At 46.4% G+C, this 144,179-nt stretch overlaps 1 protein-coding gene across 3 annotated transcripts; it reads right to left on the bottom strand.

The window, feature by feature from the left end:
- Nucleotides 1-44,785: 44,785 nt before the first annotated feature.
- Nucleotides 44,786-131,953, bottom strand: LOC141258695 (uncharacterized). 3 transcript variants are annotated; one of them, XM_073673708.1, is made up of 3 exons: nucleotides 131,821-131,953; nucleotides 57,609-57,776; nucleotides 44,786-46,396 (listed from the first exon to the last, which is right to left on the bottom strand). In XM_073673708.1, the coding sequence occupies exon 3, from the start codon at nucleotides 46,278-46,280 to the stop codon at nucleotides 45,279-45,281; it is 1,002 nt and encodes a 333-aa protein (XP_073529809.1). In that variant the 5' UTR covers nucleotides 46,281-46,396; nucleotides 57,609-57,776; nucleotides 131,821-131,953; the 3' UTR covers nucleotides 44,786-45,278. The 3 variants fall into 3 exon arrangements, with proteins under 3 accessions (XP_073529809.1, XP_073529806.1, XP_073529807.1); XM_073673705.1 differs by having other exon boundaries at nucleotides 44,789-46,396; nucleotides 57,388-57,776; XM_073673706.1 differs by lacking the exon at nucleotides 131,821-131,953 and adding an exon at nucleotides 64,959-65,147 and having other exon boundaries at nucleotides 44,789-46,396; nucleotides 57,388-57,776.
- Nucleotides 131,954-144,179: the final 12,226 nt, after the last annotated feature.

Here is a 144,179-nt window from a genome sequence, read left to right as displayed (position 1 = left end):
TCTGATAGCCATAACAATGACTCCCCTTTTCTCATAATTGTCCCCCCCTCTCTGCCTACTACCTTTAAACCATTTTGCTGTACTGTGATCACCCTTGCAGGCTGAACATTCGTGTTTAAACTTGCATTTGTTCCCAAATTTACAAGACCCTTCATTGAAAATGAAACAATGCCACCGAGTGACCTGACTGCCCTGACCTCCCGATGTCACCGAGAAACGACTGACTACCCTGGCCTGTCCTCATAGGGGCCGTCACACTCAACCACAAAGCGATGTCTTTATGGTCCCAGCGAATACTGGACCATACCGCCTTGCGCTGACAGAATTGTTCATCGTATCTAAGCCAACCTTGTCACCCGTACACCCTGTAAGCTACTCCGATTGTGTCCATGTAACAAAGTCCCGAGCAATTCTCGGGAGCCTTTTCTCCTATTACGCTAGCTAAGATAGTGAATGCCTGCAGCCAATTGGTGAAAGTTCTAGGAATCAACTGATATCTTCTTTTCGCCTCATCCTGTTTTTTCAAGTCATCCTGGGCAGCCTTGCAGCATGGGGTTCTGGGTTCAAAACCACCATGGACAACATCTGCAAGGAGTTTGTATGTTCTCCCCGGGTTCTCCAGTTTCCTCTCACACTCCAAAGACATAGTGATAGGGAATGTAGATTGTGAGCCCCATTGAGGACAGCGATGATAATGTATGTAAAGCGCTGCGGAATATGTTGGCGCTATATAAAAATAAAGATTATTATCCTTCCTAACCCTATCCAAATTAAAATGCTCCAGGGGCAAAGAGAAAATATGTCGTCTGAGGTAGTGAGGGGGATCATATACGAGGGATGGTATGTATCCCCCAGGATGCGCATAGAGGCATATTGAACCCGCTGGAGTGCATTGCAGTCACAGACACAGCTGTGGTTGCAGTGCAAAATAAAAGTAAAGTTTGGACTTGGTCACACTATTTGGCTAAGTTGGATATTTAAGAACACCTGGCATGGGCTTTTATTTTGGGAGTGATTTACAGGTGGCAGTGGGGCGAGTTGCTCCCCCAAGCCGGGTCTTACAAGTGGCTCATGTCCACAGTTTTCATTTAAAAGGTTTGGGTGTGTCAGTGTTTGCTAGCAGCAGAGTAGAAGGTTCTGCACTGCAAGCCTGTGTGACCTGAACACAGGCCTGTGAAGGCAATGTACCTGATGCACCTTCAGTAACACGGTGGTGCAGTCGCCCACGGCAACGAGGTTGTGTTATACAGACTGTATTGGAGGTCCCGGCTGAGATCCGGAGGATAAAACTGCCTTTAATTTGTGAGATTTTTTGGACAATAAAAACTTTAAGTTCGACATTCTTGAGTCACTATTTGTTAAATTGCACTGTGTGAACACCGAAGCACTACAATATGGTGGAGAATGCGGGCAGTGTGAACTGAGGCATACCCCAAAAGCTCCATGTCCGTGATCAAGCTGGCAAAGCTACAGCTCAGGCCTGCTGACAACATGGAGGAGTTACTAAAGCAGTTGGTACTCACCCAACAGCAGCAACAGCAGCACAATCAGCAACAGCAGCACAATCAGCAGCAGCTACTGTATCAACAGCAGCAGAAAACTAACAAACTGATTTTGCAACAGATTGCGGCCCTGTGAGAGACGCCCCCAACACCCACCCCAATTCGTTCTGAGGTCCGGGACAAAGTCAGGTCAGCATTGAGGAATATGAGTCCTGAGGACGACATGGAAGCTTTCCTCACTGTGTTTGAACACATAGAGGAGCTAGAGATCTTGCCAATTGCTCAGTCGTCTTGTTCCTGATGGGAGATGCCCAGAAGGTGTGCTTTGACCTCACCCGGGAGGATGCCCTAAACTATGAGAAGCTGAAAGGTGAGATTCTTGCCCGACTGCAGGTTAACTCTTAAGTGCGGGCACAACGTGTGTACCAGTAGTCCTGACCCTGACCCGCTAGGTTTCAGGCATATGACTTGTTACTAGTGATGGGCGAGCACTAAAATGCTCAGGTGCTCGATGCTCGGGTCGAGCAAATTGGAATACTCGGCTGCTCGACCCGAGCAACGAGTCTAATGTAAGTCTATGGGAAACTTGAGCATTTTTCAGGCGGCTGCCCCCGGCGGTCTGCAGAGGGCCTAAAAATTTCCCAAATCGATGGGAACAGTGCTCAAATGACATGGGATCCGTATGGGGAAGACCCCTGGAAGCATTTCTGACTCCCAGGTCACTGCTGTGAACAACGTTGTCAGAGTATTACGCCACTTTTAAGGACTCACAAAATATAAAAATGAAACCAAAATGGATTTTCCTGGGAAATATGTTAAGGAACATCCTTTCCAGGGTAATGACTTGTATATAAGGCTATGTTCACACGTAGCACTTTGGTGCATTTTTGCACTTTTGCATTGCTTTCAACCAAGACAAATTACAACCTTATCTGGCCATGTGGTGTGTGACACACATAGTCGGATAATAATGAGGGCAATCTGGGCTACTGCCTGAGGCTCCTGGGGGCCCATAGCCAGACTGCCCTCATATAATCCTTTGTGCACCGACATCTGCAGCTCGGTAGTGTCTAGAGTGGAGTTGATTTTTTGAGGGGATGATGTCACCGGAAAGCGCGGGGCTTCCTTCAATCCAGTGAAGACCAGATAGCAGGAAGCAGCATGGAGCTGGAGCTGTGGCTGCTGAAGCTGACCGAGAGGCTGCATGATGGAGCTGTGTGCAGGTGGGAATGAGGACACAGGGCTCAGTGTGAGTGGGCTGAGGATGAATTTTGGGTGCAAAGAAGTGTGGATGATGGTATTGTATGGGGGCTGCATGATAAAGTGTTGCATGAGGAAATGGACACTACTACTTGTGCTACTTGTATCAGGCTGCTTATGGCGGGGCTTTCACAGGAATAGGGTTTATGTTATATGCGTGTGGCTGCATGGGGAAGGTGATGGTGAGCTGTATAAAGAAGAGGGGGATGATGAGGGTCTGTGTGGAGAGGGGGGATGATGATGATGGACTGTGAGGAGGGGGGGTGATGATGATGGGCTGTGAGGAGGGGGGGTGATGATGATGGGCTGTGAGGAGGGGGATGATGATGATGATGGTCTGATAGGAGGGGAGATGATGATGATGGGCTGTGAGGAGGGGGGTGATGATGATGTTGGGTTGTGAGGAGGGGGGATGATGATGGGCTGTGAGGAGGGGGGATGATGATGGGCTGTGAGGGTGGGGATGATGATGATGGGCTGTGAGGAGGGGGGATGATGATGATGGGCTGTGAGGAGGGGGGATGATGATGATGGGCTTCGAGGAGGGGGGATGATGATGTTGGGCTGTGAGGAAGGGGGATGATGATGATGGGGCCTGTGAGGAGGGGGGATGATGATGATGGGAGCTGTGAAGAGGAAGGGTGTTGATGATGGGGCTGTAAGGAGAGGCGATGAGGATGATGATGATGGTGGCTGTGAGGAGGGGGGATGATGATGATGATGGGGGCTGTGAGGAGGGGGGATGATGATGATGGGGACTCTGAGGAGGGGGAATGATGATGATGGGGCTTTGAGGTGGGGGGATGATAATGATGCAGGCTGTGAGGAGAGGGGATGATTATGATGAGGGGGGATGATTATGATGAGGGGGATGATGATGATGATGGGGCTGTGAGGAGGGGGGGATGATGATGATGATGGGGGCTGTGAGGAGGGGGGATGATGATGGGGCTGTGAGGAGGGGGGATGATGATGATGATGGGGGCTGTGAGGAGGGGGGGTGATGATGATGTTGATGGGGCTGTGAGGAGGGGGGATGATGATGATGATGATGGGGCTGTGAGGAGGGGGGACGATGATGATCATGATGGGGGCTGTGAGGAGGGGGTATTATGATGATGGAGGCTCGGAGGAGGGGGGATGATGATGATGGGGCTGTGAGGAGGGGGGATGACGATGATGGGGGATGTGAGGAGGGTTGATGAGGATGATGAGGGGGGATGATGATGATGATGGGGGCTGTGAGGAGGGGGATGATGATGGGCTGTGAGGATGGGGATGATGATGATGGGCTGTGAGGAGGAGGGATGATGAGGGCTGTGAAAAGGGGGGATGATGATGATGATGGGGGCTGTGAGGAGGGGGGATGATGATGATGGCTGTGAGGAGGGGGGATGATGATAGACTGTGAAGAGGGGGGTTGATGATGATGGGGGCTGTGAGGAGGGGGGATTATGAAGATGGAGGCTGTAAGGAGGGGGGTGATGATGGGCTGTGAGAAGGGGGGATGATGATAGGCTGTGAGGAGGGGGGGAGAATGATGGGGGCTGTGAGGAGGGGGGATGATAGGTGCTGTGTGGAGGGGGATGATGATGATGGGGCTGTGAGGAGGGGGGATGATGATGATAATGATGGGGCTGTGAGAAGGAGGATGATGATGATGATGGGGGATTTGTGGAGGGGGATTCTGATAGGGGCCGTGAGGAGGGGGGATGATGGTGATGATGGGGGCTGTGAGGCGGGGGATGATGATGATGATGATGGGGATGATGATGATGGGAGCTGTGAGGAGGAAGGGTGTTGATGATGATGGGGCTGTGAGGAGAGGCGATGATGATGATGATCATGATGTGGGCTGTGAGGAGGGGGGATGATGATGATGATGATGATGGGGGCTGTGAGGAAGGGGGATGATGATGATGATGATGGGGCTGTGAGGAGGGGGTATGATGATGATGGGGCTTTGAGGAGGGGGATGATGATGATGATGATGGGGGCTGTGAGGAGGGGGGTGATGATGGGGGCTGTGAGGAGGGGGGATGATGATAATGATGATGGGGCTGTGAGGAGGGGGGTGTTGATGATGATGATGGGGGCTGTGAGGAGGGGGGTGTTGATGATGATGATGGGGCTGTGAGGAGGGCGGATGATGATGATGATGATGGGGCTGTGAGGAGGGGGAATGATGATGATGATTATGATGGGGGCTGTGAGGAGGAGGGATGATGATGATGTTGATGATGATGGGGGCTGTGAGGAGAGTGAGGAGAGGGGATGATGTTGATGAGGGGGGATGATTATGATGAGGGGTGATGATGATGATGATGGGGCTGTGAGGAGGGGGAATGATGATGATGTTGATGATGGGGGCTGTGAGGAGGGGGGATGATGATGGGGGCTGTGAGGAGGGGGGATGATGATGATTATGGGGGCTGTGAGGAGGGGGGTGATGATGATGATGATGGGGGCTGTGAGGAGGGGGGATGATGATGATGATGATGGGGCTGTGAGGAGGGAAAACGATGATGATGATTATGATGGGGGCTGTGAGGAGGGATGATGATGTTGATGATGATGGGGGCTGAGAGGAGGGGGGATGATGATGTTGATGGGGGCTGGGAGGAGGGGGGATGATGATGATGGGGCTGTGAGGAGGGGGGTGATGATGATGATGATGGGGGCTGTGAGGAGGGGGGATGATGATGATAATGGGGGCTGTGAGGAGGCGGGATGATGATGATGATGGGGGCTGTGAGGAGAGGGGATGATGAAGATGATGATGATGGGGCTGTGAGGAGGGAGGATGATGATGATAAGGCTGTGAGGAGGGGGGTGATGATGATGGGGCTGTGAGGAGGGGGGATGATGATGATTGTGGCTGTGAGGAGGGGGGATGATGATGAGGGGTAATGATGATGATGATGGAGGCTGTGAGGAGGGGGGATGATGATTATGATGGGGGCTGTGAGGAGGGGGAATGATGATAATGGGGGCTGTGAGGAGTGGGTATTATGATGATGATGGGGGCTGTGAGGAGGAGAGATGATGATGATGATGATGATGGGGACTGTGAGGGGGGATGATGTTAATGATGAGGGGGAATGATGATGATGGGGACTGTGAGGAGTGGGGATGATGATGTGATGATGGGGGCTTTGAGGAGGGTGGATGATGATGATGGGGACTGTGAGGAGGGATGATGATGATGATGGGGGTTGTGAGGAGGGGGGATGATGATGATGGGGGCTTTGAGGAGGGGGGTGATGATGATGGGGGCTGTGAAGAGGGGGATGATGATGATGATGGGGCTGTGAGGAGGGGGGATGATGATGATGATGATGGGAGCTGTGGCGGGGATGATGATGATGATGGGGGCTGTGAGGAGGGGGGATGGTGATGATGATGGGGCTGTGAGGAGGTGGATGATGATGACGGGGGCTGTGAGGAGGGAAGATGATGATGATGGGTGCTGTGAGGAGGGGAATGATGATGATGAGGGGGATGATGATGATGGGGGCTGTGAGGAGGGTGGATGATGATGATGGGGGCTGTGATGAGGGGGGATGATGATGATGATGATGGGGCTGTAAGGAGGGACGATGATGATGATGATGAGGGGGGCTGTGAGAAGGGAGATGATGATAATGATGATGGGGCTGTGAGGAGGGGAGATGATGATAATGCGGTCTGTGAGGAGGGGGGATGATGATGATGATGGGGGCTTTGAGGAGGGGGGATTATGATGATTGTGGCTGTGAGGAGGGGGAATGATGATGATGGGGCTGTAAACAGGGATGATGATGATGATGATGATGGAGGCTGTGTGGAGGGGGGGTGATGATGATGGGGGCTGTGAACAGGGGGGATGATGATGGGAGCTGTGAGGAAGGGGGATGATGATGATGATGGTGGCTATGAGAAGGGGGGATGATGATGATGGGGCTGTGAGGAGGGGGGGGGTTTTATGATGGGGCTGCGAGAAGGGGGGATGACGATGATGTTGATGCGGGCTGTGAGGAGGGGGGATGATGATAAGGCTGTGTGGAGGGGAGATGATGATGATGGGGGCTGTGAGGAGGGGGGATGATGATGATGGTGACTGTGAGAAGGGGGGATGATGATGATGAATTGGGCTGTGAGGAGGGGGGATGATGATGATGAGGGGGATGATGATGATGATGGGGGCTGTGAGGAGGGGGGATGATAATGATGATCATGGGGGCTGTGAGGAGGGGAGGTGATGATAATGTGGGCTGTGAGGAGGGGGGTTGTTGATGATGATAATGGGGCTGTGAGGAGGGGGGATGATGATGATGATGAGGGGGTTGATGATGATGGGGGCTTTGAGGAAGGGGGATGATGATGATGGGGGCTGTGAGGAGGGGGTTGATGATGATGATGGGGGCTGTGAAGAGGGGGGATGATGATTATGATGATGGGGGCTGTGAGGAGGGGGATGGTGATGATGATGGGGGCTGTGAGGAGGGGGGATGATTTTGGGGGCTGTGAGGAGTGGGAATGATGATGATGATGATTGGGGATGATGATAATGGGGGCTGTGAGGAGGGGGGATGATGATGATGATAGATGCTGGGAGGAGGGGGGATGGTGATGATGGGGGCTGTGAGGAGGGGGGATGATGATGGGGGCTGTGAGGAGGGGAATGATGATGATGGGGCTGTGAGGAGGGGAATGACAATGATGATGATGATGGGGGCTGTGATGAGGTGGGATGATGATCATGATGATGGGGCTTTGAGGAGCGGGGATGATGATGATGGGGGCTGTGAGGAGGGATGATGATGATGATTGGGGCTGTGAGGAGGGGGATGATGATGATGAAGGGGCTGTGAGGAGGGGGGATGATGATGATGATGGGGGCTGTGAGGAGGGGGATGATGATGATGAAGGGGCTGTGAGGAGGGGGGATGATGATGATTGTGGCTGTGAGGAGGGGGGATGATGATGAGGGGTAATGATGATGATGATGGAGGCTGTGAGGAGGGGGGATGATGATTATGATGGGGGCTGTGAGGAGGGGGAATGATGATAATGGGGGCTGTGAGGAGTGGGTATTATGATGATGATGGGGGCTGTGAGGAGGAGAGATGATGATGATGATGATGATGGGGACTGTGAGGGGGGATGATGTTAATGATGAGGGGGAATGATGATGATGGGGACTGTGAGGAGTGGGGATGATGATGTGATGATGGGGGCTTTGAGGAGGGTGGATGATGATGATGGGAGCTGTGAGTAGGGGGATGATGATGGGGACTGTGAGGAGGGATGATGATGATGATGGGGGTTGTGAGGAGGGGGGATGATGATGATGGGGGCTTTGAGGAGGGGGGTGATGATGATGGGGGCTGTGAAGAGGGGGATGATGATGATGATGGGGCTGTGAGGAGGGGGGATGATGATGATGATGATGGGAGCTGTGGCGGGGATGATGATGATGATGGGGGCTGTGAGGAGGGGGGATGGTGATGATGATGGGGCTGTGAGGAGGTGGATGATGATGACGGGGGCTGTGAGGAGGGAAGATGATGATGATGGGTGCTGTGAGGAGGGGAATGATGATGATGAGGGGGATGATGATGATGGGGGCTGTGAGGAGGGGGGATGATGATGATGGGGGCTGTGATGAGGGGGGATGATGATGATGATGATGGGGCTGTAAGGAGGGACGATGATGATGATGATGAGGGGGGCTGTGAGAAGGGAGATGATGATAATGATGATGGGGCTGTGAGGAGGGGAGATGATGATAATGCGGTCTGTGAGGAGGGGGGATGATGATGATGATGGGGGCTTTGAGGAGGGGGGATTATGATGATTGTGGCTGTGAGGAGGGGGAATGATGATGATGGGGCTGTAAACAGGGATGATGATGATGATGATGATGGAGGCTGTGTGGAGGGGGGGTGATGATGATGGGGGCTGTGAACAGGGGGGATGATGATGGGAGCTGTGAGGAAGGGGGATGATGATGATGATGGTGGCTATGAGAAGGGGGGATGATGATGATGGGGCTGTGAGGAGGGGGGGGTTTTATGATGGGGCTGCGAGAAGGGGGGATGACGATGATGTTGATGCGGGCTGTGAGGAGGGGGGATGATGATAAGGCTGTGTGGAGGGGAGATGATGATGATGGGGGCTGTGAGGAGGGGGGATGATGATGATGGTGACTGTGAGAAGGGGGGATGATGATGAATTGGGCTGTGAGGAGGGGGGGATGATGATGATGAGGGGGATGATGATGATGATGGGGGCTGTGAGGAGGGGGGATGATAATGATGATCATGGGGGCTGTGAGGAGGGGAGGTGATGATAATGTGGGCTGTGAGGAGGGGGGTTGTTGATGATGATAATGGGGCTGTGAGGAGGGGGGATGATGATGATGATGAGGGGGTTGATGATGATGGGGGCTTTGAGGAAGGGGGATGATGATGATGGGGGCTGTGAGGAGGGGGTTGATGATGATGATGGGGGCTGTGAAGAGGGGGGATGATGATTATGATGATGGGGGCTGTGAGGAGGGGGATGGTGATGATGATGGGGGCTGTGAGGAGGGGGGATGATTTTGGGGGCTGTGAGGAGTGGGAATGATGATGATGATGATTGGGGATGATGATAATGGGGGCTGTGAGGAGGGGGGATGATGATGATAGATGCTGGGAGGAGGGGGGATGGTGATGATGGGGGCTGTGAGGAGGGGGGATGATGATGGGGGCTGTGAGGAGGGGAATGATGATGATGGGGCTGTGAGGAGGGGAATGACAATGATGATGATGATGGGGGCTGTGATGAGGTGGGATGATGATCATGATGATGGGGCTTTGAGGAGCGGGGATGATGATGATGGGGGCTGTGAGGAGGGATGATGATGATGATTGGGGCTGTGAGGAGGGGGATGATGATGATGAAGGGGCTGTGAGGAGGGGGGATGATGATGATGATGGGGGCTGTGAGGAGAGGGGATGATGATGATGATGTGGGCTGTGATGAAGGGGGATGATGATGATGGGGGCTGTGAGGAGGGGGGATGATGATGGGGCTGTGAGGAGGGGGATGATGATGATGATGGGGACTGTGATGAGAAGTGATGATGATGATGATGGGGCTTTGAGGAGGAGGGATGATGATGATGATGGGGGCTGTGAGGATGGGGATGATGATGTAGGCTGTGAGGAGGGGGGTGATGATGATGATGGGGGCTTTGAAGAGGGGGTTGATGATGATGATGATGATGGGGCTGTGAGGAGGGGGATGATGATGATGAGGGGTGGTGATGCTGATAGGGGCTGTGAGGAGGGGGGATGATGATGATGGGAGCTGTGAGGAAGGGGGATGATGATGATGGGGGCTGTGAGGAGGGTGGATGTTGATGATGATAGGGGCATTGAGGAGGGGGGATTATGATCATGATGATTGGGGCTGTGAGGAGCAGGGATGATGATGATGGGGTCTGTGAGGATGGGGGATGATGATAATGATGATGGGGCTGTGAGGAGGAAGAATGATGAAGGGGCTGTGAGGAGGGGGGATGATGATGTGTGTTGTGAGGAGGGGGCATGATGATGATGGGGCTGTGATGAGGGGGGATGATGATGGGGGTGTGAGGAAGGGGGATTATGATGACTATGATGATGGTTGGCTGTGAGGAGGGGGATGATGATGATGGGAGCTGTGAGTAGGGTAATTATGATCATGGGGGCTGTGAGTAGGGTCTATGATGATGATGATGATGATGGGGCTGTGAGGATGGGGGATGATGATGGGGGCTGTGAGGAGGGGGGATGATGATGATGGGAGCTGCAAGGAAGGGGAATGATGATGAAGATGATGAGGGCTGTGAGAAAGGGGGATGATGATGATGATGGGGCTGTGAGGAGGGGGGATGATGAACATGATGATGATGGGGGCTGTGAGAAGGGGGAATGTTGATGATGATGTGGGCTGTGAGGAGGGGGGATGATGATGATGGGGGCTGTGAAAAGGGGGGATGATTATGATGGGGGCCGTGAGGAGGGGGGATGATTATGATGGGGGCCGTGAGGAAGGGGAATGAAAATGATGATGGGGCTGTGAGGAGGGGGGATGATGATGATTATGGGAGCTGTGAGGAGGGGGGATGATGATGATGGGGGCTCTGTGCAGGGGGGATGATGATGATGATGATTGGGGCTGTGAGGAGGGGGGTGATGATGATGGGGGCTGTGAGAAGGGGGGTAATGATGATGATGATGGGGGTTGTGAGGAAGGGGGATGATGATGATGGGGACTGTGAGGAGGGAGGATGATGATTATGATCATGGGGCTGTGAGGAGAGGGGATGATGATCATGATGATGGGGGCTGTGAGGAGGGGGGTGATGATGATGGGGGCTGTGAGGAGGGGAGATGATGATGATGAAGATGATGGGGGTTGTGAGGAGGTGGGATGATGAGGATGATGATGGGGGCTGTGAGAGGGGGGATGATGATGATGGGGGCTGTGATGAGGGGGGATGATGATGATTATGGGGGCTGTGAGGAGGGGGGATGATGATGATGGGGGCTGTGAGGACGGGGGATGATGGTGATAACAATGAAGATGATGGAGGCTGTGAGGAAGGGGGATGATGATCATGATGGGGGCTGTGAGGAGCGGGGATGATGATGATGGGGGCTGTGAGGAGGGATGATGATGATGGGGACTGTAAGAGGGGGGATGATTATGATAATGATGGGGTCTGTGAGGAGGGGTGATGATGATGCGGGCTGTGAGGAGAGGGGATGATGATGATGATGATGGGGGCTGTGAGGAGAGGGGATGATGATCATGATGATGGGGGCTGTGAGGAGCGGGGATGATGATGATGGGAGCTGTGAGGAGGGATGATGATGATGATGGGGACTGTTAGGAGGGGGGATGATGATGATAATGATGGGGTCTGTGAGGAGGGGTGATGATGATGCGGGCTGTGAGGAGGGGGGATGATGATGATGATGGGGGCTGTGAGGAGGGGGAATGATGATTATGATGATGTGGGCTGTGAGGAGGGGGTATGATGATGATGATGATGATGATGATGGGGGTTGTGAGGAAGGGGGATGATGATGGGGGCTGTGAGGAGGGGGGATGATGATGATGATCTCCGGAAATACTCAGCAAGCGCCGAGCATCTCGAGCAGTGAGATGCTCGGGCGAGCACCGAGTAGTAGCGAGCATTCTCGCTCATCAGTATTTGTTACAGTTGGTCAAAAAGTGGCTCCAGCCTGAGAACTTGAGCCCAGCCCAAATGGTAGAAAGGGTAGTGGTTGACTGGCTGGTGCGAATTTTGCCAGCAGCCATTCAGCATTGGGTGGGGCAAGAAGACCCGGGTAACCTAGGCCAGGTGGTTAGCCTGATCGAGTGGTATACAGCCACCCAGGACTTTGTACGGGACTCTGCCCCACTGCGGGTAGCATGCTGGCCCCCGTCAAGCCTAGGAACCTGGAAGGGGGTCACGTCCCTCTGCTGGGAACAGTCTGAACCAAGCCCATACTGAGAAGGTACGCTGGAGTGAGGGAGGCAAGAGACAAGTTTCCCCTAAATCAGTCTCGAGCACTGGCAGTGCCACCGCTATTAGGTGCTGGCGATGCCAAGGGCCAGGGCATGTGGCTGCCAACTGCCCCCTGACTACTGAACCCATGGACTTTACATGCCAGGTGTCTGTGTATGCTTGCACCATCTACACTGCGGACACCGTTGGTCCAACAGCTGAACCCCATCGGTGTCAGGTGCGTGTCAATGGACATTGAGCGGAAGCTCTCTTGGAGTCAGGGAGCCTAGGACCCTCATCCATGGGTTATTGATCTCTGGGTTAGAACACACTGGGTGTAAAGTCGGGGTCGTTAGCATATATGGCGAATTCCTGTGTGCAGGTGGGAATGAGGACACAGGGCTCAGTGTGAGTGGGCTGAGGATGAATTTTGGGTGCAAAGAAGTGTGGATGATGGTATTGTATGGGGGCTGCATGATAAAGGGTTGCATGAGGAAATGGACACTACTACTTGTGCTACTTGTATCAGGCTGCTTATGGGGGGGCTTTCACAGGAATAGGGTTTATGTTATATGCGTGTGGCTGCATGGGGAAGGTGATGGTGAGCTGTATAAAGAAGAGGGGGATGATGAGGGTCTGTGTGGAGAGGGGGGATGATGATGATGGACTGTGAGGAGGGGGGGTGATGATGATGGGCTGTGAGGAGGGGGGGTGATGATGATGGGCTGTGAGGAGGGGGATGATGATGATGATGGTCTGATAGGAGGGGAGATGATGATGATGGGCTGTGAGGAGGGGGGGTGATGATGATGTTGGGTTGTGAGGAGGGGGGATGATGATGGGCTGTGAGGAGGAGGGATGATGATGGGCTGTGAGGGTGGGGATGATGATGATGGGCTGTGAGGAGGGGGGATGATGATGATGGGCTGTGAGGAGGGGGGATGATGATGATGGGCTTCGAGGAGGGGGGATGATGATGTTGGGCTGTGAGGAAGGGGGATGATGATGATGGGGCCTGTGAGGAGGGGGGATGATGATGATGGGAGCTGTGAAGAGGAAGGGTGTTGATGATGGGGCTGTAAGGAGAGGCGATGAGGATGATGATGATGGTGGCTGTGAGGAGGGGGGATGATGATGATGATGGGGGCTGTGAGGAGGGGGGATGATGATGATGGGGACTCTGAGGAGGGGGAATGATGATGATGGGGCTTTGAGGTGGGGGGATGATAATGATGCAGGCTGTGAGGAGAGGGGATGATTATGATGAGGGGGGATGATTATGATGAGGGGGATGATGATGATGATGGGGCTGTGAGGAGGGGGGGATGATGATGATGATGGGGGCTGTGAGGAGGGGGGATGATGATGGGGCTGTGAGGAGGGGGGATGATGATGATGATGGGGGCTGTGAGGAGGGGGGGTGATGATGATGTTGATGGGGCTGTGAGGAGGGGGGATGATGATGATGATGATGGGGCTGTGAGGAGGGGGGACGATGATGATCATGATGGGGGCTGTGAGGAGGGGGTATTATGATGATGGAGGCTCGGAGGAGGGGGGATGATGATGATGGGGCTGTGAGGAGGGGGGATGACGATGATGGGGGATGTGAGGAGGGTTGATGAGGATGATGAGGGGGGATGATGATGATGATGGGGGCTGTGAGGAGGGGGATGATGATGGGCTGTGAGGATGGGGATGATGATGATGGGCTGTGAGGAGGGATGATGAGGGCTTTGAAAAGGGGGGATGATGATGATGGGGGCTGTGAGGAGGGGGGATGATGATGATGGCTGTGAGGAGGGGGGATGATGATAGACTGTGAAGAGGGGGGTTGATGATGATGGGGGCTGTGAGGAGGGGGGATTATGAAGATGGAGGCTGTGAGGAGGGGGGTGATGATGGGCTGTGAGAAGGGGGGATGATGATGGGCTGTGAGGAGGGGGGGAGAATGATGGGGGCTGTGAGGAGGGGGGATGATAGGTGCTGTGTGGAGGGGGATGATGATGATGGGGCTGTGAGGAGGGGGGATGATGATGATAATGATGGGGCTGTGAGAAGGAGGATGATGATGATGATGGGGGATTTGTGGAGGGGGATTCTGATAGGGGCCGTGAGGAGGGGGGATGATGGTGATGATGGGGGCTGTGAGGCGGGGGATGATGATGATGATGATGGGGGATGATGATGATGGGAGCTGTGAGGAGGAAGGGTGTTGATGATGATGGGGCTGTGAGGAGAGGCGATGATGATGATGATCATGATGTGGGCTGTGAGGAGGGGGGATGATGATGATGATGATGATGGGGGCTGTGAGGAAGGGGGATGATGATGATGATGATGGGGGCTGTGAGGAGGGGGTATGATGATGATGGGGCTTTGAGGAGGGGGGATGATGATGATGATGATGGGGGCTGTGAGGAGGGGGGTGATGATGGGGGCTGTGAGGAGGGGGGATGATGATAATGATGATGGGGCTGTGAGGAGGGGGGTGTTGATGATGATGATGGGGGCTGTGAGGAGGGGGGTGTTGATGATGGGGCTGTGAGGAGGGCGGATGATGATGATGATAATGGGGCTGTGAGGAGGGGGAATGATGATGATTATGATGGGGGCTGTGAGGAGGAAGGATGATGATGATGTTGATGATGATGATGGGGGCTGTGAGGAGAGTGAGGAGAGGGGATGATGTTGATGAGGGGGGATGATTATGATGAGGGGTGATGATGATGATGATGGGGCTGTGAGGAGGGGGAATGATGATGATGTTGATGATGGGGGCTGTGAGGAGGGGGGATGATGATGGGGGCTGTGAGGAGGGGGGATGATGATGATTATGGGGGCTGTGAGGAGGGGGGTGATGATGATGATGATGGGGGCTGTGAGGAGGGGGGATGATGATGATGATGGGGCTGTGAGGAGGGAAAACGATGATGATGATTATGATGGGGGCTGTGAGGAGGGATGATGATGTTGATGATGATGGGGGCTGAGAGGAGGGGGGATGATGATGTTGATGGGGGCTGTGAGGAGGGATGATGATGTTGATGATGATGGGGGCTGAGAGGAGGGGGGATGATGATGTTGATGGGGGCTGTGAGGAGGGGGGATGATGATGATGATGATGGGAGCTGTGAGGAGGGGGTATTATGATGATGGGGGCTGGGAGGAGGGGGAATGATGATAATGGGGGCTGTGAGGAGTGGGTATTATGATGATGATGGGGGCTGTGAGGAGGAGAGATGATGATGATGATGGGGACTGTGAGGGGGGATGATGTTAATGATGAGGGGGAATGATGATGATGGGGACTGTGAGGAGTGGGGATGATGATGTGATGATGGGGGCTTTGAGGAGGGTGGATGATGATGATGGGAGCTGTGAGTAGGGGGATGATGATGGGGACTGTGAGGAGGGATGATGATGATGATGGGGGTTGTGAGGAGGGGGGATGATGATGATGGGGGCTTTGAGGAGGGGGGTGATGATGATGGGGGCTGTGAAGAGGGGGATGATGATGATGATGGGGCTGTGAGGAGGGGGGATGATGATGATGGGGCTGAGAGGAGGCGGGATGATGATGGTGGCTGTGAGGAGGGGGGATAATGATGATGATGGGAGCTGTGGCGGGGATGATGATGATGGGGGCTGTGAGGAGGGGGGATGGTGATGATGATGGGGCTGTGAGGAGGTGGATGATGATGACAGGGGCTGTGAGGAGGGAAGATGATGATGATGGGTGCTGTGAGGAGGGGAATGATGATGATGAGGGGGGTGATGATGATGGGGGCTGTGAGGAGGGGGGATGATGATGATGGGGGCTGTGAGGAGGGGGGATGATGATGATGATGATGGGGCTGTAAGGAGGGACGATGATGATGATGATGAGGGGGGCTGTGAGAAGGGAGATGATGATAATGATGATGGGGCTGTGAGGAGTGGAGATGATGATAATGCGGTCTGTGAGGAGGGGGGATGATGATGATGATGGGGGCTTTGAGGAGGGGGGATTATGATGATTGTGGCTGTGAGGAGGGGGAATGATGATGATGGGGCTGTAAACAGGGATGATGATGATGATGATGATGGAGGCTGTGTGGAGGGGGGGTGATGATGATGGGGGCTGTGAACAGGGGGGATGATGATGGGAGCTGTGAGGAAGGGGGATGATGATGATGATGGTGGCTATGAGAAGGGGGGATGATGATGATGGGGCTGTGAGGAGGGGGGTGATTATGATGGGGCTGCGAGAAGGGGGGATGACGATGATGTTGATGCGGGCTGTGAGGAGGGGGGATGATGATAAGGCTGTGTGGAGGGGAGATGATGATGATGGGGGCTGTGAGGAGGGGGGATGATGATGATGGTGACTGTGAGAAGGGGGGATGATGATGAATTGGGCTGTGAGGAGGGGGGATGATGATGAGGGGGGATGATGATGATGATGGGGGCTGTGAGGAGGGGGGATGATAATGATGATCATGGGGGCTGTGAGGAGGGGGATGGTGATGATGATAATGGGACTGTGAGGAGGGGGGATGATGATGATGATGAGGGGGTTGATGATGATGGGGGCTTTGAGGAAGGGGGATGATGATGATGGGGGCTGTGAGGAGGGGGTTGATGATGATGATGGGGGCTGTGAAGAGGGGGGATGATGATTATGATGATGGGGGCTGTGAGGAGGGGGATGGTGATGATGATGGGGGCTGTGAGGAGGGGGGATGATTTTGGGGGCTGTGAGGAGTGGGAATGATGATTGGGGATGATGATAATGGGGGCTGTGAGGAGGGGGGATGATGATGATGATAGATGCTGGGAGGAGGGGGGATGGTGATGATGGGGGCTGTGAGGAGGGGGATGATGATGATGGGGGCTGTGAGGAGGGGAATGATGATGATGGGGCTGTGAGGAGGGGAATGACAATGATGATGATGATGGGGGCTGTGATGAGGTGGGATGATGATCATGATGATGGGGCTTTGAGGAGCGGGGATGATGATGATGGGGGCTGTGAGGAGGGATGATGATGATGATTGGGGCTGTGAGGAGGGGGATGATGATGATGAAGGGGCTGTGAGGAGGGGGGATGATGATGATGATGGGGGCTGTGAGGAGAGGGGATGATGATGATGATGTGGGCTGTGATGAAGGGGGATGATGATGATGGGGGCTGTGAGGAGGGGGGATGATGATGGGGCTGTGAGGAGGGGGATGATGATGATGATGATGGGGACTGTGATGAGAAGTGATGATGATGATGGGGCTTTGAGGAGGAGGGATGATGATGATGATGGGGCTGTGAGGATGGGGATGATGATGTAGGCTGTGAGGAGGGGGGTGATGATGATGATGGGGGCTTTGAAGAGGGGGTTGATGATGATGATGATGATGGGGCTGTGAGGAGGGGGGATGATGATGATGAGGGGTGGTGATGCTGATAGGGGCTGTGAGGAGGGGGGATGATGATGATGGGAGCTGTGAGGAAGGGGGATGATGATGATGATGGAGGCTGTGAGGAAGGTGGATGATGATGATAGGGGCTGTGAGGAGGGTGGATGTTGATGATGATAGGGGCATTGAGGAGGGGGGATTATGATCATGATGATTGGGGCTGTGAGGAGCAGGGATGATGATGATGGGGGCTGTGAGGATGGGGGATGATGATAATGATGATGGGGCTGTGAGGAGGAAGAATGATGAAGGGGCTGTGAGGAGGGGGGATGATGATGTGTGTTGTGAGGAGGGGGCATGATGATGATGGGGCTGTGATGAGGGGGGATGATGATGGGGGTGTGAGGAAGGGGGATTATGATGACTATGATGATGGTTGGCTGTGAGGAGGGGGATGATGATGATGGGAGCTGTGAGTAGGGTAATTATGATCATGGGGCTGTGAGTAGGGTCTATGATGATGATGATGATGATGATGGGGCTGTGAGGATGGGGGATGATGATGGGGGCTGTGAGGAGGGGGGATGATGATGATGGGAGCTGCAAGGAAGGGGAATGATGATGAAGATGATGAGGGCTGTGAGAAAAGGGGATGATGATGATGATGGGGCTGTGAGGAGGGGGGATGATGAACATGATGATGATGGGGGCTGTGAGAAGGGGGAATGTTGATGATGATGTGGGCTGTGAGGAGGGGGGATGATGATGATGGGGGCTGTGAAAAGGGGGGATGATTATGATGGGGGCCGTGAGGAGGGGGGATGATTATGATGGGGGCCGTGAGGAAGGGGAATGAAAATGATGATGGGGCTGTGAGGAGGGGGGATGATGATGATTATGGGAGCTGTGAGGAGGGGGGATGATGATGATGGGGGCTCTGAGGAGGGGGGATGATGATGATGATGATTGGGGCTGTGAGGAGGGGGGTGATGATGATGGGGGCTGTGAGAAGGGGGGTAATGATGAGGATGATGGGGGTTGTGAGGAAGGGGGATGATGATGATGGGGACTGTGAGGAGGGAGGATGATGATTATGATCATGGGGCTGTGAGGAGAGGGGATGATGATCATGATGATGGGGGCTGTGAGGAGGGGGGTGATGATGATGGGGGCTGTGAGGAGGGGAGATGATGATGATGATGAAGATGATGGGGGTTGTGAGGAGGTGGGATGATGAGGATGATGATGGGGGCTGTGAGAGGGGGGATGATGATGATGGGGGCTGTGATGAGGGGGGATGATGATGATTATGGGGGCTGTGAGGAGGGGGGATGATGATGATGGGGGCTGTGAGGACGGGGGATGATGGTGATAACAATGAAGATGATGGAGGCTGTGAGGAAGGGGGATGATGATCATGATGGGGGCTGTGAGGAGCGGGGATGATGATGATGGGGGCTGTGAGGAGGGATGATGATGATGATGGGGACTGTTAGAGGGGGGATGATGATGATAATGATGGGGTCTGTGAGGAGGGGTGATGATGATGCGGGCTGTGAGGAGAGGGGATGATGATGATGATGATGGGGGCTGTGAGGAGAGGGGATGATGATCATGATGATGGGGGCTGTGAGGAGCGGGGATGATGATGATGGGAGCTGTGAGGAGGGATGATGATGATGATGGGGACTGTTAGGAGGGGGGATGATGATGATAATGATGGGGTCTGTGAGGAGGGGTGATGATGATGCGGGCTGTGAGGAGGGGGGATGATGATGATGGGGGCTGTGAGGAGGGGGAATGATGATTATGATGATGTGGGCTGTGAGGAGGGGGTATGATGATGATGATGATGATGATGATGGGGGTTGTGAGGAAGGGGGATGATGATGGGGGCTGTGAGGAGGGGGGATGATGATGATGATCTCCGGAAATACTCAGCGAGCGCCGAGCATCTCGAGCAGTGAGATGCTCGGGCGAGCACCGAGTAGTAGCGAGCATTCTCGCTCATCAGTATTTGTTACAGTTGGTCAAAAAGTGGCTCCAGCCTGAGAACTTGAGCCCAGCCCAAATGGTAGAAAGGGTAGTGGTTGACTGGCTGGTGCGAATTTTGCCAGCAGCCATTCAGCATTGGGTGGGGCAAGAAGACCCGGGTAACCTAGGCCAGGTGGTTAGCCTGATCGAGTGGTATACAGCCACCCAGGACTTTGTACGGGACTCTGCCCCACTGCGGGTAGCATGCTGGCCCCCGTCAAGCCTAGGAACCTGGAAGGGGGTCACGTCCCTCTGCTGGGAACAGTCTGAACCAAGCCCATACTGAGAAGGTACGCTGGAGTGAGGGAGGCAAGAGACAAGTTTCCCCTAAATCGGTCTCGAGCACTGGCAGTGCCACCGCTATTGGGTGCTGGCGATGCCAAGGGCCAGGACATGTGGCTGCCAACTGCCCCCTGACTACTGAACCCATGGACTTTACATGCCAGGTGTCTGTGTATGCTTGCACCATCTACACTGCGGACACCGTTGGTCCAACAGCTGAACCCCATCGGTGTCAGGTGCGTGTCAATGGACATTGAGCGGAAGCTCTCTTGGAGTCAGGGAGCCTAGGACCCTCATCCATGGGTTATTGATCTCTGGGTTAGAACCCACTGGGTGTAAAGTCGGGGTCGTTAGCATATATGGCGAATTCCGCGGATATCTGACAGCAGAGGTAACCTCCATGCAGGGAGGTTAAACATGTGGTGGTAGTGGTAAAGACTCTTCCTCAAGGGACTGTGGTGGGAAGAGATTTACCCCTGTTTTGGTCCTTGTGGGAGAGTAGGATTAACCCTCCCAGAATACAGATGTGTCCGGGTGCGGAACCCGAAGATCCCGAGTCAGGGATACCTGCCATAGGGGTCGCCAACCTAGGGACATAGTGTAACCCCAATAAGTTTCCCCTAGAGTTATTGGCAGGAGAGGTCGAGGAGACCCCGTCGATCCCAGAGCTTGAAGTGTCCCCTGGTACGTTTGGGACAGCTCAGCTACAGGATCCCACTCTAACTCAGGCACGAGAAAGGGTGGTAGAAATAAATGGGGTGCCTCAGTAACCGGGTGCAGAGGGGTTTTTCCCACGCATGGCTGTCAACCAGGATTTATTATATAGGGTTGATAAAATCCGGGATGAGGTCGTGGAACAGCTTGTAGTGCCTCATACCTTCATACCGTTGGGCGGTACTCGAAATGGCCCACACACACCTGCTGGGTGGGCACCTAGTTGTGAAAAAAAAAAACAAGAACATATTTTGCAGCGGTACTTTTGGCCCGGGATTTATGCCGAGGTGCAGAAGTATTGTGAATCGTGTCCCGAGTGTCAACTTACCACACCCACTGCAAATTTCTGGAGACCATTGGTACCTCTACCCATTATAGAGGTACCTTTTGAGCGGATTGCGATGGATCTGGTGGGGCCTATAGTAAATCCCACTCTTGGCCACCAACTTATTTTGGTGGTAGTGGATTATGCCACCCGTTACCCCGAGGCAATACCACTTCGCCACACTTCGGCAAAACTTATTGCCTGTGAGCTGTTTGCCATGTTCTGCTGCCTTGGACTACCTAAGGAGATCTTTACAGATCAGGGGACTCATTTTATGTCTTGCCTTTTCATTAAAAAGTTAATTTATTTCAGTTCCTCAATACAAAAAGTGAAACACCTATATTATATAGAGTCATTACACACAGAGTGATCTATTTCAAGTGTTTATTTCTGTTAATGTTGATGATTATGGCTTACAGCCAATGAAAACACAAACGTCATTATCTCAGTAAATTAGAATACTTTATAACACCAGATTGAAAAAGGTTTTTAAAATCTGAAATGTTGGCCTACTGAAATGTATGTTCAGTAAATGCACTCAATACTTGGCCGGGGCTCCTTTGCATCAATTACTGCACGGAAGCGATCAGCCTGTGGCACTGCTGAGGTGTTATGGAAACCCAGGTTGCTTTGATAGGAGCCTTCAGCTCGTCTGCATTGTTGGGTCTGGTGTCTCTCATCTTCCTCTTGACAATACCCCATAGATTCTCTATAATAGATTCTCTATGGGGTTAAGGTCAGGCGAGTTTGCTGGCCAATCAAGCACAGTGATACTGTTGTTTTTAAACCAGGTATTGGTACTTTGTACTTTTGGTAGTGTGGACAGGTGTCAAGTCCTGCTGGAGAATGAAATTTCCATCTCCAAAAAGCTTGTCGGCAGAGGAAAGCTTGAAGTGCTCTACAATTTCCTGATAGACTTTGGTCTTGATAAAACACAGTGGACCTACACGAGCTGATGACATGGCTCCCCAAAACATCACTGATTGTGGAAACTTCACACTAGACGTCAAGCAGCTTGGATTGTGTGTCTCTCCACTCTTCCTCCAGACTCTTGGACCTTGATTTCCAAATGAAATGCAAAATTTACTTTCATCTGAAAACAACACCTTGGACCACTGAGCAACAGTCCATGCCTTTTTCTCCTTCGCCCAGGTAAGACACTTCTGGCGTTGTCTATTGGTCATGAGTCGCTTGACACAAGGAATGCGACACTCGTAGCCCATGTCCTGGATACGTCTGTGTGTGGTGGCTCTTGAAGTAATGACTCCGCAGCAGTCCATTCCTTGTGAATCTCCCCCAAATTTTTGAATGGCCTTTTCTTAACAATCCTTTCAAGGCTGTGGTTATCCCGGTTGCTTGTGCACCTTTTTCTACTATGCTTTTTCCTTCCACTCAACTTTCCATTAATATGCTTGGATACAGCTCTCTGTGAACAGCCAGCTTCTTTAGCAATGACCTTGTGTGGCTTACCCTCCTTGTGGAGTGTGTCAATGACTGCCTTTTGGACATCTGTCAAGTCAGAAGTCTTCCCCATGATTGTGGAGCCTACTGAAACAGACTAAGGGTTTTTTGTTAATTATTCTAATTTACTGAGAAAATGACTTTTGTGTTTTCATTGGCTATAAGCCATAATCATCAACATTAACAGAGATAAACACTTGAAATAGATCACTGTTTGTAATGACTCTATATAATATGAGTTTCACTTTTTATATTGAAGAACTGAAATAAATTAACTTTTTGATGATATCCTAATTTAGTGAGAAGCACTTGTATGTTTGTATTGACTCTCCTGTTACTGACCCGGCTTGTATACTCATTCTAAGCACTCCACTCCGGACCCTAGCTTCGTATTCTGAACCTGTGCTGCCTGCCTCGAACTTCCTGACTTCCTCAGAGCCTCGTATCCCTGTCTTGACCCGTTCATCAGCTGTTGCAGGTCTGGGCACTGCCCTGGAGTGGCACCTGTTGGATACCCTAACGGCCCAAGCCTATCCTCCCCATCAAAGGCTCTAGGGAAGACAAGTTAGCCACTTAGTTACGCCCCTCCAGGGTAAGCCCAGCCAGTAGCGCATTGGCCACTGCAGGAATGAGGAGTGTTAGGACTGAACTATACCTCTCCTGAGCTGTGGAGGAGTGCTTTATATCACTGCTCCTTATGAAATAGTGGTGGTAATGTCAGAGGCTGAAGGCCACATGCTAATCTCATTGGAGGAAGCAGGGGAAGGCAAATGGTTATCACTAGGTGGGGTGACCAAGTATGATAAATGTATAGTCACTAGTGATGAACGAGCGTGCTCGCCACAGCTCAGTACTCGCCTGGGTTGCTCGGACGGGAGCTTGGGTCGCCACCCAGCATGTTTGGCTCTTTAGAGAGCCAATAAACATGCAGGGATTGCCTGCCACGAACTGTAATGCTGTAGTCATGTTGGTTGTCCCATTACAGTGATTGGCTGGCCGCATAGCGTCATCGGGTCTATATAAGACTGGGCACCGCCATGCTCGTCGCAGTCTAACCTGGAATCAGGCAAAGCAGGGAGAGCTGCTGCTGAGTGAGGGAGAGATTTGCTTGTTTATTAGTTAGTATAGGTATTCCACTACATATCCATAGATCCATCTGAACTAAGTCCTTCTGAGGACTAATCCAGCTGCATATATTCAGTGGTGAAGCTGATAGCAGGACTTAGGCAGGCTGGCAGGGTTTGTGGCAGGGTATATAGCACAAGAGGGTCCATTGCACATTCTGTCTGCTGCTGTTACAGAGATCTGTAGACATAGCCCCAGATATCAGGGGCCAGGGCTAATTTTTTTTTATCTTAATCCTGATTATTTGCTTAAAAAGCAGATACAGATTACACCATTTTGGTACTCCATTTGCTTGTTAGCACTGAGAATACAGCCAGATCTTTTCCATCATTACAGCGATAAAAATCCAGAAATTTGTAGTGAACATGAAAAATATTGTCCTCCATTTAGAGTTTTGCATCAGTGTGTCAGTGAAGCTATTCACACGTGGTCACTGTGAAGAATAGTAAACTACAAGCCCGCTATTTAAAACCGGGGATGTCCATCAGATGTATCACATATAACTGCCGTACAAATCCAGCCGTTTGTAGGGAACGTGGAAAATATTATCCTCCATTTAAAATGGGAAAGGCACATGGCAATGGACAGGGAAGTGGACATGATGGTGATGGTGCATGCAGAGGCCTAGGCCGCGGACAAGCTGAAATTGTGCCACAACAAACACCCACATCTTCTCGCTCGACCTTCCTGTCCAATTACTAGGGGAACGCAGCACACCACTATTGAACCAAGAGAAGTGTCAAAAGTTTGTTGGATAACAGATAATGCTTCCAGTCACTTTGCCACTACCACCACCACCCTGTCTTCCACGCGGTCAAGTCTCAGTAGCCGTGAGTCTGGACCGCATATTCCTCACCCTGATCCTCCTTTCTTATACCGTGCCGAGTGCCCAGAGACAACTGATCCCACACTTGGACACTCCAAAGAGCTGTTCACTTTTCCATTTATAGATTAGGGCCTCTTGCCCGACCAGCTTCAAGCGGGGCAAGAGGAGAACACATGTAGCGATGCCCAAATATTTGAGCAGCCAAGGTCACACAACATCAACGGTGGGAAAGTGCAATTACTGTCGCAAGAGGTGGATTATGATGAGACACAATTGCCAGAAAGTCAGGAAGGGGACCAGGGTGCGGAAGTGGAAGACGAGGTGTTGGACAATGAAGTCACTCACCCAACCTGGTAAGGTGACATTCAGAGCGAGGACAGCAGCACACAGGGGGAGGAAGGCGTAGCACCACAACAGGCAAGAACAAGCAGTGTGGTGGCCACAGACACAAGGCGGGCAACCGTTCCCTGGAACACAAACACGACATACATTGCCAGTACAACTGTTAGGTCTTCCCGACTTTGGTTGTTTTTTAAAGACTCAGCAGATAACCCCAAAAAGGCCATTTGCACCACCTGCCAGGCCAGCATCAGCAGGGGTAGCAAACCTAGCAGCCTGACCACCACCAGCATGATCAGGTTCATGACAGCAAAGCACCCAATTAAGTGGGCCAAACACCAGGGTCCAGAAACAGTTTTTGCGGGTGACACCACTGCTTATTCCACTGTTGTGCATGCATGCCAATCCCCTGTCCATGGTGCATGCAAAGATGTCTCCTGCCCTGCACCTTTCTCCCAATGTGCCGTCCCCGCATTATACAAGCACGTGTCCCAGAACATTAGCCATGCCCTCAACAATGCACTTACCTGGAATGTCCATCTAACCACAGACACGTGGACAAGTGCTTTTGGGTAGTGACGGTACATCTCGCTGACGGCACACTGGGTTAACAGTGGAATGAGGGACTCATTCGGACCTTGGGATGGAACACGTCCTCCTGACGCCGAGGATTGTGGGCCCTGGGTCAATCAGGGTTGCCCCTACATTCTACAGCTCCTGCACCTCCTCTTCCTCTTCAGCCTCCATCTCCGAAATGACCACATCAGTCACAAGCTTGAAGCACTGCCTCGGCCAAGCGGCAACAGGCTGTGCTGAAGCTAATATGCATAGGTGACAAACCGCACAACGCTGTAGAGTTGTGGACAGCTCTGAAAGAGCAGGCAGATCAGTGACTGACACCGCTGAACCTACAGCCAGGCATGGTCATGTGTGACAATGGCCGGAACCTGGTGGCGGCTCTGAAACGAGGCAAGCTCACACAAGTAACATGCCTGGCCCATGTGCTTAACCTTGTGGTTCAGTGGTTTCTCAAAACCTACCCAGATCTGCCGGATCTTCTTGTCAGAGTACGCTGCGTATGTGCCCATTTTACAAAGTCAGCTACAGCTTCCGCCGCACTTGCTGTGGTTCAGCAGTATTTGCAGCATCCATCTCACCGACTGATATGCGAAGTCCCCACGCGTTGGAACTCAGTGTTGCAGATGTTGGGAAGGATTTGTGAGCAGCAGAGAGCAGCTATTGACTACCAGCATCAACATGGCCGTCGGTATTCCGGTCAGCCTACATACATAAGTCCTCAGGAGTGGGCATGAATGTCAGATATCTGAGCCATCCTCCAAAACTTTGAGGACTCCACCAAGATGGTGAGCGGCGATGATGGCATAATACGTATCACCATCCCACTTCTCTGTCTTCTGAAATGCTCGCTGCTCACAATTAAAGAGGAGGCATTGCAGGCGGAGCACGATGACATGGAGCAAGGAACCATACAGGGTGATTCCGTACAGCTCAGCCTCATCTCATCCCAAGGTGGATTGGGTGACAATGATGAAGAGGAGGAGGAAGAACAAGAGCTAATTTCCTGTGCTATAGACAGTACTACCCACACAACTGTCACACCGCCTGTTCAGTGTGGATGGCCTGAGGAGAGGGAGGAGGATGAGGAGGAGAGCATGGTCAGTTGCCCTCTTGGTGAGGACACGGAAGTCTTGCCTGTTAGCAGTCTGGCACACATGGCTGATTTTATGTTACGCTGCCTTTCCCATGACCCTCGCGTTCTCCAAATTTTTGGTGCCAGTCATTGCTGGTTGGTGACACTTCTAGACTCACGCTACAAGGAAAACTTTCTATCTCTTATTCCCTTGATGAACAGGTCTGATAAAATGGGGCAGTACCATAAGGCCCTTGTTGCAAAATTATTAAAAAAATTCCCGTCGTAAACGTTGGCGGCAGGGGTCACAGTTCCTTGCACAACCAAGGAGTACAGGTGAGAGAGACACAAATCCAATCCAGCAGAGGCAGGGGAACACTGTCAAAGTTCTGGGACAGTTTTCTCAGACCCTCCCATGGCACAAGCCCTGATGCGTAGGGTAGTCTCACAAGGAGGGAGAAGTTTGGGAAGATGCTGAAGGAGTACCTTGCCGACCGTACCAAAGTCCTCCGTGATTCCTCTGTGCCTTATAATTATTGGGTATCCAAGCTGGACACGTGGCATGAACTGGCTCTCTACACCTTGGAGGTCCTGGCCTGCCCTGCCACTAGCGTTTTGTCAGAGCGGGTTTTTAGTGCCGCTGGGGGTAATTATAACTGATAGGCGCATCCGCCTGTCAACTGAAAATGCTTACTCTTATAAAAATTAACAAGGGTTGGATTGGGCCAGACTTCTCAAAACCACCGAATGATAGCAGCGTAACATAAACTCAAATCCAGTGTCTTTTTTGGCAGGTGTATTCCCATGCACCTCTTCACATCTAGACATGGGTATACACTTCCTGATTTTGGCTATTTGCTGTTGTTCTCCTCCTGCTCCTCATCCTCAACCACTATATCACCAGGGTGACTGTGATGCAACACCTACATAATTTTTTTTAAGGCTTTTTATGATGACCGTAGGAAATGTTTGTTATACAGTATGTTCATGTATACCACCCAGGGGTAAATGTTTATCAGCCCATGCACTTAGTGCATGGTCATTACAAGTATAAGAGACCCCCTCCTTTCTCATGGGAACATTTTTTTAATGAGGCCCTCCTCTACATCTCTTCCAAGGAACTGCGTCCAAATTTTTGGCAGCCCTTGCATTCACGGCATAGGGAATAACAGTATGGGAGACCCACTTCCTAATAATGTGAAAATATTGTTCCTGAGGCCCTCCGCTACGTCTGTTCCAAGGGGCATTGGAGTGTGTTCAAATTTTTGGCAGCCCTTGCATTCACTGCACAGGCAATAACAGTATGGGAGACCCACTTCCTAATAATGGGAACATATTTTTCATGAGGCCCTCCTCTACATCTCTTCCAAGGGGCATTGTAGCTGTGAAGACCCGGGGTCTTCCGTGGGCGTAACTCTACTCAGACAACACAGGGTGATGGTTAAACAGCATGACAATACTTTATTGAACCACAAAGCGGACAATAAATTCCGCCTTCCCGCCTGGAATAGAACAGCCGTGACTTTGGAGACTTCCAGGGCCGACTACCTCAACCAGTGCCCACCCACTAATGGCTGGCCCCCACAGAGAGGAAGTAGCCACAAGCTTCGGAAGCTATCAGACCATCGAGGTACAAGACCAGGAGACCCGAGGGTCCAAATCTGGTCTCTCCGAGAGTTTTCATGGAGCCAGGCGACTGGTGGGTCCCTCCTGGCAACTCCAAATGTCTCCATGGGTTCTAGGCGACCAGTGGGTCCTCCTAGCAACCCTAAAACAGCATATCCATGGGGCCAGGTGACTTCTTCGTCCTCTCCTGGACTCCCCAAAATGTATCCATGTCTCTCTGATGGTTAATGGAGCAGATCCGGATCATTCCAGTCAGGGCCGGTACCCTTAGGCTAGAATGTAGAATACAAATCCATGTCTCTTTGGATGCCATACAATCCATCTACTTTCCTGAAGGATGTCTCTCATTCTCCTTCTAAAGACTTTTTGAATCTCTGTCCCAAGACTCATTCTGTCTCCAGCACTACAGACATCCCTGTTTATATTTACATCTGTGTGCGGTCATCAGGCACAGGTAAGAGGTAAAGGTGCAGGTCTCCCCTATCCACAGCTCATCCCCCAAGATTGACTGGCAAATAACCTACAATGGTATTTAACATATCTAGCAAACATTCATTGTTCTAGCTAATCTATTTACATAGTTGGTATCACAGGGGCTGTTGTAAATAGCTGGCTTTTAGTACAATTAGCATATTAGCAAACAAAATTGTTCACCTAACCAAGAGGAGACAGTAATCAGGGTTAGACAAATACTGGTCTGACCTTTAGAAATACACAAACATATACAAGTCAAGTTAAACACAATAGTATATTTCTCTTGACTTACCAAATCTAATCGGCTGCCTTATTAAAATTTTACTCTGTATCGTCACAGTAGTGCCTCCAAATTTTTGTCAGCCTTTGCAGTCACTGCATACGCAATAACTGTAAAGCAGAACTGCTCCTTTCTAATTGGAACATGTTGTTGTTACGGAGGCCCTCCTCTATGTGTCTCTAAATTGGTATTGGGGTATTTCCCACATTTAGGCAGCCGTTGAAGTCACTGCATACGCAATAACTGTATATGTTGTGTGGACCTGGCCACTAACTAAATACTTTTCCAGCACTAAGCACCCATTTTCGTCAATCTTATTTTTGTGTTTTGTTAGAAATTTGCTTGTTGTATTTTGTTAGTGATTTGTTTGCTCATCAGTTCAACCTCAAGTATCAATTACATTCAGTGACCTTATCTCAGGGGCTTTGGGCCATTGTTCTCTCAGCCAACGGACCCCTTATGTAGATGGAAAGAGTGGACACAGATGAGCCGTCACCACAGGGAGTTTCACATGCTGACCCAGGTGATGGCTTTGACCTGAAAAAATATCTCCACTAAATCACAATTAGCTGTGGGAGGGAGGGGTGAGCTCTTCTGCCCATTCAGGGGGCTGATCACTGTGCAAGAGGAAGAGAAGACTCATTTCTAGTCAGACAGAGAGCTGGGTGGTATCACGGGCTGTGGTCGTGATATCCATCATCCGAAGGAGCATATGCTGTGACTGCCAATATACCGGCGGGAGATACAAAAAGCTGTGGGCCAACCAAAAGTTGGGGGACAGAGGGTATCACCTCATACAGGGCAGTGGAACTATTGATCCCGGGTTGGAAACTCGAGGACTGAGAGAATTGCCTGCTGGACATTTACCTGGAATTACTGTTTACTGTGGTCAGAAGGAATACCACTAATTGCATCGTTAACCTACCTAGGTGATTATTAAAATCCACAACCGCATATCTTTAGTGGGTCTTCTCCTTTTTACCAACTGCACCTTTAGCCCTATCCTCTATCCTCCCTTATTCTCCCTTCTTTTGAAGTCCACTCTGTCCGCATTTACTGTCCCTCCAACCTCTAAGTGGCTGTCATATACCGACCTCTAGGCCCGATCACTGCCTTTATTGACCAATTCTCCACCTGGCTTCTTTACTTTCTCTCTGCTGACATTCCCACAATCATCATGGGCGATTTCAACATCCCCATTCACATTCGCCAGTCAGCAGCATCCAAACTCCTGTCGCTTACTTCATCCTTTGGACTTATTCAGTGATCCTCCTCAGCCACCCACACAGACGGACACACACTAGACCTCATCTTCACTCGACTCTGCTGCCTATCTAACCTCACAACCTCTCCCCTAACCCTATCTGACCACCATCTACTCATGTTCTCATCCCTGTCCTCCTCACCTGTCACCCATGTCCAGCAACTAGAACACCCCTGCAGAAACCTTGCACATCTAGACACTCACACACTCTCTGACTCTATTCTATCACTGACATCCATATCTTCACCCACAACACAGACAGAGCCACTACTTTCTACAATGCCACTCTTGCATCAGCTATTGACTCGGTCGCCCCTCTTATGCATGGTAGAGCATGACGAGTCAATAGGCAACCCTGGCACAACAACCTCACTAAACAGCTTCGACAAGTGTCCAGGGTTGCGGAGCGGCGTTAGAAGAATACACATTCCCAAGATGACTTCACTGCATTCAAACAAGCAACACTCGCATTCAAATCAGCCCTCACCTCTGCTAAACAGGCCTACTTCATAACCCTCATATCCTCCCTATCTTACAACCCCAAACAGCTATTCAACACTTTTAAATCTCTCCTCTGCCCTCCACTACCCCCTCCGACCTCCATCACCTCTGCTGAGGAGTTTGCCACACACTTCAAAAACAAGATTGACCAAACACGGCAAGTCTTTACTGTCCGACCACCACAACCCCTTTGTTTTCCACACCATTGCCCTACCCTCATAACCTCCCTTCCCAACATCATGGAAGGAAACCTTACTCATCTCCTCTCCAAATCACACCTCACCACTAGTGCACAAGACCCCATCCCATCCCACCTCCTCCCCAACCTCACCCCCACACTCATCCCATCCCTAACCCATCTCTTCAACCTATCACTAACTTCTGGTACCTTCCACGCTGCCTTCAAACATGCCACAATCACGTCCATCCTCAAAAAGCCATCCCTCGACCCAACCGTCTTGTTCAGCTACCGCCCCATATCGCTGCTCCCATTTGCCTCCAAACTCCTCGAACAACATGTTCACACTGAACTTTCATCTAACTCTCTCTTTGACAACTGACAATCCGGCTTCCACCCCCACCATTCCACTGAAACTGCCCTTACTAAAATCACCAATGATTTACTTACAGCCAAAGCTAACAGACAATTCTCTGTACTCCTTCTTCTTGACCTGTCCTCTGCTTTCGACACAGTTGACCATTGTCTCCTACTACAGATCTTTTCTTCATTTCGCGTGAAAAACCTTGCCCTATCCTGGATCTCCTCATACCTTTCCAACCGCACTTTTAGCGTCTCCCACTCCCACACTACCTCCTCACCCCGCCCCCTCTCTGTTGGAGTCCCTCAAGACTTTGTCCTAGTACCCCTACTCTTCTCAATCTATACCCTTGGCCTGGGACAGCTCATAAAATCCCATGGCTTCCAGTACCATCTGTACGCTGACTACACCCAGATCTACCTCTCTGGCCCAGATGTCACCTCTCTGCTGTCCAGAATCCCAGCATGTCTAGCAGCCATATCCTCCTTCTTCTCCTCCCGCTTCCTCAAGCTCAATGTGGACAAAACTGAACTCATCATCTTTCCCCCATTTCGCATATCTTCCTCAACTGAACTTGCTATCACAATAAATGACATAACACATTCCCCTGTACCGGCAATCCGCTGCCTCGGAGTAACCCTTGACCTCCTGTCGCCTCCAGCTCAAAAATATTTCCAGAATCCGTGCTTTCCTCAACCCTCAATCTACTAAACTGCTTGTACATGCCCTAATCATCTCCTGCCTTGACTACTGTAACATCCTCCTCTGTGGCCTACCTGCTAACACTCTCGCACCCCTCCAGTCCATCCTTAACTCTGCTGCGTGACTAGTTCATCTTTCGCCTCACCACTCCTCTGCTACCCCACTTTGCAAATCCCTTCACTGGCTCCCAATTGCCCAGCGTATCCAGTTCAAACTACTAACACTGACCTACAAAGCCATCCATAACTTTTCTCCTCCGTACATCTCTGAACTAATCTCCCGATACATTCCCTTACGTGATCTCCGGTCCTCCCAAGACCTCCTTCTCTCCTCCACACTTATTCACTCCTCACCCAATCGCCTCAAAGATTTCTCCCTAATATCCCCCATCCTATGGAATTCTGTGCCTCAACACGTCCAATAAGCCTCCACACTTGGATCCTTCAGACAGAACCTGAAAACCCATCTCTTCAAACAAGCTTACAACCTGCCATGACCTTGCCTGCTGCCACCTCAACAACACCGGAGCTACCACAACCCCCCAGCCTACTGTCTCCTTCCCCATTGCTGTAGAATGTAAGCCCGCAAGGGCAGGGTCCTCTTCCCTCTGTATCAGTCTATCATTGTTAGTTTGCTTACTGTAAGTGATATCTGTTTTTGGTATGTAACCCCTTCTTATGTACAGAACCATGGAATCAATGACGCTATATAAATAAATAATAAATAATCTTTACATATGTAAAAAGACATTTTTTGCTCAGTCTCTCTTGCAACATTCTGTAACCTTGAGTGCAGACTCGTACATAGATCTGATATAATGTTCTTAAAAGATTGGGACTTGGAGGAAACTGGTACAGATGTTCTTGCCTGCTGGCCACTCTCCTCTACTAGCTGACTGGCTGAAGTTCTATCTACTGCAGCATTACCGAAGCCAACATTACTCAAATTTAAGTGATTGGATTGTACACACTCATTAAGGATGACAGAGATGTCGGAATTTGATTTGTCCGATGGTGTTTCATACCTTAATCGACTGAAGTGAAAGGGAGAATATCTTCGAGTTCTAACTTTTCTTATAGTCCTTGAATAGGTAACTGCCGGTTCATCCCATAATTCATCCTAATGGTAGGGTGAAGTATTGTATGTGCTTGAGTGTCTGCTGTCTCCTAAAGTCTGTCCTGCGGTATGGGCAACGCATAGTGATAAGCAGAGGATTTCTACACTTCATTGTAGAATGTGAACAGCTAGGAATTATCCTGGAGTCGAATAAAGTCTGAAAACGAGCTCCACATATGTACTTTTCTTTCGACGACTTTCGTAAAATCTCCTATAAATTACAAGTAAACCTTACATTTTTCATGTCAAGAGTGTTCTAAGTAAGATTATCTGACACTGATCTTTTACCAGAGGAGACTTGGTCCAAGTCAGACCTAGAAATCTCTTTGCGGATTGTTCTTGTAACACATTCAGGGTCTTTAATATTTCTAGTTACAGTAACATTACCATAATTTGTCTTGCTGTTGTGTAACACAGGTGCCGGAATGCAACGCACAGAGACAGAAGGCGGGAACAGTCAGGGATTGATAAAACCACTTTATCTGTATTATGTAAGGGGATTAGTAACAGGGATAATAAACAGCAACTTGGAAAAATAACAAATAGTTTTAGTGAATAACGGTAAAGTAAAGTTCTTTGCAAAAGTGTGATACACTCAGTCGTGGGAGTCACCACGTGAGTTCTCTTTGTATGGGCCTAGCGGGAGTCACTGGTTTTTCACGCTAGGCTGCAAGTCTCCTCCAGATAAAGTCTATCAGATACCGTTTAGCCTCCCACACACCAATTGGCCCCCACCCAACCTGAAATCCTAGTCCCAACTGTTCCCGATACCGTAGGTGAGAGTTGGAAGTGACGGCTCTGTTCGCTTGCGCGATTCCTCCGTTGTTGCTGGCATGTCTCTCCTGTCGGTCTTCTCAACAGCTCTTCTTGGCTTGACCGTCGACGGTAGTCTCTCACGCTTGGGGTAAGGGGATCCAGACCTCGGCTCTTGAAAGTTGGCATCGGGTCCCGGGAACTTACTCAGTGTGGGGCGCAGGTCCTGACTCTGACCAACATGTGTAGGGCTCAGGGTGCTTCTGTGGGGAGTCCGGAGCCTCTCAGGCGGTGTCAGACAGTGGTGCAGTGCAGGCCTCTGGCTGAGGCCTGTCGCGCTGGCTCTGCGGTCCCTCTGGAGCACGTCTGCTCCACTCTGCTGCCTAGCACCAAATCTGCCTGTGTCTTGGGGCGTTGGACTTTTATATCCAGGAAATCCTTCCTGGAGGTCACCTGATCAGGTCCGTCATCTGAATTTGCTCCCCCTTCAACTCTTCTAGCGCAACTTGGTTCCGCTTGATTTCCCTGGCCAGCAGATGGCAATCTTTCCTCATCTCTGGCACATCCTGCAAGAAATCTCCTGATGGTTCATTGCCCTCTACTACAGTTGTATTCACGATCCTTTAGATGCCGACCGTAAAATATTTTCATCAGCTGAATGTAGACCATTAATTGAACCAGAGTGCTTTCTAAAGGACTTTTTTTGCTATTTGTGGGAGTCAGTTCCTGAAGATGTTTCACTTCCTCTGGTAATAATCTGGTAGGCTCAGGAATATCTTCCAGGAAATCTTTTTGATGTGAGAGAGGTTCTGTAAAATAACATATATATTCAATATCATCATCAGAAGTTTCAGAACAGCGACCATACTGTTCTTTTTACTTCCTGTATTTACTATAAGGCAAATATCATTACGTTTTGGAGATGCATTCTGCTCAATGCTGTCAGATACATCTTCAAAAGACGCGTCGGAGATATTAAGCGGTTATCTTTAGGAGGCATCACTTCTTCAAGGATCTCTGGTTCAACAATGTTTTCATTTATGAAATCTTCTGATGATGAACTATCTATGATATGTTCTTCTGATATTACAGTGGGTACGAAAAGTATTCAGACCCCTTTAAATTTTTCACTCTTTGTTTCATTGCAGCCATTTGGTAAATTCTAACAAGTTCATTTTTTTTATCTCATTAAAGTACTCTCTGCACCCCATCTTGATTGGAAAAAAACAGAAATGTAGAAATTTTTACAAATTTGTTAAAAAAGAAAAACTGAAATATCACATGGTCATAAGTATTCAGACCCTTTGCTCAGTATTGAGTAGAAGCACCCTTTTGAGCTAGTACAGCCATGAGTCTTCTTGGGAATGATGCAACAAGTTTTTCACACCTTGATTTCGGGATCCTCTGCCATTCTTCCTTGCAGATCCTCTCCAGTTCTGTCAGGTTGGATTGTGAATGTTGGTGGACAGCAATTTTCAGGTCTCTCCAGAGATGCTCAATTGGGTTTAGGTCAGGGTTCTGGCTGGGCTAGTCAAGAATGGTCACAGAGTTGTTCTGAAGCCACTCCTTTGTTATTTTAGGTCACTGTCTTATTTTAGGTCACTGTCAGCCAAGTCTGAGGTCCAGAGCACTCTGGAAGAGGTTTTCATCCAGGATATCTCTGTACTTGGCCGCATTCATGTTTCCTTCAATTGCAACCAGTCGTCCTGTCCCTGCAGATGAAAAACACTCCCATAGCATTATGCTGCCACCACCATGTTTCACTGTTGGGATTGTATTGGGCAGGTGATGAGCAGTGCCTGGTTTTCTCCACACATGAAGCTTAGAATTATCACCAAAAAGTTCTATCTTTGTCTCATCAGACCAGAGAATCTTATTTCTCATAGTCTGGGAGTCCTTCATGTGTTTTTGAGCAAACTCTATGCGGGCTTTCATATGTCTTGCACTGAGGAGAGGCTTATGTCGGGCCACTCTGCCACTGCAGCCCTCCGCCCAACTGGTGGAGGGCTGCAGTGATAGTTGACTTTGTGGAACTTTCTCCCATCTCCCTACTGCATCTCTGGAGCTCAGCCACAGTGATCTTGGGGTTCTTCTTTAACTCTCTCACCAAGGCTCTTCTCCCACGATTGCTCAGTTTGGCTGGACAGCCAGTTCTAGGAAGACTTCTGGTGGCCCAAACTTCTTCCATTTAAAAATTATGGAGGCCACTGTGCTCTTAGGAACCTTGAGTAATGCAGAAATTCTTTTGTAACCTTGGCCTGGTCTGTGCCTTGCCACAATTCTGTCTCTGAGCTCATTGGGCAGTTCCTTTGAGCTCATGATTCTTATTTGGTCTGACATGCACTGTGAGCTGTGAGGTATTATATATAGATAGGTGTGCGCCTTTCCAAATCAAGTCCTATCAGTTTAATTAAACACAGCTGCAATCCAATGAAGGAGTAGAACAATCTCAAGGAGGATCACAAGGAAATGGACAGCATGTGACTTAAGTATTCAGACCCTTTGCTCAGACACTCATATTTATGACCATGTGATATTTCAGTTTTTCTTTTTTAATAAATTTGCAAAAATTTCTACATTTCTGTTTTTTTCAGTCAAGATGGGGTGCAGAGTGTACTTTAATGAGAAAAAAATGAACTTTTTAGAATTTACCAAATGGCTGCAATGAAACAGAGAGTGAAAAATTTAAAGGGGTCTGAATACTTTCCATACCCACTATACATCACAGTTCTCCATTATAGCTTCTTATGCTAATACAGCACAATTCTCCATTGTAAATTCTTCAGGCTCAACATTGCAATTGTCCATTGTAGATTTTTCAGCCCCAACATTGTAGTTCTCCACTGCAGGTTCTTCTGCTTCAACAATGCAATTATCCACTGCAGCTTCTTCTGCTTCAGCAATGCAATTCTCCACTGCAGGTTCTTCAGCAATGCAATTCTCCACTGCAGGTTCTTCAGCAATGCAATTCTCCACAGCAGGTTCTTCAGCAATGCAATTCTCCACAGCAGGTTCTTCAGCAATGCAATTCTCCACAGCAGGTTCTTCAGCAATGCAATTCTCCACTGCAGGTTCTTCTGCAATGTAATTCTCCACTACAGGTTCTACAGCAATTAGCTGCAATGCTGGTTTTCCATACATGTGCCAGCTGGATGGCAACGGGACTGATACTCTGATATGGGAAAAGATTTGGCCTTGCTGCAATCGGCTCTAAAAATATTTTCTGGCAAGATACTTAATCCTAGCAGCCCTTGTACCCTATGCCTCACCTCTAGACAGGCTTGACACTCTCTAACCGCCAACTGCCAACTCCCCCTGGTCACCATAGTGACTAGACTATAGAAGATGTTGATCAGACATCCTCCAATACGGTCCATTGCCGACCCTTATACCACCACCTGCTCGTCTCCAGTGGTATTACAGATCAACAATTTACATTTAATTTAACAGAGTGACACCAGGTAACACATCAAAGCATAAATGATTCCACAGACTCCTATCAATGCAGAAATGTTTGTAATGTCCCCTTTTGGGTCATTCATTACATATAGCAGAACCGCTCCTTTCTAATGAGAACATGTTGTTACGGAGGCCCACATTTATGTGTCTTTAAATTTGTATTGGGGTATTTCCAAAATTTAGGCAGCCATTGTACTCACTGCATACGCAATAACTGTATAGCAGAACTGCTCCATTCTAATGGGAACATGTCGTTACTGAGGCCCACCTCTATGTGTCTTCAAATTGGTATTGGGGTATTTCCCAAATTTAGGTTGCCGTTGCAGTCACTGCATGGGCATTACCACTATAGGAGACCCACTCCTTTATAATGGGAACATTTTTTTTACTGAGTCCCTCCTTTATGTCTCTTCAAAACAGGTATTAGGGTGCATCCAAATTTTTGGCAGCCCTGGCAGTCACTGCATATGCAATAGCAGTATAGGAGACATACTGTTTAATAACGGGAACAACAAAGTATGGCCGGCTGATTGCCCTTTAACAATAGCGAGGGCCGACTGATGGCCCTTTAAGAATAGTAAGGGCCGCTTGATGGCCCAATAAAAATAGGCTTTGTTACTTTCACAGTCCCTCCTTCATAAATGAAACAGGATGTGTCTGATGATATCTCACACACCACATGGAAAGATAAGGTAGTAAAATGTTAAAATTACATTTACCGGCAAATGTATTTTTCACCGTTAAAAGCAATGCAAAAGTGCAAAAACGCATCAAAAACGCTAAGTGTGAACATAGCCGAAGGTGTGGAGGAGCATTTTTGGTTATTTATTTTGCCTTATATACAAGTCATTATCCTGGAAAGGATGTTCCTTAACATATTTCCCAGGAAAATCCATTTTGTTTTTGTATGTTTTATTGTGAGTCCGTAAAAGTGGCGTAATACTCTGACAACATTGTTGACAGCAGTGACCTGGGAGTCAGAAATGCTTCCAGGGGTCTTCTGCATGCTGATCCCATGTCATTTTAGCACTGTTCCCATTGATTTGGGCAATTTTTAGGCCCCTTGCAGACCTCCGGGGGAAGCCACCGGAAAAATGCTTGAGTTTCCCATAGACTTACAGTACCGACCAAAAGTTTGGACACACCTTCTCATTTAAACATTTTTCTGTATTTTCATGACTATGAAAATTGTACATTCACACTGAAGGCATCAAAACTATGAATTAACACATGTGGAATTATATACTTAACAAAAAAGTGTGAAACAATTGAAAATATGTCTTATATTCTAGGTTCTTCAAAGTAGCCACCTTTTGATTTGATGACTGCTTTGCACACTCTTGGCATTCTCTTGATGAGCTTCAAGAGGTAGTCACCGGAAATGGTCTTCCAACAATCTTGAAGGAGTTCCCTGAGATGCTTAGCACTTGTTGGCCCCTTTGCCTTCACTCTGCGGTCCAGCTCACCCCAAACCATCTCAATTGGGTTCAGGTCTGGTGACTGTGGAGGCCAGGTCATCTGGCGTAGCACCCCATCACTCTACTACTTGGTCAAATAGCCCTTACACAGCCTGGAGGTGTGTTTGGGGTCATTGTCCTGTTGAAAAATAAATGATGGTCCAACTAAACGCAAACCGGATGGAATAGCATGCCGCTGCAATGCTGTGGTAGCCATGCTGGTTCAGAATGCCTTCAATTTTGAATAAATCCCCAACAGTGTCACCAGCAAAGCACCCGCACACCATCACACCTCCTCCTCCATGCTTCACGGTGGGAACCAGGCATGTAGAGTCCATCCGTTCACATTTCCTGCGTCGCACAAAGACACAGTGGTTGGAACCAAAGATCTCAAATTTGGACTTGACTCGCCCCCTGGGCCGGGGGCACCCGGAACCGGGCTTCAGTGCGATGTTGGGGGTAGTAGTGGCAACCCGATCCCGTGGCTCAGGGTGGTCAGACCAAATGCTGGCAGTCTATTTATATGGTTTGCAATGTCCGACTACGTGGATTGCGGTCAGAGTGAACCGCCGCTGCAGAGCAGACCGCTGAGGCTGGTGTTGTGGTTGCAGCAGGGAATAGCATAACTCCCCACGGGAGGAGTGTAGCCTCAGGGCAGTGAGCTTAGATGGTGGGGGTTGTGGTGCAGGGCGTCCCAGTACCTTTAGTGCTGGCGCGGTAAGAAACACAGAGACAACGTGTTGCAGTCCAGGGTCTTTTACTCACAGTTGATATCCAAGTCACTTCCACCGGTAATGACTGCCCAAGCCATGCTGCGTCCACCAGGTGAGGGGCTCGGTCAACCGTCAGGCAATTCAGGAGTATGGCACAGGACTCCCTTCTATCCTTTCTCTGGCTCAAGCCCCACCAGTGACCAAACTTCTGTCCAGCTGCCGCGGATCTATGCGGGCAAACGTGGGCCCCGTTTCCCGCTATCCTGTATGGTGCCTTCCGAGCAGGTTTGGCGGGGGGTCGCACCAATAGATGATCACGACCTCCGGTCTTTGGCTGAGGGATAATTTACCTCCACCAACTTGGGAATCCGGTACCCTTATTCTGCCTGACCATTCACCCGTTATCTCGTGGGTTCTTAGGGTCCCTTCTTGTTTCTGAGCCTTTCTACTTCTCTGTCTCTTCTCCTTCTTTCCTGTTCCTTCTTCTCCTTCTCTTCCATCGGCCTCTTCTCCAGGCCTACTTCTCCTTCCTTCCTCCTCTCTGGCCCTGGCCTTTTCTCTAGGCCTGCCTTCTGAGCAGAGCTCCTACAGAGCCCCTGCTCCCTGTCACTTCTCCACTGAACTTCTCCCAGAACTAAGATGGTGCCAACCTTTTATACCTCCTCCTCTGTGTGTGAGCTCAGGTGACCAGCACCCAATGAGCTCCTACCTATGCTCAGAAACCGTCCCCTTCTGCTCCTACACCACTGGGTTTTCCTCCCCCCTCCCCACTCCAGCCAGGGACATAGTCAGATGTGCCTGCATAAATATATAAATGGGAGCACCGTAAGAGCTGTCCCCCGGAAATGGGGTGTGTGTGGTGTATGCAGCTAACTGAGCCCTGGTCCACACTCCATCCTTACCTGAGAGTGGAATATCACACCTCTGGTTGAGGTGCAATACCCCTGTAGCGGCCGAACCCTCGGGGCGCTACATTCCCCCCTGGTAAATCACAGCACATCCTCGGGCTGGAAAAGAGCAAAAACATTTGATTTACAAGACATGCAAAACTTTTTCAATAACTTTTTACATTTAGAAAACGACCGACATTATTCAATTCCCTTCATGGGAAACATTTTTCTCTTTTTCAACACTTCTCTTTTACTAGACGTTATAAAATATTTTGAACGCTACCGGAACTCTTTTATCAGACACTATATAAAACATTTTTACTATCATATTATTCTTTTAGCAGCATATAAAACTTTTCATATGAAACATTTTCACGTAAAACATTTTCTTGTGCCCTGACTGCGGTGCAACTTGCAACCAGGTGTCCATTTTTCTTAAAGGTGCAAAAGTCTAGCAAACTTCTGTTGAGGTAGACGTTGCAGTCCTTTTCTTATAAAACCAATAGGGGGCGCTTTAGGAAGCGCAACTATTTACAGGGATGGCCGTTCTCAGTCCTCGGCCAGTTTGGGAAGGGGATGGCTGCTCTCAGTCCTCAGCCAGGTTAGGGAAAAGGGATAACTTTGCACAGTTAACAGTCCCATAACAGTCCCAACGGGGACCACACTCAAATTTGAAACAGTCCCACGTACCCTGTCGGGTAACTATACACAATGGTATGCTACTGTTCACTGGTAGCGATACCCTCCATCCGCGCCTCGTTCCTCATAGTGGTGGTCTTCAGACCCATCCGTGCCCTCTTGATCATCAGGTACTGAGTAGCGCTGCTCTTCTTCTATTACTCTGTGGACGTGGAGGGCATACCACCCCTTCACGCCTCGGTGTCGGGTGTAGGACACCACGTCTCCAGGATACAGATCCCGCCCACGATGACCTTCCAGCAGGTGGCTCTCGACATCCCTCCGGGTTACGAACACATCGCTTATCGTGTTCGGGTCCCTGATGAAACCCCAGCCATGCTCCATTTGGAATTTGACAACAGTCCCGGTGGCTCGGGGACCGCGGGCAGCTTGAGGGTCTCGCCGGGTTCTCATCTTCTGCTCCGCACTTTGAGCCTGCAACTGCTCCTGCCTTACGCGTCGCTCCCGTTGCTCTCTCTCGAACAGCGCCAACTGCTGGCGGCTAGACTCCCGTCGGCGGGCAGTGCCCGCCCGAGTTTCCTGGGTAAACCCCATCAGATCTTCTCCGGTCGAATCCCACTCGTACTGGGCGTCCTCCATCGGGGGCTGGGAAACTTCCATGGGCCTCGGAGCAGGTATGAGGGGCTCTGGCAGGGCTCCGGCCTCCGCATACGGGCCTCCCCGGAGACGGGGGTTAACCCATTCGGGGGGCCAGATGAAAGGCTGTCCGTCTGGACTTGTGTGTTGGGCGAATAGGTCCGCGCCCAGAGGTGGTATGGTAGAGGAAGGGGGCGCTGGCGGGTTAGCGGCGCCCGGAGGCACTAGGCCTTGCGACCAGGCCTGCCGTGAATGCCTTCCGATCGCGCCCGGGGTCAGAGGGCACGGCGCAGGGCGGGGTTCGCCGGCGGTGTCGGCGGCCTGGGGGCCGGTTGGTAGCGGTGGGGGCGCGGTGTCAGTGACAGTTCCCGAGGCTTCGGGCTCCGCAACAGGATGCAGGGGCAGGTTTACGGCCCCAGGACTCGGGGTAAGGACGCCCCCGTTACCTGCCTCCGCTGCCGCAGCCTCCTCCGCGGAGTCGTCCTCGGCCTCCGGTCCACTCTCACCGCCCTCGGAGGCAGGCATGCTGCTGGATGGTTGCGGCGTTCCCTGCGGCTGGATCACGGCCCGCCGGGCCATCTCTTCCTTCCACCCGGCGATGACGTCCCGCTGCGCTCGGATCATCCTCCGGTCCAGCTCCTCCAGTGCAGCCCGCATGTATTCTGGGTCCTCCTTGGGGAGTTGCGCTAGCAGCTCCGCGAAGCTGCATGGGGATTCGGCCTGCAGCAGGCCCCTCATCAGGGTACTGGAGCTGGCTCCTCTCTCCATCTCCGGATGTGGTCCGGTGAGACTGATCCAAACCACACCCTGCCCCACAGTTTTCTTCTCTTTCCACCCCCATTGGGAGTGGTCTTGGGGCCATCTGCTGACAATCACTTTCAGGGGCAGCCCCCCCACCTTGATGGACACCTCTACAGCCGCACTCATGGCTGTTGGGGGTGGGCTCCTTCTTTGGTGCCATTCTGGGACCTGGCCAACGATGGGAGGTGGCTTCCTGTTATCTTTTGGCGCGCACATTATGGCGTCCGTTCTTCTGGGGCGGGCGCCATCTTTCATACAGTGAAACAGTCTCTTTTCAGGCGTGCAATACCCGTTTGTGGCGGGTTGGTCACGATCCTGCCGACTACGCCAAAGCTGACTCGCCCCCTGGGCCGTGGGGCACCCGGAACCGGGCTTCAGTGCAATGTTGGGGGTAGTAGTGGCAACCCCATCCCGTGGCTCAGGGTGGTCAGACCAAATGCTGGCAGTCTATTTATATGGTTTGCAATGTCCGATTACGCCACCCGTGGATTGCGGTCAGAGTGAACCGCCGCTGCAGAGCAGACCGCTGAGGCTGGTGTTGTGGTTGCAGCAGGGAATAGCATAACTCCCCACGGGAGGAGTGTAGCCTCAGGGCAGTGAGCGTAGATGGTGGGGGTTGTGGTGCAGGGCGTCCCAGTACCGTTAGTGCTGCCGCGGTAAGAAACACAGAGACAATGTGTTGCAGTCCAGGGTCTTTTACTCACAGTTGATATCCAAGTCACTTCCACCGGTAATGACTGCCCAAGCCGTGCTGCGTCCACCAGGTGAGGGGCTCGGTCAACCCTCAGGCAATTCAGGAGTATGGCACAGGACTCCCTTCTATCCTTTCTCTGGCTCATGCCCCACCAGTGACCAAACTTCTGTCCAGCTGCCGCGGATCTATGCGGGCAAACGTGGGCCCCATTTCCCGCTATCCTGTATGGTGCCTTCCTAGCAGGTTTGGCGGGGGGTCGCACCAATAGATGATCACGACCTCCGGTCTTTGGCTGAGGGATAATTTACCTCCACCAACTTGGGAATCCGGTACCCTTATTCTGCCTGACCATTCACCCGTTATCTCGTGGGTTCTTAGGGTCCCTTCTTGTTTCTGAGCCTTTCTACTTCTCTGTCTCTTCTCCTTCTTTCCTGTTCCTTCTTCTCCTTCTCTTCCATCGGCCTCTTCTCCAGGCCTACTTCTCCTTCCTTCCTCCTCTCTGGCCCCGGCCTTTTCTCTAGGCCTGCCTTCTGAGCAGAGCTCTTACAGAGCCCCTGCTCCCTGTCACTTCTCCACTGAACTTCTCCCAGAACTAAGATGGTGCCCACCTTTTATACCTCCTCCTCTGTGTGTGAGCTCAGGTGACAAGCACCCAATGAGCTCCTACCTATGCTCAGAAACCGTCCCCTTCTGCTCCTACACCACTGGGTTTTCCTCCCCCCTCCCCACTCCAGTCAGGGACATAGTCAGATGTGCCTGCATAAATATATAAATGGGAGCACCGTAGAGCTGTCCCCCGGAAATGGGGTGTGTGTGGTGTATGCAGCTAACTGAGCCCTGGTTCACACTCCATCCTTACCTGAGAGTGGAATATCACACCTCTGGTTGAGGTGCAATACCCCTGTAGCCGCCGAACCCTCGGGGCGCTACAGACTCATCAGACCAAAGCACAGATTTCCACTGGTCTAATGTCCATTCCTTGCGTTCTTTAGCCCAAACAAGTCTATTCTGCTTGTTGCCTGTCCTTAGCAGTGGTTTCCTAGCAGCTATTTTACCATGAAGGCTTACTGCACAAAGTCTACTCTTAATAGTTGTTGTAGAGATGTGTCTGCTGCTAGAACTCTGTGTGGCATTGACCTGGTCTCTAATCTGAGCTGCTGTTAACCTGCGATTTCTGAGGCTGGTGACTCGGATAAACTTATCCTCAGAAGCAGAGGTGACTCTTGGTCTTCCTTTCCTGGGGCTGGTTTTTGCAACTGCACTTGGGGACACTTTCAAAGTTTGCCCAATTTTTCAGACTGACTGACCTTCAGTTCTTAAAGTAAAGATGGCCACTCGATTTTCTTTACTTAGAATTTGTATTATGGCAAGAAAAAATCAGCTAACAGTCTATTCAGTAGGACTATCAGCTGTGTATCCACCTGACTTCTGCACAACACAACTGATGGTCCCAACCCCATTTATAAGGCAAGAAATCCCACTTACTAAACCTGACAGGGCACACCTGTGAAGTGAAAACCATTTCCGGTGACTACCTCTTGAAGCTCATCAAGAGAATGCCAAGAGTGTGGGAAGCAGTCATCAAAGCAAAAGGTGGCTACTCTGAAGAACCTAGAATATAAGACATATTTTCAGTTGTTTCACACTTTTTTGTTAAGTATATAATTCCACATGTGTTAATTCATAGTTTTGATGCCTTCAGTGTGAATGTACAATTTACAAAGTCATGAAAATACAGAAAAATCTTTAAATGAGAAGGTGTGTCCAAACTTTTGGTCTGTACTGTACATTGGGCTTATTACTCGGTCCGAGCACTCGAGCATTTCAATTTGCTCGATCCGAACAATAAACACCCAAGCATTTTAGTGCTCGCTCATCACTAATAGTCACTTTTCAGCACCAGATTGGAGGATCACTTTAGTGAAGTTATCAGGGCTGTCCTTAGGGTTAGGGTTTCTTGAAACGGTGCCATTACTTCCCCATTACTGGCCATGAAATTAACGGGTCAGAGCTGTTATACTAGTGTAACGAAATTAAGTTACTGGGTGGGAATCAACAAGAAAAAGTGGAAGTGAAATGATAATGAAGCGGTGACTGCGGATCGCCTGAACGATGGTTCTGGGCATTTCAAGCAATGAATATTTATTCTCAGAAATAAAAAGTACAAAAAAAACCACAATTATGTGCAATGTAAAATGTGGCCCGTAAACTTAGTGACCAATGTGGGAAGATTTTCAGCCACAAAACTCTGAAGTAAATACTGAGACAACAGACAATTGGATGGTACCAAATCTAAAGAAGCTCAATCTCTGCATGCATCTTCTGATGTCGGCTCATGTTAGAGCAGTGCCGGAAGGACTTCCCGCACTCTTTACACTTATACGGCTTCTCCCCTGTGTGGACCCGGTGATGTTTCTTCAGCTCTGAGCTCAGTATAAAGCTTTTGGCACAGACATCACAGGTAAATGGTCTCTCGCCTGTGTGAGTTCTTCTGTGCCTTATAATCTGGGACCTCTGACTAAAGCATTTGCCACATTCGGTGCATGTGAATGGTTTAATCCCAGAGTGCGTTCTTTGGTGTATGACGAGGTCTGAGCTGCGAATAAAGCTATTTCCACACTCAATACATATAAATGGTTTCTCTCCGGTGTGAGTCCTATAGTGAACCATCAGATCCGCACTCTGACTGAATCTCCTCCCGCACTCTATGCATGCATACGGCTTCTCCCCGGTATGGATTCTCTCATGGTTCTTCAGTCCTGAATTCTGACTGAACTGCTTCCCACAGTAGATACAAGTGTACGGCTTCTCTCCGGTGTGGATCCTTTCATGTTTTCTTAGCACAGAACTTCTGCCAAAGTGCTTCCCACAAAAGAAGCATCCATATGGCTTCTCTCCTGTGTGTGTTCGCTGATGAACTATAAGATTGGATTTCCCAATAAAGGTTTTCCCACAATCTGTGCACACAAACTCTCGGCCTGTTTTCTTTTGCTCCTGAGTTTGTATCTGAGAACCACTTACGTCACTGAGAGTGCTGCTCCCAGCAAGGGTAGGGTTCAGGTCCAGACTTGTGCGGCTGTGTAACTTCTGGTGCTCAACATATGTGACCTCTTGAGAGAAGCTCTGTCCACACTCAATACAGATATACGAGCTGGAACTCATAGCTGGGATTGACTCCAGGCCATCCTCACAGTCCAGTCTGCCAAAACAGGAGCTAGTGTGTAGAAGGCTTCGATGCTGGCCAGGCGGTACAGGTAATGGAAATTCTATTGAAAAGGTTCTGGGCATCTTCATGGGCTCACATATTGTTCTGCGATTTCGTCGTTTTGGAGTCTGGAGTGAGGCATCATTCACACGGTCGATCCTTTCCAGGTTTTGTGTATCTCTTGTTAGATGAATGTTTGGTGGTACTGAGAAAAAAGAATACTGCAATGTTTAGTTATCACGTGGACTTAAGGCAATGTGTCAATTTACTGGAGTTAAATTTCTGTGTTCTTATCGTTAAAGGGGTTGTCTGGTCCAAAACGATAAGTCTGCAGTCACTCTGTGTGACTGCAGGCTCAAGAATCACGCCCAGTGCTTGCACTGTGTGCTGCGGGGATTCACCGGTTTCTAAGCCGGGACCGGAGGGTATGTATGGGTTATGCATACTCCCAGACTCCGTCGAGTGGGTGCGGCCTAGCGCCATAAAGTTGTATGGAGTGAGGCCACGCCCTCTAGTTAGCCATGCCCACTGCACATCCATGTCTCTAGACAGGGCGTGGCCTTGCTCCATACAAATGTATAGAGCGAGGCCACGCCCACTGAACTGACTCTGGGCGGGAGTGTGTATAACTCATACATACCCTCTCAGAAACCGGCAAATCCCAACAGCACACAGTGCGTGCGCTGGGGGGATTCATAAGCCTACAGTCACACAGAGTGACTGCAGAGTTATCGTTTTGGACCAGACAACCCATTTAATAATATTAGATGAAGTAGGCTGCCCAACACTATATTACTGCACCCCACAAGGACAAACACCCAAATTCCCCAAACCAACACATTAAGGGCCTGGCTGTACCCTGCAACATTGAACAATTTGCAACAAAAAAGAGCCATATTTACCAACATCAGGTCACATTATTAAATGCACTACAGGATGCAACAGCCCCCATGATAATGGCGAAGGCAGCACAGGAGCAAAATACTGGGGAAACAGCCACTCACTCCCCGACCATTCAAATATCTATTTATAATATTAGGCAACCACCCCTCCATAACTGGTCAGTATATGAGTGGTAGATTCATCAGTATCTTGCTGCCTTTATCATTGGGGTCATTGCAGAAACCTACACTGTAGTATATATTGTTACCTGGTGCTGATAAATATCACTGTCTTTTTTCTTTGATGTTTTTTTGAATTTCATGTCCTTTTCTGTGAGTGCTTTGAATTTTTAGTGTAGGGACTCACCAGATAATAAGGACCCTTAACGCGGGTTGTGAGCTTGCGTATTTTGACCAATATCACATATTATATACATCTTTAGTGTTTGCATGGAGAATTCAGGTGTTTGTCCTTTTGGTGTGCACTTATAAAGTGCTGGGCAGCCCGTCTTATCCTACATCTGTTCCTCCTCTTTCTCCTTCTCAACCCATCGACGTAGGAGAGACAGAACAAAACTTGTGTGGGTACTAGCCTCTTTTGCGCTGTCAGAGAGCTCCTGTTCCTCCTCCTCCTCCTCATTGTTACCCAGTCTGCGCTGAGCAGATGAGATGAGGAAGGGCTGTGTAGTATCTCCCTGTCTCATATCTTTCTCTGTCTCCACCTGGTCCGCATGCAAAGCTTCATATTTAATTTTCAGCAGCGAATGTTTAAATAGGCACAGAAGCGGGATCGTTGCACTGATCAGGGCTGGCTTTAGGTTTTTATGGGCCCCTGGCGAAAAGTCTGAGTTGGCCCCTTTAACACATACCACGATTCATGATGCACAGATACCTAGCAGACAAAATATAGGTATAGTACAATGCCAAAGATTTCACTTACATGAGTGATATCTATTGTAAATTCTACAATAGCTGAGAAACCGGCGAATCCTCGAAGCACACACTGCGTGAGCTGGGGGAATTCAAAAGTCAGCAGTCACACAGAGTGACTGCAGACTTATCATTTTAGATCGGACATTATAGTCCTCCATACAGTATTATGGGCACCACATAATCCTCCATACAGAATTATGGGCACCCGATAGTCCTCAATACAGCATAACAAGTGTCATATATTGCTTCAAACAAAATAATGGACCCCATATAATGTTCCATACAGAATAATGGACCCCATATAATGTTCCATACAGAATAATGGACCCCATATAATTCTCCATACTGAATAATGGGCCCCATATAACGCTCCATACAGAGTAATGGACCCAATATAATGCTCCATACAGAAAAGGCTTCATATAATGCTCCATACTGAATAATGGGCCTCATATAATGCTCCATACAAATATCTGAAGTTCTATACTTTCGATAATAATGGGACCCATTTTTTTAGTGGCAGGATCAGCTGAGTAACAATATGCATAATTTTCCATAGCTGTATGCCCCCCGGTGAGTGGTAAAGCAAAAGTACAAAATAACAGACCGCAGCTATGTCATGCGTGGTCACTAAAGAAAGGTAAATTCATAATGGAAAATATGGCGTCACTTGCAAACTTCTGCAATCAACCAGCGATAAGTTATCCCAGAAGTTATGCTAATAAAAATATGAAGACTGGAGCCCAGCCCACGTGAGGTCATCACAGGGGGTGTGTGGGCAGGTCTCCCTCTTCAGCATAAAAGATCTAACCAAAGGGGGGGTCAGTATTCATTGCTTGGGGGGGTATAGATTCTATAAGCAAAGGATCACCTTCGATAATGGTCAAATCAAATTGGAGCGCCTCCCCTCCACCTATACTGAATCGTCCCTGCAATCTTTATAGTAAGTCTTCTGTAATCCCTGTTTATTTTATTTGTGTAACTGTATATTCTGTATTGTAATGTCTCCTTTCGTATATTTTTCATAAACACTGCCTCCCTTTTGGATTAAATATAAAATTTAATAGTTGTTTCTTTTGCTCTGTAATCGTTCCCTCCCCCAAAACCAGACGCTACCAGAAAGCAGGCGACTGATCAAGCCTGTATTATATTTTAAAAGCTGGTCTGTGGTGGCACCGAATAATCATAAATGGGCTATCATGAAGCTGGCAGTGGCCGTACTGGAGCGTATACACATAATCTATGCGTTGGAATCCGGAGGTGTGTACGCCATATGCTCACTGTGCGCTTGCCAATACCTACGTGGTGAGTAGTCGGGTTCGTGTGCTTGCGAATCCCTGACGAAATCCGGACAGAGTGACGGCAATGGTGACATATTGTGTGATCTCCCAGGTGTCGTCCCTGACAGTATGTATGTACCGGGAGACTAGGTCACAGATGTATGGAGGAGACAGGTTGTGGCTTTGTATGCCAAGGTTAGGGTTTTGAACTGGAGTCTCTGGACGATGGGGAGCCAGTGAATGGATTGACAGAGGGGAGAAGCAGTGGAATAGCGGGGGGACAGGTGGATTAGCCGGGCAGCAGAGTTTAGGATAGATTGGATGGGTGTGAGAGTGTTAGAGGGGAGGCCACAGAGCAGGAGATTGCAGTAGTTGAGGTGGGACAATTCTAACATTTCTACTCTGGTGAAATTGATACCTGTCAGGGACGCACAGGGATGGGACCGGGGAGATCACAAAATATCAGAATTATGGAACTTGAGCTATTTCATATCGGTGCCGGATGTCCTGAGAACTTGTGGCTGGCAATTGTTCTAATTATTTGCGAGGGTGTTTGAAGTCTAACAAGCTATTTCCTCTTTCCTTCAATCTCTGCCCCTCTGCTGGAGGTGTCTATTTTGCAGGTCTCTGTTTAATTCTCCCCTGCCTCTGCCAGGGAAAAATAGCCTCACATTTTAATTAGGTTATAGCTTTACAAGTCACTTCTGCTGTAGGTGATAATTTGCAGAGAGACAGAGGCTGGACTGTCAGCTCTCCTCTTGTGACAAATGGTGGATAAGGGAGGGGTGAGAGGCAAGAGGGGTTTGGGAAAAATTGTTAATATTTTCTTAATATTTCCCTGACATCTCCCCCTCTTTGAGGTGGTGTAGGGGCTGATTTACAGATCGCCCCTTTAAGCCCACCTCCTGGCCCACCTTTCCTGCTGATCCCACAAGCCGTGAACCCAACTTGCCCACTACCCTGATGGACTGGGGATCCAGCTTTCTGATCACCCTGACCGGTTCGGGATATATTTTCCCCACACCTCTGACAGACTATGGGTACCTTCCTCCCATACTCCTGACAGACAGCAGACAGGGGGATCCACATTTCCCTTACCTGGCCTGATTGTGGGGCCTACCTCTCTGTCATTGTTACTTTGGGAGCTGTGTTCACTAGGGGGGAGCAACAACCGGCCATGTCACAGTCCGTCGTGATACTGGTCGGCGGCACGGGACCACTTTCCCGATGATCCCCGTGTTTCTCCTCAACCTTTCTCACTTCTGGAGCCATGCTAGTCATGGGACAGCTATCACCGACCATGTCACCATCTGGCGTGACCTCACCTGTACGGGACGACCTGCTTCCTGGTGTCCGTGCCTGCTCCCCTTGCCCATAGCACTTATACTGGCTCGCTTTAGGGGATCCTCAGCAGCATCACCCCGCGGGGTGAGGTGGATGACTTCCCCTTTACCACAACACACACTTTTATTATACATCTCATTGACATTTTTGACAGTGGCATTATATGACATATCAGATCTGAGAAGGTTGTCAGGAATGTATCGTGCAACCGACCGTACCAGATCAGTTCCCAATAGCACATTAGAGGGGAGATTCTCTGATACCCCCACTTCCCTTAACCCCCTCCCCGCACCGCAGTCCAGGAAAACTTGGGCCATCGGTATGGGACGGCGGACACCCCCAAACCCGGTGACAGTCAGGGTCTTCCCAGGAATGAGTTCCTCTGGTAACACAAACTCAGGGCTGATGACGGTCTGTTCGGCTCCGATATCCTTGAGTCCTATAGTGACTTTATCACCCACGCTGATTGATTGCAAGTTGTCACAGACCCCCACAAAAAGAACTGCTGCAGTAGGCCCCTGGACCTTAGGTGTGTGGTTCTTCTTTTGGCTCTGCGGTCAGGTGAGGCTGATGTGACCAGTCTTGTCACAGGTATAGCACCTGTGTGCGTCAGATGCAGGCCGGGCGCTGGAAGATGACGCAGGACCAGCTGAGGGCCGGCTGGCTGGAACACTGGGGGTGGTTGTAGGCTTACCCCCCCTTCCAGCTGGCGGCGGGTGACTTCCACACCTCTGGTGTGCGGTTGGCCTCATAGACATCTGTGATCTGGGCTGCCTCCTTTGACTCCCGGTCCAGCACAAACTGTCTCACCTGCACAGGGCAAAGATGAAGAAACTGGTCCTTCACCATCAGATCCTTCAGTTCCTTGAAGGTTGTGACCGACAGTCCATGGACCCACTGCTCAAAGTTGGTCCTGAGCCCATCCACCATGTCACTGTAGCTGTCATGTGGTCCACATTGGAGGGCTCTGAACTTTTTCCGGTAAACCTCCGCAGTCAGCTGGTACTTTTTTATCAGGGCCTGCTTGACGGCCTCATAGTCTTTATCGTGTACTCGAGGGAGAGAAGCAAACACCTCCAGAGCTTTTCCTCAGAGCCCTGGGGTTAAATACCTGGCCCACTGGGCTTCAGGCAGCTGATACTGTCTGCAGGCTTTTTCAAATCCTCGCAGAAATGTGTCCTAGTCTCCGTCTTTTTCCATTACAGGGAAATGTTCAGGACGGGGTTTAAAACTGTTGCCACTGTTGGACTCACGGGTCTGTGTGGAGGATGGCTCCTTCTGAATCCGGGCTAGCTCCAGCTGGTGTTGTCGGTCAGTCTCCTGCTCAGCTTGGGCCTGTCGCTCAGCAGCCTCTTAGAATTTTAGGATGAGCTGCAGCCGTCCTTCACGATTATCTGTTGTGAGTTGCTCCAAGTCCATCTGCAGGTGGGGGTCCATACTACCCTGGCTGCGGGTCTGGCTGGCAATCACAGGTGGGACCCCTGCAGCAGTGCCATCCGGGCCTTGGCTGGCCGCCCCATCATCAGCGCTCTGCTGTCGGACTGGCTCTGTGGCACCTTGCAACAGTTCAGCAATCAGTTAGGCCTTGGTTTTGCCCATGGAGTCAATCTGTCTTAGCTCACAGAGGGCAGCGAGTGTCCTTTGACTGCTGTTGATACCAGGACTCTCCACGTGTCGCCATCGTTGCCAAATAAAAGATAGGACAGAAAAACATGAGAAGGGGAGGGGATGCATCTGCTGCATGTGCAGTAATGTCCCAGATAAAAAAAATATTAAAACACTGAGTCTGATTTCTTAAAACTCTGCACAGAATTCTCGCAAGAACCGTGCAAGTTTTAAGCAACAGGATTGATTGCTCAATCCAGCCACTGATGTTCTGTAATATCCCACCGCTTGCCACCAATTTGACAGGGACGCACAGGGACGGGACTGGGGGGATCACGCAATATCTCACCGCTGCCGTCAAGTCATCAGTAATTCACAGGATTGAGCAGGGATTCGCGAGCACACAATCAAGACTACTCACTACTTCGGTATCGGCAAGCGACCAGTGAGCGTATGGCGTCACCTCCGGATTCCAATGCATGGAATATTTGTATACGTCCCCCGTATAGTCACTGTCAGCTTCACAATAGCCCAATTATTATTCGCTGCCACCACTGTCCAGATTTGAAATATAATACAGGCCTGGTCGGACGCCTGCGTTCTGGTAGCGTATATGGCTTCGGGGGAGGGAACGATTACAGGACAAAAGAAACAGAACTATTAAATTTTATACTTAATCCAAAAGAGAGGCAGTGTTATGAAAAATACACAAGATTTTACAAAAGGGGACAAAACAATACATAGGCAGTTACACAAAAGAATAAGGATTGAAGAAGAAACTTACTCTATACAGTTCGCAGGGATGACTCAGCATAGGTGGAGGGGAGACGCTCCAAATTTGACTGTTATCGAACAGGATTCTTTGCTATAATTAATATATACTCTTGGCAAAGAATATGGATCAATCTTCGCCAGGGAGGGCCAAAAAAATGGCAAATGGGGTTCAATGACGATAAATGTAAGGTCATGCACATGGGAAAGAAAAACAGCAGTCACCCATACATATTAAATGGGAAACCGTTGGGAAAATCTGACATGGAGAAGGACCTGGGAGTCTAGGTTAACAGCAAATTAAATTGGAGTGCCCAGTGTCAGGCAGCAGCTGAGAAGGCAAATAGAGTCATGGCATGCATCAGAAGAGGAATAGGGGCATTTGATGAGAACATTGTTCTTCCTCTGTATAAAGCGCTGGTAAGGCCGCACTTAGAATATTGTGCACAGTTCTGGGCTCCAGTGCTCAGGAAAGACATATTGGAGCTAGAGAGGGTACAAAGGAGGGTGACTAAGGTAATAAAGGGAATGGAGGGAGTAGAATACCCAGAGAGGTTGTCAAAATTAGGCCTATTTACGTTGGAAAAGAGAAGGCTTAGGGGAGACCTCATAAACATGTATAAATTCATCAGGGGGCAGTACAGAGATCTCTCCCATGACCTGTTTATACCAAGGATGGTGACAAAGACGAGGGGGCACACTATGCGTCTGGAGGAAAGGAGGTTCCTGCACCAGCATAGAAGGGGATTCTTTACGGTCAGAGCCGTGAGACTCTGGAACTCTCTGGGAGAGGAAGTGGTGATGTCCAACTCACTTAATGAGTTCAAGAGAGGCCTGGACGCCTTTCTTGAGAACAATAAAATTACATCTTATGCTCAGTGACAGTTAATTAATCCAGATTGGAGTCGGGAAGTGAATTTTTCCTCAATGATGTAAATTGGCCTATACCGCATGTTTTTTTTTTGCCTTCCCCTGGATCAACGCTGCGGAATAGCTGCAGTGCACAAGAAATAGGCTGAACTGGATGGACGCTTGTCTTTTTTCGGCCTGAGGCTATGTGCCCACGTTGCATTTATGAAGCAGAAAATTTCTGCTTCATTTCTGCAAGTCCTCTCCCGGAAAAACGCATGCGGAATTCCGCACGCGTTTATCGCGCATTTTTTGCGCGTTTATCACGCGTTTTCCACATGCGGAATTGCCTTGCGTTTTTTATGCATTGGACAAAGGCAATTCTGCATGCGGAAACGCAAAATTAAATGACATGCTGCGGATTTTTGAACGCAGCATAAACGCTGCGGAAAAATCCGCAGCATGTGCATAGAACTTGCGGAATCCCATTGGGGACCATGGGGTGCGGGTTACCAAGCGTTTTACAAGCGTTTCCGCTGCGGAAATTCCGCATCAAAAACGCTTGAAAAACGCTACGTGGGCACACAGCCTGATAAACTATGTAACTAACTTCAGTTGCCTCTTTTATGCTGAAGGGGGAGACCGGCCCACACACCCCTGTGATGACATCGTGTGGGCTCGGGCTCCACCTGCACATTTTTATTAAGAGATCTGGTTTTTGGGATAACTTATTGCAGGTTGATCCCAGAAACCCAAAAGTGATACCATATTTTCTATTATGATTTTACATTCATTTAGAGACCACACGTGGCATAAATGCGATCTGCTATTCTGGTGCTTTTGCGCCACAGCCCCCTGGAGGGGCTTACAGCGACAGGAAAATATTCATATTGTTCCTTAGCTGACCCTGTCACTAAAAATGATGGTCCCATTATTATCAGAATTATGGAACTTGAGCTATACCATATTTTGTATCGGTGCCGGATCTCCTGGGAAGTTGTGGCTGGGAATTGTTCTGATTATTTGCGAGGGTGTTTGAAGCCTAACGAGCTATTTCCTCTTTGCTTCAATCTCTGCCACTCTGCTGGAGGTGTCTATTTCACAGGTTTGTCTTTAATTCTCCCCTGCCTCTGCCAGGGAGAAAGACCCTCGCATTTTAATTAGGTTATAGCTTTACAAGTCAATTCTGCTGTAGGTGATAATTTGCAGAGAGACAGATGCTGGACTGTCAGCTCTCCTCTTGTGACAAATGGTGGATAAGGGAGGGGTGAGAGGCAACAGGGGTTTGGGAAAAATTGTTAATATTTTCTTAATATTTCCCTGACAATGCCACTTTGGTGGCCTTTAATTTTTGGGAAAGCAAAGACTCCTGGTTGGGTCTTCTTCATGTGTGTTGTCTGTAGCAGTAGGCCTCCCAGACCAGCAGGCGTCCACTTACTTTTCGTCAACTACCTGTGTTACTATCCTTGAATTTTTGTACCAATACTAATCTGTGAATCTGATTTTTCCGCCATCTGAGTGTGGCTGAGCATAAAAGCAGGTTGAGCTGTGGCATGTGTTTCAGGGCTCCCAGCACAGCAGACCTACACCGATCCCTCACCCACCTCGTCTTAATTGAAGTTCAATTCAAAGTTGTAAATACTGGCCCAGCCCTTGATACCTCATGCATGGTCCATGGCTGATTGCTGCTGTGCCATTATAAAATTTGTACTGTGGGTCAATTGGGGCCACTTTACTGGTGCCTGCCCCTAATGTGATCTGTTTTGGCAGCTTTTGGGCCAGTTTGAAGGTGTTGTGTATGCGTTTGGTTTTGCTTCCCATTGAATCCAATGACGTTCGGCTATGTTCGGCGAATAAATCGGCGAATATTGCAAAATCGGCGATTGTAATCCGAACCGAATATTGAAATATTCGCTCATGTCTACTAGTAATCTCATCAAAACCAAGATGGACTAACCATAGAGTGAGATATCGGATAAAAAGGACTAACCATGGAGGGCTACTGTATATCAGCTAGTAATCCCATCACCATCAAGATGGTCGGGGGTAATGATGATGATGATGATGATATCTGCTGGTCACCACAGAAGGATTTGATGATCAGGAGGGAATGATGATATCTGCTGGTGACCTCAGCAGGATGTGATGATCCTGGGAAATGATGATGATACTGCTCATGATCTCAGGAGGATATAATGATCAAAAAGGGATGACTATTCTCATAACTTCAGAAGGATGTGATGGTTGGGAGACTATGATCATATTTGCTGGTGACCTCAGGAGGAAGTGATAATCTGGTGGGACATAATGATATCTACTGGTGACCTTAGGAAGATCTGTTGATTGGGAGGGGATAAAGATGTTATCTCCTGATGACCTTAGGCGGATGTGATGATGAATGATCAGGTGACCTCAGGGTGATATTGTGATCGGGGATGATGATATTTGTTAGTTATGTCAGCAGGATATGATGATATTTGCTGATGACCTCACAATGATGTTAAGATTTGGAAGGAAATGATGATGACAGCTGCAGGTGATGTCATGATCTCAGAGAGGTGATGATGATAATATTTGCTACTCACTTCCATGGTAATGTTATGATCGGGAATATGATATCTGTAGGTCACATCAGCAGAATGTAATGTTCTGGGGGAGGGGATAATATTTGCTGATGATCTCAGAAGGATGTCATGATCTAGCGGTTGAGATGCCTCAGAAGGATTTGATGATTTGGGTGAGAGATGATATCTGCAGATGAACTTTGGAGGATATGATGATCTGGGGGAGAAGAAGATGATGACATCTATTGGTCATTTTACGGGAATGTGATAACCAGGAGGAGTATGCAATATTTACTAGTGACCTCAGGAGAATGTGATGATATTGGGGTTGATGATTATATTTGCTTGTGACCTTAAAAGGATGTGATGATAGGGGGGAAATGATGATAACTACTAGTGACCGCTGAATGATGTAATGATCGGGAGGGGATGATGATTATATCTGTTGTTGGCCTTGGATAATGTAATTATCAGGAGGTGATGATGATATATACTGGTCACCTCAGCAGGATATGATGATCCAAGGAGATGATGATATTTGCCTGTGACCTCAGGAGAATGTGTTAATCGGGGATGATTGTGATACCAGCTGGAGACTTCAGAATGATATGATGATCGGAGATGATGAGGATAATTGCTCATGACCTCAGGGTGATGTGGTAATTGGAGATATTAATGATATCTGCTAACAACCTCCGAGGGATGTGATGATCTGAGGAGATATCGCCAGGTGACCTCAGGCGGATGTGATGATCAGGAAGACAGATTATTATGATATTTACTGATGACCTAAGGAGAATGTGATGATCGGAGAAGATGATGAAGAAGATGATAGCTGTTGGTCACCTCAGCAGGATGTGATGATCAGGAGGGGATAATGATGCTTGCTGTCCACTGGTGATTTCAAGAAGAGATGCGAGCCTGGGTGGTACCTCTCCATACACTGTATTTGGTAGCCCCTTTACTCACCGCTGATGGACTTTCTGTACTGCTCTGGCTCCTCTTTCGCTCTCTGGGACATGACATTAGTCTTACAGAGTACTAGATGCTGCAAGTCATGGTGTTATTGGGGAGCCCGGGTGCCCTCAGGTGCAGCACTGGTCAGTGACCTGAGTACTAACAATACTACACAGCACATAGGTATATACATCAGCGCCATTACACATAGGGAAGGACAGTATATACTGTACTGTGTCCAGGTGGCCATGTTCCCTTCACATTACAGAGGTAACATTCTGGAAGAGAAGTTCAGGTCGAAAAGATTTCAGCAATAGGACATCAGACGGGACGTCTTCCTTCTGATGAGAGCTGTTCTGCATAGTTTTCCAAGAAGCAGTGAAGTCTCCCTATCTTGATATCTGCAAAGAGAATAGGAGTTGTAGTTAGGGAGTCAAAATGAAAGAAAACAAAAGGTCACATTCCACCAAAACAGCATTACACCCTGGAATTCACTGCTCGGCCAGTGTGTAGGACTGGTTCTGTTGGTATAAATGTATCAATCCAAACACTTTAGGTGCTACCCGAATCTTTAGGGGCAAAGCTGTGGGTACAGTCAAATGTGAAAGTGCAGAAATATTCATGAAAGAGACACACGGGTTCCTCAGATTCATGGTTGGCTTCAACTAATCGAGGGCGGATCACATACCTCTCATATTCTCAAAATTGTTGGTACCCCTCGTTTAATGAAAGAAAAACCCACAATGGTCATAGAAACAACTTGAATCTGACAAAAGTAATAATAAATTAAATGATTAAAAGAAAAGAGATGCGCTGCAAACCACTCATAAAATACAAAAAGAGTGATTCCTACCTGTCTTAGAAAAAATGGTCGTCCAAATGAAGCACTTCAGATATACGCGTGCGGCTTCCAGGGGTCCTTTGAAAAAGTCACAACTGCAACTAGAGATGATGGACAAGTGCCGGAGTCTGTAGAACAAGCCGTGAGTGTTGCAGAAAATGGGTTCAGACAGCGTGTTAACGCCAGAGATAGAGGGCTGCAGAGACCCTCAGAGACTCAGGCTTTCAGGTACATGCAGCCGTTGCATTAGGTGGATACAGGGATGAAGATCATGGGTGAGAGAAACTGCAGACAGCCTGATAGGTGACCGGCCGGTCACACCTGCAGGACCGCTGATGATCAAGGATGTGAGCGCTGAGTATCTGTGTGACGTCACAACAGCCGGGGGATTCCACTGAGGGAACAACAGTCCAGCGCTTATCCGACACGTTTCCGAGGTCAGGGCCTCCTTCGTCGGGGATTTGCAGACACAGGGCGCTCCCTTGTATATATAGGTGGATAATCATCCCATAAATTAGCAAAAAAAAACTCCAAAAAGAAAAAAACAAAAAAAAAAAACACATTTCTTTCCCTTTTTTTTTTCTCCCTCTCTTTCTTTTCCTTTAGTTAAAAGCAAAAAGCTGGATCTCACTGTTGAGGCCATGTGGTTTCAGCGAGTTCCTTCTGAATATCCATCTGCTTTCCGCTTTGGACATTAGTTTGACATAATCGCCACCTCTTCAATGTTTTTTAATTTGTTCAATTCCTCAGAATTTAGTGCCTATTAAATTACCTATATGGGCCATTTTGTAATGTAAAGAGAACAGATAAGCTGTATATTGTTTTATAATATTGTTTGCATGTTCTTTTAATCTCACCTTTAATTGACCTTTTGTTCTCCCTATATAGAGCTTATTACAAGGACATTGTATACAATAAATGATTCCTCTTGATTGACAAGATATGTGTGTATAGATACTGATTGTTTCTTCATCATTAGAAAAAGATAGTACTGATTCCTTCGCCTTAGTTGCTTTGCACATAGTACACACCTTGCAAGGAAAAAAACCTTTTGTCCATTTCTCTTTTATTACCCCATTTTCTTTATACACCACCATAGGGGCTATCTTACGTGACAGATTTTTTGTCCTCCTATATATAAAACTGGGTTTAGGAGGAAAGTACTCTCCAATCATTTTGTCCTCCATTTATTAATTAATTAACGGCCAATACTTTTGGACAATTCTTTTTAATTTACCACATTCATGATTGTACTGCGTGATTATTGGGATTTTAGAAACATCATTATTGCTCTTTTTTTAAAATCACTTATTTTTTGTTTAGCAAGCAGCTGATTTCTAGGAATTTTCCCTCCCTGTTCTCTCCGATTCTCAAGGTCTGTATGATTATAGCCTTTTTGGGTGAATTGGGCTATCATCTTTTCAGATTCATTCTGGTAATCTTCATAATTAGCACAGTTCCTCCTTGTCCACATAAATTGGCCTTTAGGAATATTTCTGAGCCACGCAGGTAAATGGCAACTAGTTATGTCAATATAACTGTTACTATCAGTAGGCTTTCTATAACTTTTTGTAATTAACTGCCCATTTTCTATAAAAACTGTGATATCTAAAAAATTAACTGACGATGTACTGGTTGCTGACGTAAAAATCAAATTAAAATAATTTTTATTAATTTCCATTAAAAAAGTATCCAGTGCAGGATCACCACTACGCCATATAAAAAATACGTCATCAATAAAACGTTTCCATAGGACCAGACCCATGCCGGGCTCCTGGTGGGGAGGGAGGTGAAGCCCATCCCACCTCCCCACGTAGAGATTAGCGAAACCCGACGCGAATCTGGTCCCCATTGCAATACCCCACGTCTGAATATAAAATTGTTTGTCGTATTGGAAATAATTATGGGTTGTAATAAAATTAATCGACTTTTTAATAAAATCAATTTGAAGTTTTGAGATTTTTTCAATACCATTACTCATTTGTAGGAAGTGTTGTACCGCTTCCACTCCTTGCACATTATCGATAACTGTGTAAAGGGAGGTTATATCAAGAGTGCCCATAATAAAACCCGGTTCCCATTGTACGGTGTTTAAAACTTGTAAGAAATCCTTTGTATGCCTGATGTAATCTGGTAAAGAAGGAACAAATTTCTGTAAAATGCAATCTACATATTCAGACAGATTGGACATGAGACAATTAATGCCTGAAATAATCGGGCGTCCTGGTGGATGATCTGTATTTTTATGGATCTTTGGTATCTGGTAGAACATTGCTATTGAAGGATATTGATTATAAATATATTTTTTCTCATGAACTGATAATGCGCCCGATTTTTTACCTGCATCTACCAGAGATTTTAATTCCATTTTATAAGAATTAGTAGGATCTATTATTAATTTTTTATATGTTTTCTCATTGCTCAACAATCTTAGTGATTCTGTGTGGTATGTCTCCTTGTCTAATAAAACGATACCTCCCCCTTTGTCAGCAGGGAGTATCGTTATATTGTTATTGTCCTGTAATTTTTTGATAATTAACTGTTCCTTCCTGGTTAAATTATTATGGCGTTTGGTACTTTTTACTTTCCGTATATCCCTGATAACTAGATTCTGGAAGCTGGTGAATGCCTCCGAGTACTCTTGTATCGGATTAAAGGATGATTTGCATTTGAGATCTGTAAGAATAAAAGAACTGTCTGACGTATTAGAAGAAAGTGGGGAAACATCTATTTTCTTTTTCAATGTAGATCCCGCAATATTTTTTTTGAGAAAATATTTTTTCAAAGCTAGATTACGCATGAACTTCTTTATTCCAATAAACGCATCAAATTTATTAAAATTGGTGGACGAGGCAAATTTTAAACTCTTATTCAAGATACCCATTTCTCCCTACAGACTCCGGCACTTGTCCCATCATCTCTAGTTGCAGTTGTGACTTCTTCAAACGACCCCTGGAAGATGAACGCATATATCTGAAGTGCTTCATTTGGACTACCATTTTCTCTAAGACAGGTAGGAATCACTCTTTTTGTATTTTATGAGTGGTTTGCAGGGCATCTCTTTTCTTTTAATCATTTCATTATTATTTGCACCAGGGCATACGGTGCTTTGAGATTGCGGCTCTATGCCTATTTGATCTTACTATAGCAGCAGCGCTACTGCAGTTTTTTACATTTTACTTAATAATAAATTAAAAATCTATGAAAATGAACAAATGAAAGTCAGACATTACTTTTTAACCCTGCTTCCACAGAATTTAAAAAGAATTAAACTCATGAAATAGGCCTGGACAGAATTGATGGTACCCCTGAAAATAATGTGACAAAAGGGACATGTTAAATCAAGTTGTGTCCACTAATTAGCATCACTGGTGTCTACAATCTTGTAATCAGTCAGTGGGCCTGTATATAGGGCTGCAGATACTCACTGTGCTGTTTGGTGACATGGTGTGTCCCACACTCAACATGGACCAGAGGAAGCAAAGGAAAGAGTTGTCTCAGGAGATTAGAAAGAAAATTATAGACAAGCATGTTAAAGGTAAAGGTTATAAGACCATCTCCAAGCAGCTTGATGTTCCTGTGACTACAGTCGCACATATTATTCAGAAACTTAAGATCCATGGGACTGTAGTCAACCTCCCTGGTAGTGGCCACAGGAGAAAAATTGATGACAAATCAAAGAGACGGATAATACGAACGGTAACAAAAGAGCCCAGGAAAACTTCTAAAGAGATTAAAGTTGAACTTCAAGCACAAGGAACATCAGTATCAGATCGCACCATCCGTTGTTGTTTGATCCAACATGGACTTCATGGGAGACGACCAAGGAGAACACCATTGTTGAAAAAAAAATCATAAAAAAGCCAGACTGGAATTTGCCAAACTACATGTTGACAAGCCACAAAGCTTCTGGGAGAATGTCCTATGGACAGATGAGACAAAAATGGAATTTTTGGCAAGGCACATCAGCTCTATGTTCACAGACAAAAAATGAAGCATATCAAGAAAATAACACTGTCACTACTGTGAAACATGGTGGAGGCTCTGTTATGTTCTGGGGCTGCTTTGCTGCATCTGGCACAGGGTGTCTTGAATCTGTGCAGGGTACAATGAAATCTCAAGACTATCAAGGGATTCTAGAAAGAAATGTGCTGCCCAGTGTCAGATGGTTTGGTCTCAGTCGCAGGTCATGGGTGTTGCAACAGGATAATGACCCAAAACAAACAGCTAAAAACACCCAAGAATGGCTAAGAGGAAAACATTGGACTATTCTGAAGTGGCCTTCTATGAGCCCTGACCCAAATCCTATTGAACATCTTTGCAAAGAGCTGAAACATGGCGTCTGGAAAAGGCAACCTTCAACCACGAGACAACTGGAGCAGTTTGCTCATGAGGAGTGGGCCAAAATACCTGTCGAGAGGTACAGAAGTCTCATTGACAGTTACAGGAATCGTTTGATTGCAGTGATTGCCTCAAAAGGTTCAACAAAATATTAAGTTAAGAGTACCATCATTTCTGTCCAGGCCTATTTCATGAGTTTAATTTTTTTTACATTTTTTAAAAAATTCTGTGGAAGCAGGGTTGAAAAGCAATGTCACATGCGTTTTTAAATGGACCAAAAGTAATTGGACAATTGACTTCAAGGCTATTTCATGGACAGGTGTGGGCAATCCCTTCGTTATGTCATTCTCAATTAAGCAGATAAAAGGCCTGGAGTTGATTTGAGGTGTGGTGCTTGCATTTGGAAGGTTTTGCTGTGAAGTAAACATGCGGTCAAAGGAGCTCTCCATGCAGGTGAAACAAGCCATCCTTAAGCTGCAAAAACAGAAAAAACCCATCCGAGAAATTGCTACAATATTAGGAGTGGCAAAATCTACAGTTTGGTACATCCTGAGAAAGAAAGAAAGCACTGGTGAACTCATCAATGCAAAAAGACCTGGGCGCCCACGGAAGACAACAGTGGTGGATGATCGCAGAATAATCTCCATGGTGAAGAGAAACCCCTTCACAACAGCCAACCAAGTGAACAACACTCTCCAGGAGGTAGGCGTATCAATATCCAAATCTACCATAAAGAGAAGACTGCATGAGAGTAAATACAGAGGGTTCACTGCACGGTGCAAGCCACTCATAAGCATCAAGAAGAAAATGGCTAGACTGGATTTTGCTAAAAAACATCTAAAAAAGCCAGCACAGTTCTGGAAGAACATTCTTTGGACAGATGAAACCAAGATCAACTTCTACCAGAATGATGGAAAGAGAAAAGTATGGCGAAGGCGTGGTACATCTCATGATCCAAAGCATAACACATCATCTGTAAAACACAGCGGAGGCAGTGTGATGGCTTGGGCATGCATGGCTGCCAGTGGCACTGGGTCACTAGTGTTTATTGATGATGTGACACAGGACAGAAGCAGCCAAATAAATTCTGATGTAATCAGAGACATACTGTGTGCTCAGATCCAGCCAAATGCAGCCAAACTGATTGGTCGTTGTTTCATACTACAGATGGACAATGACCCAAAACATAAAGCCAAAGCAACCAAGGAGTTTTTTAAAGCAAAGAAGTGGAATATTCTTGAATGGCCAAGTCAGTCACCTGATCTCAACCCAATTGAGCATGTATTTCACTTGTTAAAGACTAAACTTCAGACAGAAAGGCCCACAAACAAACAGCAACTGAAGACCACCGCAGTGAAGGCCTGGCAGAGCATCAAAAAGGAGGAAACACAGAGTCTGGTGATGTCCATGAGTTCAAGACTTCAGGCAGTCATTGCCAACAAAGGGTTTTCAACCAAGTACTAGAAATGAACATTTTATTTACAATTATTTAATTGGTCCAATTACTTTTGGTCCCTTTAAAAACAGGGTGGCACATGTTAAGGAGCTGAAACTCCTAAACCTTTTATCCAATTTTAATGTGGATACCCTCAAATGAAAGCTGAAAGCCTGAACTTAAACTGCATCTGAATTGTTTTGTTTAAAATTCATTGTGGTAATGTCTAGAACCAAAATTAGAAAAATGTTGTCTCTGCCAAATATATATGGACCTAACTGTATGCATCCAACCTCAGCCACCAGCGATTCACCTGCCATAGTTACCTCTAGTCCCACGACAAGCCATGGCAGGGAGCCACAGAATCATGCAAAGTCTACCGTGGCTGTGTCCTGTTCATGCCTAGAGGTATGTGGGGAGAACCAGAGTGTTAAAAGCTGTGCAAGGATATCCCTGGTCAGAGTCTACCCATAAGGACAACCAGAAAAGGCAGTGAAAATGTATGCCATCATCGACAATCAAAGTAATCGATCCCTGGCCGGACCTAAGTTCTTTGAAGCTTTCGGGATCGAGGTACCAGAAACACCCTACACCCTGAACACTTACTCAGGCCCCAGAGAGACTAGTGGCAGAAGGGCGCAAGGATTCATCGCTTCTCCTATCGATGGAGACGAAGAAATACCTCTACTAACACTGATCGAATGTGATCAAATACCCAACCAAAGGGATGAGATCCCTACCCCTGAAGCTGCACTTCACCAACCACACTTAAGGCACCTAGCTAGCCTTATCCAACCTATCGATATGGACGCCGAGGTTCTTCTCCTGCTCGGCAGAGACAATCTTAGGATACACAAGGTGCGTCAACAGTGTAATGGCCCATACGCTCAGAGACTGGACTTGTGGTGGGTAGTCATAGGAAATGTATGCTTGGATCGACCAAGAGTTGATTCCATTAAGACTTACGTGTGCAGGGACGGACGCACATCTTTCTGCAAGCCATGCTCTCATCACTATGAGGTGAAAGAGAAGTCTCCAGACCCCACACAACTGCCAGATGTCATTCCTTCCCCCTATGCCGACGACTTGGGAAGATCAGTGTTTCATACAACTAAGGATGACAATAAAGTAGCCCTGTTAATGGAAGACAAGGAATTTGTCAGGATAATGGACAATGAGTTCCTTAAAGACAAAACTAATCACTTACCCTTCCAAGCTACCAGAGTAAGGCTCCCAAACAATCAAGAACAAGCCTTGTCCAGATTCAACTCTCTACAGCGTACACTAAGCAAGAAACCAGAGATGAAAGAACACATCGTCACCTTTATGGGAAAAATGTTCCTAACAACCATGCGGAACCAGCTCCTCCCTTAAAGGAAAATGAGGAGTGCTGGTACCTACCTTCATTCGGAGTATATCACCAGCGAAAACCTAAGCAAATTAGAGTCGTCTTTGATTCAAGCGCTAAACATCAAGGTGTGTCTCTCAATGATGTCCTCCTCACAGGTCCCAATCTGACAAACAACCTAGTAGGAGTGTTAATGAGGTTCAGGAAAGAGCCCGTTGCCATCACTGCCGACATTGAATAGATGTTCCACTGTTTCATAGTCAGAGAGGACAACAAGAACTTCCTCAGGTTTCTGTGGCACAAGGACAACGACCCTAACAAGGAGATGGTGGAATATCGCATGAGGGTGCATGTATTCAGGAACAGCCCTTCACCCGCTGTGGCAACCTATGGCCTGCGGAGAACTGCGTTAGAAGGAGAGTCCGAATATGGAACAGATGCCAGAAGCTTTGTAGAGAAAGACTTCTATGTAGACGATGGACTCAAATCTCTACCTATTGAAGAAGCAGCAATCGACCTACTTAAGAAGACCCAAGGAATGCTGCGCCAAGCTAACCTTAGACTGCATAAAATCTCTTCAAACAGCCCAGCTGTCATGAGAGCCTTCAAGTCATGTGATCATGTACCAGGATTCAAGGACATAAATCTGGGACCAGACTGTCCGCCTGTGCAAAGAAGCTTAGGCCTGAGGTGGGACTTGTCAGCCGACTCTTTTGGTTTCCAAATTAACTATGCAGACATTCACTAAATGTGGTGTCCTTTGAGTGGTGAACAGCTTATATGATCCACTGGGATTCGTAGCACCCATTACCATATAAAGTAAATCCCTACTGAGACAGCTTTCCGAGACCGTCAAAGACTGGGACACCCAACTTCCTCCCAATAAGGAGCCAAGATGGGAAACCTGGAAGCAGTCTTTGGGCACTTTGGAAGAAATCCACATACCGAGATGTTACGTCGAAACCTCACTTTCTGCTAGCACTAGGACGGAACTCCATGTGTTCTCGGATGCTTCCACAGAAGCCATAGCAGCTGTTGCCTACCTGAGGGTGACGGGATCCGATAATCAAGATCATATCGGGTTTGTTTTTGGCAAAAATAAGATGGCTCCTAAGCCTGATCACACTATTCCCAGGCTTGAACTTTGTGGAACTGTGCTTGCGGTGGAAACTGCAGACTTCATTCAGCACAAGCTGAACACTGACATAGATGACGTACAATACTACACAGACAGTAAAGTCGCCTTGGGTTACATTTACAATCAGACCAGGCGCTTTTATGTATACGTCAGTAACCGCATTGAGAGAGTCAGGAGGTCTTCCAAACCTGAACAATGGCATTATGTCTCATCCAAACTTAATCCAGCTGATCATGCCACTAGGCCTACGGCCTTAAGTTCTTTTGCTAACTCTTCTTGGCTTTCAGGTCCGAAGTTTCTGCTGGGGCAGAAGGGGAGCGAACATGTTCAGGAAGCCTTCAGCATCCAGGATCCAGATAATGATCTAGAAATCCGTTCCGAGGTCAGTGCACTGGTCACGAACACTAAACGTACCTCCAGGCTTGGTTGTCAGCACTTCGAACGCTTCTCCAGTTGGATGAAACTCGTCAAAACTATCGCAAGATTAGTGCACATCGCGAGATGTTATCCCAAATCACATGGAGACAAAGATTGTCACGGTTGGCAGGTCTGCACTAAACCGCTCTCTGCTGAGGACATTTCTCACTGCGAGTCTCTTATAATACGCCATGTCCAGCAGAGCGAATTTAATACCGAATGGGAGTGCTTGCATTACAAACAGCAGATTTCTCTGAAAAGTCCTATTGCCAATTTGAATCCAGTCATGGACAGCTTTGGTTTGCTGAGGGTCGGTGGTTGATTAAATCAAGCCGAGTTAGGAGTTTCAGAGCAAAATCCCCTCATCATCCCCAGTAAACATCATGTCATCGACAAAGACTGAACACCAAGGTAGGCAAATCACCGAGGGCAAGCTACAGTCAGCAGGACTTTGGATTATAGGCATGAAAAAATGTATAGCAAGGTTACTGCATCGCTGCGTGCAATGTCGGAAAACAGATACACCAGCAGATGGCCGACCTACCTGCAGACAGACTGAGTACCGAGCCACCTTTCACCTACGTTGGCCTAGATGTCTTTGGTCCATGGATGATGCCTGCGCGTAGGACTCGCGGCAGCCATGCGAACAGTAAACGTTGGGCCATACTATTCACCTACAAGAGTATCCAGGCTGTTCATATAGAGGTGATAGAATCCATGGACACATCCAGCCTGATCAACGCTTAAGGCGGTTCCTAGCAATCAGAGGACCAGTGAAACAGTTGAGGTCCGACCGCGGAAGAAATTTCATTGGCGCATGTCTAGAGCTGGATATTGACATTAAACCAATTCAAAATCAATTGGCAGAAAGGGGTTGCACCTGGATTTTCAATCCTCCGCAGAGTTCCCACATGGGAGGTTCCTGGGAAAGGATGATCGGGATCGGGTAGTATCTTGAATTCCATGCTTATGGATGTAAACTCTTCAAGACTCACGCACGAGACCCTGGTTACTCTTCTGGCCGAAGTTTCCGCCATAATCAATTCAAGACCCCTTGTTCCGGTATCAATGGATCCCGAAATGCTGACTATTCTTACTCCAGCTACTCTCCTTACCCAAAAGATCGGGAATCCGCTAACAGTCAGTGGAGAGTTTACTCATGCAAACATCTACCAGAAACAGTGGAAACGTGTACAATGCCTTGTCGATTACTTCTGGAACCGGTGGAGAAAGGAATATCTCGTGGTTCTCCAAGGAAGAAGAAAATGGCAACACAGTAAACCAAACTTGAAAGAAGGAGACATTGTGTTGATGAAGGAACAACAAACCGAAACCATTGACTGGCCTATGGAAATGGTTACAAAGGCTCTTCCTAGTAAAGACGGTAAGGTCCGAAAGGTGGAGCTGAGAATCCTTAGAAAAGGAGAGCCTATGACGAGCCCTATTAATGAACTTGTTTGGATACTGCTAATCGAGGATGTTCCGGTAGGATGAATAGCATCGGATCCTGCTTTGAAGATCTTCCATTCCAAGAATGGAAAATATGAGACAATATTGTTAAGTGTCGTCGTCACATGCTAACATGCCTCTATTGTTACAGGTTGTTGGACTTTATTTTCAAAGGACATTAGTTCTATAGTGAAATCCATTCTGGAATTTCAGACGGGGATTGTGCTGTCCCCGGATATAATTGCTGTTCGGCAGTTCAGTTTGTATAATTGATGGTATAGGTTTGCATTACTTGTCTTTAGTTAGTTGTATTATTATTGTTAGTCATATTGCTATGCTGCCACCTGCTGGCCAATATGTGTTACTTATTGTATCTGAAATTTTAATTATTCATAATGGGTGTGTTTTCATTGCAGTTCATGGGTCACTTCCACTCAGCAGCCATCTTCTTTCCCTCTTCATGCTGTTAGGAAGACACACATTTACTGGCTTGCGAAAGCATCAGTTTCTGACCACCAAAACTCATAAAAATTCACATCAACCTGTGTCAGCGACTTCAAGGAAGTTACTACATTGTACCCACAAGTACTATATCCCAGTTCTAATAAACCAAGAGTTGGATGGAAACACCGCTGTGGTTTACATTCAAGTCTACGGACGCTGAGCATAGATGTAATGGTCCTATCTGCTTCACTTCAAGGATACGAAGGTAGGAACTCTCACAGCCCCTTATCACCCAGGCTCACCTTCATTCGCCTTATGTGGAGACAGAATACACAGACCTGTAACTTCTTCTTTAAAAGGCTCCTCTGTCCTCCACTCATTACCTGTAGTACTGGCACCTGTTTGAACTTGTTGTCAGTATAAAAGACACCTGTCCGCAACCTCAAACAGTCATACTCCAAAACTCCACTGTGGTGAAGACCAAAGAGCTGTCGAAGGAAACCTGAAAAAAAATTATAGCCCTGCACCAGGCTGGGAAGACAGATCCTGCAGTGCCAGATGTGTCCCCCTTCTTAAGCCATTACATGTATGGGCCTATCTGAAGTTTGCTAGAGAGCATTTGGATGATCCAGAAGAGTATTGGGAGAATGTCATATGGTTAGATGAAACCAAAGTAGAACTGTTTGGTAGAAACACAAATCGTCGTGTTTGGAGGAGAAAGAATGCTGAGTTGCATCCAAAGAACACCATACCTACTGTGAAGCATGGGGGTGGCAACATCATGCTTTGGGGCTGTTTCTCTGCCAAGGGACCAGGATGAATGATCCGTGTACATGAAAGAATGAGTTGGGGCCATGTATCGTGAGCATTAAAGATGAAAAGTGGCTGGGTCTTTCAGCATGACAATGATCCCAAGCACACCGCCAGGGCAACAAAGGAGTGGCTTCGTAAGAAGCATTTCAAGGTCCTGGAGTGGGTTAGCCAGTCTCCAGATCTAAACCCTATAGAAAACCTTTGGAGGGAGTTAAAGGTCCGTGTTGCCCAGCGACAGCCCCAAAACATCACGGCTCTAGAGGAGAGCTGCATGGAGGAATGGGCCAACATACCAGAAACAGTGTGTGCCAACCTTGTGAAGAATTACAGAAAACGTTTGATCTCTGTCATTGCCAACAAAGGATATATAACAAAGTATTGAGATGAACTTTTGTAGGTGACCAAATACTTATTTTCCACCAAAATTTGAAAAAAATTTCTTTCCAAATCAGACAATATGATTTTCAGGATTTTTTTCTCATTTTGTCTCTCATAGTTGAGGTCTACCTATGATGTCCATTACAGGCATCTCTCATCTTTTTAAGTGGGAGAACTTGCACAATTGGTGGCTGACTAAATACTTTTTTTCCCCACTGTATACACACATACATACATACAGTGCATTGTGAAAGTATTTGGCCCCCTTGAACTTTTCTACCTTTTGCCACATTTCTGGCTTCAAACAGATATTTGATATTTGATATAAAATGAAAATTTTTGGGAGAAGAATAAACAACAAGTGGGACACAATCATGAAGAGGAATGAAATTTATTGGATATTTTAAACTTTTTTAACAAATTAAAAACTGAAAAGTGGGGCTTGCAATATTATTCGTTCCCCTTGAGTTAATACTTTGTAGCGCCACCTTTTGCTGCGATTACAGCTGCAAGTCGCTTGGGGTATGTCTCTATCAGATTTGCACATCGAGAGGCAGAAATTCTTGCCCATTCTTCCTTGCAAAACAGCTTGAGCTGTATGACCTCCCTACAAAGCCTGGGCATGCTCCTGATGAGGTTGCGGATGGTCTCCTGTGGGATCTCCTCCCAGACCTGGACTAAAGCATCCGCCAACTCCTGGACAGTCTGTCGTGCAACGTGACGTTAGTGGATGGAGCGAGACACGATGTCCCAGATGTGCTCAATCGGATTCAGGTCTGGGGAACAGGCGGGCCAGTCCTTAGCTTTATGCCTTTATCTTGCAGATACTGCTGACACACTCCAGCCACATGAGGTCTGGTATTGTCCTGAACCCAGGGCTAACCGCACCAGCATATGGTCTCACAAGGGGTCTGAGGATCTCATCTCGGTACCTAATGGCAGTCAGGCTACCTCTGGCGAGCACATGGAGGGCTGTGTGGCCCTGCAAAGAAATGCCACCCAACACCATTACTGACCCACTGCCAAACTGGTCATGCTGAAGGATGTAGCAGGCAGCAGATCGCTCTCCATGGCGTCTCCAGACTCTGTCACATGTGCTCAGTGTGAACCTGCTTTCATCTGTGAAGAGCACAGGGCACCAGTGGCGACTTTGCCAATCCTGGTGTTCTTTGGCAAATGCCAAGCGTGCTGCACGGTGTTGGGTGAGCACAACCCCCATCTGTGGACGTCGGGCCCTCATACCACCCTCATGGAGTCGATTTCTAACCGTTTGTGCAGACACCTGCGCATTTGTGGCCTGCTGGAGGTCATTTTACAGGGCTCTGGCAGTGCTCCTCCTGTTCATCCTTGCACAAAGGCGGAGGTAGTGGTCCTGCTGCTGGGTTGTTGCCCTCCTACGGCCCCCTCCATGTCTCCTGGTAGCGCCTCCAGCCTCTGGACACTACGCTGACAGACACAGCAAACCTTCTTGCCACAGCTCGCATTAATGTGCCATCCTGGATGAGCTGCACTACCTGAGCAACTTCTGTGGGTTGTAGAGTCCGTATCCTGCTACCACGAGTGTGAAAGCACATCCAACATTCAAAAGTGACCAAAACATTAGCCAGAAAGCATTGGTACTGAGATGTGGTCTGTGGTCCCCGCGTGCAGAACCTCTCTTTTATTGAGTGTGTCTTGATAATTGCCAATAATTTCCAACTATTGTCTATTCCATTTGCACAACAGCATGTGAAATTGATTGTCAATCAGTGTTGCTTCCTAAGTGGACAGTTTGATTTCACAGAAGTTTGATTTACTTGGAGTTATATTCTGTTGCTTAAGTGTTCCCTTCATTTTTTTGAGCAGTGTATACAATGTGTGCAGAATTATTAGGCAAGTTGTATTTTAGAGGATTATTTTTATTATTGATCAACAACCTTGTTCTCAATCAACCCAAAAGACTCATAAATATCCAAGCTTAATATTTTTGGAAGTTGGAGTGGTTTTTTTTTAGATTTGGCTATCTTAGGAGGATATCTGTTTGTGCAAGTAACTATTACTGTGCAGAATTATTAGGCAACTTAATAAAAACCAAATATAATCCCATCTCACTTGTTTATTTTCACCAGGTAAACCAATATCAGTGCACAAAATTTAGAAATAAACATTTCTGACATGCAAAAACAAAAACCCAAAAAATTAGTGATCAATATAGCCACCTTTATTTATGATGCCATTCAACAGCCTTCCATCCATACATTCTGTCAGTTGCTTGATCTGTTTTCGATCAACATTGCGTGCAGCAGCCACCACAGCCTCCTAGACACTGTTCCGAGAGGTGTACTGTTTTCCCTCCCTGTAGATCTCACATTTTATGATGGACCACAGGTTCTCTATGGGGTGCAGATCAGGTGAACAAGGGGGCCATGTCATTATTTTTTCTTCTTTTAGACCTTTACTGACCAGCCACACTGTGGAGTAGTTGGATGCATGTGATGGAGCATTGTCCTGCATGAAAATCATGTTTTTCTTGAACGATACCGGCTTCTTCCTGTACCACTGCTTGAAGTTGTGTTCCAGAAACTGGCAGTAGGTCTGGGAGTTGAGCTTCACTCCATCCTCAACCCGAAAAGGTCCCACAAGTTCATCTTTGATGATACCAGCCCATACCAGTACCCCACCTCCACCTTGCTGGCGTCTGAGTCGGAGTGGAGCTCTCTGCCCTTTACTGATCCAGCCTCTGGCTCATCCATCTGGCCCATCAAGAGTCACTCTCATTTCATCAGTCCATAAAACCTTTGAAAAATCAGTGTTAAGATATTTCTTGGGCCATTCTTGATGTTTTATCTTATGTTTCTTGTTCAAAGGTGGTCGTTTTTCAGCCTTCCTTTACTTGGCCATGTCCCTGAGTATCGCACACCTTGTGCTTTTTGATACTCCAGTAACGTTGCAGCTCTGAAATATGGCAAAACTGGTGGCGAATGGCATCTTGGCAGCTTCACGCTTGATTTTCCTCAATTCATGGGCAGTTATTTTGCGACTTTTTTGGTCAACACGCTTCTTGCGACCCTGTTGGCTATTTGACATGAAACGCTTGATTGTTCGGTGACCACGCTTCAAAAGTTTGGAAATTTCAAGACTGCTGCATCCCTCTGCAAGACATCTCACAATTTTGGACTTTTCAGAGACCGTCAAATCTCTCTTCTGACCCATTTTGCCAAAGGAAAGGAAGTGGCCTAATAATTAAGCACACCTTATATAGGGTGTTGATGTCATTAGACAACACCCCTCCTCATTACAGAGATGCACATCACCAGATTTACTTAATTGGTAGTTGGCTCTCAAGCCTATGCAGCTTGGAGTAGGACAACATGTATAAAAAGTATCATGTGATCAAAATACTCATTTGCCTAATAATTCTGCACACAGTGTATATATATATATATATATATATATATATATATACAGTACAGACCAAAAGTTTGGACACGCCTTCTCATTTAAAGATTTTTCTGTATTTTCATGACTATGAAAATTGTACATTCACACTGAAGGTATCAAAACTATGAATTAACACATGTGGAATTATGTACTTAACAAAAAAGTGTGAAACAACTGAAAATATGTCTTATATTCTAGGTTCTTCAAAGTAGCCACCTTTTGCTTTGATGACTGCTTTGCACACTCTTGGCATTCTCTTGATGAGCTTCAAGAGGTAGTCACCGGAAATGGTTTTCACTTCACAGGTGTGCCCTGCCAGGTTTAATAAGTGGGATTTCTTGCCTTATAAATGGGGTTGGGACCATCAGTTGTGTTGTGCAGAAGTCTGGTGGATACACAGCTGATAGTCCTACTGAATAGATTGTTAGAATTTGTATTATGGCAAGAAAAAAGCAGCTAAGTAAAGAAAAACGAGTGGCCATCATTACTTTAAGAAATGAAGGTCAGTCAGTCCGATAAATTGGGCAAACTTTGAAAGTGTCCCCAAGTGCAGTTGCAAAAACCATCAAGCGCTACAAAGAAACTGGCTCACATGAGGACCGCCCCAGGAAAGGAAGACCAAGAGTCACCTCTGCTTCTGAGGATAAGTTTATCCGAGTCACTAGCCTCAGAAATCGCAAGTTAACAGCAGCTTAGATTAGAGACCAGGTCAATGCCACACAGAGTTCTAGCAGCAGACACATCTCTACAACAACTGTTAAGAGGAGACTTTGTGCAGAAGGCCTTCATGGTAAAATAGCCGCTAGGAAACCACTGTTAAGAACAGGCAACAAGCAGAAGAGACTTATTTGGGCTAAAGAACACAAGGAATGGACATTAGACCAGTGGAAATCTGTGCTTTGGTCTGATGAGTCCAAATTTGAGATCTTTGGTTCCAACCACCATGTCTTTGTGTGACGCAGAAAAGGTGAACGGATGGACTCTACATGACTGGTTCCCACCGTGAAGCATGGAGGAGGAGGTGTGATGGTGTGGGGGTGCTTTGCTGGTGACACTGTTGGGGATTTATTCAAAATTGAAGGCATACTGAACCAGCATGACTACCACAGCATCTTGCAGCGGCATGCTATTCCATCCGGTTTGCGTTTAGTTGGACCATCATTTATTTTTCAACAGGACAATGACCCCAAACACACCTCCAGGCTGTGTAAGGGCTATTTGACCAAGAAGGAGAGTGATGGGGTGCTACACCAGATGACCTGGCCTCCACAGTCACCAGACCTGAACCCAATCGAGATGGTTTGGGGTGAGCTGGACCGCAGAGTGAAGGCAAAAGGGCCAACAAGTACTAAGCATCTCTGGGAACTACTTCAAGATTGTTGGAAGACCATTTCCGGTGTCTACCTCTTGAAGCTCATCAAGAGAATGCCAAGAGTGTACAAAGCAGTCATCAAAGCAAAAGGTGGCTACTTTGAAGAACCTAGAATATAAGACATATTTTCAGTTGTTTCACACTTTTTTGTTAAGTATATAATTCCACATGTGTTAATTCATAGTTTTGATGCCTTCAGTGTGAATGTACAATTTTCATAGTCAAGAAAATACAGAAAAATCTTTAAATGAGAAGGTGTGTCCAAACTTTTGGTCTGTACTGTATATATATATATATATATATATATATATATATATATATATATATATATATACATACACAGTACAGACTAAAAGTTTGGACACACCTTCTCATTTAAAGATTTTTCTGTATTTTCATGCCTTCAGTGTGAATGTACAATTTTCATAGTCATCAAAACTATGAATTAACACATGTGGAATTATATCATTAACAAAAAAGTGTGAAACAACTGAAAATATGTCTTATATTCTAGGTTCTTCAAAGTAGCCACCTTTTGCTTTGATGACTGCTTTGCACACTCTTGGCATTCTCTTGATGAGCTTCAAGAGGTAGTCACCGGAAATGGTCTTCCAATAATCTTGAAGGAGTTCACAGAGATGCTTAGCACTTGTTGGCCCTTTTGCCTTCACTCTGCGGTCCAGCTCACCCCAAACTATCTCGGTTGGGTACAGGTCTGGTGACTGTGGAGGCCAGGTCATCTGGCGTAGCACCCCATCACTCTCCTTCTTGGTCAAATAGCCCTTACACAGCCTGGAGGTGTGTTTGGGGTCATTGTCCTGTTGAAAAATAAATGATGGTCCAACTAAACGCAAACTGGATGGAATAGCATGCCGCTGCAAGATGCTGTGGTAGCCATGCTGGTTCAGTATGCCTTCAATTTTGAATAAATCCCCAAAAGTGTCACCAGCAAAGCACCCCCACACCATCACACCTCCTCCTCCATGCTTCACGGTGGGAACCAGGCATGTAGAGTCCATCTGTTCACCTTTTCTGTGTCGCACAATGACACGGTGGTTGGCACCAAAGATCTCAAATTTGGACTCATCAGACCAAAGCACAGATTTCCACGGGTCTAATGTCCTTTCCTTGTGTTCCTTAGCCCAAACAAGTCTCTTCTGCTTGTTGCCTGTCCTTAGCAGTGGTTTCCTAGCAGCTATTTTACCATGAAGGCCTGCTACACAAAGTCTCCTCTTAACAGTTGTTGAAGAGATGTGTCTGCTGCTAGAACTCTGTGTGGCATTGACCTGGTCTCTAATCTGAGCTGCTGTTAACCTGCGATTTCTGAGGCTGGTGACTCGGATAAACTTATCCTCAGAAGCAGAGGTGACTCTTGGTCTTCCTTTCCTGTGACGGTCCTCATGTGAGCCAGTTTCTTTGTAGCGCTTGATGGTTTTTGCAACTGAACTTGGGGACACTTTCAACGTTTTCCCAATTTTTCGCACTGACTGACCTTAATTTCTTAAAGTAATGATGGCCACTCGTTTTTCTTTACTTAGAATTTGTATTATGGCAAGAAAAAAGCAGCTAACAGTCTATTCAGTAGGACTATCAGCAGTGTATCCACCAGACTTCTGCACAACACAATTGATGGTCACAACCCCATTTATAAGGCAAGAAATCCCACTTATTAAACCTGGCAGGGCACACCTGTGAAGTGAAAACCATTTCCGGTGACTACCTCTAAGCATCTCTGTGAACTCCTTCAAGATTATTGGAAGACCATTTCCGGTGACTACCTCTTGAAGCTCATCAAGAGAATGCCAAGAGTGTGCAAAGCAGTCATCAAAGCAAAAGGTGGCTACTTTAAAGAACCTAGAATATGACATATTTTCAGCTGTTTCACACTTTTTTGTTAAGTATATAATTCCACCTGTGTTAATTCATAGTTTTGATGCCTTCAGTGTGAATGTACAATTTTCATAGTCAGGAAAATACAGAAAAATCTTTAAATGAGAAGGTGTGTCCAAACTTTTGGTCTGTACTGTATATACATACATATACATACAGTTGTGCTAAAAAGTTTACATACCCCGGCACAAGTTTTGCTTTCTTGGCCTTGTTTCAGAGAATATGAATGATAACAAAAAACTTTTTCTCCACCCATGGTTATTGGTTGGGTGAAGCCATTTATTGTGAAATTACTGTGTTTTAGCTTTTTAAATCTTAATGACAACCAAAAACATCCAAATGAACCTGATCAAAAGTTCACATACCCAAGTTCTTAATACCGTGTATTGCCCCCTCTAACATCAATGACAGCTTGAAGTCTTTTGTGGTAGTTGTGGATGAGGTTCTTTAATTTCTCAGATGGTAAAGCTGCCCATTCTTCTTGGCAAAAAGCCTCCAGTTCCTGTAAATTCCTCGGCTATCTAGCATGAACTGCGCGCTTGAGATCTCCCCAGAGTGGCTCAATGATATTGAGGTCAGGAGACTGAGATTGCCTCTCCAGAACCTTCACTTTGTTCAGCTGTAGCCAATGACAGGTCGACTTGGCCTTGTTCTTTGGATCGTTGCCATGTTGGAACGTCCAATTACGTCCCATGCGCAGCTTCCTGGCTGATGAGTGCAAATTTTCCTCCAGTATTCGCTGATAATGTGCTGCATTCATCTTTCCTTCAACTTTCACCAAGTTTCCAGTGCCTTTGTAGCTCACACATCCCCAAAACATCAGCGATACACCTCCATGCTTTACAGCTACACACGTGGTCAAAATTGTTGGTACCCCTCGTTTAATGAAAGAAAAACCCACAATGGTCACAGAAATAACTTGAATCTGACAAAAGTAATAATAAATTAAAAATCTATGAAAATGAACAAATGAAAGTCAGACATTGCTTTTCAACCCTGCTTCCACAGAATTAAAAAATTAAACTCATGAAATACGCCATGTGTATACGTGTATATACAGTTCATCATAGGCCTTGTTGACCTCTCTCCAAATGTAATGTTTATGGTTGTGGCCAAAAAGTAAAATTTTGGTCTCATCACTCCAAATTACCTTGTTCCAGAAGTTTTGAGGCTTGTCTCTGTGCTGTTTGGCATATTGTAGGTGAGATTCTTTGTGGCATTTGCACAGTAATGGCTTTCCTCTGGCGACTCGACCATGCGGCCCATTTTTCTTCAAGAGCCTCCATATTGTGCATCTTGAAACAGCCACACCGCTAGTTTTCAGAGAGTCCTGAATTTCAGTTGATGTTATTTGTGGGTTTTTCTTTGCATCCCGAATAATTTTCCTGGCAGTTGTGGCCAAAATTTTTGTTGGTCTACCTGACAGTGGTTTGGTTTTACAGAGCCCCTGATTTTCCATTTATTAATCACATTTAGAATACTGCTGACTGGCATTATCAATTCCTTGGATATCTTTTTGTATCCTTTTCCTGTGTTATGCAGTTCAACTACCTTTTCCCGTAGATCCGTTGACAATTCGTTTGCTTTCCCCATGACTCACAATCCAAAAATGTCAGTGGCTGGATGAAAGATGCAAGAGTCTGTCTGGATCCCAGAAACTCACTCAGCTTTTATGCACACACACTGATTACAAGCAAACAGGTCACAGGTGAGGATGTTACCTTCAGTAGCCATTCAAACCCAAATTGTGTCAAATTCTGTGCATGTTATCAGGCCAAAATCACCAGGGTATGTGAACTTTTGATCAGGGTCATTTGGATGTTTTTGGTTGTCATTAAGATTTAAAAAGAGAAAACATGTCAGGGAAATTTTGAGAAATATTGAAAATATTCTTTCTTCTCCTGTCATAGATATGAAGAAGTCTTTCTCCCGAGCCCCTCTTCCCCCTCCCTTATCCTCTACACTGTGTTCCAAATTATTATGCAAATAATATTTTCTCAGATTTTCCCAAATTACCTATATGAATTGCAGTCATTGTAATTTTCCAGTCAAATAACTATTGGAGTACAATTGAAACGTTTTTGTACAAACTGCCTATGATAACAGTATATTTTTTAAAAAATAAAACACTCAAACTGCACTCAAAATGCATGTTCCAAATTAATATGCACAGCAGAGTTTTCAACCTTTTCATTTTAATAAAGAACAAAAAAATGGTCATTTTTGAAATTCTAAGCATTAGCAGGTTATCACAAACTAAAATCAAACAGATTTCAACTCAAAACTTTATTCTAGGTGATGTTACATTTGCACATAGGACTCCTTGTTCGAAAGGAGCTTCTGAACTCTCTCGTCCATTGAATTTGTCAGGTTTTGGATGGTTTCTGCTTCAATTGTTTTGCATGAGGACAGAATACCCTCCCAGAACTGTTGCTTAGATGTGAACTGCCACCCGCCATCATAGACACTCCTTTTGATGATGCTTCAGAGGTTCTCAATGGGGTTGAGGTCAGGGGAGCATGGGGGCCACACCATAAGTTTATCCCCTTTTATGCCCATAGCAGCCAGAGATGCAGATGTGTTATGTGCAGCATGAGACAGTGCATTATCATGCATGAAAATGATCTTGCTGCGGAATGCACGGTTCTTCTTCTTGAACCATGGAAGGAAGTGCTGTTTGAGAAACTCAACATACATTATGGAGTTCATCTTTACCCCTTCAGGGATCCTAAAAGGGCCAACAATCTCTCTCCCCATGATTCCAGCCCAAAACATTACTCCACCTCCTCCTTGTTAGCACCGTAGCCGTGTTTGCATGGGGTGTCCATCAACCAGCCATCCTCCACTCCATCCATCTGGACCATCGAGATCATTTCATGCATGATAATGCCCCGTCTCATACTGCACATAACACATCTGCATCTCTGGCTGCTATGGGCATAAAAGGGGACAAATTTATGGTGTGGCACCCATGCTCCCCTGACCTCAACCCCATTGAGAACCTCTGGAGCATCATCAAAAGTAGTGTCTATGATGGCGGGAGGCAGTTCACATCTAAGCAACAGCTCTGGGAGGGTATTCTGTCCTCATGCAAAACAATTAAAGCAGAAACCATCCAAAACCTGACAAATTCAATGGACGAGAGAGTTCAGAAGCTCCTTTCGAACAAGGGGTTCTATGTGCAAATGTAACATCACCTAGAATAAAGTTTTGAGTTGAAAACTGTTTGATTTCAGTTTGTAATAACCTGCTAATGCTTATAATTTAAAAAATGACCATTTTTTTGCTGTTTATTAAAATGAAAAGGTTGAAAACTCTGCTGTGCATAATAATTTGGAACATGCATTTTGAGTGCAGTTTGAGTTTTTTATTTTGTTTAAAAATATACTGTTATCATAGGCAGTTTGTACAAAAACCTTTCAATTGTACTCTAATAGTTATTTGACTGGAAAATTACAATGACTGCAATTCATATAGGTAATTTGGGAAAATCTGAGAAAATATTATTTGCATAATAATTTGGAACACAGTGTATTTGTCTCAAGAAGAGAGCTGAGAGCTCTGTCTGTATGCAATTAACACATGCCTGAGAAGTGCCCTGTAAACAAATTCCAGCCAAGAAGTGCTACAACCTAATTAAAATGCGAGGGTCCTTCTCCCTGGCAGAAGCAGGGGATGATTAGACACAGGCTTGCGATAATTTACAGTGAGATGAGGAAAATGTACTCCCGAGCTTCAAAAGGAAATCTATACTCAGGCAGACACAGAATATGGAATATTGTAAGTTCCATAATTCCGATAATAATGGGACCTATATTTTTAGTGGCAGGGTCAGCCAAGGAGCGATATGCTTATCTTTCCATAGCAGTAAGCCCCTCCAGGGGGCTGTGGTGCAAAAGTAACAAAATAGCAGGTCGCAACTACGCCATGCGTGGTCTCTACGGAAAGGTAAATTCATAACGGAAAAAATGGTGTCGCTTGCAAGCTTCTGCGAGCAACCAGGGATAAGTTATCGCGGAAGTTAGTTATTTTAATAAAAACATGAAGTGTGGAGTCCGAGACCACATGATGTCACCACAGGGGTGTGTGGGCTGATCACCCCTTAGGCATAAAAGAACCAACTGAAGATTGATCCATATTCTTTGCTAGGGGGGAATAGATACTATAATCAATGGATTGCGTTCGATAACGCTCAAATCGGGGAGCCCCTCCTCCACCTATGCTGATTCGTCCTTGCGAACTGTATATAGTAAGTTTCTGCTTTAATCCTTATTATATTGTGTAACTGCATATGTATTGTAATTGTCTCCTTTGCAAAATCTTGTATATTTTTCAGAACACTGCCTCCCTTTTGGATTAAATATATAATTTAATAGTTCTGTTTCTTTTGTCCTGTAATCGTTCCCTTCCCAGAAGCCATAAACACTACCAGAACGCTGGCGTCTGCCCAGGCCTGTATTGTTAGAACCTTGTTCTTAGATTTTTTCCTTTGCTGGTCACATGACCTTGTTGGCCTATTTAATCCTGCTCCGCCCTTCTGGCTTTGCTGGACTTCATTGTTTAACTACTTTCTAGCTAGCCTGTGCTCTGTATCTAACTCTGTTAGTTTGCTTGGTCTACGGACCTCTATGTTCTATATATTTTGTTTGTTCGTCTGTCTGCTACTATTTCTGTTAGGAGGTGTCCCATTTTCCTCCCAGTCCTTAGTACTTGTAGGGATTCCTTCCCCACATCTATAGGTCTCCGTACAGACTAGCTTAGGACTTTAGCAGGTCTGATCGCAGGATCAGGTCCCCTGTTACATCGTAGGGATTAAGCTGAGTTCTATCGTAGGGACAGATCTCCTCTCTTTCCTTAGCTCTGGTAGCAGAACATAACAGTAAGTCCAGCCCAGCAAATGCTCTAAGGAAAGATTTTTTCTGTTCCATCATGGTGTCGGTTCTGGATTTGGCTAAACACCTGCAGGGACTCTCTTTGGAGGTGACTGAGCTCCGTCAACACGTGAGTAACTGTCCTGGAGCACATTTCTTGGAGCCTAAGGTACGTTTGCCGGATTTATTTTTTGGTGAACACCGAGAATTTTTTTCATTTAAAAATGCTTGCTTATTGTATTTTCGTTTGAGACCCAAGTCCTCTGGGGATGATTTCCAGCGCATAGGGTTTATAATGTCACTTTTGCGCAAAGAGCCTCAGGAGTGGGCCTTTTCTTTGCAACCTAGTGATACATGCTTCAGTTCAGTGGATAGTTTTTTTTCTGCTTTGGGACTATTATATGATGATCCTGACCGTGTCTCATCAGCTGAGACTGAGTTAAGACGTTTGAGACAGGGATCAGGTAATGTGGAAAAATATTGTACTCATTTCCGTCGATGGTCTACTCAAACAGGGTGGAACGATTCTGCTCTGAAAAGTCTATTTCTTGCTGGGCTCAGTGAAAGGGTTAAAGACCTGCTAATTGCTTATCCTACACCTGAAGATTTGCAACAGGCTATGCAATTAGCTATACGGATAGGAGACTGCGTGCAAGGGTTAATGAGAGCAAATCCTCTGCTATGTTAGTACACACATTCTCATAACCAGAAACTAACAGTGGTGAATCGATGGAGATTGGAGCGATGGCACCTCGCTCTCAAGAAAAAGATCGCAGATTTTCTGAAGGCTTGTGTTTCTATTGCGGAAAATCTGGTCATTTAATTAAAGACTGTGAGCTTCGTATCAAGAAAGAAAAAAAAATGGTCAGTCATGCCCGTATTGCCTGTTTAAATTCCAAGGGTGTATTTTTAGCTGCTTCCACGATTGCTCAGGAAAAATTAATGGAATTTCGGGTGTTTGTTGATTGTGGGTCTACTCTGAATGTTATTGATGGGGGATTCTTGGAAAGACTCAATTTAAAACCCGAACCTTTATCATCCCCCATTGCTGTGGTTTCTGTGGATGGTTCCCCTTTGAAGAATATTACTCTCAAGGTCTGTGAATTTCCTCTCACTATTAATGGTGTTCACCATGAGAAATTGGATTTGGTAGTGTTGAATAACTTGCCTTCTCCAGTAATATTGGGATTGCCCTGGTTAAAATTTCACAATCCTGTACTGGATTGGTCTACCAGTGAAATTAAATCCTGGAGCCATAAATGTTATGACAAGTGTTGTAATGGGCGTATTGCAGCTTTGGATAGGGGAGAATTGCCTGTTCCTATTCAGGATTTTTGGAGAGTTTTTTCTGAGAAGGAATCGCAGGTTTTGCCTCCCCATAGAGACTATGATTGTTCTATTGAATTTGTCCCTGGAGCGACTCTTCCTAAAAGTCGTTTATTTAACCTTACTATTCCTGAGAGAAAGGCTTTGGAGGAATACATACAGACAAGTTTGGCCGCCGGTCACATTAGGCCCTCTAAGTCTCCTGTGGCGGTTGGATTTTTTTTTGTAAAAAAAAAGGACGGCGGTTTACGTCCTTGTCTGGATTTTCGTGAGATTAACAAAATTACTGTACGCAATCCTTACCCACTGCCATTGATTCCTGATCTGTTTAACCAGTTAATGGGGGCCAAGTGGTTCTCTAAAATCGACCTTAAGGGGGCATACAATCTGTTGCGCATGAAGGAGGGTGACGAATGGAAGACTGCTTTTAACACTCCTGTGGGTCATTTTGAGAATCTGGTTATGCCTTTTGGTCTTACTAATGCTCCTGCATTTTTTCAGAATCTTATTAATGACATCCTTAGACCTTTGATCGGCAAAAATGTGGTTGTGTATTTGGATGACATTTTGATTTATTCGCCGGATCTGGAGTCTCATTGGCGGAGCGTACGTGAGGTATTACAGTTATTAATGGACAATTCGCTTTTTGCTAAGCTGGAGAAATGTGAGTTCGCTGTACAGAGAATTAGTTTTTTGGGCTACATTATCTCCAGCGAAGGTTTTGAGATGGACCCGGTTAAAGTTCAAGCTGTACAGGAATGGCCTAGGCCTATTGGTTTGAAATCGATACAGAGGTTTTTGGGTTTCGCCAATTATTACAGAAAATTCATAAAAAAATTTTCTAGTATTGTCAAACCTCTGACCGATCTCACCAGGAAAGGTGCTGATGCGGTTCAGTGGTCTTCTGAGGCCATTGAAGCTTTTGTGTATCTCAAGGAGAGGTTCACCTCTGCTCCCATCCTTATGCAGCCTGATGTGACTAAGCCGTTTTTGGTTGAGGTTGATGCTTCCTCTGTGGGGGTTGGCGCAGTATTGTCTCAGGATAACGGGGATGGATTACATCCCTGTGCCTTTTTTTCAAAAAAATTTTCGGAGACTGAACTGAATTACGATATTGGTAATCGGGAATTATTGGCGATTAAACTCGCATTTGAACACTGGCGCCACTTCTTGGAAGGTGCGGAATTTCCCGTTCGGGTTCTTACGGATCATAAAAATCTGATATATCTTGATGCTGCCAAGCGCCTGAATGCCCGTCAGGCTAGGTGGGCACTGTTTTTCTCGCGGTTTAATTTCTCCGTTACTTACATCCCTGGTACTAAGAATGTTAAGGCGGATGCCTTGTCTCGCAGTTTTTCTCCCATAGTCGGTGCTGAGAAAGAGGAGAACATTTTACAAGAAGGTGTTGTGATAGCTGCTTTGGACTCCGTTTTGGAAGATGAGATTCTTAAAGCACAGGAGAATGCCCCATCTAACACTCCTCATGGGAGGTTGTTTGTGCCTGGGACCTTTAGGAGAGATTTGTTTGTTGAGTGTCACGAATCTCGGTTGGCAGGTCATCCCGGAATCTCTGAGACCAAGAGACTGGTGGGTCGCAGTTTTTGGTGGCCTGGATGGCAGAAGGAAGTCATTAAGTGGGTGCGCCAATGTACTATATGTGCTAGATCTAAGTCCTCACATACTCCTGCTGCGGGGTTGCTTTGTCCTTTGGAGGTTCCCAGTGCTCCTTGGACACATTTGGCTATGGACTTTATAACTGACCTTCCCCCCTCTGAGGGTTTTACTGTCATCTGGGTGGTCGTGGACCGTTTTAGCAAGATGTGTCACTTGGTTCCCTTCGTCAAACTGCCCTGCGCTAAAACTCTCGCTAAGGCCTTTGTCAAGGAAATTGTCAGACTTCATGGCGTTCCTACTGACATTGTTTCTGATAGAGGTCCTCAGTTCGTGGCTCATTTTTGGCGTGCCTTTTGTGACAGGTTGGGAGTTCACTTGTCGTTCTCGTCAGGATATCATCCTGAATCTAATGGCCAGACAGAAAGGAAAAACCAGGATGTTGAGCAGTTTTTGCGTTGTTTTGTGGCAGACAATCAAGAGGGGTGGTCTGAGTTTCTGCCACTTGCTGAATTTGCTCTGAACAATCATACATCTTCTGCTGGTTGTTCGCCTTTTTTTTGTTGTTCTGGGAGACATCCGTCGTTTGGGTCGTTCTCCAAGTTGGGATCTGCCGTGCCTGAGGAGGAGAATTTTTCCGGTGATTTGGAGAGAGTTTGGACGGATGTGCGTGGTAATCTTCAGGAGGCCAACAGAAAATCTAAAGACTACTTTGATAGGAAACGACAGGAGGTTTTGTTCGCTGTTGGTGACATGGTTTGGTTGTCCTCTAGGAATCTGCGGTTGAGGATTCCTTCTAAGAAATTGGGTCCCAAGTTTGTAGGGCCCTTTAAGGTGCTTCAGGTTGTCAACCAATCTGCTGTTAGGTTGGAGGTTCCTACCTCCTGGAGAATTAATCCGGTATTTCATGTCTCTCTGTTGAAAAAAGCTGTTGTATCGGATTGTGACGCCTCTGCCTCTGTTCCTCCGGTGGTGGAGGACGGGGAATATGAAATTTCTCGCATCTTTAACTCTAGACAGTATAGAGGTAGTTTGCAGTATCTTGTGGCCTGGAAAGGTTTCGGATCCGAGGATAACTCTTGGGTGAGGTCGGATGATGTTTCCGCGTCCAGACTTATCAGAGCGTTTCACAGGAGATTTCCTGATAAGCCTGGTCCTAGGGGATCCGGAGGATCCTCTTAGAAGGGGGGGTACTGTTAGAACCTTGTTCTTAGGTTTTTTCCTTTGCTGGTCACATGACCTTGTTGGCCTATTTAATCCTGCTCCGCCCTTCTGGCTTTGCTGGACTTCATTGTTTAACTACTTTCTAGCTAGCCTGTGCTCTGTATCTAACTCTGTTAGTTTGCTTGGTCTACGGACCTCTATGTTCTATATATTTTGTTTGTTCGTCTGTCTGCTACTATTTCTGTTAGGAGGTGTCCCATTTTCCTCCCAGTCCTTAGTACTTGTAGGGATTCCTTCCCCACATCTATAGGTCTCCGTACAGACTAGCTTAGGACTTTAGCAGGTCTGATCGCAGGATCAGGTCCCCTGTTACATCGTAGGGATTAAGCTGAGTTCTATCGTAGGGACAGATCTCCTCTCTTTCCTTAGCTCTGGTAGCAGAACATAACATGTATTATATTTCAAATCTGGACCGTGGTGGCAGAGAATAATAATAATTGGGCTATAGTGAAGCTGACAGTGAGCGTACAGGGGGTGTATACATGACAACATACGCTCACTGGTCGCTTGCCGATACCTACGTAGTGAGTAGTGGGGACCATGTGCTCGCGGATCCCTGACAAAATCCTGACAGAGTGACGGCAACGGCGAGATATTTCATGGTCTCCACGGTGTCGTCACTGTGGAATACCTGACAAATTGGTGGCAGCGGTGGGATATTAGAGAATGTCAGGGATCACCACATCTGACAAATTGGTGGCAGCGGTGGGATATTAGAGAATGTCAGGGATCACCACACAGGGATGACACCGGGGAGATCACGCGATATCTCACCGTGCCGTCACGCTGTCAGTATTTCATCCAGAATCGCGAGAACATGATCCAGACTACTCGCTACGTGGATATCAACAAGCGACCAGTGAAAGTATGGCATCACACCTCTGGGTTCCAAAGCCTGAAATCCATGTTTACGCCCTCCCTACTGTCACTGTCAGCTTCACAATAGGCCAATTATTATTATTCTCTGCCACCAGAGTTTGAAATAATAATATAGGCCTGGCCAGACGCCTGCGTTTTCACCAGCAGTCAGAGGACACTATCACTGCTCTCCGTGAGCTGAGACAGATTGACCCCATGGGCAAAAAAAAGGCCCATATGATTGCTGAACTGTTGCAAGGTGCTGCAGAGCCCGTCGGACAGCAGATCCCTGATGATGGGGCGACCAGCCAAGGCCCGGATGGCGCTGTTGCAGGGGTCCCACCTGTGATTGCCAGCCATACACGCAGCCAGGGTAGTGTTGACCCCTACCTGCAGATGGCCTTGGAGCAGCTAGCCGCAGACGATCGTGACGGATGACTGCAGCTGATCCTGAAATTCCAGGAGCAAGCAGAGCAACGGGCCCAAGCCGAGAGAGAGGCTGCTGAGCAACAGGCCCGAGCCGACCAAAAGGCTGCTGAGTGCCAGGCCCAAGCTAACCGAGAGGAGTGACAGGCCCAGGCTGAGGCGTCTGAGCGGGAGCGACAGTACCAGCTGGAGCTAGCCCGGATTTAGAAGGAGCTACCCTCCACACACACCCGTGAGTTCAACAGTGCTAACACCTTTAAACCCCGTCCTGAGCATTTCCCTGTAATGGAGAAGGATGGAGACTTGGACACATTTCTGAGAGGGTTTGAAAAAGCCTGCAGGCAGTATCAGCTGCCTGAAGCCCAGTGGCCCCAGCCCAACAGAAATATTCCACCCAGAATTCTGTAAGCACCTTCTCCAGGTCCATCGGAGTACCACCAACAGTGCATGTCGGGCTGAGCTGGGCAGATTCCCACTGCACCTAGCAGTCCTAAAGAGGGCGCTGTCCTTCCGGGCTCACCTACATAGTAGCAATCCAAGCTCCCATCACTATGAAGCCCTGCTACATGTAAGGGGGTCAAACAAACCAGGATCCACGGAGCAGCCCACCCAAACCCAACCTGACAGAAACAACAACCACAGCAGCCTGACAAAAGCCAGAATCAGGAAGATGGTACATGAGGGCCAGGAGAGATACGTCTGGAGGAACTGGACTGGAGGAACGATATCAACGGCTCACAGAAACTGACCATGTACCGAAGTCTACAGAGAGAATACAGACTGGCCCCATATCTGGAGAGACTCCCGGACCCCAGAGACTGCCAGATTCTGAGCCAGTATAGACTCAGTGCCCACAATTTGCCCATCGAGGTCGGCCGGCACAGACACAGCTACAAGCCCAGAGAGGACAGACTGTGCCCACACTGTGACCTGGAGGATGAGACCCACTTCCTGCTACACTGCACCAAATACTCAACAGTGAGGGACACTCACTTCAAGAGACTCTCTGATCTCTTCACGAACTTCAGATCCATGAAGGAGGAAGAGAAAACATATATCCAGCTGGGAGAAGAAGAGAGCGCAGTGGAGATAGCAGCACAGTATGCGAGAGCATGCTATGGGCTGAGAGAAAGAGAACTGTGATATGCCATGGACTTCCATAGCCCCCACCCTGAATATGATCCCATCCATCATCCCCACAGTCCCCATCCATCATCCCCACAGTCCCCATCCCTATCCCCTGCTGTACACCTGCTTTGGCAAAACTAATGTTTATTTGGTCCTGCCAATAAAGCTTCTTTGAATTGAATATACATTATATATATATACACTACCGTTCAAAAGTTTGGGGTCATTTAGAAATGTCATTATTTTTGAAAGAAAAGCACATTGTTTTTCAATGAAGCTAACATTAGATGAATCAGAAATACACTCTATACATTGTTAATGTGGTAAATTACTATTCTAGCTGCAAACGTCTTGTTTTTTTTTCAATATCTACATAAGTGTATAGAGGCCCATTTCCAACAACCACCACTCCAGTGTTTTAATGGTATATTGTGTTTGCTAACTGTGTAAGAGGGCTAATGGATGTTCAGGAAACCCTAGAAAACACTTGCAAAAGTATGTTAGCCCAGCTGAAAACGGTTTGGCTGATTTGAGAAGCTATAAAATTGACCTTCCTTTGAGCTAGTTGAGAATCTGGAGCATTACATTTGTTTGTTCTATGAAACTCTCAAAATGGCCAGAAAAAGAGAACTTTGATGTGAAACTCGACAGTCTATTCTTGTTCTTAGAAATGAAGGCTATTCCATGCGAGAAATTGCCAAGAAACTGAAGATTTCCTACAACGGTGTGTACTACTCCCTTCAGAGGAGAGCACAAACAGGTTCTAACCAGAGTAGAAAGAGAAGTGGGCGCCCCGCTGCACAACTGAGCAACAAGACAAGGACATTAGAGTCTCTAGTTTGAGAAATCGACGCCTCACAGCTCCTCAACTGGCAGCTTCATTAAATAGTACACGCAAAACGCCAATGTCAACGTCTACAGTGAAGAGGCGACTCCGGGATGCTGGTCTTCAGGACAAAGTGGCAAAGAAAAAGCCATATCTGAGACTGGCTAATAAAAGGAAAAGAGTAATATGGGCAAAAGAACACAGATATTGGACAGAGGAAGATTGGAAAAAAGTTTTATGGACAGACGAATCAAAGTTTGAGGTGTTTGGATCACACAGAAGAACATTTGTGAGACGCAGAACAACTGAAAAGATGCTGGAAGAGTGCCTGACGCCATCAGTCGAGCATGGTGGAGGAAATGTGATGGTCTGGGGTTGCTTTGGTGCTTGTAAAGTGGGAGATTTGTACAAGGTAAATGGGATTTTGAATAAGGAAGGCTATCACTCCATTTTGCAACGTCATGCCATACCTTGTGGACAGCGCTTCATTGGAGCCAATTTCATCCTACAACAGGACAATGACCCAAAGCACACCTCCAAATTATGCATGAACTATTTAGGGAAGAAGCAGGCAGCTGGTATTCTATCAGTAATGGAGTGGCCAGTGCAGTCACCAGATCTCAACCCCATTGAGCTGTTGTGGGAGCAGCTTGACCGTATGGTACGCAAAAAGTGCCCATCAAGCCAATCCAACTTGTGGGAGGGGCTTCAGGAATCATGGGGTGAAATTTCTCAAGATTACCACAGCAAATTAACAGCTAGAATGCCAAAGGTCTGCAATGCTGGAATTGCTGCAAAGGGAGCATTCTTTGACGAAAGCAAAGTTCGAAGGAGAAAATTATTCTTTCAAATAAAAATCATTATTTCTAACCTTGTCAATGTCTGGATTATATTTTCTATTCATTTTGCAACTCATTTGATAAATAAAAGTATGAGTTTTCATGGAAAACACAAAATTGTCTGGGTGACCCCAAACTTTTGAACGGTAGTGTGTATATATACAACCCCTGGCAAAAATTATGGAATCTCCGGGCTCGGAGGATGTTCATTCAGTTGTTAAATGTTGTTGCAAAAAGCAGATTACAGACATGGCACAAAACTAAAGTCATTTCAAATGGCAACTTTAGGGCTTTAAGAAACACTAAAAGAAATCAAGATTAAAAATGTGATACTCAGTAAGGGTAATTTTTTTCAGACCAAGCAGAGGGAAAAATTATGGAATCACTCAATTCTGAGGAAAAAATTATGGAATCATCCTGTAAATTTTCATTTCCAAAAATAACACCTGCATCAAATTAGATCTGCTCGTTAGTCTGCATCTAAAAAGGAGTGATCACACTGTTGCACCAAGTGGACTGACATGAATCATGGCTCCAACACGAGAGATGTCAATTGAAACAAAGGAGAGGATTATCAAACTCTTAAAAGAAGGTAAACCATAACGCAATGTTGCAAAAGATGTTGGTTGTTCACAGTCAGCTGTGTCTAAAATCTGGACTAAATACAAACAACATGGGAAGGTTGTTAAAGATAAACATACTGGTAGACCAAGGAAGACATCAAAGCGTCAAGACCGGAAACTTAAAGCAATATGTCTCCAAAACAGGAAATGCACAACAAAACAAATGCGGAATAAATGAGAGGAAACTGGAGTCAATGTCTGTGACCGAACTGTAAGAAACCACCTAAAGGAAATGGGATTTACATACAGAAAAGCTAAACATAAGCCATCATTAACACCTAAACAGAATAAAACAAGGTTACAATGGGCTAAGGAAAAGCAATCGTGGACTGTGGATGACTGGATGAAAGTCATATTCAGTGTTGAATCGCAAATCTGCATTGGGCAAGGTGATGATGCTGGACCTTTTGTTTGGTGCCGTTCCAATGAGTTTTATAAAGGTGACTGCATGAAGAGAACATGCAAATTTCCACAGTCATTGATGATATGGGGCTGCATGTCAGGTAAAGGCACTGGGGAGATGGCTGCCATTACATCTTCAATAAATGCCCAAGTTTATATTGATATTTTGGACAGTTTTCTTATCTCATCAATTGAAAGGATGTTTGGGGATGATGACATCATTTTTCAAGATGATAATGCATCCTGCCATAGAGCAAAAACTGTGAAAACATTCCTTGAAAGAAGACACATAAGGTCAATGTCATGGCCTGCAAATAGTCCGGATCTCAATCCAATTGAAAATCTTTGGTGGAAGTTGAAGAAAATGGTCCATGACAAGGCTCCAACCTGCAAAGCTGATCTAGCAACAGCAATCAGAGAAAGTTGGAGCCAGATTGATGAAGAGTACTGTTTGTCACTCATTAAGTCCATGCCTCAGAGACTGCAAGCTGTTATTAAAGCCAGAGGTGGTGCAACAAAATACTAGTGATGTATTGGAGTGTTCTTTTGTGTGTTTGTTTTTCATGATTCTATAATTTTTTACTCAGAATTGAGTGATTCCATAATTTTTTCCCTCTGCTTGGTCTGAAAAAAATTACCCTTACTGAGTACTACATTTTTAATCTTCATTTCTTTTAGTGTTTCTTAAAGCCCTAAAGTTGCCATTTGAAATTACCTTAGTTTTGTGCCATGTCTGTGATCTGTTTTTTTTCAACAACATTAAACAACTGAATGAACATCCTCCGAGCCAGGTGATTCCATAATTTTTGCCAGGGGTTGTATATATATATTATATATATACACATACATATATATATATATATATATATATATATATATATATATATATATATATATACACACACCATATTTTTCAGACTATAAAACGCACTTTTTTCCTCCAAAATTTTGGAGGAAAGTGTGGGGTGCGTCTTATTGTCCGAATACTACATACATGGCTGGCGTGGTGGTGGTTGTGGGGGAGCAGTAGCGGGGGATCAGCGTGGCACAGGAGGCAGCAGCCACCTGCTGCAGCCTACGCTGTGCCCGCTACTAAAGAAAATGAATATTCCCTGCTCCCCACGCCCATGGGCGTGGAGAGCAATGAATATTCTTTTCACTTAATAGCCGGACTTTGTGCATGGGGAGCAGTGACCATTCAGTCTGTTCAATAGCGCGCACACTGTACCGCAGCGCGACAGATGCTGCCGCTCTACGGTCTGTGTGCCCGCTATTAAAGCTCATGAATATTCCCTACAACCCATGGGAGTGAATATTCATGGTCTTTAATAGCGGGCACACAGACAGCAGAGTGGCAGCAGGAGCCGCGCTGCGGTACAGTGTGCGCGCTATTGAACAGACTGAATGGTCACTGCTCCCCATGCACAAAGTCCCGGCGTGGGGAACAGTGACTACTCCAGCACAGCGTCTCACACAGTGAGAGTGTCAGCAGCAGAGCAGGACAGCGCTGCAGGAGAGAGGAGGTGAGTATAATTGTTTTTTTGTTTTTTTTTGTGGCCAGTGTAATGGGGGCTCAGAGGGTGCCATGCATACCAGGATGGGATCTCAAGGGGTGCCATGCATACCAGGATGGGGGCTCAAGAGGTGCCATGCATACCAGGATGGGGGATCAAGGGGTGCCATGCATACCAGGATGGGGGCTCAAGGGGTGCCATGCATACCAGGATGGGGGCTCTAGAGGTGCCATGCATACCAGAATGGATGCTCAGAGGGTGCCATGCATACCAGGATGGGGGCTCAAGGGGTGCCATGCATACCAGGATGGGGGATAAGGGGTGCCATGCATACCAGGATGGGGGATCAAGGGGTGCCATGCATACCAGGATGGGGGATCAAGGGGTGCCATGCATACCATGATGGTGAATCAAGGGGTGCCATGCATACCATGATGGGGAATCAAGGGGTGTCATGAATACCTAGATGGGGAATCAAGGGGTGTCATGCATACCAGGATGGGGTATATAGGGGTGCCATGCATACCAGGATGGGGGATAAAGGGGTGCCATGCATACCAGGATGGGGAATCAAGGGGTGCCATGAATATCAGGATGGGGATCAGGGGGTGCCATGCATACCAGGATGGGGGATCAAGGGGTGCCATGAATACCAGGATGGGGGATAAAGGGGTGCCATGAATACCAGGATGGGAGAATCAAGGGGTGCCATGCATACCAGGATGGGGGATCAAGGGGTGCCATGAATACCAGGATGGGGGATAAAGGGGTGCCATGAATACCAGGATGGGGATCAAGGGGTGCCATCAATACCAGGATGGGGGATCAAGGGGTGCCATCAATACCAGGATGGAGGATCAAGGGGTGCCATGAATAATAAGATGGGGATCAGGGGGTGCCATGAATACCAGAATGGGGGATCATGGGGTGCCATCAATACCAGGATGGGAGATCAAGGGGTGCCATGCATACCAGGATGAGGGATCAAGGGGTGCCATGAATACTAGAATGGGGATCAGGGGATGCTATGCATACCAGGAAAGGTGCTCAGAGGGTGCCATGCATACCAGGATGGGGGCTCAAGTGGTGCCATGCATACCAGGATGGGGGCTCAAGGGGTGCCATGCATACCAGGAGGGGGATCAAGGGGTGCCATGCATACCATGATGGGGAATCAAGGGGTGTCATGAATACCAGGATGGGGGATAAAGGGGTGCAATGAATACCAGGATGGGGGATAAAGGGGTGCCATGAATACCAGCATGGGGGAATCAAGGGGTGCTATGCATACCAGGAAGGGGATCAAGGGGTGCCATGAATACCAGGATGGGGGATAAAGGTGTGCCATGAATACCAGGATGGGGGATCAAGGGGTGCAATGCATAGCAGGATGGGGGATCAAGGGGTTCCATGAATACCAGGATGGGGATCAGGGGGTGCCATGAATACCAGGAAGGGGGATCAAGGGGTGCCATGCATACCAGAAAGGGGGATAAAGGAGTGCCATGCATACCAGGATGGGGGACCAAGGGGTGTCATGCAAACCAGGATTGGGATCAAGGGGTACCATGCATACCAGGATGGGGATGGGGGCCACGTATACCAGGAAGGAGGATATTAACAGAATTGGGGGTCATTACTCCAAAACCAGTGTCAGCAGCAGACCCCCTCCCCCATAACAGAGCATCATGACCACATTTTTTGCTTAAATTTTTTTCCCCTATTTTCTTCCTCTAAAACCTAGGTGCGTCTTATGGTTCGGTGCATCTTATAGTCCGAAAAATACGGTATACACATATACATACATACACACACATAAAAATATACATGCATATATAACTACACACACATACAGGTGTTTCTCACTAAACTAGAATATCATGAAAAAGTTAATTTATTTCAGTTCAATACAAAAAGTGAAGCTCCTATATTATATAGAGTCATTACAAACAGAGTGATCTATTATATAGAGTAATTACACACAGAGCGATCTATTATATAGAGTCATTACAGACAGAGGGATCTATTATATAGAGTCATTACACGCAGAGGGATCTATTATATGGAGTCATTACACACAGAGGGATCTATTATATAGAGTCATTACACACAGAGCGATCTATTATATAGTCATTACAGACAGAGGGATCTATTATATAGAGTCATTACACACAGAGGGATCTATTATATAGAGTCATTACACACAGAGGGATCTATTATATAGTCGTTACACACAGAGTGATCTATTATATAGAGTCATTACACGCAGAGGGATCTATTATATAGAGTCATTACACACAGAGGGATCTATTATATAGAGTCATTACACACAGAGCGATCTATTATATAGAGTCATTACACACAGAGGGATCTATTATATAGAGTCATTACACACAGAGCGATCTATTATATAGAGTCATTACAGACAGAGCGATCTATTATATAGAGTCATTACACACAGAGCGATCTATTATATAGAGTCATTACAGACAGAGGGATCTATTATATAGAGTCATTATACGCAGAGAGATCTATTATATAGAGTCATTACACACAGAGGGATCTATTATATAGAGTCATTACACACAGAGGGATCTATTATATAGAGTCATTATACACAGAGGGATCTATTATATAGTCGTTACACACAGAGTGATCTATTATGTAGAGTCATTACACGCAGAGGGATCTATTATATAGAGTCATTACACACAGGGGTCTATTATATAGAGTCATTACACACAGAGGGATCTATTATATAGAGTCATTACACGCAGAGGGATCTATTATATAGAGTCATTACACAGAGAGGGATCTATTATATAGAGTCATTACACACAGAGGGGTCTATTATATAGAGTCATTACACGCAGAGCGATCTATTATATAGAGTCATCACACACAGAGGGATCTATTATATAGAGTCATTACACACAGAGCGATCTATTATATAGAGTCATTACACACAGAGGGATCTATTATATAGAGTCATTACAAACAGAGTGATCTATTATATAGAGTCATCACACACAGAGGGATCTATTATATAGAGTCATTACACACAGAGCGATCTATTATATAGAGTCATTACACACAGAGGGATCTATTATATAGAGCCATTACACACAGAGCGATCTATTGTATAGAGTCATTACACACAGAGGGATCTATTATATAGAGTCATTACACACAGAGGGATCTATTATATAGAGTCATTACACACAGAGCGATCTATTATATAGAGTCATTACACACAGGGATCTATTATATAGAGTCATTACACACAGGGATCTATTATATAGAGTCATTACACACAGAGCGATCTATTATATAGTCATTACACACAGTGATCTATTATATAGAGTCATTATACACAGAGCAATCTATTATATAGAGTTATTACACAGAGAGGGATCTATTATATAGAGTCATTACACACAGAGGGATCTATTACATAGAGTCATTACACACAGAGCGATCTATTATATAGAGTTATTACACACAGAGGGATCTATTATATAGAGTCATTACACGCAGAGTGATCTATTATATAGAGTCATTACACGCAGAGGGATCTATTATATAGAGTCATTACACACAGAGGGATCTATTATATAGAGTCATTACACACAGAGCGATCTATTATATAGAGTCATTACACACAGGGATCTATTATATAGAGTCATTACACACAGGGATCTATTATATAGAGTCATTACACACAGAGCGATCTATTATATAGAGTCATTACACACAGAGTGATCTATTATATAGAGTCATTACACACAGAGCGATCTATTATATAGAGTTATTACACAGAGAGGGATCTATTATATAGAGTCATTACACACAGAGGGATCTATTACATAGAGTCATTACACACAGAGGGATCTATTATATAGAGCCATTACACGCAGAGGGATCTATTATATAGAGTCATTACACACAGAGGGATCTATTATATAGAGCCATTACACACAGAGCGATCTATTATATAGAGTTATTACACACAGAGGGATCTATTATAGAGTCATTACACGCAGAGTGATCTATTATATAGAGTCATTACACGCAGAGGGATCTATTATATAGTCATTACACATAGAGGGATCTATTATATAGAGTCATTACACACAGAGGGATCTATTATATAGTCATTACACGCAGAGGGATCTATTATATAGAGTCATTACACACAGAGGGATCTATTATATAGAGCCATTACACACAGAGGGATCTATTATATAGAGTCATTACACGCAGAGTGATCTATTATATAGAGTCATTACACACAGAGGGATCTGTTATATAGAGTCATTACACACAGAGGGATCTATTATATAGAGTCATTACACACAGAGGGATCTATTATATAGAGTCATTACACACAGAGCTATCTATTATATAGAGTCATTACACACAGAGGGATCTATTACATAGAGTCATTACACACAGAGGGATCTATTATATAGAGTCATTACACGCAGAGGGATCTATTATATAGAGTCATTACACACAGCGGGATCTATTATATAGAGCCATTACACACAGAGCGATCTATTATATAGAGTTATTACACACAGAGGGATCTATTATATAGAGTCATTACACGCAGAGTGATCTATTATATAGTCATTACACACATAGGGATCTATTATATAGTCATTACACACAGAGGGATCTATTATATAGAGTCATTACACGCAGAGGGATCTATTATATAGAGTCATTACACACAGAGGGATCTATTATATAGAGTCATTACACGCAGAGGGATCTATTATATAGAGTCATTACACACAGAGGGATCTATTATATAGAGCCATTACACACAGAGGGATCTATTATATAGAGACATTACACACAGAGGGATCTATTATATAGAGTCATTACACACAGAGGGATCTATTATATAGAGTCATTACACACAGAGGGATCTATTATATAGAGCCATTACACACAGAGGGATCTATTATATAGAGACATTACACACAGAGGGATCTATTATATAGAGTCATTACACACAGAGGGATCTATTATATAGAGTCATTACACACAGAAGGATCTATTATATAGAGTCATTACACGCAGAGAGATCTATTATATAGAGTCATTACACGCAGAGTGATCTATTATATAGAGTCATTACACACAGAGGGATCTATTATATAGAGTCATTACACACAGAGCGATCTATTATATAGAGTCATTACACACAGAGGGATCTATTATGTAGAGTCATTACACACATATTAATGAGCAGTGTACAGAAAATGAGGTGGAAATATGAAGAGATAAAAAAGGTTAATGTGATAGGGGAAAAAAATGTGTAAAAGAACCATAAATCAATGGTAGTATACCTCATTTTCTGTACACTGCTCATTAATATGTTTATTTCCCCCCCTTCTTTTTCTTGCCTCTTGTTCAGACATGACAATTATTGCCGCTATGTCCCGATAAGACACGCCTCCCTCCAACCACGCCACCTCTATATGGGGATTCTGTGATGGAGAGTGCGCACGAACGGACCCGTCTGACTTCCGGCTATGCGCAATAGACATTAATGCGTTCCACCGCATGCGTGTCAAGCGCTATACCCCGGAAGTCACCTTGATTTTAAACAGAAGTCCTAGTAGTAAGCGCACGCGTCGCATTACCCCATCAATCATTCCTCTCAAACAGCTGATTACCACTATATTTAAACAAGACATTCTACACATGTATACACGCCCCCTTGGAAGAAGCACTTTGCGAAACGGCGTCGTCGGGGTAGGTTCCTTCCCTCCTCATGTGAGTATATATATATATATATATATATATATCCTCTAGTCCTGTTATGATTTACTACTTATCTACTTACATCTGTTTATCCATATCGAGCTGTCTCTACTCATAATAAGGGATTTCCCTGATATATGCACTTTGCACCTTTATGTTTGAGACTAGTAACCGAGCCCAGCATTGCCATTTAGCCTACAATTTTGGGTGTATTTACCTGGTTATCTTGAGCTGGTATAGGACGATTTGATACTGTATGGGGCTATGTTATATAATCAATTTGTATCTATTTTGAGAAGCTGTGCTTCCTGTTATTTATGTATGATGTTGATGGATGGAACCCGAAGGTCTTTGTTTTTTAATTATTTTATAATTATTTGTTGTTTTTAAAGATTGGAAATAAAATTTACCTTTTTATCTACAATTTTATCTATCTTCCTTTGAAGCTGGGCCGCTTGAGCTTGAGCTTTTTGTGCGTTATATTGTGAACTCAGGAAGTATATTTATGTGACCTTTGTGATTTGTACTAATATATATATATATGTATGTAGGGTATATAATGAGGAAATATGAGGTCACACACCTGTATATATAGGATATGATGTATATATATTTATGTAGTGTATATAATGAGGATATATGAGGTCACATACCTGTATATATAGGATATGATGTATATATATGTATGTAGGGTATATAATGAGGATATATGAGGTCACATACCTGTATATATAGGATATGATGTATATATATTTATGTAGTGTATATAATGAGGATATATGAGGTCACACACATGTATATATAGGGTATGATGTGTATATATGTATGTAAGGTATATAATGAGGATATATGAGGTCACACACCTGTATATATAGGATATGATGTATATATATTTATGTAGTGTATATAATGAGGATATATGAGGTCACATACCTGTATATATAGGATATGATGTATATATATTTATGTAGTGTATATAATGAGGATATATGAGGTCACACACATGTATATATAGGATATGATATATATATATGTACAGTTATATGAAAAAGTTTGGGCACCCCTATTAATCTTAAGCTTAATGTTTTATAAAAATTGGTGGTTTTGCAACAGCTATTTCAGTTTGATATATGTAATAACTGTTGGACACAGTAATGTTTCTGCCTTGAAATGAGGTTTATTGTACTAACAGAAAATGTGCAATCTGCATTCAAACAAAATTTGACAGGTGCATAAGTATGGGCACCTCACCAGAAAAGTGACATTAATATTTAGTAGATCCTCCTTTTGCAAAAATAACAGCCTCTAGTCGCTTCCTGTAGCTTTTAATGATTTCCTGGATCCTGGATGAAGGTATTTTTGACCATTCCACTTTACAAAACAATTACAGTTCAGTTAAGTTTGATGGTCGCCGAGCATGGACAGCACTCTTCAAATGATCCCACAGATGTTCAATGATATTGAGGTCTGGGGACTGGGATGGCCATTCCAGAACATTGTAATTGTTCCTCTGCATGAATGCCAGAGTAGATTTGGAGCGGTGTTTTGGATCATTGTCTTGCTGAAAGATCCATCCCCTGCGTAACTTCAACTTTGTCACTGATTCTTGAACATTATTGTCAAGAATCTGCTGATACTGAGGGAATCCATGCGCCCCTCAACTTTAACAAGATTCCCGGCGCCGGCATTGGCCACACAGCCCCAAAGCATGATGGAACCTCCACCAAATTTTACTGTGGGTAGCAAGTGTTTTTCTTGGAATGCTGTTTATTTGCCGCCATGCATAACGCCTTTTTGTATGACCAAACAACTCAATCTTGGTTTCATCAGTCCACAGGACCTTCTTCCAAAAAGAAATTGGCTTCTCCAAATGTGCTTTCGCATACCTCAGCCGACTCTGTTTGTGGCGTGCTTGCAGAAACGGCTTCTTTCGCATCACTCTCCCATACAGCTTCTCCTTGTGCAAAGTGCGTTGTATAGTTGACCGATGCACAGTGACACCATCTGCAGCAAGTTGATGCTGCAGCTCTCTGGAGGTGGTCTGAGGATTGTCCTTGATTGATCTCACCATTCTTCTTCTCTGCCTTTCTGATGTTTTTCTTGGCCTGCCACTTCTGGCCTTGACAAGAACTGTCCCTGTGTTCTTCCATTTCCTTACTATGTTCCTCACAGTGGAAACTGACAGGTTAAATCTCTGAGACAGCTTTTTGTTTCCTTCCCCTGAACAACTATGTTGAATAATCTTTGTTTTCAGATCATTTGACAGTTGTTTTGAGGAGCCCATGATGCCACTCTTCAGAGGAGATTCAAACAGGAGAACAACTTGCAAGTGGCCACTTTAAGTAGATTTTCTCATGATTGCATACACCTGGCTATGAAGTTCAAAGCTCAATGAGGTTACAAAACCAAAAAAAGTGCTTTAGTAAGTCAGTAAAAAGTAGGTAGGAGTATTTAAAACAAGAAAATGATAAGGGTGCCCATACTTATGCACCTGTCAAATTTTGTTTGAATGCAGATTGCACATTTTCTGTTACAATAAATCTCATTTCAAGGCAGAAACATTACTGTGTCCAACAGTTATTACATATATCAAACTGAAATAGCTGTTGCAAAAACACCAATTTTAATAAAACATTAAACTTAAGATTAATAGGGGTGCCCAAACTTTTTCATATAACTGTATGTAAGGTATATAATGAGGATATATGAGGTCACACACCTGTATATATAGGATATGTGTATATATGTATGTAGGGTATATAATGAGGATATATGAGGTCACATACCTGTATATATAGGATATGATGTATATATATTTATGTAGTGCATATAATGAGGATATATGAGGTCACACACCTGTATATATAGGATATGATATATATATATATGTATTGTAATGCAGCGACTTGCTGGCATTACGGTAATGGTTCAGGATGTGTAATGCAGCGACTTGCTGGCATTACGGTAATGGTTCAGGATGTGTTTTACCTGACCATGCACCTTCCCCCTCAGGTGACTGGTCACATCACTGTGACATAGCACAGGCCCTGCGCGCACAGAATGTCTGTCTGATCACATGACTGTGACATCAGCAAGGTCCTGTCAGTGTGTGTGTGTGTGTGTGTGTGTGTGTGTGTGTGTGTGTGTGTGTGTGTGTGTGTGTGTGTGTGTGTGTGTGCACGGGATGCATATATAAACCCTGCTTGATGGGAGACAGGTGTGTTCTGTGAGAGAGGCGTAAGGCCTGTTCCCGTGTGTGTGGGACACCGACCGTGTGAGGCCTAGTGAGGCCGAGTGAAGCCTGGTGCCTGAAAGGTCGAGACTGGATGCTAGTGGCCTTGGAAGGCTTGAGGAAGAGTCCTGAAAGGCAGAGCCTGGATCCTGTGTGGATGTCAGTGGCCTTTGAGGGAAAGAAGGCTGGAGACCCCCACCTGGGAAGCCGCAAAGCCACAGTGGTGGCGGAGTAATGGACTGAGACAGCTAAACCCGGCAAAGGTAATACCCTGTGTTATATGGACATTAATATGGACATTGCTATGTTATTACCTTGCTGAAGGCTGTACCTGGAGCAAGTGGGCCGGTGTGTCACTTGGCTCGTGAATATTATATATATGTGTGTCGGCGTGCCACTGAGTTGGACCCGGTCATATGCGGTTTATGAAGTAATAAACTGCTGAGCATTGTTTAAAAACAGAAAGACATTGCACGTGTGCATTGATTGTCGCAGCGAAGTGAGTATTCCCCATTATGATGTCTAGCGCTGCCTTACATATGGTTCGAGAATGCGGGCAACTGCAGCCCGGTTGCTAGCGGCAACGACAACCCGGTTGCTAGGGGCATCTGCAGCCCGGTTGCTAGGGGCAACGGCACAGGACGATGAGTGTGGATTAAAGCATCTGGCTGCAACTCAGCAGGGTTGCGAAGATTGTCGTCGCACTCAAACCTGGTTTGCTGTGGCTCGGCGGGTCTCACAAAGTTTAAAGCATCTGGCTGCAACTCGGCGGGGTTGCGAAGGTTGTCATCGCACTCAAATCCAGTTTTGCTGTGGCTCGGCGGGGCCATGAAAATTTTTCCGGGGAGAGTGGTGTGTGAATAGTGTCCTGAGGAAATGCAGGAGCAGATAAAAATGGCTCTGAAAGGAGCAGCAACTGAGTCTGAAGCTATTGAGCAATTAGAGCGATTAAAGTGCCTGTTAAAACCGGAGCAGGTATTTGAGAAACGTCTACTGGACATAAAACTGGACATGGTGCAGGAACCACAGGAGCGGTGGGCACCATATGGAATGGCGACAGTGGACCATTCTATGAACTCTCCGGGGGCGCCAGTGTTGTCCCAGAGTGCCCGGGGAGGTGGTAAGAGCTGTTGTGAACTGAGTCCTAAGACTATTATTGATTTTTCTTGTAAAAATTTCCCTGCCGGTGTGGTTGTTAAAAAGGGGGCGGAGTCTAAAAAGGGGGCAGTTGTTCAAAACAGCGTGGAGGATAGAAAATCAAAAAAAATTACTGGTGGTGGGTTGGTACCTCCTAAAAATGACAATGTGACCGTTGATAACGGGGTAGCTCCAGTAGAAGGGGGTGACGTCAAAGTGGGAGGTGACCTGTTAGTCCACAACACCATGGGGAGTGACACAGACCCCGTAGCTGACGGTGACACTACGAAAGTAGAAGGTGAGGTCAGTCAGGAGGGGCTAGACGAGGTGAGAAAGTCCCCATCTCGTAGACGGCGCAAGGGCCACAAAAAGGTTGCTCCTGTAGACTTGGCTGAAAATGAAAATAAAGATAATGTAGTACTGTGTGCCTTTGCTTTAAGTGTGGATCCTCCATTAGAGGTAGAAGAGGAGGTGACGTTGCCAGTTGCAACATCCGGTACAGTACCGAGTCAGAAGGATCTGACAGCCCTGAAAGAGGAGGCGGCCAGTCGTGACCAAGAGCTGGAGCCTATCGGCCAGCAGGGTCAGAGTGACGTGCAGCAATTATGTGAAAACCTGGGGAAAATGTCCTCAGACCAGTTGATCCTGGAGTCTGAACAGCAGAAAATACACCAGCTTGTGAAGAACTTACAGCGAGATCTAAAGGGAAGCAATGAGGAAATTAACCAGTGGAAGGAAATGTTCTAAGCAATTAAGGAGGACCGCCGCAAAATCAAGGAAGAGGTTTTTGCAGTTGAAGCTTGAGAAGAAGGCGCGGCAGGATGGTATTTCTGGACGCGAACAAATCCTAGAACGACTGCGCAAACAGCTCAACCAGGAGCTGTGTGACTCCAAGAAGGAGTGTGGTGAAGGCAGTAGGGAACTGCAACAGAGTAAGAGAGATTATGAGGATCTCCTCAAGGTGAAGGAAAAACTAGAGGAGGATAAGGCGGGTGCAGAGCAAGTGCGCCAAGTGGTTGAGACCACTCTGCAAGACACACGTGAGGAGAATGATGATCTCCGGGGAAAGACCCTAGATCTGGAAGCTCAGGTGAAGGAGCTACAGATGTCCTGTGATACTCTCCAGAAGGCGGAGACGTACCTTAAGAAAACAGTCAGCAAGATGGAAGCTGAGCGAGAGAGGATGGAGGAGTCCATCGGAAAAGCCACAGACCAGGGCCAGGAGTTGACCGCTGGTGATGGGAGGTATGAAGCAGATACCTCCTCAAGTGATGAGGGCTCGGAGGGTTCGGTGGATGTCGGAGCCGAGATCAAGCAGCTCAAGGAGTTGCTACAAACCGAGTGGACGCAAGAGAAGCGTGAGAGACTGGCTATTGAGAGCCGAGTGGGCGCATGGGAGACGGAGAGGTCTGAGAGAGCTCTGCTGCTGGAAGAGCAGTTGAAGCAGGAAGAGCTTCAGAGACGGGCCGCTGAGAGGCGAGTGGCGGAGCTAGAGGAAGAAGTTTCCGGGCTCAAAAGTCGCCTGACAAAGTATCACTCAGTGAACGAGGCCTTCTTTGAGAAGGAAAAGGGCGAACACGTTGCACTCACTCCCTTATACCATGAGAAGGTGGACCTGAGGAGAGCTAAGAGGGTGTTAACCACAGATAAATATGAGATGGAAGTGGTCAAGATGAAAATTCGTGAATTTGTAGCTGTGAGTCAGCTCAGGGGAAGCATACAGGGTGAAGACCAGGGGAGGAGTCCTGAGGAGATAATTTGAATATTCCCACTACATTTTGGGGTAAGTGAAGAGTCTCCGCGAGCTCAAAGAACACTGGATTTTGGCTGTTGGAGCTGAAAAGAGGACATCGGTAAACCAGGGGAGGAGTCCTGAGGAGATAATTTGCATATTCCCACTGCATTTTGGGGTAAGTGAAGAGTCTCCGCGAGCTCAAAGAACACTGGATTTTGGCTGTTGGAGCTGAAAAGCGGACATCGGTAAACAGGGGAGGAGTCCTGAGGAGATAATTTGCATATTCCCACTGCATTTTGGGGTAAGTGAAGAGTCTCCGCGAGCTCAAAGAACACTGGATTTTGGCTGTTGGAGCTGAAAAGAGGACATCGGTAAACCGCGCGCCTGCCAGCGCGCATTTTGAAGCTTTTTTTTTAAGCTTTTTTCACTGTTTTCAGAACATTAACAATAAGAACATGGAAGAGTCCAGGAGCCATTTGGTGAGCTGCATATCCTGCTGCATGTTCACAGACTTGCCAGTGGAAAAGCCAAACTTCACATGCCAGAAATGCAAGCTTGTGTCCCTGTTGGAGGAAAAGTTGCGAAATCTAGAAGAGAGGTTAACTACCTTGAAAATCATTAAGGAAGGTGAAGAGTTCTTAGACAGAGCAGAATTATCTCTTCATGATTCAGAAAGAGAAGAAATTCGAACTGCACCTGACGAAACAGAGGAATGGAAGCATGTGACCCACAGAAGCAGGAGGATCGAGAGGCAGTCAGCACCCATACTGCTCAGGAACCAGTACCAGGCTCTCACGCAGGAGCACCATGAAGAAATACAGCAAGATAAGACTTTGCCAGCAATGAATAACCTTGTAAGCCCTCAGTATCCTCCTGGATGGAGAAAGAAGAATGTTGTGAAGAAAAAACGGAGAGTGGTGGTCATGGGGGATTCCCTGTTAAGAGGAACAGAGGCCGCTATCTGCAGACCAGACATAACCTCAAGAGAAATGTGCTGTCTTCCAGGAGCAAAAATTAAAGATGTGTCTGACAGGATATCAAGACTCTTCAGACCTACAGATCACTACCCATTCCTGCTAATACATGTGGGGACAAATGACACCGCAAGAAAGGACCGGGAAACCATCTGCAGTGACTTTGAAGACTTAGGCAAGAAAGTGAAAGAATTGGGAGCGCAGGTGGTCTTCTCATCCATCCTCCCAGTGGATGGCCATGGAACAATGAGGTGGAATAAGATTCTACAGGTGAACAACTGGCTACGTCGATGGTGCCGTCAACAAGGATTTGGATTTCTGGATCACGGAATGAATTACCTATATGAGGGACTACTTGCTAGAGATGGGGTGCACCTTACGAAGACTGGAAAACATGTATTTGGAAGTCGCCTTGCTACACTCATCAGAAGAGCTTTAAACTAGAACAATGTGGGAAGGGAAGCAAAAGGCCAGAAAAAGCCATACAGCTGACAAATACTATTGAGATCTCTGCTACTGGAAGTGGAAAGGAAGAACAAAGACAAAACAATTTAAATAATAAAAATATGGGAGGAAGAGAAACCAATCACAAACTAAAATGTTTTTATACAAATGCACAAAGCATGGGCAACAAACAAGGAGAATTGGAACTACTAATGCAGGAAAAGAAATATGATGTCATTGGAATCACTGAAACTTGGTGGGACGATACACATGATTGGAATAAAAGGCTAAAAGGATACAACTTATTTGCAAGAAATAGACTTGATAAACGAGGAGGAGGTGTTGCATTGTATGTTAGAAAAGCGTATATCTGCACAGAGATTGAAGCTTCAGAGACTGGGAGTTCTGTGGAAACTGTTTGGGTAAGAATACAAGGAGAGAACAACGGAAAGGACACCATTGTAGGCATTTACTACAGGCCACCTGGGCAAGCTGAAGATATGGATGAACTCTTTATGTATCAAATGACCAAGTTCTCCAAAACATATGACGTAGTGGTCATGGGAGATTTCAACTATCCAGACATTTGTTGGGAATCTCTCTCAAGTAAAACTAACAGGTCAAGCAAATTCTTATCCTCTCTTGCTGACAACTTTATCTTCCAAAAGGTAGGGGAGAAAACAAGGGGATCTGCTACTTTGGATCTAATCCTTATAAACAGGGAGGAAATGGTTGAGGAGGTAAAGGTGGCTGGGACCCTAGGAGGCAGCGATCATGCTATTATAGAATTTTGGATAACTAGAGGAGGAAGACATGTGAAGACTCAAACTTCAAGGTTAGATTTTAGAAAGGCAGATTTTAAGAGACTCAGAAAGAGAATAGGAGGGATCCAATGGCTGGATGTCCTTAAGGACAAAAATGTCCAGGAGGGATGGGAAATTTTTAAAAATGAGATTCTCAAAGCACAATCGTTAACAATCCCGAAAAGTAGGAAGAATGGGAAGCATTTAAGGAAACCAGGATGGATGAACACAGAACTTAAACACATGCTAAAAAGAAAGAAAGAAATGTTTATTAAATGGAAAGAGGGAGGCATATCTAAAGAAGATTATAATGCAGTCTGCAGATCCTGCAGGGCACGTATCAGGTTAGCTAAAGCTGACAATGAATTAAGGCTTGCAAGAGATGTCAAAAGCAATAAAAAAGGATTTTGGGGGTATGTCAAAAGTAAAAGAAAAGTCAAAGATGCTATAGGATTTTTACAGGATGAAAATGGAGAAATGGTAAGAGAGGATGTTGAGAAGGCCGAACTTTTTAATTCCTATTTTGCATCTGTTTTCTCTCAGAAAGAAAATGTAACATCAACTGATCTTCACTGTCCTTTTAAAGGAATAGAGGAATCCAAGTTATCTGTAAACAGAAAGATTGTGAGGGAATATTTAGCTAACATAAAGGAGTTCAAGTCTCCAGGTCCAGATGAATTACACCCCTGAGTACTGAAGGAGATCGTAGAAGAAATTTTAGAACCACTCTCCATAATCTTTGAAAATTCTTGGAGAACAGGAGAAGTCCCAGAAGACTGGAGAAGAGCAAATGTTGTTCCCATCTTCAAAAAGGGGAAGAAGGTGGACCCAGGGAACTATAGGCCGGTGAGTCTGACTTCTATACCAGGAAAGATCTTTGAACAAATTATTAAACAACATGTATGTAAGTACATGGATAAGAATGAAGTGATTAACCAGAGTCAGCATGGGTTTGTAACTAACAAGTCATGTCAGACTAACTTAATTTCCTTCTATGACAGAATCACTGACTGGGTGGATCAGGGAAATGCTGTAGATATAGTATATCTTGACTTCAGCAAAGCATTTGACAAAGTATCTCACACCATCCTTATTGAAAAAATGACCAAGTATGCAATGGACCAGGCAACTGTTAGGTGGATTCATAACTGGCTTAGTGATCGGACTCAAAGGGTGGTTGTAAATGGCTTCACATCCAGCTGGATGAATGTCTCAAGTGGGGTACCACAGGGCTCCATCCTGGGACCTGTATTGTTCAACATCTTTATCAATGATTTAGATGAAGGAATTGAGGGTAAACTGATTAAATTTGCTGATGACACAAAGCTAGGAGGGATAGCTAATACTAGAGAAGAGAGAGAGAGGATTCAAAAAGACCTAAATAAACTGGAGCAGTGGGCAGCAACCAACAGAATGGTTTTTAACAGGGAAAAATGCAAAGTACTACATCTGGGCAATAAAAATGAAAAAAGCATATACAGAATGGGAGGAATAGAGCTAAGCAACAGTACATGTGAAAAAGACTTAGGTATACTAATAGATCATAGACTGAACATGAGTCAACAGTGTGATGCAGCAGCAAAAAAGACAAATACAATTCTGGGATGTATTAACGAAAGCATACAATCTAGATCACGTGAAGTCATTATCGGTCTTTACTCCTCTTTGGTCAGACCTCATCTGGAATACTGTGTACAGTTTTGGGCACCACATTTTAAAAAAGACATAGACAAACTGGAGCAAGTTCAGAGAAGAGCGACCAGAATGGTGACTGGTCTGCAAACCATGTCCTATGAGGAACGGTTGCAGGATTTGGGAATGTTTAGCTTGCAAAAAAGAAGACTGAGAGGAGACTTAATAGCTGTCTACAAATATGTCAAAGGCTGTCACATTGTAGAAGGATCATCTTTATTCTCATTTGCACAAGGAAAGACTAGAAGCAATGGGATGAAACTAAATGGGAGGAGACACAGATTAGATATTAGAAAAAACTTTTTGACAGTTAGGGTGATTAATAAGTGGAACAGGCTGCCACGAGAGGTGGTGAGTTCCCCTTCAATGGACGTCTTCAAACAGAGGCTGGACAGACATCTGTCTGAGATGATCTAGTGAATCCTGCTTTGAGCAGGGGGTTGGACCAGATGACCCAGGAGGTCCCTTCCAACTCTACCATTGTATGATTCTATGATTCTAAGAAGCTGGAGGTCAGTTGTCCCTGAAACCTGAGCTGGTTGATCGTCTGGAAACCACTAGTGAGACTGAAACGTCTCGGTACAAGTGCCTCGTAGATATACCCGAGGATTTGAGGGAAGAATGCACCAGTGAGTCAGTGCATGAGGAGTTTAAGAAGGCCGTGGGAGCCTGTAAGGTGTACTTGACCTCAGAAGCTAAACAGCTGGTGGTCCTGTCCACGACCGAAGTCACAGTGAAGAGGGTGGCTATCCTAAGTGACATGCACTGGCGATGTATTCGCACAAAGCGGTTTCTCCGGTTGAAGACGGAACAAGCCGTTAGACAACTGGAGTTGATGAGGAAAGATCATAGTATGCGTGAAGAGGTCATCCGGGTGCCTCATGTTCTGGTGAGGAAGCTCGTTGGGAGAAATGGTCGAGCCATGCAGATGATGGTCAAGAAGTCTGGTGTGATGAAAGTAAGCAGTCCACGTGATCGTCAGGACTGGATACCAGACGAAGACGGCATGGTATCATTCTCCGCAGTAGGAACAGAAGAAAGCCTGGGATATATGCGCATGCTGTTGGAGTACCGAGTGACCTACCTGCGAGAGGTAGAACAGTTGAATCTCGCTAGACTGCGAGTGGATAGACAGCATCATCTGAGTAGCAGAAGATGGCAGCCGTCTAAAAATTATGAGACCAGACAGAGAAAGGGCCCCCTAAATAACAGAACAGCTATAGCTGGAGTTAGGGACCTTTCAAGATGTCCTGAGAGTGGTGGGCGTGGGTTTAGAGGTAGTGAGACCTCCAGTAACTCAGGTTTGAGCAGCCCATACAAACGACCCAATAGAGGACGGGACATTACGGAGTCGAACCGGACCTTAGATACCAGGGCATGTGAGTCACACCGCTGTATGACTGACCGCTGGGAGCAGGGGAGACCTGACAAGGTTACGACTGACCGCTGGGAGCGGGGGATACCTGACAAGGTTACAACTGACCGCTGGGAGCAGGGGAGCTCTGACAAGGTTGCGACCCGGAAAGGTGACCTGACGAAGTCAGTGACAGTGACAAATGGTAGGTCCCTAAGGAATGGGCTAATGATGTTGACTAATGTTCCAGGGGCTGAGTAGCACATTTGTAAAGTACATGGTCTCTATGTGAGCTGGGGGTTATAGTGATTGTGTATATTATGTGTTCAACCCTACAAGTTTGAACAGAGGGGGGGGATATGTAATGCAGCGACTTGCTGGCATTACGGTAATGGTCCAGGATGAGTTTTACCTGACCATGTACCTTCCCCCTCAGGTGACTGGTCACATGACTGTGACATAGCACAGGTCCTGCGCGCACAGAATGTCTGTCTGATCACATGACTGTGACATCAGCAAGGTCCTGTCAGTATGTGTGTGTGTGCACGGGATGCATATATAAACCCTGCTTGATGGGAGACAGCACCTCCAGCCTCTGGACACTACGCTGACAGACACAGCAAACCTTCTTGCCACAGCTCGCATCGATGTGCCATCCTGGAGGAGATCCCACAGGAGACCATCCGCAACCTCATCAGGAGCATGCCCAGGCGTTGTAGGGAGGTCAAACAGGCACGTGGAGGCCACACACAATACTCAGCCTCATCAGGAGCATGCCCAGGCGTTGTAGGGAGGTCATACAGGCACGTGGAAGCCACACACAATACTCAGCCTCATCAGGAGCACGCCCAGGCGTTGTAGGGAGGTCATACAGGCACGTGGAGGCCACACACAATACTCAGCCTCATCAGGAGCATGCCCAGGTGTTGTAGGGAGGTCATACAGGCACGTGGAGGCCACACACAATACTCAGCCTCATCAGGAGCATGCCCAGGCATTGTAGGGAGGTCATACAGGCACGTGGAGGCCACACACAATACTCAGCCTCATCAGGAGCATGCCCAGGCGTTGTAGGGAGGTCATACAGGCACGTGGAGGCCACACACAATACTCAGCCTCATCAGGAGCACGCCCAGGCGTTGTAGGGAGGTCATACAGGCATGTGGAGGCCACACACAATACTCAGCCTCATCAGGAGCATGCCCAGGTGTTGTAGGGAGGTCATACAGGCACGTGGAGGCCACACACAATACTCAGCCTCATCAGGAGCATGTCCAGGCGTTGTAGGGAGGTCATACAGGCACGTGGAGGCCACACACAATACTCCGCCTCATCAGGAGCATGCCCAGGCGTTGTAGGGAGGTCATACAGGCACGTGGAGGCCACACACAATACTCAGCCTCATCAGGAGCATGCCCAGGCGTTGTAGGGAGGTCATACAGGCACGTGGAGGCCACACACAATACTCAGCCTCATCAGGTGCATGCCCAGGTGTTGTAGGGAGGTCATACAGGCACGTGGAGGCCACACACAATACTCAGCCTCATCAGGAGCATGCCCAGGCGTTGTAGGGAGGTCATACAGGCACGTGGAGGCCACACACAATACTGAGCCTTGTCTTAAGGACATTACATCAAAGTTGGATCAGCCTGTAGTGTTTTTTTCCACTTTAATTTTGGGGGTGGCTCCAAATCCAGGCCTCCATTGGTTAATAAATGTGATTTTCATTGATGATTTTTGTGTGATTTTGTTGTCAGCACATTCAACTTTTTACAGAACAAAGTATTCAATGAGAAGATTTCATTCATTCAGATCTAGGATGGGGTATTTCAGTGTTCCCTTTATTTTTTTGAGCAGTGTATATTGTAAGGCGGCGGTGTTCACACCGTGCAGTAACTGAGGCAGTGACCCAAGCAAGTCCAACATAAACAGCTTTTATTCAGCAACTCACGGGTAAAACAGAAAGTCCTCTGGTCCGCAGCCGGGTTAACATAAGTCCATAACAACGGATGCTGTGGGCAACGGCCGCATCAGGCCGCTCAGAGCCTGAAGAGTGTAGAGCCTTCCCAGACGTGGGTTCAGCTACACACAGGCCCGCCAAGCTTTCCTGCTATGCTCCTAGCAGGTCCCAACACTGAGGAACACTAATCCTTAATGCCGAGTTTTTAAAGGACCTGTGGCAAGAGCCACTGGAAAACCCGGGTTGGAGGGAGGAAGGCCCTGCCGGGTTTTACTAATCTGCCTTAGCCAGAAAGCCTGACCAGGTCAATGCTCACCTTCATTCCTGCATTGCAGCAGCAGGTGTGTCTGTGACTGCAATGCACTTCAATGGGTTTAATAGGTCTCTGTACACATTCTGGGGGATATATAACCTCCCTCGTATACGATCCCCGTTACTGATTCACAAATCCTCCCCCTCTGTTCAAACTTGTGGGGTTAAACATTTGTCACCATACAGGGTGCCCGGGACAGGGAATCCGCGTTTGCCTGCGACTTCCCAGGGCGATGTTCTACAGAGAAACTGAAATTTTGCAGTGAAAGGAAACCACCTGGTGAATCACAAATTCCTCTCCTTGGCGTTCCTCATCCATACCAAGGGTGAGTGGTCCGTCACCAAGCGGAACTGACGCCCGAATAAATAATGTAGCGATTCCAAGGCCCACTTAATAGCCAAACACTCTTTCTCTACCACGCTATAGTTTTTCTCTGCTGGGACAAGTTTTCTACTCAAGTAGGTGACCGGGTGCTCTTCACCTTTCACTTTTTGTGACAATACCGTCCCTAGGCCTACCTCCGAGGCATCTGTCTGTACAATGAAGGTTTCCTTGAAGTTGGGGCTGATGAGGACCGGCTGTCCACACAGGGATTACTTTATGGACTGAAAGGATTCTTCTGCCTGAGGGTTTCACCGAACCATTACCGATTTTTTTCCTTTCAAGAGATCGGTCAGGGCAGCCGTTCTCCCAGCAAAGTTAAGTATAAACCGGTGGTAATACCCAAGGACGCCAAGGAACGCCCTCACCTGCTTTGTACTTGAAGGTTTAGGCCAGTTTTTTATGGCCTCAACTTTATTGATTTGGGGCTTGATAACTCCTCGGCCAATCACATACCCCAAATATCGGGCTTCCTCTAGCCCTATCGCACATTTTTGGGGGTTTGCCGTTAACCCCGTGGCTCTGAGAGAATCCAGCACCGCTTGTATCTGGGATAGGTGCGTATGCCAGTCGGTGCTAAAGATGATAATGTCATCTAGATACGCGGACACGTACTCCTGATGAGGCTTGAGCACTATGTCCATCAACCTCTGGAATGTAGCCGGGGCCCCATGTAACCCAAAAGGTAAGACCACATAGTGATATAGACTGTCTGGAGTTATGAAGGCGGTCTTTTCCTTCGCCGATTACGTGAGAGGTACCTGCCAGTAACCCTTGGTGAGATCGAGCATGGTAAAGTACTGGGCCTGCCCCAGTCTCTCAATCAGCTCATCCACCCTGGGCATTGGATATAGGTCAAATTTCGACACTTCATTTAATTTCCGTAAATCGTTACAGAAGAGTAACGATCCTTCTGGTTTCGGAATCAGTATGATGGGGCTAGCCCACTCACTCCGTGATTCCTCGATGATGCCTAACTGGAGCATTTGTTTTTCCTCAGCCGTGATGGCTTGCCTCCAGGCTTCGGGTACCCGGTACGGTCTCATTCGTACCCTTACCCCAGGTTTGGTGACTTCATGTTGGAGAACCGTAGTCCTACCTGATAGCTCTGAGAACACGTCGGTATTCTGCTGCACCAGCGAGCGAGCCTCCCGTTGCTGCTGTTTAGTGAGAGCATCACTTATCCTGACCTCTCCCCCGGACGCATCCCTGGCTGAAGGTAGAGAACTCTCTGGTGGCATGCCCGAAGTGACGTCTGTAACTAAACACTCTCGATCTTTCCAAGGTTTTAGCAGGTTTACATGATAAAGCTGCTCCAGTTTCCTCCTTCCGGGCTGATACACCCGGTAATTTACCTCCCCCACCTTTTTTCGAACTTCATATGGCCCTTGTCACTTGGCCATGAGCTTACGCTCGGCTGTGGGTACCAGTACTAACACCCGATCGCCCTTGTTAAAAGACCTGACTGTGGCTCTTTTATTATATGTGCGCCTCTGGGCTGCCTGGGCATCTAACAGATGTTCTTTCACGGTGGGCATGACCGCAGCAATCCGGTCCTGCATACTAGCACCGTGTTCAATTATACTCCTATGTGGAGTCGGCTCTTGTTCCCACGTCTCTTTGGCTACGTCAAACAGACCCCTAGGGTGTCTGCCGTACAATAACTCAAAGGGAGAGAACCCTGTGGAAGCCTGGGGTACCTCACGGACGGCAAACATCAAATTGGGTAGCAACATTTCCCAATCCCTTCCGTCCTTAGAAACCACCTTTTTTAACATGGACTTGAGGGTTTTATTGAACCGCTCTACTAGCAAGTCAGTTTGAGGGTGGTACACCGAGGTGCGCAATTGTTTTATTTTTAGCAGTTTGCACAGTTCCCTCGTCACATTGGACATAAAAGGGGTCCCTTGATCTGTCAGGATCTCCTTAGGTAGCCAAGGCGACAGAACATGGCAAACAGCTCCCGTGCAATCAGTTTCGCCGAGGTGTGGCGTAGCGGTACAGCCTCCGAGTACCGGGTAGCATAGTCGACGACCACAAGTACATGTTGGTGGCCACGAGCGGATTTTACAATTGGCCCTACCAAGTCCATTGCAATCCGTTCAAAAGGTACCTCTATCACTGGCAGAGGTACCAAGAGGCTACGGAAACTGGCGGTGGGTGTTGTCAGTTGACATTCGGGGCAGGATTCGCAGTACTTTTGGACCTCCGCGTAAATCCCAGGCCAAAAGACCCGCTGCAAGATACGTTCTTGCGTCTTTATAACCCCTAAGTGTCCACCCAGCAGGTGTGTGGGTGCCATCTCCAGAACCGCCCGATGGTACGACTGAGGTACCACTAACTGTTCCACGACCTCGTCTTTGATTTTGTCTACCCTATAGAGCAACTCACCGTTGACTACTATGCGTGGAAATACAGTATCTGCACTGGGCTGTTGAGCTACGCCATTTACCTATAACACCCTTTCCCGCGCCCGAGTAAGGGTGGGATCCCGTAGCTGAGCCGTCCCAAACGTGTCCCGGGACACTTCCAGCTCGGGGATCGATGGGGTCTCCTCGACCTCTCCTGCCAGCACCTCTAGGGGAGACCTATCAGGGTCACACTCTGTCCCTAGGTTGGAAACTCCTATGGCAGGTACTCCTGAGTCGGGTTCGTCAGGTACAGCACCTGTAACAAATTTTACTGGGGGAAAGTGGATTTTGTGTTTCCACAGAGTCCAGAACAGGGGTAAGTCTCTTCCCAACCCAGTCCCATAGGGAAGAGTTTTTACCACCCCCACCACGTTTTATGTCGCCACATGGCGTGGACAAAACTACCTCCGCGGTTGGGTACTCTCGGAGGTCCCCATGGATACACACAACCCCGACTGTCCGTCCACTCTGGTTGTCTCCTGCCACCAGCGACCTATGTACCAAAGTCACAAGGCTCCCGAGTCCAGGAGGGCCTCCATGGGGTACCCATTAACCATTACCTGGCACAGTGGGGGTTCACTGTCCGAGGGATCGGCACTCGCAGTGCAGACGGTCTGGGCGTACATTGAGACCCGGCGGTTATACCAGCAGTCCATGGGCTCCGTAGTCAGGGGGCAGTTAGCAACCACATGTACCGGCCCCTGACATTGCCAGCACCGAACAGTGGGGGTACTGTTAGTTCTTATGATCATTTGGGAGGGAACAGGTCTCCGGCTCCTCTAACTCCGGGGTACACCTTCAGCACGGGTACAGTGCTGACTGTCCTCAGCACAGGGAAGCGACCCCTTTCCCGGTTACTGGGTTGGCAGGGATCGGCGTGACAGCCGCGACTGGCCGAATAGCACTCGATCAGGCTGATCACCTGGTCGAGGATGCCGGGGTCCCCTTGCCCTACCCAATGTTGGATAGCGGCTGGCAGAGTCCTCACCAGCCGGTCGACCACCACCCTCTCCACCATCTGGGCTGGAGGCAAAGACTCAGGCTGGAGCCACATCTTGACCAGCTGCAAAAGGTCAAAAGCCTGAGACTGGGTGGGTCGGGTCTCCACAAAGGACCATGAAAATACGCGCTGAGCCCTCATGTACGTATTGACCCCCAGCCGGGCAAGGATCTCACCTTTGAGTTTCTGGTAGTCCTGGGCGTCCTCCCGACTGAGGTCGAAGTAGGCCTTCTGGGCATCGTCGACCAAAAACGGAGCCACCACTTCTGCCCACTGGCCAGCTGGTAGGTTTTCCCACTCTGCCGTGCGTTCGTAGATGGTCAGAAAGGCTTCCACGTCGTCCTCCGGTCCCATCTTCCTCAACGCTGAGCGAACCTTGTCCCGGGCCTCTCGACATTCCGGGTTCGGCACTGTGACTATTTCCCGCAGGGCAGCAATCTATTGTAGCATCAGTTCATTCGTTTTTTGCTGCTGCTGCTGATTATGCTGCTGTTCCTGCTGTTGCCGCTGAGACAGCAGCTGCTGCTGCTGGGTGAGTACCAACTGCATTAACAGCTCCTCCATTTTGTCCACGGGGTAGGGCTGAAAGGTGGCAGGCCGGATTGTGGTGATGCAGCTGCCGGGGGGGTATGCCTCAGTCACAATGCCCGCATTCTCCACCAAGCTGTAAGGCGGCGGTGTTCACACTGTGCAGTAGCTGAGGCAGTGACCCAAGCAAGTCCAACATAAGCAGCTTTTATTCAGCACTCACGGGTAAAACAGAAAGTCCTCCGGTTCTCAGCAGGGTTAACATAAGTCCATAACAACGGTTGCCGTGGGCAACGGCCACGTCGGGCCGCTCAAAGTCTGATGGGTGCAGAGCCTTCCCAGGCGTGGGTTCAGCTACACACAGGCCCGCCGAGCTTTCCTGCTATGCTCCAAGCAGGTCACAATACTGAACAACACTAATCCTTAGTGCAGGGTTTTTAAAGGACCTGTGGCAAGAGCCACTGGAAAACCTGGGTTGAAGGGAGGAGGCTGCCCCACTGCCTTCCTGTAGCCTCCTCCAAGAAATGAAGGCCCTGCCGGGTTTTACTAATCTGCCTTAGCCAGAAAGCCTGACCAGGTCAATGCTCACCTTAATTCCTGCATTGCAGCAGCAGGTGTGTCTGTGACTGCAATGCACTTCAATGGGTTTAATAAATCTCTGTACACATTCTGGGGGATATATAATGGCCCTCGTATACGATCCCCGTTACTGCCTCACATATCCTCCCCCTCTGTTCAAACTTGTGGGGTTAAACATTTGTCACCATACAGGGTGCCCGGGACAGGGAATCCGCGTTTGCCTGCGACTTCCCAGGGCGATGTTCTACAGAGAAACTGAAATTTTGCAGTGACAGAAACCACCTGGTGACTCACGCATTCCTCTCCTTGGCGTTCCTCATCCATACCAAGGGTGAGTGGTCCGTCACCAAGCGGAACTGACGTCTGAGTAAATAATGTAGCGATTCCAAGGCCCACTTAATAGCCAAACACTCTTTCTCTACCACGCTATAGTTTTTCTCTGCTGGGACAAGTTTTCTACTCAAGTAGGTGACCGGGTGCTCTTCACCTTTCACTTTTTGTGACAATACCGTCCCTAGGCCTACCTCTAGTTGTATTTTAGAGGATTATTTTTATTATTGATTAACAACTATGTTCTCAATCAACCCAAAAGACTCATAAATATCCAAGCTTAATATTTTTGGAAGTTGGAGTGGGGTTTTTTTAGATTTGGCTATCTTAGGAGGATATCTGTTTGTGCAGGTAACTATTACTGTGCCGAATTATTAGGCAACTTAATAAAAACCAAATATAATCCCATCTCACTTGTTTATTTTCACCAGGTAAACCAATATCAGTGCACAAAATCTAGAAATAAACATTTCTGACATGCAAAAACAAAAAATGAGTGATGAATATAGCCACCAGTCTTTATGATGACACTCAACAGCCTCCATCCATAGATTCTGTCAGTTACTTTATCTGTTTTCGATCAACATTGCGTGCAGCAGCCACCACAGCCTCCCAGACACTGCTCCCAGAGGTGTACTGTTTTCCATCCCTGTAGATCTCACATTTTATGATGGACCATAGGTTCTCTATGGGGTTCAGATCAGGTGAACAAGGGGGCCATGTCATTATTTTTTCTTCTTTTAGACCTTTACTGGCCAGCCACGCTGTGGAGTAGTTGGATGCATGTGATGGAGCATTGTCCTGCATGAAAATCATGTTTTTCTTGAACGATACCGACTTCTTCCTGTACCACTGCTTGAAGAAGTTGTCTTCCATAAACTGGCAGTAGGTCTGGGAGTTGAGCTTCACTCCATCCTCGACCCGAAAAGGTCCCACAAGTTCATCTTTGATGATACCAGCCCATACCAGTACCCCACCTCCACCTTGCTGGCGTCTTGAGTCGGAGTGGAGCTCTCTGCCCTTTACTGATCCAGCCTCTGGCTCATCAAGAGTCACTCTCATTTCAGCAGTCCATAAAACCTTTGAAAATTCAGTCTTAAGATATTTCTTGGGCCATTCTTCATGTTTTATCTTATGTTTCTTGTTCAAAGGTGGTGGTTTTTCAGCCTTCCTTACCTTGACCATGTCCCTGAGTATCGCACACCTTGTGCTTTTTGATACTCCAGTAACGTTGCAGCTCTGAAATATGGCAAAACTGGTGGTGAATGGCATCTTGGCAGCTTCACGCTTGATTTTCCTCAATTCATGGGCAGTTATTTTGTGCCTTTTTTGGCCAACACGCTTCTTGCGACCCTGTTGGCTATTAGCCATGAAATGCTTGATTGTTTGGTGATCACGCTTCAAAAGTTTGGAAATTTCAAGACTGCTGCATCCCTCTGCAAGACATCTCACAATTTTGGACTTTTCAGAGCCCGTCAAATCTATCTTCTGACCCATTTTGCCAAAGGAAAGGAAGTGGCCTAATAATTAAGCACACCTTATATAGGGTGTTGATGTCATTATTCAACACCCCTTCTCATTACAGAGATGCACATCACCAGATTTACTTAATTGGTAGTTGGCTCTCAAGCCTATGCAGCTTGGAGTAGGACAACATGTAGAAAAAGTATCATGTGATCAAAATACTCATTTGCCTAATAATTCTGCACACAGTGTACGATCCCCGTCACTGCCTCACAATATATACAGTACAGACCAAAAGTTTGGACACACCTTCTCATTTAAAGATTTTTCTGTATTTTCATGACTATGAAAATTGTACATTCACACTGGAGGCATCAAAACTATGAATTAACACATGTGAAATTATATACTTAACAAAAAAGTGTGAAACAACTGAAAATATGTCTTATATTCTAGGTTCTTCAAAGTAGCCACCTTTTGCTTTGATGACTGCTTTGCACACTCTTGGCATTCTCTTGATGAGCTTCAAGAGGTAGTCACCGGAAATGGTCTTTCAACAATCTTGAAGGAGTTCCCAGAGATGCTTAGCACTTGTTGGCCCTTTTGCGTTCACTCTGCGGTCCAGCTCACCCCAAACCATCTCGATTTGGGTTCAGGTCTGGTGACTGTGGAGGCCAGGTCATCTGGCGTAGCACCCCATCACTCTCCTCCTTGGTCAAATAGCCCTTACACAGCCTGGAGGTGTGTTTGGGGTCATTGTCCTGTTGAAAAATAAATGATGGTCCAACTAAACGCAAACCGGATGGAATAGCATGCCGCTGCAAGATGCTGTGTATCCACCTGACTTCTGCACAACACAACTGATGGTCCCAACCCCATTTATAAGGCATGAAATCCCACTTATTAAACCTGACAGGGCACACCTGTGAAGTGAAAACCATTTCCGGTGACTACCTCTTGAAGCTCATCAAGAGAATGCCAAGAGTGTGCAAAGCAGTCATCAAAGCAAAAGGTGGCTACTTTGAAGAACCTAGAATATAAGACATATTTTCAGTTGTTTCACACTTTTTTGTTAAGTATATAATTCCACATGTGTTAATTCATAGTTTTGATGCCTTCAGTGTGAATGTACAATTTTCATAGTCATGAAAATACAGAAAAATCTTTAAATGAGAAGGTGTGTCCAAACGTTTGGTCTGTACTGTATATATGTATGTAGGGTATATAATGAGGATATATGAGGTCACATACCTGTATATATAGGACATGTGTATATATATGTATGCAGGGTATAAAATGAGGATATATGAGGTCACATACCTGTATATATAGGATATGATGTATATATATGTATGTAGGGTATATAATGAGGATTTATGAGGTCACACACCTGTATACATAGGATATGTGTATATATATGTATGTAGGGTATATAATGAGGATATATGAAGTCACACACCTGTATATATAGGGTATGATATATATATATATATATATATATATATATGTATATAGGGTATATAATGAGGATATATGAGGTCACACACCTGTATACATAGGATATGTGTATATATATGTATGTAGGGTATATAATGAGAATATATGAGGTCACATACCTGTATATATAGGATATTTGTATATATAGGTATGTAGGGTATATAATGAGGATATATGAAGTCACATACCTGTATATATAGGATATGATGTGTATATATGTATGTAGGGTATATAATGAGCTGGCCACTGCCCTAGAATCCTCTGCGGCACCAGGTCTCACACTCCATGACGCCCAGGTTAAATTCCTGCTGTATGCAGATGACCTATTGCTGCTATCACCAACCGAGAAGGGTCTCCAAGACAATCTGAAAACCTTGGAGAAATTCAGCTCCACATGGGCATTACTCATCAACCCAAACAAAACCAACATCATGGTGTTCCAGAAGAGAAAAACAAGATGGGACCAGCACCCTTCATTTGTGCTAAACAACTGCGCTCTTACAGAAACGGACAAGTACACCTACTTGGGCCTGGAAATTCATCGGTCAGAGGGCTTCAAACACGCCATAGAGACCCTGAAGGACAAGGCCTGCAAAACCTTCTATGCCATCCGTAGGAAACTCTACCATCTGAAGCCACCAGTGAGGGTCTGGCTAAAAATCTTCGATGCCATCATCACCCCAATCCTCCTGTACGGCAGCGAAGTCTGGGGTCCTCACACATACCCTGACTGGTCAAGGTGGGATTCCAGCCCAACAGAAATATTCCACCTGGAATTCTGTAAGCACCTTCTCCAGGTCCATCGGAGCACCACCACCAGTGCATGTCGGGCTGAGCTGGGCAGATTCCCACTGCACCTAGCAGTCCTGAAGAGGGCGCTGTCCTCCCAGGCTCACCTACATAGTAGCAATCCAAGCTCCCATCACCATAAAGCCCTGCTACATGTAAGGGGGTCAAACAAACCAGGACCCACTGAACAGCTCACCCAAACCCACCCTGACCAAAACAACAACAACAGCAGCAGCAGCCTGACCAAAGCCAGAATCAGGCAGATGGTAGATGAGGCCCAGGAGAGATACGTCAGTGACTGGAGGAACGATATCAACGCCTCACAGAAACTGACCATGTACCAGAGTCTACAGAGAAAATACAGACTGGCTCCATATCTGGAGAAACTCCCGGACCCCAGAGACCGCCAGATCCTGAGCCGCTATAGACTCAGCGCCCACAATCTGGCCATCGAGGTTGGCCGGCACAGGCAAAGCTACAAGCCCAGAGAGGACAGACTGTGCCCACACTGTGACCTGGAGGCCCTGGAGGATGAGACCCACTTCCTGCTACACTGCACCAAATACTCAGCAGTGAGGGACACTCACTTCAGGAGACTCTGTGATCTCTTCCCAAACTTCATATCCATGAAGGAGGAAGAGAAAACATATATCCTGCTGGGGGAAGAAGAGCGCGCGGTGGAGATAGCAGCACAGTATGTGAATGCATGCCACAGACTGCGAGAAAGAGGACTGTGATATGCCATGGACTTCCACAGCCCCCACCCTGAATATGCCCCATCCATCACCCCCACAGCCCCCATCCATCACCCCCACAGTCCCCATCCATCACCCCCACAGCCCCCATCCATCACCCCCACAGTCCCCATCCATCACCCCCACAGCCCCCATCCATCACCCCCACAGCCCCCATCCATCACCCCCACAGTCCCCATCCATCACCCCCACAGTCCCCATCCACCATCCCCATCCATCACCCCCACAGTCCCCATCCACCATTCCCATCCATCACCCCCACAGCCCCCATCCATCACCCCCACAGCCCCCATCCATCACCCCCACAGTCCCCATCCATCACCCCCACAGCCCCCATCCATCACCCCCACAGTCCCCATCCATCACCCCCACAGCCCCCATCCATCACCCCCACAGCCCCCATCCATCACCCCCACAGTCCCCATCCATCACCCCCACAGTCCCCATCCACCATCCCCATCCATCACCCCCACAGTCCCCATCCACCATTCCCATCCATCACCCCCACAGCCCCCATCCATCACCCCCACAGTCCCCATCCCTATCCCCTACTGCACACTTGCTTTGGCAAAACTAATGTTTATTTGGTCCTGCCAATAAAGCTTCTTTGTATTGCATTGTATTGTATATGAAGTCACATACCTGTATACATAGGGTATGATGTATATATAAGTATGTAGGGTATATAATGAGGATATATGAGGTCACATACCTGTATATATAGGATATGATGTGTATATATGTATGCAGGGTATATAATGAGGATATATGAGGTCACATACCTGTATATATAGGATATGTGTATATATATGTATGCAGGGTATATAATGAGGATATATGAGGTCACACACCTGTATATATAGGATATGTGTATATATGTATGTAGGGTATATAATGAGGATATATGAGGTCACATACCTGTGTATATATAGGATATGATGTGTATATATGTATGTAGGGTATATAATGAGGATATATGAGGTCACATACCTGTATATATAGGGTATGATGTATATATAAGTATGTAGGGTATATAATGAGGATATATGAGGTCACATACCTGTACATATAGGATATGATGTGTATATATGTATGCAGGGTATATAATGAGGATATATGAGGTCACATACCTGTATATATAGGATATGTGTATATATGTATGTAGGGTATATAATGAGGATATATGAGGTCACACACCTGTATATATAGGGTATGATGTGTATATATGTATGTAGGGTATATAATGAGGATATATGAGGTCACACACCTGCATATATAGGATATGATGTACATATATGTATGTAGGGTATATAATGAGGATATACAGTATGAGGTCACATACCTGTATACATATATATACATCATATCCTATATATACAGGTATGTGACCTCATATATCCTCATTATATACCCTACATACATATATATATACACATCATATCCTATGTATGTAGGGTATATAATGAGAATATATGAGGTCACATACCTGTATATATAGGGTATGATATATATATATATGTATGTAGGGTATATAATGAGGATATATGAGGTCACATACCTGTATATATAGGGTATGATGTATATATATGTATGTAGGGTATATAATGAGGATATATGAGGTCACATACCAGTATATATAGGATATGATGTATATATATGTATGTAGGGTATATAATGAGGATATATGAGGTCACATACCTGTATATATAGGATATGATGTATATATATGTATGTAGGGTATATAATGAGGATATATGAGGTCACACACCTATATATATAGGATATGATGTGTATATATGTATGTAGGGTATATAATGAGGATATATGAGGTCACACACCTGTATATATAGGATATGATGTGTATATATGTATGTAAGGTATATAATGAGGATATATGAGGTCACACACCTGTATATATAGGATATGATGTGTATATATGTATGTAGGGTATATAATGAGGATATATGAGGTCACATACCTGTATATATAGGATATGATGTGTATATATGTATGTAGGGTATATAATGAGGATATATGAGGTCACATACCAGTATATATAGGATATTATATATATATATATATATATATATATATATATATATATATATTGTAAGGCAGCGCTTGTCATTATCCTGGGGGATACTCGCTTCACTGCGTCAATTTACAAACACACCAGCCATATTTTTCGGTATTTCTCAACTCAGCAGTTTATTAACTCCATAAACTGCTGATCACTCAGTACATCTTAGTGGCTCACCGACACACTGATAAAGTCCACGAGCCCAATGTGGCAGACCGGCCCACTTGGCTCTAATTACAGCCTTCCGCAAGGTAATACTAACACAATGTCTAGGTAAGTGTCCATAACACAAGAGTATTACCTTTGCTGGCTTACGGCTGCTTCAGTCCATTTGGTTCCGCCCGATAGGGGTTTCTAGCCTTCTGGCCCTCCAAGGCTTACTGGCATCTAGTTACACTCAGATCCAGGCTTCACCCTCCAGGAGTCCACCAGGCTTCACCAGGCCTCACACGAGCGGTGTTCCCTCACACACAGGGAACAGCCTCATGTCTCTCACACGGTGTCCGCACACGGGTAACGGGTAACAGGAAACACGCCTGTCACACCCCTTGCACCTCTACACACTCGTCTCAAATCACCAGGGTTTTGATATCCTGTAGAAACAGCCACAGGACCTGTGCTTATCTCACAGTCACGTGTCCATACCTTCTGTGAGCAAAAAGGACCTGTGTGATGTCACAGTCATGTGACCAGTCAGCTGAGAGGGAGGAAATAGCCTAAACAGACATACTAGATCATTATAGCAATGCCGCTGCACCACATATTCCCCCCCTCTGTTCAAACCTGTGGGGTTGAACACATAATATACACAACAGTTTATAACCCACAGTTCACACAGAGACCATGCACTTGACCCTTACGTTGTCCAGCCCCTGGAACATTATTCATTGACATTAGCCCATTCCTTAGGGACCTCCCATCTGTCAATGTCACTGACTTCGTCAGGTCACCTTTCCGGGTCGTAACCTTGTCAGGTCTCCCCCGCTCCCAGCGGTCAGTCGAAACCCTGTCAGGTCTCCCCCGCTCCCAGCGGTCAATACGGCAGTGCGACTCACATGTCCTTGTACCCAAGGTCCGGTTCGACTCCATATTGTCCAGTCCTCTATTGGGTCGTTTGTACGGGCCACCCAAACCTGAGTTACTGGAGGTCTCACTACCTCTAAACCCACGCCCACTACTCTCAGGACATCTTGAAGGGTCCCTAACTTCAGGTGTTCTGTTATCTAGGGGCCCCCTTCTCTGTCGGGTCCCACCATTTCCAGACGGCTGCCATCCTCTACTGCTCAGATGATGCTGTCCATCTACTCGCAGTCTAGCGAGATTCAATTGTTCCACCTCTCGCAGGTAGGTCACTCGGTACTCCACCAGCATGCTCATATATGCAAGACTTTCTTCCGTTCCTATAGCGTAGAATGAGACCATGCAGTCTTCATCCGGTATCCAGTCCTGACGATCACGTGGACTGCTTACTTTCACCACACCAGACTTCTTGACCATCATCTGCATGGCTCGGCCATTTCTCCCAATGAGCTCTCTCACCAGAACACGAGGCACCCGGATGACCTCTTCTCGCAGACTGTGAGCCTTTCTCATCAGCTCCAGTTGTCTAGCGGCTTGCTCCGTCTTCAACCGGAGAAACCGCTTCGTGCGAATACATCGCCAATGTATGTCACTCAGGATCGCCACCCTCTTCACCGTGACTTCGGTTGTGGACAGGACCACCAGCTGTTTAGCTTCTGAGGTCGAGTACACCTTACAGGCTCCCACGGCCTTCTTAAACTCCTCATGCACGAACTCACAGGTGCATTCTTCCCTCAAGTCCTCGGGTACATCTACGAGGCACTTGTACCGAGACGTTTCGGTCTCATCAGTGGTTTCCAGACGATCAACCAGCTCAGGTTTCAGGGAAAACGGACTTCCAGCTTCTTCACCCTGGATGCTTCCCCTGAGCTGACTCACAGCTACAACTTCACAACTTTTCGTCTTGACCACCTCCACTTCACCTTTATCTTCCAACACCATACTCTTAGCTCTCCTCAGGTCCACCTTCTCATGGTCTAAGGGAGTAAGTGCAACTTGTTTGCCTTTTCCCTCCTCCAAGGAGACCTCGTTCACCACGTGACACTTTGCTAGGCGACCTTTGAGCTCTAAAACTTCTCCTTCCAGCTCAGTTACTCGCCTCTCAGCAGTCCATCTCTGAAGCTCTTCCTGCTTCAACTGCTCTTCCAGCAGCAGAGCTCTCTCAGACCTGTCCGTCTCCAATGCGCCCACTCGGCTCTCAATAGCCAGTCTCTCACGCTTCTCTTGCGTCCACTGGACTTGTAGCAACTCCTTGAGCTGCTTGATCTCGGCTCCGACATCCACCGAATCCTCCGAGCCCACATCACTCGAGGAGGTATCTGCTTCATACCTCCCATCACCAGCGGTCAACTCCTGGCCCTGGTCTGTGGCTTTTCCGATGGACTCCTCTATCTTCTCTCGCTCAGCTTCCATCTTGCTGACTATTTCCTTAAGGTACGTCTCCGCCTTCTGGAGAGTATCACAGGACATCTGTAGCTCCTTCACCTGAGCTTCTAGATCTAGGGTCTTTCCCCAGAGATCATCATTCTCCTCACGGATATCTTGCAGAGTGGTCTCAACCACTTGGCGCACTTGCTCTGCACCCGCCTTATCCTCCTCTAGTTTTTCCTTCACCTTGAGGAGATCCTCATAATCTCTATTACTCTGTTGCAGTTCCTCATTGAACTTTCCATACCTCTTTTCTGCCTCATGGTCATGAGCAGACACTTCAACTTTTATTGCCTCTTTCAGGGTGGATAGCTCCTGGTCTGGCAACGGTGTTCCCTCACACACAGGGAACAGCCTCATGTCTCTCACACGGTGTCCGCACACGGGTAATGGGTAACAGGAAACACGCCTGTCACACCCCTTGCACCTCTACACACTTGTCTCAAATCACCAGGGTTTTGATATCCTGTAGAAACAGCCACAGGACCTGTGCTTATCCCACAGTCACGTATCCATACCTTCTGTGAGCAAAAAGGACCTGTGTGATGTCACAGTCATGTGACCTGTCAGCTGAGAGGGAGGAAATAGCCTAAACAGACATACTAGATCATTATAGCAATGCCGCTGCACCACAATATATATATATATATATATATATATATATATATATATATATATATATATATATACAGTACAGACCAAAAGTTTGGACACACCTTCTCATTTAAAGATTTTTCTGTATTTTCATGACTTTGAAAATTGTACATTCACACTGAAGGCATCAAAATTATGAATTAACACATGTGGAATTATATACTGAACAAAAAAGTGTGAAACAGCTGAAAATATGTCTTATATTCTAGGTTCTTCAAAGTAGCCACCTTTTGCTTTGATGACTGCTTTGCACACTCTTGGCATTCTCTTCATGAGCTTCAAGAGGTAGTAACCGGAAATTGTTTTCACTTCACAGGTGTGTCCTGTCAGGTTTAATAAGTGGGATTTCTTGCCTTATAAATGGGGTTGGGACCATCAGTTGTGTTGTGCAGAAGTCAGGTGGATACACAGCTGATAGTCCTACTGAATAGACTGTTAGAATTTGTATTATGGCAAGACAAAGCAGCTAAGTAAAGAAAAACGAGTGGCTATCATTACTTGAAGGTCAGTCAGTCCGAAAAATTGGGCAAACTTTGAAAGTGTCCCCAAGTGCAGTTGCAAAAACCATCAAGCGCTACAAAGAAACTGTACACATGAGGACCACCCGAGGAAAGGAAGACCAAGAGTCAATTTTTTATGAATTTTCTGTAGTAATTGGCGAAACCCAAAAACCTCTGTATCGATTTCAAACCAATAGGCCTAGGCCATTCCTGCACAGCCTGAACCTTAACCGGATCCATCTCAAAACCTTTGCTGGAGATAATGTAGCCCAAAAAACTAATTCTCTGTACAGCGAACTCACATTTCTCCAGCTTAGCAAAAAGCGAATTGTCCATTAATAACTGTAATACCTCACGCACGCTCCGCCAATGAGACTCCAGATCTGGCGAATAAATCAAAATGTCATCCAAATACACAACCACATTTTTACCGATCAAAGGTCTAAGGATGTCATTAATCAGATTCTGAAAAAATGCTGGAGCATTAGTAAGACCAAAAGGCATAACCAGATTCTCAAAATGACCCACAGGAGTGTTAAAAGCAGTCTTCCATTCATCACCCTCCTTCATGCGCAACAGATTGTATGCCCCCTTAAGGTCAATTTTAGAGAACCACTTGGCCCCCAATAACTGGTTAAACAGATCAGGAATCAATGGCAGTGGGTAAGGATTGCGTACCGTAATTTTGTTAATCTCACGAAAATCCAGACAAGGACGTAAACCGCCGTCCTTTTTTTTTACAAAAAAAAATCCAACCGCCACAGGAGACTTAGAGGGCCTAATGTGACCGGCGGCCAAACTTGTCTGTATGTATTCCTCCAAAGCCTTCCTCTCAGGAATAGTAAGGTTAAATAAACGACTTTTAGGAAGAGTCGCTCCAGGGACAAATTCAATAGAACAATCATAGTCTCTATGGGGAGGCAAAACCTGCGATTCCTTCTCAGAAAAAACTCTCCAAAAATCCTGAATAGGAACAGGCAATTCTCCCCTATCCAAAGCTGCAATACGCCCATTACAACACTTGTCATAACATTTATGGCTCCAGGATTTAATTTCACTGGTAGACCAATCCAGTACAGGATTGTGAAATTTTAACCAGGGCAAACCCAATATTACTGGAGAAGGCAAGTTATTCAACACTACCAAATCCAATTTCTCATGGTGAACACCATTAATAGTGAGAGGAAATTCACAGACCTTGAGAGTAATATTCTTCAAAGGGGAGCCATCCACAGAAACCACAGCAATGGGGGATGATAAAGGTTCAGGTTTTAAATTGAGTTTTTCCACGAATCCCCCATCAATTACATTCAGTGTAGACCCGCAATCAACAAACACCCGAAATTCCATTAATTTTTCCTGAGCAATCGTGGAAGCAGCTAAAAATATACCCTTGGAATTTAAACAGGCAATACGGGCGTGACTGACCATTTTTTTTTCTTTCTTCATCCGAAGCTCACAGCCTTTAATCAAATGACCAGATTTTCCGCAATAGAAGCACAAGCCTTCCGAAAAACGACGGTCTTTTTCTTGAGAGCGAGGTGCCACCGATCCAATCTCCATCGGTTCACCACTGTTAGTACACACATTATCATAACCAGAAACTGACATAGCAGAGGATTTGCTCTCATTAACCCTAGCACGCAGTCTTCTATCCACCCGTATAGCTAATTGCATAGCCTGTTGCAAATCCTCAGGTGTAGGATAAGCAATTAGCAGGTCTTTAACCCTTTCACTGAGCCCAGCAAGAAATAGACTTTTCAGAGCAGAATCGTTCCACCCTGTTTGAGTGGACCAACGACGAAAATGTGTACAATATTTTTCCACATTACCCGATCCTTGTTTTAGACGTCTCAACTCAGTCTCAGCTGATGCGACACGGTCAGGATCATCATATAATAGTCCCAAAGCAGAAAAAAAACTATCCACTGATCTGAAGCATGAATCACTAGGTTGCAAAGAAAAGGCCCACTCCTGAGGCTCTTTGCGCAAAAGTGACATTATGAACCCTACGCGCTGGGATTCATCCCCAGAGGACTTAGGTCTCAAACGAAAATACAATAAGCAAGCATTTTTAAATGAAAAAAATTCTCGGTGTTCACCAAAAAATAAATCCGGCAAACATACCTTAGGCTCCAAGAAATGTGCTCCAGGACAGTTACTCACGTGCTGACGGAGCTCGGCCACCTCCAGAGAGAGTCCCTGCAGGCGATGAGCCAAATCCTGAACCGACACCATGATGGAACAGAAAAATCTTTCCTTAGAGAATTTGCTGGCTGGACTTACTGTTATGTTCTGCTACCAAAGCTAAGGAAAGAGAGGAGATCTGTCCCTACTATAAGACTCAGCTGAATCCCTACGATGTAACAGGGAACCTGATCCTGCGATCAGACCTGCTAAAGTCCTAATCTAGTCTGTACGAAGACCTATAGATGTGGGGAGGGAATCCCTACAAGTACTAAGGACTGGGAGGAATATGGGACACCTCCTAACAGAAATAGTAGCAGACAGACGAACAAACAAAATAGATAGAACATAGAGGTCCGTAGACCAAGCAAACTAACAGAGTTAGATACAGAGCACAGGCTAGCTAGAAAGTAGATATACAATGAAGTCCAGCAAAGCCAGAAGGGCGGAGCAGGATTAAATAGGCCAACAAGGTCATGTGACCAGCAAAGGAAAAAAAACCTAACAGCAAGGTTCTAACATATAGGATATGATGTGTATATATATGTAGGGTATATAATGAGGATATATGAGGTTACACACCTGTATATATAGGATATGATGTATATATATATGTATGTAGGGTATATAATGAGGATATATGAGGTCACATACCTGTATATATAGGATATGATGTGTATATATATGTAGGGTATATAATGAGGATATATGAGGTCACACACCTGTATATATAGGATATGATGTATATATATGTATGTAGGGTATATAATGAGGATATATGAGGTCACACACCTGTATATATAGGATATGATGTATATATATGTATGTAGGGTATATAATGAGGATATATGAGGTCACACACCTGTATATATAGGATATGATGTATATATATATATATGTAGGGTATATAATGAGGATATATGAGGTCACACACCTGTATATATAGGATATGATGTGCATATATGTATGTAGGGTATATAATGAGGACATATGAGGTCACACACCTGTATATATAGGATATGATGTATATATATATATGTAGGGTATATAATGAGGATATATGAGGTCACACACCTGTATATATAGGATATGATGTGTATATATGTATGTAGGGTATATAATGAGGATATATGAGGTCACATACCTGTATATATAGGATATGATGTGTATATATGTATGTAGGGTATATAATGAGGATATATGAGGTCACACACCTGTATATATAGGGTATGATGTGTATATATGTATGTAGGGTATATAATGAGGATATATGAGGTCACACACCTGTATATATAGGATATGATGTGTATATATATGTATGTAGGGTATATAATGAGGACATATGAGGTCACACACCTGTATATATAGGATATGATGTGTATATATATGTATGTAGGGTATATAATGAAGATATATGAGGTCACATACCTGTATATATATGATATGATGTGTATATATATGTAGGGTATATAATGAGGATATATGAGGTCACATACCTGTATATATAGGATATGATGTGTATATATGTATGTAGGGTATATAATGAGGATATATGAGGTCACACACCTGTATATATAGGGTATGATGTGTATATATGTATGTAGGCTATATAATGAGGATATATGAAGTCACATAACAGTATATATAGGATATGATGTATATATATATATATATATATATATGTAGAGTATATAATGAGGATATATGAGGTCACACACCTGTATATATAGGATATGATGTGTATATATGTATGTAGGGTATATAATGAGGATATATGAGGTCACATACCTGTATATATAGGATATGATGTGTACATATGTATGTAGGGTATATAATGAGGATATATGAGGTCACACACATGTATATATAGGGTATGATGTGTATATATATGTAGGGTATATAATGAGGATATATGAGGTCACACACCTGTATATATAGGGTATGATGTGTATATATGTATGTAGGGTATATAATGAGGATATATGAGGTCACACACCTGTATATATAGGATATGATGTATATATATATGTATGTAGGGTATATAATGAGGATATATGAGGTCACACACCTGTATATATAGGATATGATGTATATATATATGTATGTAGGGTATATAATGAGGATATATGAGGTCACACACCTGTATATATAGGATATGATATATATATATATGTATGTAGGGTATATAATGAGGATATATGAGGTCACACACCTGTATATATAGGATATGATATATATATATATATGTATGTAGGGTATATAATGAGGATATATGAGGTCACACACCTGTATATATAGGGTATGATGTGTATATATGTATGTAGGGTATATAATGAGGATATATGAGGTCACACACCTGTATATATAGGATATGATATATATATATGTATGTAGGGTATATAATGAGGATATATGAGGTCACATACCTGAGTATATTGGGGATGCTGGGCTTTAGACAGAAAACAGTCAGGAGTGGGGGGGAGGAGCTGAGACCGCACAGAATTCTGGGAGATGAGAACTTTCCAGCTGCATCGTGGATCTTGCAGTTTCTATTTTCTGATAACGAGAATGTGCAGAGAGATGAAAACTACATCACCCAGAAACCCTTGCGGCTGCAGTCAATAAGCAGCATCAGAGTGACAAGTATAATCCCCAACATCCAGCAGTGTGATGTGTCTACTGATGAGAGAGAGAGAGAGAGATAGAGAGAGAGAGAGGAGAGAGAGAGAGTGATTCATGTACTGATACACAGTACAGACCAAAAGTTTGGACACACCTTCTCATTTAAAGATTTTTCTGTATTTTCATGACTATGAAAATTGTACATTCACACTGAAGGCATCAAAACTATGAATTAACACATGTGGAATTATATACTTAACATAAAAGTGTGAAACAACTGAAAATATGTCTTATATTCTAGGTTCTTCACAGTAGCCACCTTTTGCTTTGATGACTGCTTTGCACACTCTTGGCATTCTCTTGATGAGCTTCAAGGGGTAGTCACCGGAAATGGTCTGCCAACAATCTTGAAGAAGTTCCCAGAGATGCTTAGCACTTGTTGGCCCTTTTGCCTTCACTCTGCGGTCCAGCTCACCCCAAACCATCTCGATTGGGTTCAGGTCTGGTGACTGTGGAGGCCAGGTCAACTGGCGTAGCACCCCATCACTCTCCGTCTTGGTCAAATAGCCCTTACACAGCCTGGAGGTGTGTTTGGGGTAATTGTCCTGTTGAAAAATAAATGATGGTCCAACTAAACGCAAACCGGATGGAATAGCATGCCGCTTCAAGATGATGTGGTAGCCATGCTGGTTCAGTATGCCTTCAATTTTGAATAAATCCCCAACAGTGTCACCAGCAAAGCCCCCCCACACCATCACACCTCCTCCTCCATGCTTCACGGTGGGAACCAGGCATGTAGAGTCCATCCGTTCACCTTTTCTGCGTCGCACAAAGACACGGTGGTTGGAACCAAAGATCTCAAATTTGGACTCATCAGACCAAAGCACAGATTTCCACTGGTCTAATGTCCATTCCTTGTGTTCTTTAGCCCAAACAAGTCTATTCTGCTTGTTGCCTGTCCTTAGCAGTGGTTTCCTAGCTGCTATTTTACCATGAAGGCCTGCTGCACAAAGTCTCCTCTTAACAGTTGTTGTAGAGATGTGTCTGCTGCTAGAACTCTGTGTGGCATTGACCTGGTCTCTAATCTGAGCTACTGTTAACCTGCGATTTCTGAGGCTGGTGACTCGGATAAACTTATCCTCAGAAGCAGAGGTGACTCTTGGTCTTGCTTTCCTGGGGCGTTCCTCATGTGAGCCAGTTTCTTTGTAGCGATTGATGGTTTTTGCAACTGCACTTGGGGACACTTTCAAAGTTTGCCCAATTTTTCACACTGACTGACCTTCATTTCTTAAAGTAATGATGGCCACTCGTTTTTCTTTACTTAGAATTTGTATTATGGCAAGAAAAAGCAGCTAACAGTCTATTCAGTAGGACTATCAGCTGTGTATCCACCAGACTTCTGCACAACACAACTGATGGTCCCAACCCCATTTATAACGCAAGAAATCCCACTTATTAAACCTGACAGGGCACACCTGTGAAGACCATTTCCAGTGACTACCTCTTGAAGCTCATCAAGAGAATGCCAAGAGTGTGCAAAGCAGTCATCAAAGCAAAAGGTGGCTACTTTGAAGAACCTAGAATATAAGACATATTTTCAGTTGTTTCACACTTTTTTGTTAAGTATATAATTCCTCATGTGTTAATTCATAGTTTTGATGCCTTCAATGTGAATGTACAATTTTCATAGTCAGGAAAATACAGAAAAAATTTTAAATGAGAAAGTGTGTCCAAACTTTTGGTCAATACTGTATACTGCGTGGCGCACCATGTGGGGCCATGTATACTGTGTGGAGCACCATGTGCGGCCATTATACTGTGTGGAGCACCATGTGGGGCCATGCATACTGTTTGGAGCACCATGTGGGGCCATGTATACTGCGTGGAGCACCATGTGGGGCCATGTATACTGCGTGGAGCACCATGTGGGGCCATGTATACTGCGTGGAGCACCATGTGGGGCCATGTATACTGCGTGGAGCACTATGCGAGGCCATGTATACTGCGTGGAGCACTATGCGAGTCCATGTATACTGTGTGGAGCACCATGTGGGGCCATGTATACTGTGTGGAGCACTATGCGAGTCCATGTATACTGTGTGGAGCACCATGTGGGGCCATGCATACTGTGTGGAGCAAAATGTGGGGCCATGCATACTGCGTGGAGAACCATGTGGGGCTATGTATACTGTGTGGAGCACCATGTGGGGCCATGTATACTGAGTGGAGCACCATGTCGGGCCATGTATACTGCGTGGAGCACCATGTGGGGCCATGTATACTGCGTGGAGCACTATGCGAGGCCATGTATACTGTGTGGAGCACCAAGTGGGGCCATGCATACTGTGTGGAGCAAAATGTGGGGCCATGCATACTGCGTGGAGAACCATGTGGGGTTATGTATACTGTGTGGAGCACCATGTGGGGCCATGTATACTGAGTGGAGCACCATGTCGGGCCATGTATACTGCGTGGAGCACCATGTGGGGCCATGTATACTGCGTGGAGCACCATGTGGGGCCATGTATACTGCGTGGAGCACCATGCGGGGCCATATATACTGCGTGGAGCACCATGCGGGACTATGTACACTGCGTGGAGCACCATGTGGGGCCATGTACACTGCGTGGAGCACCGTGTGGGGCCATGTATACTGCGTGGAGCACCATGTGGGGCCATGTATACTGCGTGGAGCACCATGTGGGGCCATGTATACTGCGTGGAGCACCATGCGGGGCCATGTATACTGCGTGGAGCACCATGCGGGACTATGTACACTGCGTGGAGCACCGTGTGGGGCCATGTACACTGCGTGGAGCACCGTGTGGGGCCATGTATACTGTGTGCAGCACCATGTGGGGCCATGTATACGGCGTGGAGCACCATGTGGGGCCATGTATACTGCGTGGAGCACCATGTGGGCCATGTATACTGCGTGGAGCACCATGTGTGGCCGTGTATACTGTACGGAGCACTATGCGGGGCCGTGTATACAGTACGGACTCTTTGTGGCCATTATACTATATGGTGGACTGTGTGGGGGTTACAGTTGGAGAATCATACTGTGATGGGGTCACTATTCTTTGCTGGGGGGATTGAGGGAGGGGGGTACAGTACGGTCATCATACTGTGAGTGTGGAGGAACTCACATAAAAAATACAATTGAGGAAGTTTCATATTGTGTTTGGGGGCACTTATGTTTGCATCATACATTATTATCTGTTTCATTCTAGGATTTTTATCCTCTGTTAAATTACATATTTAAATTAGGCCATTGGGCCATGTGCTTTTTACTGCTTTTACATATTATAATATTACACTATAATTTTTAAATTAATCGTTATATTTGATAAAAAAATCTTCTTAAATTGTAGACATATTTTTTAATAAATATCAAGGTTGGTCCGCGACTTCGTCCAAGCTTTGAATGTTGGCCCTCTGTGTATTTGAATTTGACATCCCTGGCTTTAAAGGGAACCTGTGATGTCCTAGCTACTATCTACACTGCCCCCATTGCTTTGTTAGTGATTAGTGATGAGCGAGCATACTCGCAAGTACTCGGTACTCGCACGAGCATCTCAGTACTTGAGATGCTCGGAGGTCGCCGAGTACTTGTGAGATGCTCGGGCAGATGCTCGGGTCCCCTCCCTGCATGTTTGGCGCTCTTTACAGAACCAATGAACATGCAGGGATTGCCTGCCACTCACTGTAATGCCGTAGCCATGGTGGTTGTGGCATTACAGTGATAGACCTGACGACGCTGTGCGGCCAGCCAATTTCACAGTCACTCCGGAATCAGACAGTGTAGGGAGAGGTGCTGCTGCGTCAGGGAGAGATTTACTTGTGTATTAGGTAGTGTAGGGAGAAAAACCGCACATTACACATATCCATCTTAACAAACAGTCCTTCTGATGACTAATCCATCTGCAGAGATATCAGGCAGGCAGTGTATATAGGCAGGCAGGGTATATAGCAGACTGCAGTGCATATAGCACAAGAGGCTCCATTCCAATTCTGCCTTCTGCTGCTGTTAGACATTTCTAGACATAGGCCCAGGTCTCAGGGGCCAGGAATACTTTTTTTGAATCTTAAACCCTCATTATTTGCTTAAAAAGCAATCCAGAGAACACCGTTTTTCTGCGTCATTTGCTTGTTGGCACTGCAGAATACAGCCAGGTCCTTTCCTTATTACAGCGCTAAAAATCCAGCTATTTAAAACTGTGTTTTCTCCGTCACACGGATCACATAAACTTTGTCAGAAAATACTGCCATTTCTGGCCTCCATTAAAAATTTGTTTCAGTGTCAGTGAACCAATTGACACCAGTTTGCTGTTCAAAATAGTTGCCTACAGGCCAGGTAATTAAAACTGTGGTTTCTCCGTCACATGGATCACATATAAGTTCGCTCCAAATTCAGTCATTTGTAGTGAGCATGGAAGATACTGTCCTCCATTTAAAATGGGCAAGGCACGTGGCAAGGGACGGGGAACTGGACATGATGGTGATGATGGTGCATGCAGAGGCCGAGGACAAGGCCGTGGGCAAGTTGAAATTGTGCTACAACAAACACCCACATCTTCTCGCCCGACCTTCCTGTCCCAATTTCTAGGGCACACCACTATTGAACCCAGAGCAGTGTCAAAAGGTTGTTGGTTGGATAGCGGATAATGCTTCCAGTCACTTAGCCACCACCACCACCACCACCACCCTTTCTTCAACACGGTCAAGTCTCAGTAGCCGTGAGTCTGGACCGCATATTCCTCACCCTGATCCTCCTTCCTCCCACCATGCTGAGTGCCCGGAGACAACTGATCCCACACTTGGACACTGAAGAGCTCTTCACTTTTCCATTTATAGATTCGGGCCTCTCACCCGGTCCACTTGAAGCGGGGCAAGAGGAGATCGCATGTAGCGATGACCAAATATTTGAGCAGCCACGGTCACACGAAAGCGACGGTGGGAAAGTGTCACAAGAGGTGGAAGATGATGAGACACAATTGGCAGAAAGTCAGGAGGAGGACCAGGGTGCGGAAGTGGAAGACGAGGTGGTGGATGATATAGTAACTGACCCAACCTAGCAGGAGGACATGCAGAGCGAGGACAGCAGCACACAGGGGGAGGGAGGCAGAGCACCCCAACAGGCAGGAAGAAGCAGTGTTGTGGCCACAGACAGAAGGCAGGCAACCGTTCCCCGTAACACCAACACGAAGGAAGTTGCCAGTACAACTGTTAAGTCTTCCTGAGTCTGGTTGTTGCCGATAACCCCAAAAAGGCCATTTGCACCACCTGCCAGGCCAGCATCAACAGGGGTGGCAAAACTAGCAGCCTGACCACGACCAGTCTGATCAGGCACATGGCAGCAAAGCACCCGACTTTGTGGGCTGAACCCCAGGGTCCAGGAACAGTGTCTGTGGGTGGCACCATTGCTTCTTCCGTTGTGCATGCAAGCCAATCCCCTGTCCATGGTGCATGCGAAGATGCCTCCTGCCCAGCACCTGTCGCTGCACACTCTCAAGTAGCAGCATCGGCAAGCACGTCCACGTCCTTGTCCCAGCGCAGCGTTCAGTTGTCCATACCTCAGTCCTTGGAACGCAAGAGCAAATACGCAGCCAACGCCCCACAGGCCACACTACTAAATTCTCACATTTCACGACTGCTTGCGCTCAAAATGTTGCCTTTTAGGCTCGTGGAGAAGGAAGCATTCCGCAACCTGATGGCTGTGGCCGTCCCTCGGTACTCGGTCCCCAGCCGCCACTATTTCTCCCGGTGTGCCGTCCCCGCATTACACAAGCACGTGTCCCAAAACATTAGTCGTGCCCTCAACAATGCAGTTACCGGGAAAGTCCACCTAACCACGGACACGTGGACAAGTGCTTGTGGGCAGGGACGGTATATCTCGCTGACGGCACACTGGGTTAACATAGTGGAAGCCGGGACCCAGTCGGACCTTGGGATGGAACACGTCCTCCTGACGCCAAGGATTGCGGGCACTAGGTCAATCAGGGTTGCCCCCACGGCCAACAGCTCCTGCACCTCATCCTCCGCAGCCTCCTCCTCCTCTTCAGCCTCCATCTCCGAAATGACCACATCAGTCACAAGCTGGAAGCACTGCAGCACTGCCTCGGCCAAGCGGCAACAGCCTGTGCAGAAACTAATATGCTTAAGTGACAAACTGCACAATGCTGAAGAGTTTTGGACAGCTCTGAAAGAGCAGGCAGATCTGTGGCTCACACCGCTGAACCTACAGCCAGGCATAGTCATGTGTGGCAATGGCCGGAACCTGGTGGCGGCTCTGAGGCGAGGCAAGCTCACACACGTACCATGCCTGGTCCATGTGCTTAACCTCATGGTTCAGCAGTTTCTCAAATCCTACCCGGAGCTGCCGGATCTGCTTGTTAAAGTACGCTGCCTGTGTGCCCATTTTAGAAAGTCACCTACAGCTTCCGCCGCCCTTGCAGTGTTTCAGCAGCATTTGCAGCTTCCGGCTCACAGACTGGTGTGTGACGTCTCCACGTGTTGGAACTCTACACTACAGATGTTGGGAAGGATTTGTGAGCAGAAGAGGGAAGTTGTTGAGTACCAGCATCAACAAGGCCATCGGTATTCCATTCAGACTCCACACATAAAACCTCAGGAGTGGACATGAATGTCAGACATATGTTCCATCCTCCAAAACTTTGAAGACTCCACCAAGATGGTGAGCGGCGATGACACCATAATTAGCATCACCATCCTGCTTCTCTGTCTTCTGAAACGCTCTCTGCTCACAATCAAATAGGATGCATTGCAGGCGGAGCACGATGAGATGGAGCAAGGAACCATACAGGGTGATTCCACACAGACCAGCCTCATCTCATCCCAACCTGGATTGGGTAACAATGAGGAAGATGAGGAGGAAGACCAGGAGCTAGTTTCATGTGCTATAGACGGTACTACCTGCACAGCTGTCATACCATCTGTTCAGCGTGGATGGCCAGAGGACAGAGAGGAGGAGAGCATGTCAGTCATCCTCTTGGTGAAGACACGGAAGTCTTGCCTGTTAGTAGTCTGGCACGCATTGCTGAGTTTATGTTACGCTGCCTTTCCCACGACACTTGCGTTCTCAATATTTTGGGTGACAGTCATTACTGGTTGGTGACATTTCTAGACCCACGCTACAAGAACTTTATATCTCTTATTCCTGAGGCGGACAGGTCTACAAAAATGGGGCTGTACGAGAAGACCCTTATTGTGGAACCATTAAAAAAATTACCATAAGAAAACGCTTGCGGCAGAGGGCACACTTCGTTGGACAACCAAGGAGTACAGGCGAGAAAGACACAACTTCAGTCCAGCAGAGGCAGGGAACACTGTCAAAGTTCTGGGAGAATTTTCTCAGCCCCTACCATCGCACAAGCCCTGAGGCGCGGGGTACTCTCGCAAGGAGTGCAAAGTTTGGGAAGATGCTGAGGGAGTACCTTGCCGACTGTTCCAACGTTCTCCGTGATTCCTCTGTGCCTTATAATTATTGGGTATCCAAGCTGTATACGTGGAATGAACTGGCTCTCTATGCCTTGGTGGTCTTGGCCTGCCCAGCCGCCAACGTTTTATCAGAGCGGGTTTTTAGTGCCGCTTGTGGAATTATAACTGATAAGTGCATCCGCCTGTCAACTGAAAATGCTGACAGGCTGACTCTTATAAAAATGAACAATGGCTGGATTGGGCCAGACATCTCAACACCTCCGAATGATAGCAGTGTAACATAAACTCAAATCCAGTGTCTTTTCTTGGGAGGTGTATTCCCATGCACCTTTTCACACCCAGACATGGGTATACGCTTCCTGATTTTGGCTATTTGCTCTTGTCCTCCTCCTTCTCCTCATCCTCCACCACCATATCACCAGGGTGACCGTGGTCTGTGATGCAACACCCACATAATTTTTTAAAGAGTGTTTATGATGCCTGTAACAAAATTTTTTATACAGTATGTTCATGTATACCCCCCAGGGGTAAATGTTTGTCAGCCCATACACTTAGTGCATGGGCATTACAAGTATAGGAGGCCCGCTCGTTTCTAATGGGAACATTTTTTTATGAGACCCTCCTCCACGTCTCTTCCAAGGGGCATTGGAGTGCCCCCAAATTTTTGCCAGCCCTTGCATTCACTGCATAGGCCAGCACTATGAGAGAGAGAGACCCACTTCCTAATAATGGGAACATTGTTTTGAGGAGGCCCTCTGACCTCCACATCTCTTCCAAGGGGCATTGGAGTGCCTCCAAATTTTTGGCAACCCTTGCATTCACTGCATAGGCAAACACAATGGGAGACCCACTTCCTAATAATGGGAACATTGTTTTCAGGAGGCCCTCCTCTAAGTCTCTTCAAAGGAGTATTGGGGTGCATCCAAATTTTCAAAGTGGTATTGGGGTACGTCCAAATTTTGGGCAGCCCTGCCACTCACTGCATACGCAATAACAGTATAGGAGACCCACTCTTTAGTAATGGGAACAATAAAACATAGCCGGCTGATGGCTCTCTAAGAATAGTGAGGGCCGACTGCTGGCCCTTAAGAATAGTAAAGGCCGCCTGATGGCCCTATAAAAATAGGCTTTGTGACTTTCAGAGTCCCTCCTTCATAAATGAAACACGATATGTCTGATGATATCTCACACACCACATGGCCAGATAAGGTTGTAAAATGTTAAAATGACATTTCCTGGTGAATGCATTTGTCACGGTTGAAAGCAATGCAAAAGTAAAAAAACGCATCAAAAACGCTACGTGTGAACAAAGCCCAAGGTGTGAAGGAGAATTTTTGTTTTTGATTATTTATTTTGCTTTATAAACAAGTCATTACCCTGGAAAGGATGTTCCTTAACATATTTCCCAGGAAAATCCATTTTGGTTTCGTTTTGGTATGTATTATTGTGAGTCCGTAAAAGTGGCGTAATACGTCTGACAACGTTGTTGACAGAAGTGACCTGGGAGTCAGAAATGCTTCCAGGGGACTTCCCCATGCTGTCTCCATGTCATTTGAGCACTGTTCCCATCGATTTGGGCAATTTTAAGGCCCTCTGCAGACTGCCGGGGGGGAGCCGCCTGAAAAATGCTTGAGTTTCCCATAGACTTACATTGGGCTTATTGCTCGGGTCGAGGATATTATTGCTCCCTCATCACTATTACATAGTTACATAGTTTTTAAGGTTGAAGGAAGACTAAGTCCATCTAGTTCAACCCATAGCCTAACATGTTGATCCAGAAGAAGGCAAAAAAAAACCCATGTGGCAAACACTAAGCTCCACATTGGGGAAAAAAATTCCTTCCCGACTCCATACGACAATCAGATTACTTCCCTGAATCAACGCCCTATCAAGGAATCTAGTATTTATAACCTGTAATATTATACTTTTCAAGAAAGGCATCCATGCCCTTCTTAAATTTTAACAGTGAATCACTCATTACAACATCATGCGGCAGAGAGCTCCATAGTCTCACTGCTCTTACAGTAAAGAATCCCCGTCTGTGATTATGTTTAAACCTTCTTTCCTCCAGACGTAGAAGATGCCCCCTTGTCCCAGTCTCAGGCCTCAGAGTAAAAAGATCAGTAGAAAGGTCTTTGTACTGTCCCCTCATATACTTGTACATAGTAATAAGATCCCCCCTAAGCCTTCTTTTTTCCACAGTAAATAACCCCAAGTGTAATAACCTGTCTTGGTATTGCAGACCCCCCAGTCCTCTAATAACCTGTCTTGGTATTGCAGACCCCCCAGTCCTCTAATAACCTTGGTCGCTCTTCTCAGCACCCGCTCTAGTTCAGCTATGTCTTTCTTATACACCGGAGACCAGATGTGCATCACTAACAAGCTTTTTTCAATAAAATTGGTGGTAGTATAATGATTTTAAAACATTATATATACTTTGTCCTACCTGCTCGTTTTCAGTCATAGGGGTGTGATCCTGCTTTTCAGTCAGGGGTGGCACAGCAGTCAGTCACTGCTGGCACCGCCCACATATTTGAATATTGCTCCCTGCAAGCGCTGATATAGTGGGGCACATGCGCATTTCTACACGTCCGGTGCTGGTCCCACGCCTGTGCAGAGGCTGTGCCGCTGCTCTTGGGCCACTGCTGTATGCTTGCCCCCTAGGCCAAAATTTGCCAGCCAGCCCCTGCCCGCTCCTCAGGGCCTGTGCGATGGGAGGGTCTGACAAAACTGTCCCAGAACTTTGACAGTGTTCCCCTACCTCTGCTGGATTGCATTTATGTCTCTCTTGCCTGTACTCCTTGGCTGTCCAATGAACTGTGACCTCTGCCGCCAGCATTTTCAGATGGGAATTTTTTTAATAATTCTGCAACAAGGGCCTTCTCATACTGCACCATTTTATTAGGCCTGTCCTGCAAGGGAATAAGAGACAGAAAGTTCTCCTTGTAGCGTGGGTCTAAAAGTGTCACCAACCAGTAATGACTGTCACCCAAAATTTGGAGAACGGGAAAAGCAGCGTAACATAAACTCAGCCATGTGTGCCAGACTGCTAACATGCAAGACTTCTGTGTCCTCACCAAGAGGACAACTGACCAAGCTCTCCTCCTCATCCTCCCTGTCCTCAGACCATCCACGCTGAACAGACATACCGTTCAACATACAGTTGTGCAGGTAGTACCGTCTAAAGCGCAGGAAACTAGCTACTGTTTTTCCTCCTCCTCCTCTTCCTCATTATCACCCAATCCATGTCAGGATGAGATGAGGCTGGGCTGTGCGGAATCACCCTGTATGGTTCCTTGCTCCATCTCATCGTGTTCCGCCTGCAATGCATCGTCTTTAATTGTGAGCAGAGAGCGTTTCAGAAGACAGAAAAGCGGGATGGTGACGCTAATTATGGCGTCATCGCTGCTCACCATCTTGGTGGAGTCCTCAAAGTTTTGGAGGATGGTACAGATGTCTGACATCCATGTCCAGTCGTGAGGTTTTATGTGTGGAGCCTGACCTGAATACCGATGGCCTTGTTGATGCTGGTAGTCAACAACTGCCCTCTTCTGCTCACAAATCCTTCCCAACATCTGCAGTGTAGAGTTCCAACGCGTGGGGACATCACACACCAGTCTGTGAGCCAGAAGCTGCAAATGCTGCTGAAACACTGCAAGGGCGGCGGAAGCTGTAGGTGACTTTTTAAAATGGGCACACAGGCGACGGACTTTAACAAGCAGATCCGGCAGCTCTGGGTAGGATTTAAGAAATCGCTGAACCACGAGGTTAAGCACATAGGCCAGGCATGGTATGTGTGTGAGCTTGCCTCGCCTCAGAGCCACCACCAGGTTCCAGCCATTGTCACACACGACCATGCCTGGTTGTAGGGTCAGCGGTGTCAGCCACAGATCTGCCTGCTCTTTCAGAGCGGTCCATAACCCTTCAGCCTTGTTCAGTTTGTCACCTAAGCATATTAGCTTCAGCACAGCCTGTTGCCGCTTGGCCGAGGCAGTGCTGCAGTGCTTCCAGCTTGCGACTGATGTGGTAATTTCGGAGATGGAGGTTGAAGAGGATTAGGAGGTGCAGGAGCTGTAGAATGTGCGGGCTACCCTGATTGACCAAGGGCCCGCAATCCTCAGCATTGGGAGGACGTGTTCCATCCCAAGGTCTGACTGGGTCCCGGCTTCCACTATATTAACCCAGTGTGCAATCAGGGAAATGTACTGTCCCTGCCCACAAGCACTTGTTACATAGTTACATAGTTAGTAAAGCCGAATAAAGACTTGCGTCCATCAAGTTCGACCTGTTAGTTCTGTAATTGCTAAAGTTGATCCAGAGGAGGGCAAAAACCCCAAATGATTTAGCCAATCTTCACCTGAGGAAAAATTCCCTCCCGACTCTGAAACCAGCAGTCAGAATAAATCCCTGTATCAACCTACTATTTTATTCTATTTTTAAGTATATGCAGAAATCTGCCTGGTATCTAGAAAAGCATCCAGTCCCCGCTTGAACTGGTTTAGTGAATCCGACATTACCGTCTCCTCACTCAGTGAATTCCATATTCTCACTGCTCTTATCGTAAAGAACCCCTTCCTATGCTGGTGCTGAAACCTTTTCTCTTCCACTCTTAGTGAGTGCCCTCTTGTTACCGTAATATCCCTCCTTTTGAACAAATCCCGGGCAAGGTCTCTATACTGTCCCCTAACATATTTGTACACAT

The sequence above is a fragment of the Phyllobates terribilis genome, unplaced genomic scaffold (assembly GCF_046119375.1).
Source record: "Phyllobates terribilis strain yellow unplaced genomic scaffold, ASM4611937v1 Scaffold_3__8_contigs__length_932513732, whole genome shotgun sequence".
In the NCBI taxonomy this organism is placed as follows: Eukaryota; Metazoa; Chordata; class Amphibia; order Anura; family Dendrobatidae; genus Phyllobates; species Phyllobates terribilis.
This window is presented reverse-complemented; position numbering and strand designations above follow the sequence as displayed.

Bases quoted from the DNA above. Each gene is read 5' to 3' on its own strand.
- LOC141258695 (XM_073673705.1), bottom strand. From the start codon at position 57,439: ATGTCCCAGAGAGCGAAAGAGGAGCCAGAGCAGTACAGAAAGTCCATC. The intron at 46,397-57,387 runs GTGAGTAAAGGG...CTTTTTTCTCAG, and splicing joins GTACAGAAAGTCCATCAGCG to TACCACCAAACATTCATCTA.